Source organism: Electrophorus electricus, chromosome 12 (genome assembly GCF_041902795.1).
Source record: "Electrophorus electricus isolate QZ-2024a chromosome 12, ASM4190279v1, whole genome shotgun sequence".
NCBI lineage: Eukaryota > Metazoa > Chordata > Actinopteri > Gymnotiformes > Gymnotidae > Electrophorus > Electrophorus electricus.
In genome coordinates this window covers 22,030,856-22,166,384 of record NC_137508.1, presented here as the reverse complement: position 1 = coordinate 22,166,384, position 135,529 = coordinate 22,030,856, and the positions used below count along the sequence as shown (strand labels likewise).

At 42.6% G+C, this 135,529-nt stretch overlaps 17 protein-coding genes and 2 long non-coding RNA genes across 37 annotated transcripts in view; 10 read left to right on the top strand and 9 right to left on the bottom strand.

The window, feature by feature from the left end:
* brf1a (BRF1 general transcription factor IIIB subunit a) overlaps window positions 1–1,820 on the bottom strand; it is a 40,409-nt gene extending 38,589 nt beyond the window's left edge. Inside the window, exons 1-2 of one of the 2 annotated variants that reach the window (XM_081724669.1) lie at window positions 1,609–1,820; window positions 591–829 (exon numbers count right to left, since the gene is read on the bottom strand). In XM_081724669.1, the coding sequence (XP_081580795.1) occupies window positions 591–768 (178 nt within the window). In that variant the 5' untranslated portion in view covers window positions 769–829; window positions 1,609–1,820. The remainder of the gene's footprint in view (window positions 1–590; window positions 830–1,608) is intronic. The other variant, XM_027008232.3, reaches the window with a different exon arrangement.
* A 4,994-nt stretch (window positions 1,821–6,814) lies between these two features.
* LOC113576279 (V-set domain-containing T-cell activation inhibitor 1) lies at window positions 6,815–12,120 on the top strand. Its single transcript, XM_027008263.3, has 4 exons — window positions 6,815–6,884; window positions 8,400–8,750; window positions 8,946–9,227; window positions 11,182–12,120. Exons 1-4 carry the CDS (start codon window positions 6,842–6,844, stop codon window positions 11,346–11,348), a joined length of 843 nt encoding a protein of 280 aa, XP_026864064.2. The 5' UTR covers window positions 6,815–6,841; the 3' UTR covers window positions 11,349–12,120.
* Window positions 12,121–19,639: 7,519 nt separating this feature from the next.
* Window positions 19,640–22,308, top strand: tmem234 (transmembrane protein 234). 2 transcript variants are annotated; one of them, XM_027008271.3, is made up of 5 exons: window positions 19,640–19,816; window positions 20,264–20,415; window positions 20,915–20,981; window positions 21,252–21,344; window positions 21,430–22,308. In XM_027008271.3, the coding sequence occupies exons 2-5, from the start codon at window positions 20,269–20,271 to the stop codon at window positions 21,540–21,542; spliced, it is 420 nt and encodes a 139-aa protein (XP_026864072.2). In that variant the 5' UTR covers window positions 19,640–19,816; window positions 20,264–20,268; the 3' UTR covers window positions 21,543–22,308. The 2 variants fall into 2 exon arrangements, with proteins under 2 accessions (XP_026864072.2, XP_026864071.2); XM_027008270.3 differs by lacking the exon at window positions 19,640–19,816 and adding an exon at window positions 19,878–19,928.
* A 565-nt stretch (window positions 22,309–22,873) lies between these two features.
* Window positions 22,874–29,445, bottom strand: dcdc2b (doublecortin domain containing 2B). 5 transcript variants are annotated; one of them, XM_027008267.3, is made up of 15 exons: window positions 29,307–29,445; window positions 28,581–28,744; window positions 28,223–28,334; window positions 27,811–28,009; window positions 27,383–27,440; window positions 26,196–26,266; window positions 25,979–26,110; window positions 25,704–25,850; window positions 25,584–25,623; window positions 25,448–25,507; window positions 25,045–25,201; window positions 24,444–24,550; window positions 24,268–24,324; window positions 23,967–24,183; window positions 22,874–23,135 (listed from the first exon to the last, which is right to left on the bottom strand). In XM_027008267.3, the coding sequence occupies exons 3-14, from the start codon at window positions 28,302–28,304 to the stop codon at window positions 24,001–24,003; spliced, it is 1,293 nt and encodes a 430-aa protein (XP_026864068.2). In that variant the 5' UTR covers window positions 28,305–28,334; window positions 28,581–28,744; window positions 29,307–29,445; the 3' UTR covers window positions 22,874–23,135; window positions 23,967–24,000. The 5 variants fall into 5 exon arrangements, with proteins under 5 accessions (XP_026864068.2, XP_026864069.2, XP_081580740.1 ...); XM_027008268.3 differs by having other exon boundaries at window positions 23,990–24,183; XM_081724614.1 differs by having other exon boundaries at window positions 28,223–28,308.
* iqcc (IQ motif containing C) lies at window positions 29,247–31,131 on the bottom strand. The gene is made up of 5 exons (XM_027008262.3): window positions 30,942–31,131; window positions 30,531–30,674; window positions 30,171–30,432; window positions 29,890–30,011; window positions 29,247–29,495 (listed from the first exon to the last, which is right to left on the bottom strand). Exons 1-5 carry the CDS (start codon window positions 30,981–30,983, stop codon window positions 29,460–29,462), a joined length of 606 nt encoding a protein of 201 aa, XP_026864063.1. The 5' UTR covers window positions 30,984–31,131; the 3' UTR covers window positions 29,247–29,459.
* A 68-nt stretch (window positions 31,132–31,199) lies between these two features.
* Window positions 31,200–37,339, bottom strand: ccdc28b (coiled-coil domain containing 28B). 6 transcript variants are annotated; one of them, XM_081724618.1, is made up of 6 exons: window positions 37,169–37,339; window positions 36,666–36,727; window positions 35,564–35,857; window positions 35,124–35,296; window positions 34,606–34,760; window positions 31,200–33,421 (listed from the first exon to the last, which is right to left on the bottom strand). In XM_081724618.1, exons 3-6 carry the CDS (start codon window positions 35,797–35,799, stop codon window positions 33,323–33,325), a joined length of 663 nt encoding a protein of 220 aa, XP_081580744.1. In that variant the 5' UTR covers window positions 35,800–35,857; window positions 36,666–36,727; window positions 37,169–37,339; the 3' UTR covers window positions 31,200–33,322. The 6 variants fall into 6 exon arrangements, with proteins under 6 accessions (XP_081580744.1, XP_081580745.1, XP_081580746.1 ...); XM_081724619.1 differs by lacking the exon at window positions 36,666–36,727 and adding an exon at window positions 35,959–36,161 and having other exon boundaries at window positions 35,564–35,848; XM_081724620.1 differs by lacking the exon at window positions 36,666–36,727 and adding an exon at window positions 36,021–36,161 and having other exon boundaries at window positions 35,564–35,848.
* Window positions 37,340–37,755: 416 nt separating this feature from the next.
* Window positions 37,756–45,741, bottom strand: tmem39b (transmembrane protein 39B). The gene is made up of 9 exons (XM_081724718.1): window positions 45,553–45,741; window positions 44,114–44,299; window positions 43,085–43,304; window positions 42,124–42,207; window positions 41,712–41,866; window positions 40,946–41,276; window positions 40,336–40,523; window positions 39,520–39,640; window positions 37,756–38,129 (listed from the first exon to the last, which is right to left on the bottom strand). Exons 2-9 carry the CDS (start codon window positions 44,242–44,244, stop codon window positions 37,899–37,901), a joined length of 1,461 nt encoding a protein of 486 aa, XP_081580844.1. The 5' UTR covers window positions 44,245–44,299; window positions 45,553–45,741; the 3' UTR covers window positions 37,756–37,898.
* Window positions 45,742–46,777: 1,036 nt separating this feature from the next.
* Window positions 46,778–51,578, top strand: LOC113576252 (uncharacterized). The gene is made up of 3 exons (XR_003410493.3): window positions 46,778–46,954; window positions 47,344–47,421; window positions 47,538–51,578. It is a non-coding gene; the product is annotated as an uncharacterized LOC113576252 (long non-coding RNA).
* Window positions 51,579–51,652: 74 nt separating this feature from the next.
* Window positions 51,653–53,342, bottom strand: oip5 (opa interacting protein 5). The gene is made up of 5 exons (XM_027008224.3): window positions 53,017–53,342; window positions 52,746–52,812; window positions 52,515–52,637; window positions 52,298–52,379; window positions 51,653–52,116 (listed from the first exon to the last, which is right to left on the bottom strand). Exons 1-5 carry the CDS (start codon window positions 53,228–53,230, stop codon window positions 51,979–51,981), a joined length of 624 nt encoding a protein of 207 aa, XP_026864025.2. The 5' UTR covers window positions 53,231–53,342; the 3' UTR covers window positions 51,653–51,978.
* A 175-nt stretch (window positions 53,343–53,517) lies between these two features.
* Window positions 53,518–57,617, top strand: nusap1 (nucleolar and spindle associated protein 1). 2 transcript variants are annotated; one of them, XM_027008195.3, is made up of 11 exons: window positions 53,518–53,697; window positions 53,877–53,933; window positions 54,059–54,241; window positions 54,355–54,523; window positions 54,675–54,758; window positions 55,308–55,420; window positions 56,090–56,256; window positions 56,349–56,506; window positions 56,816–56,929; window positions 57,119–57,224; window positions 57,466–57,617. In XM_027008195.3, exons 1-11 carry the CDS (start codon window positions 53,617–53,619, stop codon window positions 57,551–57,553), a joined length of 1,320 nt encoding a protein of 439 aa, XP_026863996.3. In that variant the 5' UTR covers window positions 53,518–53,616; the 3' UTR covers window positions 57,554–57,617. The 2 variants fall into 2 exon arrangements, with proteins under 2 accessions (XP_026863996.3, XP_026863995.3); XM_027008194.3 differs by having other exon boundaries at window positions 56,087–56,256.
* A 135-nt stretch (window positions 57,618–57,752) lies between these two features.
* ndufaf1 (NADH:ubiquinone oxidoreductase complex assembly factor 1) lies at window positions 57,753–60,182 on the bottom strand. Its single transcript, XM_027008196.3, has 5 exons — window positions 59,808–60,182; window positions 59,172–59,708; window positions 58,501–58,686; window positions 58,311–58,385; window positions 57,753–58,126 (listed from the first exon to the last, which is right to left on the bottom strand). The coding sequence occupies exons 2-5, from the start codon at window positions 59,673–59,675 to the stop codon at window positions 57,986–57,988; spliced, it is 906 nt and encodes a 301-aa protein (XP_026863997.1). The 5' UTR covers window positions 59,676–59,708; window positions 59,808–60,182; the 3' UTR covers window positions 57,753–57,985.
* Window positions 60,183–60,321: 139 nt separating this feature from the next.
* Window positions 60,322–68,720, top strand: rtf1 (RTF1 homolog, Paf1/RNA polymerase II complex component). 4 transcript variants are annotated; one of them, XM_027008246.3, is made up of 18 exons: window positions 60,322–60,479; window positions 61,835–61,945; window positions 62,291–62,441; window positions 62,675–62,879; window positions 63,098–63,215; window positions 63,374–63,485; window positions 64,077–64,218; window positions 64,384–64,561; window positions 64,728–64,810; window positions 64,901–64,988; window positions 65,193–65,300; window positions 65,380–65,457; window positions 65,616–65,737; window positions 66,069–66,126; window positions 66,220–66,297; window positions 66,606–66,704; window positions 67,335–67,449; window positions 67,554–68,720. In XM_027008246.3, exons 1-18 carry the CDS (start codon window positions 60,399–60,401, stop codon window positions 67,658–67,660), a joined length of 2,034 nt encoding a protein of 677 aa, XP_026864047.1. In that variant the 5' UTR covers window positions 60,322–60,398; the 3' UTR covers window positions 67,661–68,720. The 4 variants fall into 4 exon arrangements, with proteins under 4 accessions (XP_026864047.1, XP_026864046.1, XP_026864045.1 ...); XM_027008245.3 differs by having other exon boundaries at window positions 67,332–67,449; XM_027008244.3 differs by having other exon boundaries at window positions 64,381–64,561.
* Window positions 68,519–69,481, bottom strand: LOC145660177 (uncharacterized). The gene is made up of 2 exons (XR_014126358.1): window positions 69,249–69,481; window positions 68,519–68,816 (listed from the first exon to the last, which is right to left on the bottom strand). It is a non-coding gene; the product is annotated as an uncharacterized LOC145660177 (long non-coding RNA).
* On the top strand, window positions 68,989–75,921 carry golga5 (golgin A5). The gene is made up of 13 exons (XM_027008242.3): window positions 68,989–69,174; window positions 69,782–70,440; window positions 70,829–71,035; window positions 71,254–71,473; window positions 71,861–71,984; window positions 72,443–72,646; window positions 73,211–73,381; window positions 73,648–73,776; window positions 73,903–74,001; window positions 74,286–74,508; window positions 74,865–74,970; window positions 75,102–75,165; window positions 75,359–75,921. Exons 2-13 carry the CDS (start codon window positions 69,783–69,785, stop codon window positions 75,443–75,445), a joined length of 2,292 nt encoding a protein of 763 aa, XP_026864043.3. The 5' UTR covers window positions 68,989–69,174; window position 69,782; the 3' UTR covers window positions 75,446–75,921.
* A 195-nt stretch (window positions 75,922–76,116) lies between these two features.
* On the top strand, window positions 76,117–92,855 carry trip11 (thyroid hormone receptor interactor 11). Of its 3 annotated transcripts, none has more exons than XM_081724295.1 (22): window positions 76,117–76,717; window positions 77,785–77,861; window positions 78,083–78,193; window positions 78,334–78,642; window positions 78,820–78,888; window positions 79,042–79,207; window positions 79,501–79,833; window positions 80,212–80,252; window positions 80,353–80,454; window positions 80,811–81,020; window positions 81,128–83,857; window positions 84,032–84,313; window positions 84,585–84,725; window positions 85,233–85,426; window positions 85,559–85,722; window positions 85,978–86,081; window positions 86,297–86,396; window positions 88,430–88,511; window positions 88,636–88,750; window positions 90,735–90,857; window positions 91,078–91,216; window positions 91,374–92,855. In XM_081724295.1, exons 1-22 carry the CDS (start codon window positions 76,579–76,581, stop codon window positions 91,583–91,585), a joined length of 5,943 nt encoding a protein of 1,980 aa, XP_081580421.1. In that variant the 5' UTR covers window positions 76,117–76,578; the 3' UTR covers window positions 91,586–92,855. The 3 variants fall into 3 exon arrangements, with proteins under 3 accessions (XP_081580421.1, XP_026864041.2, XP_026864042.2); XM_027008240.3 differs by having other exon boundaries at window positions 76,118–76,717; window positions 79,498–79,833; XM_027008241.3 differs by having other exon boundaries at window positions 76,119–76,717; window positions 79,498–79,833; window positions 80,814–81,020.
* Window positions 92,856–95,507: 2,652 nt separating this feature from the next.
* On the top strand, window positions 95,508–107,240 carry fbln5 (fibulin 5). 2 transcript variants are annotated; one of them, XM_027008254.3, is made up of 11 exons: window positions 95,508–95,972; window positions 96,240–96,294; window positions 96,569–96,617; window positions 96,716–97,003; window positions 101,218–101,340; window positions 102,877–102,993; window positions 103,523–103,639; window positions 104,063–104,185; window positions 104,520–104,646; window positions 104,883–105,078; window positions 106,325–107,240. In XM_027008254.3, the coding sequence occupies exons 1-11, from the start codon at window positions 95,929–95,931 to the stop codon at window positions 106,484–106,486; spliced, it is 1,401 nt and encodes a 466-aa protein (XP_026864055.1). In that variant the 5' UTR covers window positions 95,508–95,928; the 3' UTR covers window positions 106,487–107,240. The 2 variants fall into 2 exon arrangements, with proteins under 2 accessions (XP_026864055.1, XP_081581053.1); XM_081724927.1 differs by lacking the exon at window positions 96,240–96,294 and having other exon boundaries at window positions 95,509–95,972.
* A 2,615-nt stretch (window positions 107,241–109,855) lies between these two features.
* Window positions 109,856–120,992, top strand: tc2n (tandem C2 domains, nuclear). The gene is made up of 11 exons (XM_027008257.3): window positions 109,856–110,239; window positions 110,445–110,639; window positions 110,819–110,986; window positions 112,130–112,206; window positions 113,535–113,610; window positions 113,975–114,081; window positions 114,660–114,776; window positions 116,933–117,124; window positions 118,585–118,699; window positions 119,144–119,343; window positions 119,525–120,992. Exons 1-11 carry the CDS (start codon window positions 110,170–110,172, stop codon window positions 119,633–119,635), a joined length of 1,428 nt encoding a protein of 475 aa, XP_026864058.2. The 5' UTR covers window positions 109,856–110,169; the 3' UTR covers window positions 119,636–120,992.
* A 4,009-nt stretch (window positions 120,993–125,001) lies between these two features.
* Window positions 125,002–131,171, top strand: plek2 (pleckstrin 2). The gene is made up of 9 exons (XM_035531823.2): window positions 125,002–125,250; window positions 125,352–125,513; window positions 127,194–127,381; window positions 127,656–127,747; window positions 128,027–128,214; window positions 128,391–128,492; window positions 128,759–128,842; window positions 129,300–129,378; window positions 129,738–131,171. The coding sequence occupies exons 1-9, from the start codon at window positions 125,074–125,076 to the stop codon at window positions 129,863–129,865; spliced, it is 1,200 nt and encodes a 399-aa protein (XP_035387716.2). The 5' UTR covers window positions 125,002–125,073; the 3' UTR covers window positions 129,866–131,171.
* Window positions 131,172–131,427: 256 nt separating this feature from the next.
* On the bottom strand, window positions 131,428–135,053 carry si:ch211-10a23.2 (Galectin-related protein A-like). Its single transcript, XM_027008253.3, has 4 exons — window positions 134,856–135,053; window positions 134,350–134,438; window positions 133,273–133,465; window positions 131,428–132,695 (listed from the first exon to the last, which is right to left on the bottom strand). Exons 1-4 carry the CDS (start codon window positions 134,880–134,882, stop codon window positions 132,552–132,554), a joined length of 453 nt encoding a protein of 150 aa, XP_026864054.1. The 5' UTR covers window positions 134,883–135,053; the 3' UTR covers window positions 131,428–132,551.
* Between the last annotated feature and the right edge of the window lie 476 nt (window positions 135,054–135,529).

Here is a 135,529-nt window from a genome sequence, read left to right as displayed (position 1 = left end):
GCTTCTGCAGCAAACTCTTGACACGGTGTGCACGAACAGGCGGCAACAAAAAGGAGAAATGTTCACCAAATGTGCATTTTCTCTTCAGCTCAGCAGTGTTCTCCACACCTCCACTTATGCTAGCAGCCTGTGAATGAGTGACATGCAAAGCTGCAAAGCACAAGAGATTATACCACAGATCTGCTTCACTACTCATAAATAAAAATCCAGACTTTTGAATAAAGTGAAAGTGTCATGTTTGAACACAAAGGATGTTCAAGGATATCTGAACGACTCTGTTTTCCGGGCTACAGAAAACTGTTTGGGAAATGCTAATAACCACAAGAGATAGCATCACATTTGCTTTAATGCAGAATTCACAATCATACACACTCAGGCCAGGTATGTGTTAGATATGAGCGTGGATTAAAAACAACCTCACATCTCTGTAAAGTGAAGAACCAGACAGACGTGTGAAGTGACAGAACATATACACGGCAAATAAACTCAATCTTAAACTAAGTGAAATAAACTTAAAGTTAAACTCAAATCTGAACCTTCTGGGTGTGCAGCTGCGGAGTTGAGGTCACCATAGGTGACGGAAAACTCACCGTCAGAGGACACAAACTGGCCGACAGCTGAGGAGGCACCTCCGCTGCTCTCCACGAAGGTCACCTCCGATACGATGATGCTGTCCTCAAGCACGGAACCGCAGCCCATGCACACGGCATTGCCGCGCGCCTGATCCACGTCCACGTCAGTTCCACCGCAGGTCTTGCAACGCCGCATGTTGACGCCGCTTTACAGTGGAGTGGGTGCTGAGGATACAGAGGTTCTGAGTGTGTAAACACTGAGGAATCGGAAGAAATGAATGCAGAATGAATGGATAGATGGATAGAACATATTTGTTCCAGATGGACAGAACAAATACGACATGATTGGCCTGGGATGAGGGGACATGCAAGTTCAAACTATAAAAACAGCTGCAGTGACTGTCCCCCCTGATGGATCTTTACGTGAAGAGCTAATTATCAAAATCCAGGCAAGTCCCAAGAAGGACTAAGATTTACTTTTTAAAATATGAACAATTCACCTGCGGTTTCCAGAAGAAGGCCTCAAAAACACCACCATACCACCCTAAGCCTTCAGACTGCCACAATAAAACTGAAACGTTATATTTTAGGCCGCTTGAGCAAACACGCGCCAGTAATCGCCAGCTATCTACATGAATGTTCTGCTACACAAGATTTTGTGTGCTTTTGCTGTCGACATTAAATAAACCTTGGTCGTAACAGTGTGCAGTGACGCGCCGGTTAAAACGCCACAGACAAGGGTGCATGAAGACGTACAGTCCAGAAATAAATAAGTAAACAAATGATCACGCCATGCTGTAAGTCCCATATTTTAAATGTATAACGACACTCACAATTCTTTTAAAATTAACTACTCAAAACAGTTATCTACGGGAGCCAGTGTCTAGTATGTGACGTGGCAAAACAATCGATTGTATTTCTGGGCCGTTACAGAAGATTTCTAACTGTTTCTAACAAGCGTAGCTTCCACGGGACTGGCATTTGTCATTTGTTAGGTTATATAAAATGAAAATAAAAGGTGTCTTGCATGCGTTACCTTTACCAGCTGGCCGGCGCCGACAAGCGGAATTGGCTGTTTCGTGTTCTTCTACTACGTACAGATCTAACTATAGTTTAATTTGACCAAACCGGGGCACCTCTGTGAAATGTGATATCTATCGTAAATAGTGTATCACTTGTCTTTAAATGCTAACCGGCAAAATAGCAGCTAGAACACAGCGCTTCAGAAAACAACAGCACATGGTTAGATGTAGCGTGCAATCAGGACCACACCAAATGGACTTTCAAGGGGGGGGGGTGAAAATGTTTAAATGTTTAAAACAGATCCGGAGACTGTAATTACATGCCTGTGTTAATGTCGGAATCAGTTTTACTTCATAACATCAGACCATGTAAGTTAATAAACATATAGTCGTAATTCACCGGCCATTGGTGTGAATAATTAAATCTATAAATAACCTTTCAAGTACCGTGGTATAGCCTGTATGAACTCTGTAGTGCTGACGTAGTGTTACAAAAATTACTTGACCCTACTGAAAAAAAACCTTTATAACAGGTAACGCTGAGAAAAGGTAAATAAATAAACATGGATAAATAAATACTTCAACAAATAAATAAATAAATAAATAAATAAATGCATAATAACCAAATCCCACGCGGAACAGACATAACTGTTTATTTCTACGTTTATTTCAATATTTATGAAGACTAATTTTTCGCTTTAGGCCAGTGGTTCTCAAACATTTTACACCTCATAAAATCTTAGACTCTGCACCTACCACCATTATGGCCGACGTTTTTTATTTTATTTTATTTGTAGTATTTCTGAGATTCCACGTATCACTAGAGGGACCACGTGTACCACAGTTTGAATGTACGTGTGTGTGTGTGTGTGTGTGTGTGTGTGTGTGTGTGTCTGTCTGTCTGTCTGTGTGTATATATATATATATATATATATATATATATATATATATATATATATATATATATATATATATATTTAGATACAATAAGATCCTTTAAAAATGCTAAACCTACTAAAACTGACATTGTTTAATATTTTAGTTACCAACTTTGATGCTTGTGTCTATTTTTTGCTTTTCTAATTAAAAAATAAATACATTTTATATATATATATATATATATATATATATATATATATATATATATATATATATAATGTAGGTTGATTGTTTGTTTGTCTTAGTTGGTTAACCTGCCCTTGTTCATTTTAGTTTACATCTTGGTTACCTAACTCATATTTTATAACCTATTAATGTGTTCTCAGTCAGTAGATTCACCCCGACTTGTCAGCAGCTATGAGTACTGCCTGTAAAACCACTGTCCACCAGTGTATGAGATTTGTACACAAAACATCCTGCACTAAACTCCCAAATAACCTTTGATGCTTGTGTCTCTGGTTAATTTACTCACTGCACCACTCCTTACGGACCTAGGACTGGCCCAGTACACACTCTGGTGAGGGATTCCTGGCACGCAGGTGGTACCCGTTACACTTGCAGTTCAGTTGAGTGGAAAAGCTTCCTGCTGAGGTAGCACTGTGCATTGGCGGATAGGGGATGCCAGTGTGCAGATGTGGCAGCCATCAATGGCACCAACTTCCACTCTGAAAGCTAGGGAGCCAGCCAAGTGGGCAAACCCTGCTCCTACCTCTTCTACTTCATCCCCAGAATTTAAGGTCTCTCTCTTCAAGATCCTGCTGACAGCCTTAGGTACTCTATCCAGTGTCGTGTGCAGATGATTTGGGGATGGCAAAGGCTCATGAAACCATGTTATAGGACGCTGCATGTGCCAACCAGTACAGGAACACCAGCACCTCAATGTCCCTGCTCCACCCTTGGTCGCTGTCATTCCTTAATTCAGCAGTGAGTGAGGTGATGGTCTCCTGAGAGTCGGTAATCAGCACTGAGTTCTGCACCACTGAATTACAGCTGCAAGATGGCCAGAGCTGTGTTCAGGTGACAGTATGTCAGGTTACCATTACGTTGTTTATAAATTATAATTTACATTAAAGTTTATGTTTATCTAAAAAAAAATCCCATCCTCACCCAAAAGCTATCATTGATTTTTTTCTGACGTAACTCATTAAACTGTAACTGATCTGTCGTTTTGTCATTTATTTCATTGTATTACTGTCTAATTACTTAATTGTATTACTGTCACAGTAGCTGTGTATGTAGCAAGTGTACTGTTGCTAAAGACGTTAGCGGTACATTTCTTAAATGTTAAAAATGAGGTTAAAAACAAAATCAGTCAACTTGAACTATTGCACGATGCCATCTAGATTTGGCGTAGGGAAACATGGCCAAAAATACAGGTAAACGCCGTAAAAAGACAAAAAGTACAAAAAATGTTGGCAAATTTGGCTTTTAATGAATAGATGTACGTTTACAGCGATGGCGACAGACGTGTGTTCGAGGAATTACCCAAGATGCCAACTAGGTTAATCTAACCTAGCTAAGCAGTTTTTTCCCAAATAATTTTCCCTTTTAAAAGAACATCGTAGCTATGTTTGGTGTATATCATGATTTGTAATTCAGTGATCTGGATAAGTCGACGAGCTCATGAGGTGCATTGCTAATATTGTCCACTACCAAGCTATGTCCTAGGCTTACCAGACTTCTAGCTCGCGAATTAGATATGGAGCACACCCCAAACTTACACTGAGGAATTTGTGGCACAATGGAAAGTAAAAGGTCCATTGCATTGATTTAACGTCACTTGATCTCTTAACAGAAAACCAATTTCAGGATATTTCTGCAAGATAAAATATTTAACAATGCAACTTGAATGTATGAAGACTTAAGTCTGTTTTGGCCTGTATGGGCCCAGTGTAACGTTTTAACAGGGACGAGGCGAGAGGTAGAATGCAAGTGCAGGAGCTTCTTTATATGAGTGAAGGGAACAAAAACATGGCAGGCTAACATAGCGGCTAAACAGACGTGAGATACACGGAAAACCCTTACTCAGGCAACAAAAAGGCGGTAGACGTCAGCAAACTAACTGGCAGGAAACAGACCACGATAGCAATTGCAAATCTAAATGACCGAACAAACCAAAATAACCAACAAACTGGAAAACAAAAACACAGGACTTAACTGAGACTGGGGGATACTAACCAGACACAGGTGAACAGAACTAAGCCAAAACAAGGAAGCACGACAAAAACGGAACCAAAGCAAAACCAGGGACAGAATCCAAAACAAGCACATGAAGGCGTCGCCGTGGGAACCCCGAAGCCAGGAGCAGGAAACCGTGACAGAATAACCCTCAACGCGCGGATCCCGACGTGCAAAAAGGAAAAGACAAGCTAGACAGAAACAGACAAGAGACAGGGGACAGTTAAGCACAAGACTTGGATTCATAGCAGGTGGTGTACAGGGGCAACATGATGGACAGAAGCAGGTCATTAGACAACTGGCAAAGCCAGTACCGGAGACGAGGTAAGGTGAGGAGTGGTAACAGGACCAGGGGTCACACAAGCAGGTGGGACAGGAGATGATACACCACGAAGAACAAACACCAGACACAGACCTAGGATGAGAACAGGAAGATGAGACAAAAAGTATGAATTGAGGACTAGACATGACCCAGAAAGACCCAAATGGATTAAGCACTGAAAAAAGGCAGAGACAGGACAAAGGACAAACAGGGGTACAGGGTCTGAAAACAAACACGGAAATGGGGACAGGAAAGACAAAGACAATACCAGGAACAGGTGAGACTGATCAACGAGAACGTTCCACTAACAAGGAGGCAGAGAAATACTAAACCAAAACCAAGGCAAGTGGAGAACAAATCCGCGAAGAAAACAAAAACCACATGAAAGGAAAAGTCTGTTTTGGGAACCGCAAAGCTAGGTGGAGGAAAACGTGACAGACCCCTTCTTATCCAATGGTCTTTATTATCAGCTCCTGCCTGCATAAACAGTCCCCCTTTTTAGGTTACTGCTGCCACTGCTCCAGTAGAGTAGCTGGAGTTACTGCTACATGGCTAATTTGAACACTCAAATAGCCTCATGAGTAACACACAATTGTATGCAATATTGAAAAGAACTGACAACAAGTATTTAAAAAATAAAAGCAGCAAACAAAGGCAATGTGTTTGTACCCTTAAAACTAAACAACGACAACATACCTGCCTACAATAAAACTGTTCCCTTTTTATCTTACTGCTGCAACTGCTCAGAACTATGTCTAAAATAAGGAAAGAAAAATAATGTGTTTTGATGTTTTCTGGCTCATTTCCCTACACAGTATGAATAGTGCGAAGGTTTGTGTGTGTGTGTGTGTGTAAGAGAATTGGCACTCATCTCTGACAAAAGAATAAAACACTAAATTAAGTAAAAGATTAATTAACACTTACTAATAAAAAACATTATTATATAGAGTGAACAATATGACATTCACAATATTTAGTTCTAACATTACATATATATATTCATAAAATATCACATACATTACAGAGCTCTTTCCTTCACGACTTATCTTCAGTAGATTACCAGTAAAGAACGTGCGAGGGTTCAAAATCAACAAAACCCAGAAGTTCCGGTGCAGTTGCATGTCTAATTGTCAACTTATACACTTCTCCAACATAACATTAAGCCATGTACATATTAATAAAGTAAACAACATTAATGTTCTACAAACAACAGTAAGTTTGTATGAATTCACTTGTTAGGTGAGTTTCTATTTTAAATCTGTAAAACATTCAAATTTTACATGAATTTAGCATTTCATAAGTTAAATACAAAGTCATGTATTGTTTTTCTGTTCAAGATCAAGAGGCATTAAATCAGTGCATTGATGTTTTGCTTTTCATTTTGGCAGTTTTTGCACTGTTTAAACATTACTCTGTGCACTGCATCCACATCCACTGTAATGATTGCATTCCAATGAGGAATATGTTTAAAATGGAAAGCAATATGTTTCTTCTTTGATTATATTTTCAAGACAAATTTTGTTTTAAATTCCAACAAAAAAAAAAATCTGTTTTTTTTTAAATGCAAAAATGTATTGTTTTTCATTAAATAGGTCAAATGACATAAAAACAATATAAAAGATGCTTTGCTCTTCATTCTGGCACTTATTCTGTATTTGTTCTATATTGAAAAGTAATGTCATGTTTTTATTGAATTTCATGTTTTTCCATTTCCAGGCCACCATACTAGCTAGCGTCATGAACTGCTTCCACAAAGACTCCACTCAGAATTTTTACAAGGATTGTCTACTCCGAATGCCTCTGCTGCCATGGTCTGGCAGGTATATGTTCTTTGCATCGTAAACTGTGCAGGTAACAAATCTTTTGTATTATTATTATGTATTATTATCTGTAATGTTACTGATGTGGGTCTAATAAGTCTGAAATACTTTTTAGATTTTCAAAGCAGATTTTAGATCTGTATATTCCTGAGTAGATAAAATGTGATCTTTCAACTTTTGTTGGCTTTTTTTTTTACTTTAAATTGACGCAATTTTGACTTTTGTCAAAAAGATCACTTGAGTGTACACATATGTAGCACAGTCCGCTACAGCCAGTAAGTGAATGCATATAATTTTAAGACCTATTGCCTGGATTATTTTTACATGTGGGGAAACTGGAGTCACTCTCTTCTGGTCATATTTTTGCTTCCCGGGTAGACTACAAGCTAGCGTTTTGAACTTGGAGTATTCATTGGAATATTAGTACCACACATAGACTGCTCGCAGTCGCAGCTCAAGAGCCAGTGTGGTTGGTTTTTGAGCAGTTTTATCATTTTCTGTTGTGTTTGGTTTTTTGGGGGGGGGGGATCTACTGAATGGTCCAGCATTGTACAAATAATTTTAATATTATTTAAAATAAGGGAACCGAGAGAGAAAATACCAATGAAATGTTTGATAATTAAGTAAAAATAATTGTAGTTTAGTCACCCACAAACAAATTTAACCCCAAACTAAAAAAAACCAAAACATTACATTAATCAATTTTTACCCAGAGGTTTTACTTTTAGAGTGCAAGTACATTAATACTTTAATACTAGTTTGATTTTTACTTTTAACAGACATTAAGTACATTAAGTAGCTTCTTTTCTTCCACTCCCACTCTGTACATCTGCCATGAAGGGATGAGATATCACTACCACTACAGCACATACCACTAAAGCAGTGCGGCTTAGCTTTTCAAAAGGTCAACACATAGCTGCATTATCTAGAAAAAGCATGGTGCCAAACACTATAGTTTGTTGGACGTAGAACAAGGTAAATAATCTTCTTTCCCACCACATCATAGTCTGTACACCAAGACTCAGTTTTCTGTAGGCTTGTTTGCCAATGCTAACTGGCTTTCTTCAGAAAGGTTAATGTAGCTGTTATTCACACATACAGGAGTGACTAGTAAGACCAGAGATTACCAAAAGCGATTTTATTTTTAAAAATGAGGTAGTTACACCTTTTGAGGCAGATTGATAGATGTTGGCAGGCTCTGTGCATAACGAGCTGTAGCAGAGATATGGTCTGGCTAAATTGTTTTCTGCAGATTAGAGGCACACTACACCAAAATACAGATCAGGTCCACCGAGCACCACCACCAGCAATTTAAGAAGAAAAGAGTTTGTCCAGTGCTTAGGAAGTTGGTATGCAGGTTCACAGAGAATTCCTTCATGCTAAAAAAGAGCAAAGCCCACCTAATATTGACAGGGGCGAGAGGCACTTTTGGGACTCATAAGGGACTGGCATATGAACTTAGCATAAGGGACATTTCTGCACTGGGTTTCCATGTGATCCACATTTAAGCAACTGCCTTATTTTAAAAGCATCCACATCTCCACAGCCTTTAAGGTAAGCACACCCTCCAGTGACCTGATCGCCATCCGAGGTCAGCCAACCGTGCTGGGCTGCGAGTTCACCTCCGAGCCAGACCCTAGCCTGTCAAGCCTGGTGGTCACCTGGCAACGGCCTGAAGACTCCCAGGTGGTGCACAGCTTCTATTATGGGCAGGACCAGCTGGAACGGCAGAGCCTCAACTATCGGAATCGCACGGCCCTGTTTGTGTCAGAGCTTAAGAGAGGAAATGCCTCGCTGAGGATAGAGGGGGTCAGATCAAAAGATACAGGCATGTACCTGTGCTTGGTGAGCAACATGAAGGGAACAGGCAGAGCACAGGTGCGACTAGTGTATGGAGGTATGGGCCATATTTAGTGTGTGGATGTGTTTTGTTTGTTGTTTTAAGTAGGCTGTATATATTCAAACATTTGCTGAAAATAGTACTGAAGAGCAAATTTCCTATTACAGTAAATTCCAAACTTCACTGTATTCCAAGTATTCACTGTCTAACACTGACTCTGAAGGTGTGTGTGGGTATGTGTGTACGTCTCAGCCTTCTACACAGAACCCAGACTGAGCATCAGTGCAAGTCCTCATGGTGTGACAGTGCAGTATGAGTCAGAGGGCTTCCCCAAGCCTGAGGTGCAGTGGGTGGGGGCAGAGGACCAGAACCTCTCCCATCACACAGAGTTGACAAACGACTCCGACATGGCTGGGGGACTGTACCATTTAAAGAGCATCTACGAAGCTCACACCTATCCTTTAAGTGTGACCTTTACTCTAAAGAACCGGCTTCTCAATCAAGACCTGCAGAAGTCTCTTAATCTCAGATATGGTGAGGCTTCATTTTTCTTTAGGTCTTAAACTCAGGCATGAAAACTCGAGATTGAAAAAAAGTGACAAGTTCAGAAAAGACAACATTAAACATGGAATAACCAAATCTCCCACAGCTTTTTATCTGCCAATACTGATCAAAGCACAAGGCTTTGTCTTTTGATTCAAATTTTCCAGTCCACATTAAATCATTTTTCAAGTCTGTTCTTTCAACTATTTATGGTAGAAATTAAATTGAATCTACAACAGCGTCAAATTGGGTTGGGAAAGAAGGGCAAAGGAAAGACAACCAACGGAGGGGTGTTACACTACAAATGTAACATGGGATGGGGAGTGGTGAGCGAACACACTTGCGAAGTGCCGGCATGTTTATACAAAACTGAACTACTCTGGGAAGCCATAATAGAAGGGTCGGAACTGGTGGCATTCACTATGCCGGGAACAGGAACGGAACTGGTGGCATTCACTATGCCGGGAACAGGAACGGAACTGGCAGCATTCACTATGCCGGGAACAGGAACGGAACTGGCGGCATTCACTATGCCGGGAACAGGAACAGAACTGGCAGCGTCTTCCATGCAGGAGGGAGGGACTGGCTGGAAGTCCAGCGATGCAGTAACTTCGGCCCACAGCTGATCCCAGAATTTTGAGGGTGCAGGTGAGGCAGTCAATGACTAGTCCAGAGGCTTAGCCATGTGATCAAACCTGGGAACAGGTAGGGTGGCGCCTCACAACACGAACCTGAACCGGATCAGGACGGGCGGCGCCTCACGCCAGGAACCAGATCAGGACGGGCGGTGCCTAATGCTTCCGGGATAGCCACAGATACTGGTGGGGTGACCCTGGAGGAACACAGACACAGAACCCTCTCGGCAGTTCTCGGAGCGCACATTTGTGCTTGAGCATCAACCGAGTACCTAGAAACGGGTTATCTGAGCATTCACTCCACCTACTCATGTCTTACGGTGCAGGCCACTCCCCCCAGCAGCATTGGTCAAGACAGGCAGACTCTTGCCGCTTATCTGGAATCTCGTCGTCCTCAAAATACATACGACCCTGCTTCTTCCTGGAACAACGAGATGCCTGTGTACCACTCACAGATATTATCATAAGACTTGTATTAACTTGTGTTAACTCTGAACTGCTTCAACTTTGACTCCAAGTACAACTCACAAGTAAATATGGGTACTAAAATGGGACCATCCCATGCAAACCTCTTTGTTGGATTCAGTGAGAAATCTTTTTTGAGCAATATACTGGACCTGTACCCTTAGAATTTGTGAGATACATTGATAACCTCTGTCCAAAACATTGTTTCTCTAGAAATTCTGTGTACTTTACTACTATATATATATATATATATATATATATATATATATATATATATATATATATAAACTACAGACTAGGCTAAATGAGTTGTGTTCTGGATTTTAAAATACTAGCATAATGCATCTCCAGAGCTTGGCACCTAAGAACATTTTCCACCCACCTGAGCTGTATGGGATAGGATTGGCTTCAACAAATCAGCAAAGTATGTCTGACAATGTAAAAAGAAAGGGTCTGTATGAAGCATGTCTGTGAGGATCCAGTCCCCTCCTGCCCCAAAGCTGCAGTGATTTTTATTGTAAATGCAACTTCAAACATGGCATGAGGAGTCTGAGCCATTCATATTCCTCTCAAGTTCAAGTTTGGTTTATTTGTGACATACATAGTCATACACAGTATAACTCGCAGTGAAATGGTTGAGAGTGCTCTGTCCAAACTGAGGGGAAAAAAACAAAACAAAACAGGGTGCATAGAGAAATATAAGCACTGTTTAATAAGCTTGTTAATCATTATGTGTGATTAATCAACATATATCAACAGCTAATCATTTAAACTTGAAAAGGGCTGATTGTACATGTGTGTTGTATACATCAGATTAATAGGCCATTTTGTCTGTTTGATTTCAGGTGAAGATGAAACCAAAAGGGGCTTGATCACAGCAGTCATTTTTCTTTCTATAGTGTGTGCCCTTCTGGTCATTGGCATGGTGTTTCTCCTGAAGAAGGGTAACTGCTACATCGTCAAACAGGATACAAAGAATGGATTTCAAGTCCCACTGAGCAGTATTGAGTAGTGAAAACTAGTCAGAGCAAGACAGGCAGGCAGGCAGGGAGGGATTAAATTTAGATAAAGAAAATATGGAAAGGAGTACATAGTTGCAGGAAGTCACCAGGGTTAGTTCCCACATTTCATCTGAGAGTGTATGGTCCTGTGCACCTGCTTTGGTTGGTCTGGTCAGGCTTGTGCTAGGCTGAGCAATATCAACTCGTATCTCATGTCTCCAGTTCATCACTTCTAGAATGCATGCATACAGACACGCTCATAGTAAAGGCTACACCTGCACACTGCACCTTTAATGGCATAGTAACCTTTGGCTCATTTTGATATTAGCACAGCTCTTATTTCTCTTGTTAGTTTCTTAACAATGTTATAGAATAAACACCAATACCACAGATTTGCCATCCATATTCTATTTTGACACTATTTCTACACTCATGCACTACCTCTAAGCACAGCATAGTACATACCTTTGAAATATGTCCCACCTGTAGGCTTCAAATACATATGCAGAAACATTTAGTTTGAGTTGATTGAGCAAGAAGTAAGCTCAGTGTAATGGTATGTGGTAAGAAAGTGGACACATGTGCAGAGAAGAGCGAGATTTATTATGGGCAAATCCAGAATCAGAGTCCAGAATTGAGGCAGTCCAGGGCCAAAGAGCTGACATGGAGAGAACAGGGATACAGGATCAATAAACAAAACACATGAAGGCAAACAGGGGAATCAAGCTATAACAAAGGCTAAAAAACACGAAGGCTATAATTAAAAAAAAAAAAAAAAAAAAACACAGGCTAACAAATTAAGGCTTTGAAACACAAACATAAGCATACAAAGAAACAGCCAAAATGAACAGCCTCAATCAAGCACCCACAACAGAGTATAAATACAATCAACAGGAGGGACAGGTGTTGAAAATCAAACGAGGGGCGGAGAAAACGAAGCTATGGAAAGGAACTAAAGAACGCAAGACAGGGAAAACATGGAACACGGAAGCTGAGAGGGACTGATCCTGACTTTTATAGTTTAATCACTGGACAGGTATCAACAGATATTCTGCACCAGACTTATACAGACAGGATGCAGATACTTGATTTATCTTCTCACATTGAACTACTTTGTAAATAATCCTGATAATAATCCTGAGGGCCAAGGGATCTTATTTTGTTATTGTGTGTTCCTGTTTATCTCAAGTAATAGAACACCCAGGAAAAGCGCAGCGGTGCTATCGAAAGAGTTTAATATGGTAAAGAGATTCTTGGCATAATTGTCTCTGGGATTGTCAGTGTGTGTATTAAAATCCCAAGCAAATACAAAATGGATGAAATCAGAATCAGAATGGATGAAATTCAGCAATAAAATCTGCATTGCATTTTGGAGGCCTGTAGACCGTTACTAGTAGTATTTTTGGCATCCCTGTCAGAACCGCACAGAGATACCAAAAGGATGTAAAGTAACCCAAGGATAACCGCTTGGATGGAACCATTAAATAAAGCAGCTGTACCTCCAACTTTACAGGTGGCTCAAGAGACACTTTTAAAGTTGAAGTTTATTGGTGCTGACTCATTTAATACGGTTGTGGCAGTACATTCACTTAATCATGTTTCAGCTAAAAGCATAAAATCAAGCCCATGGGCTATAATAAAATCATTAATGAAATGAGGTTTGTTCATGAGCTACCTATTATTAAGAAGAGAAAAAATAATATCCTTTGGTCTTTGCACCAAACGCTGTGGCTCATATCTTACATAATGCTGATTTGCCACATTTAGAGTATCAGATGTATTCCCTGTTTTTTTCTGTTTGTCATAAGCACTGGAATGGGAGAGAATACAGGCATGCTGGGTCCGAGCTTGTTTTGAAAACACGCACTGCTAACATCATCACTGTAACAGCAGGGACTCAAAGAATATCAATGTGGCACAATATTTGGGATTGAGGTGGCCTCTTCCTTTACAGTAGATGATGGTGGTAGAGGTTCTGTTGGTGACATGCTAGGGAGCAGAGCTGCCCTTCTGGTGGTGGTTGGGGCACCACAGGTGGAGGGGGAGCCTGACACTTCTTAGAGGAGGGTCTGAGGGATGGAGGTTCAGATGAGGCAATAGATGAGGGTGGAGAAGGAGCTAGGCTGATGTTATGCAAGACCTGAGGTCTGACTGACAGCCAATACCAACTCCTCCACTGTTGCTGTGCAGTTCAGGTGGAGTGAGGAGGGAGAGGAGACGGAGGACAGTGTAACGTCCTCATGGAGTTGTGCTTTGCTGGTCTTAGTAAAAAGGAAAATAATTTTAAAAAAAAACAACTACTTGCACTGTGGGGGCTGTAAACAATGTGACACGCAGTTTTCAGTTTTCTCACCTTGAGTCAGACATTTCATGCAGCTTTATTCATAGTTTCTATTGACGGAGCAAATAATATAAAAGGGAAAAGTTTGCTGGTCAGGAACCAAAAGTGTTTCTTGTGTGAAATGTGCTGTACCTGTTCAGGTTTCCGGGCTGTTCCAAGAAAACGTGTGCTTCCAGGTCTTCTCATTGTCAGTTCCAGCTGTAATACAACCACTCCTTCTGTGTACAAAAGCCAACAGACTGGGAGGCTAGCTCATATTTTTTCTGAAACGTGAATCCAGCCCCTGTATCTTTTCAACAGTGCCCATTATTTGGTGACAGCCAGTGTCATAGGACAGCGCACAAGCTCAGATCTCACTTTTCCTTTTCTACCTTGCTGTATGAACAGATGCCCAAGAACAGCTAGGAAACAAGACCATTATTCATGTATAAAGACGTCAGCATTCTTGGCTCAGGATCAGGTTTCTAACTAGTGATTTTTCACAGCTTGGTCACACAGGAGCCTTTCTTGCTTTATTCTCTTCAACTTGTTTTATGAGGAAAACAAAATCCCAACAACCACTCCTCAAGTATTTATGTTGAAGTTGTTTTTTTTATATGCACCCAGCTGTGTTTATGATAGACTGCACTGACATCATGATGCTTTGCACCTAGGTGGCATGAAGATAGACTTTTTGAATGTTTCAGTGAGGTTTGCTAATTCTTGTTTAAATACCACCATCTGTTATTAACATTGGCACTCTCATTCCTACTTGCAGTACAATTATTCACATCCCAAGGCCTGTAAAAACTCCATCCCTTACTCACAGCTACTTAGAGGCTTAAACACATTTGCAGTGAGAATGAAAACATACACCAGAAAAGCAAGGAAATGTGTGGATATCTACAAACCTGGTTTTCCACGCTCATAGTAAAGGCTACACCTGCACACTGCACCTTTAATGGCATCATAATCTTTGGCTCATTTTGAAGTTAGAGCAGCTCTTATTTCTCTTGTTAGTTTCTTAACAATGTTATAAGAATAAACACCAATACCACAGATTTGCCATCCATATTCTATTTCAACACTATTTCTACACTCATGCACTACCTCTAAGCACAGCATAGTACATACCTTTGAAATATGTCCCACCTGTGGGCTTCAAATACAAATGCAGAAAGATTTTGTTTGAGTTGATTGAGCAAGAAGTAAGCTCAGTGTAATGGTATGTGATAAGAAAGTGGACGCATGTGCAGAGAAGAGCGAGATTTATTATGGGCAAACACAGTTTTCAGTTTTCTCACCTTGAGTCAGACATTTCATGCAGCTTTATTCATAGTTTCTATTGACACAGCAAATAACATAAAAGGGAAAAGTTTGCTGGTCAGGAACCAAAAGTGTTTCTTGTGTGAAATGTGCTGTACATGTTCAGGTTTCCGGGCTGTTCCAAGAAAACGTGTGCTTCCAGGTCTTCTCATTGTCAGTTCCAGCTGTAATACAACCACTCCTTCTGTGTACAAAAGCCAACAGACTGGGAGGCTAGCCCATATTTTTTCTGAAACGTGAATCCAGCCCCTGTATCTTTTCAACAGTGCCCATTATTTGGTGACAGCCAGTGTCATAGGACAGCGCACAAGCTCAGATCTCACTTTTCCTTTTCTACCTTGCTGTATGAACAGATGCCCAAGAACAGCTAGGAAACAAGACCATTATTCATGTATAAAGACGTCAGCATTCTTGGCTCAGGATCAGGTTTCTAACTAGTGATTTTTCACAGCTTGGTCACACAGGAGCCTTTCTTGCTTTATTCTCTTCAACTTGTTTTATGAGGAATACAAAATCCCAACAACCACTCCTCAAGTATTTATGTTGAAGTTGTTTTTTTTATATGCACCCAGCTGTGTTTATGATAGACTGCACTGACATCATGATGCTTTGCACCTAGGTGGCATGAAGATAGACTTTTTGAATGTTTCAGTGAGGTTTGCTAATTCTTGTTTAAATACCACCATCTGTTATTAACATTGGCACTCTCATTCCTACTTGCAGTACAATTATTCACATCCCAAGGCCTGTAAAAACTCCATCCCTTACTCACAGCTACTTAGAGGCTTAAACACATTTGCAGTGAGAATGAAAACATACACCAGAAAAGCAAGGAAATGTGTGGATATCTACAAACCTGGTTTTCCACGCTCATAGTAAAGGCTACACCTGCACACTGCACCTTTAATGGCATCATAATCTTTGGCTCATTTTGAAGTTAGAGCAGCTCTTATTTCTCTTGTTAGTTTCTTAACAATGTTATAGAATAAACACCAATACCACAGATTTGCCATCCATATTCTATTTCAACACTATTTCTACACTCATGCACTACCTCTAAGCACAGCATAGTACATACCTTTGAAATATGTCCCACCTGTGGGCTTCAAATACAAATGCAGAAAGATTTTGTTTGAGTTGATTGAGCAAGAAGTAAGCTCAGTGTAATGGTATGTGATAAGAAAGTGGACGCATGTGCAGAGAAGAGCGAGATTTATTATGGGCAAACACAGTTTTCAGTTTTCTCACCTTGAGTCAGACATTTCATGCAGCTTTATTCATAGTTTCTATTGATGGAGCAAATAACATAAAAGGGAAAAGTTTGCTGGTCAGGAACCAAAAGTGTTTCTTGTGTGAAATGTGCTGTACATGTTCAGGTTTCCGGGCTGTTCCAAGAAAACGTGTGCTTCCAGGTCTTCTCATTGTCAGTTCCAGCTGTAATACAACCACTCCTTCTGTGTACAAAAGCCAACAGACTGGGAGGCTAGCCCATATTTTTTCTGAAACGTGAATCCAGCCCCTGTATCTTTTCAACAGTGCCCATTATTTGGTGACAGCCAGTGTCATAGGACAGCGCACAAGCTCAGATCTCACTTTTCCTTTTCTACCTTGCTGTATGAACAGATGCCCAAGAACAGCTAGGAAACAAGACCATTATTCATGTATAAAGACGTCAGCATTCTTGGCTCAGGATCAGGTTTCTAACTAGTGATTTTTCACAGCTTGGTCACATAGGAGCCTTTCTTGCTTTATTCTCTTCGTAATTTAGATGTTTTAGGGTAAACCAAAACAAACAAAAAAAATTGCAGGGTGTGACCCCTCAAAAAATGGTTTCCTGGGCTGTTCCAAAGATCAGATATGAGATCATTAGTGATCTTTATTAAGGGGGTTTCAGTGGTGTGGAAGTTACAGAATCCGAACTGGAATGGTTTAAAGTGATTGTGGGTTTCCAAGTATGTTTGAAGCAGTTCGTCAACAGTTCATCAAAGAACTTTTGAACTATTTAAAAACTTTTTTCCGCATTGTTCAAAGCACAACACTTTTGGAAAAAGTTTATAACCAGAAAACCTGCCAAACTGTTGACATTTCAATGACTATGGGTATACTAGAAATTAGGACCAAATCATCAGCATAGACAGGTACTCTATGCTCTACTACATATACTATGAAAGTTTCTGGTTGTCTTCATGAGGGCTCGATTGACAGTGGGAACAGACTCAAGCTCAGAGGGAACCCTTGTGAAATAGATCTTGAGAGGGGTAAGTAATGCGAATTTAGCCCGTTACTGGATACAGGAACTTTAGGTGAGATATATAGCAGTTATGAATCCAAGATATAATTCTTGGGCGAAATCTGAAACATCTTGGGACTGCCAACATATATTTCCACTCCAATCTGCCAAATGTTTTCTCAGTATCAAGAGACATGACAACTTCAGGCATGTCAGAAGGAGGGAAGAGAGTAACACTGATTAGTTTACGGATAAAATATTTTAATTTCATTCGTTCTGTTCCTTCTACCAGAGGAGCCAAGCCTGTCACTCACACGCAGTTGAGTGTTTCATGTTCACATCATCCCAGATATGGAGATACTATTGTATTTATAATATGTTTATTTTGAAAGTGTTAGTTTGCTAATCACGATGTAATGAAACATTGTGACCTGTATAAAAAGCCTAGTGGTTGCTATGGTGACACTACAGTGATGCTTTTTAATGTTTCTGCAGATCATTTCAAATTGCTATTGTGATTTGTTATTTTCCTATTTTTTATTGGTTAAAAAAATGAAATAGAGATTTTACAGTGCTTGGGAGTGATGGAGTTTTAACTGAGTTGCAGTCACAGTCATTTGCTTTATGGTATCTGAAATGAATGATGCATCTGTTTCGGTTCAAAGTTCTTTGATATCCCTACCTTCCACCTTTGCCACAAGCCCTGTCTTGCCACTAAAGATGAGGAAATTCCTGTAGTTTGTGGTTAAGGTACTTGCTTTGTAATCAGAAGGTTGCTGATTCAAGCCCCACCACTGCCAAGTTGCAAATGCTGGGTCCTTGAGCAAGGCCCTTAACCCTCAATTGCTCAAGTTGTACTCGGTCATAATTGTAAGTCCCTTTGGATAAAAGCGTCAGGTAAAGGTCAGTAATCTTAAGGCTTAGCTGAACTGCTGGAGAAATCAGTACTTTGCTAGACTCTAACATTTAATTCCTTATCTTGCTTTAAGCCTACATTAGCTAACATAAACTAAACATATATACTTATAAAAGTATGGAATGTTCAAATATTCATTGTTTGTCGCAACAAACATCTCAGCATTACCCTACCCAGCCACTGCATGGCTACAGGACTTCCTCAGCCCTTAAAGCCCTTAAAGCCCAGTGTCTCAACCATTTCATTTCCATCAGCATTACCCAAGCTGTGCGTTTAACCATGTATAATGCCCCGGCTCAACGCCACCTCCAAAATCAACTCCACAATGAAATCCTTGTTTGCTAAATAAAGCCTTTCCAACTTTGTTGCTATGTACTTCTCGTCCAAAGGGATTGGTGCCATAACGTTGGTAGCAAAGAGAGTCTTCCCTAACATTTATGATCCAAGAATGTGCTTGATACAATAACCCATATATATGATAAATGTCACCATCATGGCCAGGGGAAATTGTAAGGGTTATGAATAGCCCTTATAAAAGAAATTCTGTATTATGTCTAGTAAACAATACATAATGAACTCCATTTACTTCTGTCCTTTTACTCCTCAAGTACAATGTTTTGATGCTGTTCATTCTGTCTGGGTTTTTTTTGTTTGTTTGTTTTATTTTATTTTATTTTATTTTATTTTATTGTCCTCCTGAAATTACCACTGACGTCAGTATGATTTGATAAGGCCACTTATACAAGATAATATACAATGTTCAACCATAACAACAAACCGAATTTATTAATATGGCTAATATATTGGTTCTCCACATCCAAGAAGTCTTTTACAAGAACAACACTGTTCCTTATATAAAACATATCCCAGAGCTTGACATACGCCACTGCTATGAAATAATCAATGTTACACACTTAATCTGGGAGTGTTGTGTCTGATCAGTGCACATTTACATATGCTCTTACCCGGAGCGACATAGAATTTCACACATATTACAGAGGAAGGCAAATGTAGTGTTAGGTGTCTTGCCCACATGGTAAAGGAATCATTGTTGGGAGCTACTACACTATATCAACCATATTGCAAAAGAAATACACTATCGTTAGCGTAGCTGGCTAAAGGTTATTTAAAAATATTAATTTGAAGTTAGTTAGCGTTAGTTAACCTAGCTAATTTTATATCGTTTGTTAACCTCCACTAAAAAAAAAACCAGCCGCTTAAAATTACCTTAGATTGCACAAATGGTCACGTTATTTACACCAGAAACATTCTTTGTGATAGAATATCTTACTGATAAATGATTTGCATTTAATGTGATGCTAAAACCTAAGCTAGTTAGCACTCTAGGTAATGCCAGAAAGGTTACGAGAATGGTAGACCAAGCCATACCATACCGATTGGAATAAAGGTTTTTAATAAGCCATGTCATGACTGATGCTATGATATATTGGCTGTAGCTTTGCGGAGTTGCAAGCCAATACAGTTCGCAGCATGTGAGTTTTGGATGTGGAGGGAGCTGTCGGAATAAATTTTCCAGTTTTGAATAAAAGCAGAGTGTTGTTGCGTAAACCCGAAAGGTATTTATCTATGCATACCATACCAGAGCACCATTCCCTTTTAGAAGCTAATGATATTCTCTCAAACAAGTTGGCACAGATGTAACTCCAGAGGTGCAACTCATAATAAGGTAAGATCTCAGACTGGTACAATGCGTTAATAATATGACCGCCTAATAATTAAGTGGCGCTATTGTGCCCATTGACTGTAGAAGCAGTCACAAGAAGAAATGGTGTCAGTTGGTGAGTGTTTAATACGAATGTCAGAAATGCAGTCTTTTCAATTTTACGTACTAAATAACATTGGTTTAAAGTTAAGCCGCTGTTTAAACTTTTAGCTAAGACATTATATACAAGGAGAGCTGAACTAAGCATAGTCTTTACACGATATGTTAAACACTAGCACGCACTGTGTACAAATATAAATTACTTAGCCAGGTTAGCTAACCCTACTAAGTAGATACATTAGTTTTAATGAGAATACATACTTGAGGCCTTGCATCGGGGTTTATTTAACCGCGGTGTTTTACATTAGATTGCTTTTAATATCTTCTCACCGGATTCATCTTCCTGTTTAGTGGAGATGCTATGCCTTTTTGGAGTCGCTGCCCTATGGGGTGCAACCAACCCGTTTCTCAAGAAAGGGACCGAGGGAATCGAACATGTTGGCAAAGGGAGCAAAGTCTCCCAGTTCCTTGCAGAGGTCAAGTTCCTGTTTCTTAACACCAAGGTATAATACACATTTCGAAGTCAAGTCGGTGTTAATCACTGGGAGAAACGTATTTGTTTACTCGGATCTAGATAAGCGTCGTTCTTACAGTACAAAACGAAACAAAAGTAAAGAAATGAAAAGCGTTTCTCATAATTAATTAACTAAACTCAAGAGAGCGCCAACCTAGTGAACGTATTCAAAAAGTATTTATCTCTTCACTGTAATTAACTAAGGCTTAAATAATGGTAGAACTGCTTTGTTTACCCGTTGGTGTGTCAGTGTCCTAATATGACTAAATGAAAGTCTGGTGAGTAATTAGAAAGGACTTGCTGTGCTATAATTACCACCTATGCCTCCACAGTGCATGAGACAGCAAGACGAAAATTACATTGACCCTAACCTCACTGCTGATGTGCCCAGAGCTGTCACTTGCTGACTTTATAGTTTCAACCATAATTTAAGCATCTCACTATATAGTGCACAAATTACATTAACAGCTATTTTGTTGTCTTTTCAGTATCTTTTACCCTTTCTACTGAACCAGAGTGGGTCTGTGATGTTCTATGTTACACTTAGCACTACAGGTCAGTCGAACATGATCTAACCAGTCGTTTGGGAGGGGAATAGCTCTGCTGTCAGTTGCGTCTAAGAAGACGTCTGCCTAGCTGTGGTTTTCAGTGGTGCAAACTGTCAGCCATGTGTTAAGATAACATAAAATGTATTGATCCCCGTGGGGGAAATTCAGGTGTAACAGCAGCTCCAGCACAGACTATATAGAGGGAAAGGTTGAATAAATAAATAAAAAGGGAAGAGCAGAATTACAATAAAGGAAAACTGAAAATAATGTGTTACAGAACTGTCAGTCGCTGTACCTGTGGTAAACTCCCTCAGCTTTCTCTTCACACTGCTCACCGGAAAACTACTCGGGGAAGATTTTGGAGGGGAAAGTATGTCCAATTTTGCAACTCAACAACACTCCCTGATCCATACATCTCTGTCATAACCTCCACGTTATCTTCCCGTCTCTGTCAGGAGCTGTGCTGGGCATGGTCCTTACCATGGTGGGAGTGACCATGTGTGTGGGGAGTTCTGTCTTGGAAGCAGACAGTGCAGGACTACGCAACATGTCACATGTTTCCCTATAGCCCAGCCAGAGGTCTGAGCTCCACACCAGCCTCTCACTGAAGTTTGCACTGCTGCATCAGAGCTGCTCTGAATGAGGCATTCCCCACATCTCCCTCCCTGTGGGTGGTAGCTCTCTGTCGAGGAGCTGGCTTGCACCAGGTACCTTGAATTCGTCCACTCCCTGATGATAAATATTTGAACTCTGGCCAGCAATTGAGGCAAGGATTAGTGCCCCATTACACGTGGCATGAGTACCTCTTGGGAGTGTTGTTGGTTTTGACTGAACCTGATCAAGCACACACCCAAATCTCATGCAAAAATGAAAACCAGAGCAAATATCCAATCTTTTTATATCTTTTTATGAGGTTTTTTATTTATTTGTTTTACTTTACTCAGTAATGGCAGTATTGTCTTAGTTTTGCATAGATATATGAGGACAGTAAAGATCAGACTTTTCAGATAAACTTGAAAGCTAATGAGATGTGAAACTAAAGAAGGCTTTGTTTACACTATGTAGAAGCTTGGAAACACTGACCAGGGTGTTCCCATGTCAAACAGCCCAGAACTTGCGTGTTAACACCTTTTTCTCTTTTGTGGAAATTAATAGGATTCAGTGGATATATTTTGAAGTAAATCCATGTAAATAGTTCTGTGTGAATTTGTGAAACCTTTGCTGGAACAATGTACTAAATTAAAATACATTAAGAATGATTGATTGATTAAGGCAAGTTACACTACGTTTGGGGATTTATTGCTAAAAGAAAAATAAACTGTTATTGAATATTGGCATACAGCTCATTAATAACATGACTGCATGAGAACATGACTTTTTTACATATTTATCAACATATTCAAGAACTACCCAGAAACCATACAAATACAATATTTGTGAAATATTATTAAAATGCTGTGATCAGTATGCAGAAGCTCATTTTCTTTTTATATTCAGTCTTTGGGTGTGTTCACATAACTCCAGTCATTGTATTAAATACTCACACAGAACTATGTTAATTTTCCAAATTCATTGTCTCAAATACACATGATCCTAATTGAGACTTCAAATGAGCATTGTAGGTAAAGTCCCCAGCTCACTGAACCAGATAGCGATATTTTGTCCTGCAGAGTTGCCCATATGTAGTAAACTGTGAAGAACCTGCTAACTCATCCTTGGGAAAGCAAAATAATCAGTCCACTTGTAATCACAATACATCCTCAAGGAAAGTAAGCTCAATATGATGGACCCACAAAGGTCTGGACAGTGCATGGACTGAGTTATGTATTGTTCAGGGTATGGCTGGTTAATGTTAAGGACAGGTACAGGTGCAGAGGTAGGATATGGTTGATTGGGGTATGTTGTAATTCACCATTTGTAGTTACATAAGCAAGTCTCCACCCGCGACCAAGCCATTAGGAACACTGCGTACCTGGTACAGGTGTCTTGGTGCTAAAAGATGGAGTGACTGGTGTTGGAGTTGATATAAAAGGAACTACAAATTCCCTGCCCAGTTCTGTCTGTCTTAAGCAGGAGAGAGGAGTGTTGGGCCATCAGCAGCTGCAACCCAGGCACTCCGACACGTGGGCTACACCGTCTCTGCTTCATGTGGACCACTGTCCTGAAAATCACACACACACACACATATATGTATTAGTAAACCTTCATTATATTACTTGACACAATAAGCAAGAACTAGGCACTGGGGTGAAAGGAAATGACTAAAGTGAACTCTGTATACAGTGTAGTACTGCTGTAAGCTTTACTGTTATCTCTGTGCACTGCAGCAGGGATGAGAGAAAGTCCATAAAATTGGTTGCAAATTTTTACCAATAGGATATCTCCAGTTGATCCACAAACTGGGAGTATGTCTCACACCATGCATGCCAAAGTAGTTAGTATATTACAGCAGTGAGATCTGAGAAATAGCTGGGTTTGTGTGAGTGAGAGAGAGGAGAAGAAGAAGAAGAACTTAAACCTCTAAAACATGGCAAACAAGGAGAAGCGAAGATAGGCAAGTGTCCACAGTACAACACTTGAGAAATTTGGAAATCTCAGAAGGCACCACAGAACTTTCTTCTGTGTGTTTCAAAGTTCAGTGAGTGAATTTGGTCAGTGAGTGGAAAATGTCTTATCTAGACTGGCTCACAAGGCATGGGGGAAAGAAATTAAACCCCCGTCATGAGTGTCATGACAACAGGAATCAGTTAAGGGAGTAAGGCATTTCAGACTATTTCCCTTGGGGGTTATCAAATTAATTATCCCCTGGAGCAAGCCATAGAAGGGAAAGTGTATGGCATTCTTCCTTTGAACGCAATGGCCCACCAAGTTTTGCTTATACCCTTCCCATACGATTTGCATAATCTTGTTCCTCTTTGAATGCCTTAAACCATCAGGGGAGAGACAGTAATATGTTTGATGTTGCATAGGTTTATCATACATAGTAAATTACAGTGCATGTGGCCTGGTGGGTACCCAGTAGCTGACTAATGATCATCCTGGCTGTTGTCCTGTTGCAGATCTTCAGTGAATAAGTCCTCTTGGGCTTCGGTATGCCTTGTGGGGGACGAGCCCACTCGTGCTCCCATCTCTCCGTCTGACACTGAGAGCTCATCTGCATCGCGCTCTCCGGAGCGTCTGGATGCCATACGTTCTTCAGGCACTTGTGTCTAAAAGACAGAGGGCAAATGTCACTGCGACTGCAGAAGGCAGAACACTGTGCCCGACTCCCACACACGTATATACAAATATACCTGATGCGCGTGAACTGTCTTATTAATCTCTTCATCCTCTATTATTTCAGCAACTCTCTGAAGTTAAAAATAAATATGAATGAGTGGGGGCCAAATGTGGATGAGTGAGAGGCCTGGGAGATATCCAGCCATGTAAGAGGTCACGGGGACTTCAGCAATGTGGAGAGTAAGAGAACCTGGTCTACAGGGAGCTCCACGGCTGTGCTCTCATCGTCGGCCACCTCCTCCGCTCCTCGCACCTCCTCCCTCCTTCTGCCTGCCCCCTTAAACACACTGGGCTGGGCTGGGCAACATGTAGAAACCGAGTCATGGACTCAGACTGGAAGGTGTGTGTGTGTGTGTGCGCGCGCGCATGTGTGCATGCATGTCAGGTATGTTACACAACAGGATACCAAACAGACTGATTGAACTTTATAGACTATTTGCAGACGACAGAGTATTTACAGTGAGTAAACCAATAGGATAAAATAAAATGGAGATATTTTATAAAAGGGGATAATAGAATAATGGAGTATTAAAAGGAATATTGAATATATACATACGAGCATAGTGTGAGGACGTGATGTATTGAATATAACACTCTATTACCAAGGGAAATGTTCACATACAGAACATATGACATGTCTACATATGACTGGAATGTGTGTGGGACCAAAATCGCCATGATAATGAACAATGTTTTAAACAAAACTGTTTGTTAAAAAGAAGGCATGTGTATCCATGCTAGTGTGTGCATGCCCGCGTGTGTATGTGCATGTACGTGAGTGCCTCCAGTACCTGCCCTGGCTGGGGCTCTGCGTGTGCCTCTGTGTTTGCGGACACGAACAGGCTTGGCATGGAACACAGAGCTCTCTTCTCTCTCGCTGCCAACCTCCCGGGTCAGGGCCCCACCCACCGCCTCGTCTCCTGTGGACTTCACGCGCCGTCCATCCCTCTGAGACACAGCAGGCAGCTCAGCGCTAACATGTGGGTGCTCTGCAACTCGATCTGAGCATCATTGCCTAAACACTTCAATGCTTCTCCCATCACAGATGATATATGTTTATATTGTAGTGAACAGCAGGAACAAGAAGTGAATATTTACAAATGAAGACAGTTATAACTTTTTTAGATCATTTACCACCTGTGGCTTGCATGTTGGCTTCCTGTCTACAGATACGGAGTGTAAGGAACATTTTACCTCAGGGGAATTGAGGAGGGCGGAGTCACTGTGGCTGTCCTGAGGAAGCCCCTTCCTGGTCTGCAGGAAATGACAGGAAGTTGCACATGGGCTCATGATGTCACTAATGTTACTTAAGCAAAGGTTGCTGCGTTACCTCATATCTCCTGTGAATCCCCCGGTCTCCAGGATAGTGACTAGGAAACAGAGTCAAAAGAAGTTAAGCACAAGAGCCTCCAGATGTGCCAATAGCCACATACTGCCATTATGACCTCACCGGTCTGCACTTCCTCCTGTCATTTTATTCAGAAGTAGCTCCACATATGGAAGCTTCTTGAATCGCTCCATTCCTACGGCAACGTAATGTCGCCCGTTCTCCAGCTCCTCCGCTGACATCACTGTGACTCCGTCCAGAGTGCACAGTCTGAGAGGTCAGAAATATCAGGGTTCAAAAAGGAAAGTGTGTATGAGTACATTATTTGGTGCACTCCATGCACTTTTTGTTTGTGTGTGTGTGTATGATATCGCACTTGTGTATATGCGTGTGTGTACCTGCGGACAGCTCCAGTACGCAGCATGGCTTTCTCTGAGACCAGGCTGAGAATTTGTTCCAGATTTTTCTGCATTTTGCGTGGGATGATGAAGCGCATGGCGGCGCCGAGGACATCGCCATTCCTGAACACACTGCACAGCGCCAGGACAAGTCTGCATGTGTCTGTGTGAGTGTATGAGTGCATGCATGTGTGCTGTGCTGTGTTGTGCCACTCACTGTATAATACAGGGCTGAGTTATAACCTTCCTCCATTTCGCAGACACATTGGGCCTACTGAGCACTTTAGCCTGTGGAAGTGTTAAAACAACAGCACAAAGGAGAAAACTAGGCCAGTGTTTAGAGCAGTGAAATCGAACAAAGACAAACCATACACACACTCATGGGGCACACGCCTACTATCAGAAGTACATGTGTTTTGACCACTATCACGAAGACAATAGAAAATTCCATTATATCGCAAGGTCAGTGCTGTTGCTATCAGCCATGTTAATTTAAAATTAAGAGAACACTGCTGTAGAGCCATGACACCATTGTCTTTAAAGTCAACGAAAGCATTACATTTTAGCAACTCGAGGAAAATGACTCATTTCAAAGTGTAAAAACCATTCATTCATTCATTCATGCTACATAAGCACTAACTCCTATATGCATCTTATTTGATTATTTGGTTTAATCAGTCCATTTGATGTTCTTTTTCAACTTAAAGGCTACTTGAGGTCAGCTTGCCTTGGGGTGTATAGTTTAGATGGTGTCTAGTACCAGCTTGCCCTGACAAGTCAAATGCTGAGCTAAAATTAAGATCACTTGTTTCTGTTACCATGGAGAATAACTCCAGCACACATTGCTGCCGCAGCTACACAACACAACAAAAAGTAACAGGCTGAGCACACTGTGCTGGAGAAAAAACGTAAAGTGAACTTAACGCAACTGCAGAGAAACACCACAGTAGGGAGTGTTTAGTTCAAGCCACCAGGAATTCAATATGAAGAAAATTTTTATAACTCATATTTCATAAGCTACACCATCTCTCGTTGACTCCTTAAGGTCAAATATTAAATCATTCGGCATAATCTTCTTTTCCTATCGCTCGTGGTGCTCACATCTGTTAATTGGCCACCTGGATTCTGTGGGAAAGACATTTAAGGTGGTAGGGACTTATGAAGTGCTAACATTGACACTGACACCTACTGGTTAATCACTCACTTGGTGCACAAATAAGACTTGTGAAGCTGGACTGGATTTAAAACAAATATCCTAGGCCTTCTTTAATGACGTTGGAGATGGTCTTGGACTCAATTCTTTTGGTGTGGTAAATGGGAGAGAGTTGCGTTCCAGTTGGCAGAGATTAATGTGCAGTAAAGTACAAGCAAGTACTAAAGCTTCCTGCTGAAGAAATGACCGACCTGTGCAGGATCTCCCGCTCTGGTAACAGGAGGTCTCTTCAGCCCCACACCCAGATAGCTGAGAGACAGAGAACCACAGGAACAGATTATGTTCTTACAAAGGTGAATACTGGGTTCACACTTCAAACATTTGTCTGCCCAGCCAAACTAGCGCACTAAGGTCACGAGAGACTAATCCTGCTGTCCTACAGCCTTATTTGGAAAGCTTTTAAAAAAAATTTTTTTAATAAATTACTCATTTAAACGAAGACCATTTGGGGTCAGAATCACTCTGCCGTAGAGGTGCTTGGGCATTACAAAACATGGGAGTAGACAGGCAAGCTCTCTGTGACCCCTGACCTGTCCTTTGCAGGAGCCTAGTCAGAGATTTCTGAAACTGGTAAGCCATTTGGAATTGTGTTTGTTTTTGCCTGCTTCCCTGTACTCACTTGAGCTTCTTGAACCGCTCAAAGCCAGCAGCCACGTACTCCGCCCCCTGCTGGAGGTGGTCCAGTTCCGACACCCGGTGACCATGACGAGGCGTGTAGAGAGTCCGAACGGCCAGCGGCGCGCCTATACTGAGAGTCACGTCGTTTAGGAAGGCGTCCATGGTGGAGACCTGCCTCTGGTTGACAATAAACCGCCTCCCTGAATCAAGCAAACAGACAAGGGTGGATGAGACTTCAGTCAGTCTAATTTGCCTCTGCATTTTGTATGTTATATTGAAAGTATGAAAACACAGTTCAAACATACAATTGACCTTTTGATTAACTTTATGGCTGGATACTCCATCCTATATATTAAGAAATGTGCAGGAAACAGTCAAATGGTCTACATTTATTGTAAAATGGCAGCTCTGACCTGTGAAGAATGGATCTCCATTCCTGTACACCACCACACTCTTCACAGGGGGCAAGACTGTGCTCACCCCATTTGAGGCCATAACCCTGATCCAGGCAAAACGGATTTTGAGCTGTAACACACACGCACATACACACAATCTGAATCTACAAGCTATGCCTACAAACCCTCGCAATCATGCATAATCAGTCTGAAATGACAGACACACACACTTCACAACACAAACATCTATATCGCCATCAATTGATAATTTGTCTCGTTTCAGCACTGGTTTTCACATTTGAAGCGACAAAGACTTCATACAGCATGATGTCTACTGTATTGCTTCACATTTCCACTCACACACCCTTATACTTACAGATTAGAACATCCAGAAAGCACTACATCCAGGTGGGCATCACCGAGTCAGTGATGCCTGCTGCGTTGTGCTGATCTTGGTTCTTGTACGATCGTATGCAGTGCAGTGATCCAGACCAGCTTTCCATGTCTCTCACGCACACACTCTGAAGTGTTTCATGGTTGCTATGGTAGCATAGCCAGTGATCAGAGACAACAACAAAAGGGGGGGGGGGGTTCAGGGAGACAGTGTGTGGGGTAGAGAGCCAGAACAATACATTCAAAAAGCATAAATCTGATGACCTTGTCACCTCTCACCTCCAACCCTAATAAAACGTAACATTATTCTATGGGCTGTATGTCACAGCTTGGAATACAGTAATAAACCAGTTAGCATGAAGGGTTGCTTAGGGGTCATCTTCCTGGACATGTATTAACGCTAGTCTTGGACTACATCAGTGGTGCTTTACCATTAAATAAATTTCTTAATCTTGGTTTGGTACAAATCTTAGACTGGGAAAGCTAAACATTCAATAGCACACACACACACACACACACACACACACACATTCACCTACCAAACAAATTTATGAATATCAGAAATCCAACACTCCAGGATTTCATATATGTAATACAGATTTACCTAAAAGAAAGTTAACAACTATTAAGGAAAAATTCTGCCCAAATATTAGTTAATGAAATATAATTTATTGAAAATCTTCACAGAAGAAAAATGTCTCCAACATACAGGCACACTGTACATTGCTTGGTCCAACTGTACTGAAAAGCTTTCCTGAATCCTTTTCAGCGCCATGGGAAATGGGTCATTATGACCTCTGTGCTGTCTGCACCGTCATTTGTGACATCCTGAGCGGCCACTGTATCCCTTGGCCTTCCACCACTACGCCACTTCAATCTTCTGCCTCAGGGACAGATACTGTCAGAGAAGAAGAACAACATGGAGCCATGACACGTACTGTAGTCCGATTCACTGCTGTCACTACAGCCCCTTGCTAAACTCCCACCCACCTAATGTAGTATTAAATACCCTCCATTATTTTTTAAATAAATGCTAGCTTCCATTTCTTAGCATGCCGTAAACATCAACTTGGTGAATTACTTTATTCTAGGACATCATGCATGTGCACAGGAATCCCTTAAAACTGATAGAAATTCATTGTCATATAATGGTTCCTATTTACTGCAGGATACTCCAATTGCCAGTGGTATCAATCTAAAGTAATGCTGTGCCCACATTCACATAGCATTCTTAAAACATGTGATGGCTTATTTGTTGATTCCTAATCAAAGATTGTGCTTCCAGTCCATACTTTCTTCCTGCTCACGATGGCCTGCTGGATCCATAGCAACTCCATGGCCAGGGTGTTTCTGTGGCGCTTCAGAGCTTCAGGAGTCCGTGCAACATCTTGAACCTGAGAGCGCCTCTGGAGGACTGGGAGGGAGAACACACACAACACGCAGCTTTAACTGCTCGGTGTGAAAGGACTAAACATGGCTAAGATTTATTCTAATATAAGGTAATGTTAACCAGCACCACACACACACACACACACACACACACACACACACACACACACACACACACACACACCTTTCTGCTGTATGCTGTTGCAACTCATCTCCAAGGCCATACAGCTCCAGAGTCCTCCTCTGTCGCCCCCTGGTGGTGGATGGATCGGACTGCAGTCTCTCTGTAGGCTTGGACAGGGTTCCTCGTCTCTCTCCGCCAACAGCACCACCGTGTGAGAGAGGCATTTTTCACTCTGTTCAGCCTGCTCCTTCAGTTTCTCTGCACCCTCCGGATGACCCTGCGTTTGAAACCTCGGTCGGCAATATTTTGATAATGCGCTTTCCTGATATGCAGTAACAAAAAAAAAAAATAAAGGAAAATATTAACTTCAGCAGCCTATAAAGATCAAAACAAAGTGCACTTAAATTAAACAAAACTTACATTGTTAGTAAAGTTTGGTATGGGTATAATACTTCCCCTCCACTTCAAATGGTCCAAACAGCCTTCGAGTTCGTTAACAACGTCTTCGAATTCAGCCTGAACTAACTTCAGATCTTTCCTGATCAAATATCCGCGACACCGTGCCTAAAAGGAGAGAAAACTGCTATTACTCCAAATACCCAATAAACATAGTCAGCGTAATGCTATACGAATAAATTAGAATTTACAAATTACACGATTAACAAAAAACCTTAACGCTAGCTGTATTATCTGTAAACGTAAACTATCGTTAGGTAGGTTGATGTAACCAGCTAAATTAGCTAAGCTAACCTAGCTATCTTAGGTTAGGTAGGTTACCTTACAAAAAGCGACAAGAAAGGCACAAACCACAGCACAAAGTACGCATTTTACCTGAAAGCATATCATATGTTTTAACCATTCTTGTCTATCCATTAAATGCGGTGGAACATCACGTTTCGGCAAAACAGTGTACTTTCTAGCTAGCAGCTGTCAAGCTTACATAGCAACAAGATTTCATTGCTGCCCTGTGTGCATTTATTGCCCTCTAGCGCATAGGAGCGATATAAAACCTACGGGACAAAAGAGATAGCTTAACACCAAACACAACAAGAGTGCAAAAGAATCACTTACATTAACTTTATTATGAGTCCTCAGAGCGCATATGTGTGTGTGTGTGTGTGTGTGTGTGTGTGTGTGTGTGTGTATATACACACACACACACACAAAACAAACAAACGGAATTATGAAAGCAATAAACTGCAAAGCACAAGACCTTAATGGATAGAGTTTAGGCCTAAGTCATCTTTAATGCAAGCTTGGATCAGAACTGTCGGCTTAAATCAGAACTATTTATCTGTTTTCTTTTAATTGAGGCAATTATCATCTTTTGATTACTTGCTGAAATGGAGAGAAACATCCAAATAAGATGATAGAAGCTCATATTCTGCAGAAACACAAAAGATTAGATCCATGGGCTATTTAATGAGGATACACTGGCTGAATGTCTTAACTGTAGCCTTTCTCAGGCCCATTGTGCTTTGTGTTTTCAATTTGCTTTGGCAATGAGAAACAACAGAAGGCACCTCCCCTCACCTTGATGATTACACTGAAAATTACAGCCTTGATGTCAACAGTCACAAATTCCACAGCAATGTCTAGAGCACTATGGGTTTCACCCTTATCCAAAACAGAAAAGCTGTGGCCAAAACATGCCTACGTGATAGTGCCTGATGCCAAGATCCTCATATTGGGGATTCGGCTAGGAAAAACACAGTATCAAGCTTCTCCTGGGGAGATTGACCTCTGAGATGTCCAAAGTACTTCCCAGCTCATTCAAGAAAAAAAAAAAAAAGTAATATCTTACTTGCTGACAGTCAATATCTTAAAAATTTGAACACTCACTGCTTACCTCACAATCTGCTAATCTTGCAGTTGTTTGCTCTCTGAAGTTTACAGCCTATCAATATTAACAGCAGAAGCTATAACAAAACAGTACCTGAGTTCAATGTAGATGTAATCTACCCAGTAGCTTTGATCAAGCAACTGCACTACGCTACATTTCTCTTGTTGAAAATTTACTTTGCCACAGGCTACTAGGAGATGTAGTCAAACTAGAAACTTAGTTCTGATTGTAACTGGGCATCTCCCAAACACCATCACAACATGCAGATACAGTTTTGATAAATAAGCCATTCAAAATGGATGCACATCAGCTTTAGCGTCCTGACTAGCAGGTAACATGTTTCTATCTCTATATTTATTAAATAGTGGTACTACAAAACTTGATACATGTCAGCAGTTGGTTGCTACCAAGATCAATGTACTATCCCTGGGTGTAAACCTCAGTGTATCTTCCAGGAGGCTGTTTCAAAGCGTTTACATCAAAATGTTTTTTCTGCTACAAATTTATGAGAGGCACCTTAGAAATTTCAACTGTCTACAGTAGTCCTGAGCAAGTCTACGTATAACTTACAGCTTTGCACCGAGAAGTGTTTCAGAACATTAACCTAATCAGAAGCACATGACAAACCAGGCCAAAGGGGAAACCATCAGTTTGTCTGGTTACGTTAAATCACTGTTTCACTGTAACTATATCATTAGTTATAGTGTAATATGTTGAGTAAGTGAGTAACAATGCATCAATTCTCTGTATATACAATGTGTACTTTTACATACAGCTTTGTCTATCCAGGTACATTTTCACACAAGAAATCACAAGTATGCGGTTACATGCACTGAGAAATCTGATTACTGAGCTGAAATCCACCTCTTCATTGGATTTCAAGACATACAATGATGGCCTTAATCCAATCTAAGAAATCAGAGTATGCTGTTTACATGAGCAGTTAAATAATCATATCAACTCCAGAAATTCAAAAATGATTGGATTACTGAGTGCATGTAAATGCAATCACAGTGTAACAGTTCAGTCACCTGTAGCTATCATGGCAATGCCCTGTTACACACTGTAATGCAGTACATCACACTTCCATATAGTATAGTATAGTCAAACTGTAACAGTGATGATGTACAGTGTACCAATGGACATATTTCAGCCTCGAGAGGCTAAGAGACTATCAAAGGCTAAACTTGAAGTCAAACTGAGTGAACCCCAGAACCCTCAGCAAGTCTAAGCGTGAAAGGCGTTTGACGTTGTGCCAGATATTGTGCGCTGTGGGTTCTTGTTCAGGCCGCAAGCTCGGTATAGTAGCTGTGGTTTTAGCATAGCCGGTTGGGATGTAGCCATGGTAACAGCAGCTCCAGGCAGTCCGTCATGCTGCTTGGTGGGTTTGGTTTGTGCTTCCTTTCAGGGCCCAGAGGTCTTGAACAAGTCCTGATTCTCTGCCAGGTGTAACTTCTGTCTGGAAAAACTGCATTAAGGATCTTTCTAAGAACAACAACCCTCTGCACATGCATACAATTATGTTAAAATTAATATGTATGTATTATTAATTATTAATATGTATTATTACATTAAAATTAATATGTATTCTTGCACTGGGCTTGTTCCCTTCCATTTTTGCTTAACAGACTGTGCCATTGATACATTAATATACATATATATTGTTTATCAAGAGACTCATAGCTTTTCCCTTTTTCAAGCCCAATTCTGAATTTTAAAAAAACTTCCAGAAGAAACCTGTTCAGTGATGAGTTGTAACTGCCCTCAGTCTTGGAGAAAGATAGGAACGTTGGGTCTGTTTATCTGCACCACTGAGAGAGAATCTAGGGAGGGCATCAATTTACCCTGATTGAAAACCAATGTGGTTAAACCCTGAAATGAGCTACCCAAAGAGGATACATGGAGCTGCTCAGCTCTTCGAGCTGTGGGGACAGAGAAGAGCAGACTATCAATATGACTTAATAAAGGGCCAAAATGGTCAGTTTAAATGAGATTAAATGCTAAAATTTAATAGCTCAGTTTAATAGCTGTAGCAACCCAAATGCTTAATTACTGAATAAAAGACAGTTCTTGCAGTGTGAATAAAAAGGTTATTTGCTTAAACTTCACCAGAGATCTGCTCTTTTGATCCCCCCCCCCCACACACACACACACATACACGCCACATCCCTAGAAGGTAGGAAAGTGTTGAAGTCCAACACCTGAATCTGATCTGTTGTTGCCGTAGTGACTGAGTACCCTTGCTATTTTTGTCTTTAATAAGATGGAAGGGCGCTTTTCACACCAGTCTGCTACACGCAAGTTATTCCAAAACACACACACCTCCTACATTTCCACACGAAAGGCTAGGAACCAATTGCCAAATTGCTGGCAATGCAAGATGAAGCCTGTCTGTACACACACCTTTCAGCAGAGAAAATCAAATTTATTGTATAAAAATTTAGAAAATGAAAATATTCAATATTTATGGCATGCCTGCAGCCACACACTCTTGGGTGACAGAGGTCCAAAAATCACTGCACTGGCTGTACCTGAAGTATGTGTGTATTGGTTGTTAAACTGTACACGTGAGAGCAGTGCATAACACAACAAAATGTGTTTATATCCCTCTGCTTTTCCAGGTGTGCATGTTCATGCGCGCGCATCTCTCACGTTGCTGAGCAGGTGCTCCAGGTTACGGTCAGATGCGTTTTTCCTCTGGTCCTCAGACAGCTCCTCCACATGGCTGTCCAGGCTGAAGTGCAGACGAGCCAGTTTCTCCTGCATCTCCCTCACGTGCTCCAGCTGCTCAAACGAACACACCTTACCTGAGGAGTTTCAAGTTTCAAGTTTGGTTTGTTTGTCACATACATAGTCATACACAGTATAACTCGCAGTGGAATGGGTGAAAGGGCGGCGCACGCTGGCGCACGTGGGCACACGTGCACGCCCACGCACCCGCATGCAAAACGTGGGGCTTGAGTGCCCGAAGCTGCACTGGAAAAAAGTAACAGCTAAATAATTACAACTGGTTTTACTCATAGAAACACACACACACACACACACACTCACACACACATTTTTACCCATGCTCACATTACTGGGCTCAGATCTTCCCTGCTGCCTGTGTCTCAGCGAGGTTTGGCAATCCCCCCACCCTCAATCAAACCCCACCCCCAACCCCGTCTCACCGAAGGCCTGCAGTTTCCCAGAGTGGAAGTCGTTGAGCAGGTTGAGGAGGCCGCCCTCCATCTCTCTCACGTCCGAGACGTCGGTGAGGAAGGTGTGCTGGAGGGGTGAGGAGGATGGTGCTACACAGCTCGGGCCAGTGGGCTGTGGGGCTCGAGGCTTCTCACGGTGGGGTCTGTCATCAGCACCACGTGTACAAACACGAACACGGTCATGACAGCTGCTGGGTGTTTGAGACTAGCACATCTCCCCTACTGGCTTGGAAGGACCTCTGTACTGACTACTGATTCATGTTACAAGCTTCTAGTCGCTTGAAGAAGAATAGCCTCATCCTTGAGCATTATTTGTAGCCTCTGTGCTTTATTACTACCATATATGCTGTAATATACATCTGTATATATGTGCACCCATGTATAATAGCCCTGAGGTGACTGATACAAACCTAGTGGCTTTTGGAGGGACTGTGGGTACTGTCAGGACTTCTTTGGCTATGCCCAAGGCTCCCACGGAGCGCTTGTGCTTGCCCCGCGGTTTAGGGGAGGGTGGCTGAGGGAAACCCAAAGAGAATGTGGCACTCTTGCTGGCCGGCAGGACAGGCAGTTTGCGCGGGTTGACCGGAGGTGGTGGGGGTTGGGGAAGGGAAACCTTGGGGCTCCTCTTTTTCCTCTTGTCCTCCATTCTTTTGTCCGGCCGTCAGTAAGCAGAGCAGAGGTGTTCTCTCCAATAACTGCCGGTGCTCAAACAGATAAAACAACATTTATGTTCACTGAAGTTGTCGCCAAGGTTTGTGTACTGACTAGTACACAAATCTAAACAACCCAAAAGAGGAAATCACACCTTATGAAACAGGTTAAAACAACACCAAATATGGAATCAAACAGGCGATTCCTGACCCACACTGTCCGGACAGAGGCAGCTATATTGATATTTCCACGTAGGTCATCTGCACTTTAGAAATGCGTTGATAGTCCACAGCTTCGAGCGCAAGGAGAGCTGAGTGCTATTCTGAAAGCCACTCACTGCTACTAACCGACCTGCATCTTAAAGGAGGAAGAAATTAAATTAATTTTCCGTCGCGTTTGAAAACGCGGCTGACATCTGCGTGAAACGGATCTGCAGTGCTCACATCTGCATCAGCACCGGTCCCTATGCCCATCTTGCAATATGCTGAAAAGCTGAAAGTCGGGTTTAATATATTTTCGCCTCGTCAAATAATGGAATAATTTCTCAACCCTACATCTGGCTAACGGTACTTCTCTATTTCTTCGTTATTGCATTGGACGTGTATCGAGAAGACCATCTGAATGCTCATGTCTCTTTGTCTCGCTGCTAAGTATTTTCAGAAGGTTCAGATCACTCCGGGACTATAAGGTATCCGATACCTGACTGCCGTAAATAGACGATCAATCCTCATTTAAACTGCCTTAGTTTCTAAGATCTGTGGCTGTTTAACTCGTCACTCGGGTAGACTAATTTAACTAACGTGGTTCGACTGAATGTTGGATGTTTTACATTTGCTCAGTTTAGAAGAAACATTTTCTTACAAAAGTGATAAAACCAGTCCAACACGAGTTGTTGTAGGGATAGCTCCACTTCTCACGGTAATCTGAATCGAACAAAAATCAGACCCGTGAACTGAAGCGAGTTTCATTCAATGTTCAGTGACTTGTCTTTGTATTGCATACATTTTAACCTATCAGGATCACAAAAAACGGCCTAAACGTAACGTTAACTATCACTATATCACATCAGCTACACGCTCCGACAGACTGACTACACTGTCAATTATTAATCTGGATTTAGGATATCGATTGATATTACTGGACCCCTCCAACAACGTCCATTTATCGTGCAGAAAAAAAAGAGATGGTCAAAAAACAATTACGTAGCTAGATATCGCGTCAATTATTTTATCGTGTGTAGTAACGGAAAAATACAGCGATGTCCTAACTAACATTGCCTGTAACTAGACTGTTGGCGAGGATTTAACGTTACACAGGGATGCACACACGCATATTTTAACTGGTTAACAAAACGATTTGCTCACCTGCTGTCTTGTTCAGATAGCTAAACGCAGGACTGGGCTCAGTGTCGAGCGGCTCAGGTTTATTTTGTCCATAACAAAAATCTCGGTTTCATTTGACCTCCTGTGCAACCCCTACGCCACATAATTTCTCGCGTACTCGGTCTAAGAACAGAGGAGCGCGTCCACAGAAAAGAGCGCCGCTTCTAATTTAAAGAGACAGGACAATTTCTGTGCACGACTTACGACACTGAAATCATGACGCAACCTAACTTCATCAACCTACACCTTATGTGAACGTCTCTAACAACTGCTTACTATGCATATCTACTTGATAGTCGATTACAGTGAAGAACGCCTCAGTTCACTTACAATAGTAATACTGAATTCTGAGCTAGCGTATAAAATCGCCGTCTGTCGATGAAAGGAGTGGAACTGTGCTTTGTTGGCCGGTGGTAGTGGTTGTAAAACCAGCGAATGTATTATCTTTCTCCATTCAATATCATATTTTTAAAAAGCATTAGGTTTGTCTGAACCTAATATTAGGTTGAGCCTGATAACGGAACACAAAAAGTCCAAATAACATTACACAAAAGAACCAGACGAAGAAATACAAAAATATTTTTTTTTATTTCATTGCAGGTCAGAACATAAACATAGTGCCAAAAAAGTTATAGAAAAAAATAAAAACCTCTCATGCAAGCTTTTTGCTCCAATGTGATGGCTGACAAAAAGAAAAATATTTAAGCTCCCTCTAACTGACTTTGTGATCTGAGGATGCAGAATATGAATAGGCCTTCCCTAACACTATTCTGTCTCTGAGGAGTTTGAAAAAAGCATAGTAGTTACTGAAGAGTATGAGAGCTAATGATATTGTCTGGTACCATTTTTCTGAACACATAAGTGAATACAGTTGATAAAATATCATCGCTCCTTCCAAGATGATGAGGATGTTCAATATTCGGAGAGGTTTGTTGAAGAAGAACTGTAGGAGAAAAGGCAGTGGTCATAAGGGAAGAGGTACTGCATATATATATCATTACTGTCTGTAAACGAAGCTGCCTATGGTTATTCTCACATAGCTACATTTGGCTTCTGTGGAAGGCCATTGTAAAAACATGGTTTAGAATGACGTTAGCCACTCATTCATTTGCTTTCTGCTACATGACTTAATGGAATAAAGCTTTTACTAAAATGATGTATTTTAGACTAAATGGAGCCCATGTAAATGTAGGTCCTTATTCATCAAAGACAGGCACAATAGGGTGCAGATTTGACCACCCTGAACAATTAACTACCCTAGGTCCAATTCACTAAACTCTCAGTTATAAACGAACTGTGATTTGGGCAGATTTAACGAATCAGCTTCAGCTCATTGAAAACAAAATGCTGGCACACTGATGCATTTGCATATTACTTGCAAAGAACGCACCCTGATCTTTCATCATATACATAATATCTGCATTAGACAAGCCCTAATTCATGCAGGTTGAGTGGTTGTAAGCCAATAAAAGGCTAGCATCACATAGTCAAAATTGAAGACGAATGGAAGGAAGCAAATCCAGATTTTAAAAAATTAATTTGTCTGTACTTAGCAAAGGACTGATTATTAATTAATAAAGGGGTCTGCAAAATGCTGTTGACATTTACACATTACTCTTGTTGACAGTAATCAAATTGAATTGCCTACCATTTTAGTACAAAGATACCCATGTGTGCAATTATTATTTCCTGATTTTTCATGACTAAGATCTCTGATAATACTGATAACCATTTTGATCTAACCAGAAACAATTCTTAGGTTGTTAAACTATTACAATAAAATATATCTGCATTGTGACCATATTTGTATTATGATCCTACAAGCATGTTGAATCTGTGGAGTTATGAAATTATCAGTGAAATGATCAACTGCAGCTCTGATAAATAAGGGCCTTGATGTCTATAGGGGTGATGGGAACCATCTCCTTTTGAGTCTCTAGAATACATTATAAAGCCTTTTACCAAATGTGGTAAACAGTAAATCAAGTAATGTGACTTTATCCAACATGAATCCAACATGAAGCACACATGATGGACATTCTGAGCAGTCATTTTATAGGAAGTCATTTCAGTCCATATAACCCCAATAGTCCGGTGGTGGTGCTCAGTAATGCCTCATTTCCAAAAACGTTCATTTACTATAGGGGTATTCAATTTATTTTTCCCTCAACTCCCACAACTGATTTGGCTCAATAAGGGCTTAATGACTATATGATGATGGATCGTGTGTGCTGGGTCACGGAATGCACGGAACAGTGTGGGGTAGTGGGTCTCAAGGCTGGTGCAGAGAACTACTTATTTACTGGACTCCAAAGTACACAGCGGTTACTTACATAGAAGCGGTAATGTGAGACATCTGAAGGTACCGCTACGTTATAGTGCCCCATGGCTTTAAATACATTTTTATTGTGTTTAACCAACACTCCCTGCGGCCACATGTATTCTTCTGTCCATCTGAAAACACAGGAAGACCAAAAGGGGTGAGCAACAACAACAACAAAAAAACAGCAAGTGGTAAAGCACACAACAACGTAACCTCAAATCCTTTGGTCTGCTAATTCCGGTAACTCAAGTCAGGAAAGAGCACTCAAACTGCCCCAAGGACACAGGACTCTTTCCCACTGCAGGCCCCAATGGTTTGGAGCAAGGAGGACAGCTGTTCCCAGTGTCATTTCTACCTGTGGCAGTCTGGCATGGGCTGCTTACAAAGCATGGTCAGTTCTATCAGCACAGTTAGATGACCTCAGTGCAGCAGAAATATTAGGAGGGATGGCTTAAAGACGTAGGTGTTCACTGACATGTTTGACATTTACGTCAATGTATCTTTCTAGCTCAAGCAAAGACAAAAAAAAAAAAAAAAAAAAAAAAGGAAAGCAAAAAACAAAAACAAAACACAGAAACAAAAAAAACCCCAGCAGTTTGCTGGTTAAGCGGGAAACATATGCAGTAACTACCATCTAGTCTAGATTTTCTCTGGTGCTTCAGAGTCCTTATTTAGCAGAACAACAGACAGTAACCATTGTAGCCATGGCAACTATTTGGCTCTTCAGTGGAAAAAAAAGCCATACAGTATTTTCCTGACTACTAAAGTTAGCACAGCATAAGCCCCCCCCACCCTCCTGGCCCCGGCCCCCAGGTTTGAAACGCACATGTGCTGGAGGACGTTGGAGCAGAGCGAGGGGTCCACCTTCTGCCAGCAGCCCAGGTGGGCCGCGGCCTTGTGGAGCAGATCGCAGTATCGCGGTGGCAGCAGGTGCCGCATGAGGATCACAGAGGTGCTGACGGACACCAGGATGAAGAGCTCGCATGACCAGCGCTTGTCCACATACTGAGTGCTCTATGAACAAACAACTCATTCACAAAAGTATAGCAGGACTCCAAGAACCTCTTTCTACTGAACAAAAACACACAAACATGCATTTCGGAAGTTTAAAAACTGAAGTCTATTTTCTCTGATTTAAAGAGGAACTGCCAGTTATAAAGCACCCAACACACTGTCACTTTCAGGTAGAGGTTCTCTAACCAGTCCTCTGCGACCCTCAGCTGGGCCATGCATTATGAAAAGCTGCACAGCTCTTGCTGACTTGGTTCAGGAGTATGAAGAGCCAAAACAGAACCCAAAACATGTAACCTGTTCTGGCAAGGCAAGGTTGGGTGAGGGTCTCTGTGGACAGGCCTGAGAACCTAGGGTTCAAGTCATCAGACGATTACATACAAGTGGTTTAATCATGGCCCAATGACTGTCGCACCTTCACGCACCTTCACGAACCAGACGGGCACGAAGGCAATGTAGTACGCGCTCAGCATGGAGCTGACCAGAACCTCCTTCATGCGCCAGTTGAAGTCTATCTTCAAGAACTCCACCTCCTTGCGGATGAGGTCTGGCGAGAGGCAGCAGGCGTGCGTGGGCATGGGCTGGGTGGCATACAGCTGGCTGGTGTGCTGCTTCCACGTCTCCTTCAGTACAGAGAGGTAGTCACGCCCGCTGTCGCCCCCTGCCTCCTTGGAGGTGACTGTGGTGATGGGGGAAAGGGGCCCCGTTCTCCGCATGTCACAGCTGGGCCGGAAGAATGGAATGTACATTCCAAACCTGACGAAGAGAGAAACCATCGACGTCAACGGATTTAACATTCCACTGGTCTGAAAACTTACAGCACATTGAGACGCAAGACGCACTAGTGCATCACTCATAAATAAAACTATTGTACACTTATCCTACATAAAAATAGACTGCAGTAGAACCAGAAACAGAACCAGATCTCTTTTCCCAAACCAAATGTGCAAGACACATGTGGTCAAATAAAAAAAATTAATCAGCCACCAGTATGAGATTTCAGCCAATATCCTGACCATGGATCAATCCAGGTTTTGGCACTAAACTAACCCAGTGACTCACCGCTGGCTCTTTTTGATCTAGACATATGCTTAACGTGGGGTGTCATAGTTCATTTGAACTTGAAGTGTTGTCTTTATTTAATATCATGGCTGTGGTTGGGCTGGGAGGATCGGGAGGCGGAGCACCCACGGGTAGCAGAGGAACAGCAAGCTGAGGACTGAGTACGTTCTGAAGAGGTATATGAGAGAACGGCACAGGCTCCAGCCGGTGAGGGTCAGCACAGCAAAGCGAGCTGTCACCAGGAAGATGGAGTGAGGAAAGGACAACTTCCCACTCTGAGATGCCTACATACAGAGAGAGGAAGTGAGAGAGAGAGTAAATGTGTGTGTGTGTGTGGGGGGGGGGGTAGGAGGAGATGAGTGTAAGTGACAGGGAAAGAATAGTCAATTATTCTTAATTCTAACTTGTTTAGTACCGACTTGATGAGAAGCTATGCTCCACTGATGAAGAGCCAATTTAAATGAACATTTGAAGTTCAAAAAGAGGTATATACCAACACTCCTCTCATGATTGCTTGTGGAAGATGCTCTGAGCAAGTTACCTCTTTCACTATGGCCGCGACCAGTCTGCGAGCCAGCACGATGATGGTGAACACCAGCATGTTATAATCAATTAGATGGAAGTTCTGGAAAATGAAGAAATTTGGAAATTTACACACAAACACAACCACATAGTCAGATTTACCAGGACTTTCATACACATTTTTGCACAGATATTTTAAAAGATAACGAAAACACATCATGGAAAAAAATCATTCCAATGAATCAAGTGCAACATGCATGACCTAGTGCTGGATTTCACAGAACAGAATTTGGCAGATGCTCTTATCCTGAGTGATACATTCATCAGTATGGTAGTACATGTGACCCATGGGAATCCAATCCATGACTCTGTGTTGCTGTTTTGCTAGCACACAGCTGCACTAGCAGGTGATCTACATTTACCAGATTTACTTTGCACAATCATCAATTCCAAATAAATTCACACATTTACAATCTACTTTAAAATGTTTCAATTATTTCTTCCAGCAGCAAAACACCCTATTGAATATAATGCCAGGATATTGTAGATTTGGCCATTTAAGACTGCATGTGCATACAAAGCCGAACATTCACAGACATTCCAGTTTGTTTCTTAGGATTTAGCAACCCTATAGCTGAGGACTGTTTACATCTAAAACACATGCTACTCTGATTGCAATGTGACTTGATGTTACATGGTCAAAGGCTGGCTTGTGCTGTTTTTGAACAAAATTATTAACATTCGTTATATGATGCGAGCACGGTGACAAACCAAAACACCCACAGAAGACTAAACTGGAACCTCCAAGATTTGTCAGAGCGCTCAAAATTACAAAATTAGACTCTGCAATAACAATTAACAAACATTTTACCTTTCAGCATCGATCTGTACAGACAGGCTCAAGCGCCAATGGCAACATACCCTCAGGCAGCTTGGCACACCCGTCCCCATCACAAGCCATCAGTGACCCCACAACTCACCAGCGAGGTGTGCGAGGGCGGGTGTGAGGGCGGATACCACCACACCGTCTTGTAGATGTTCACGTAGTGTACAAAGAGTGCTACAAGATGGCAGAAGAAGAGGTGCAGCTCAAACAGGACATTCTTGTCCACGGAGAGGTCCGGAATCTTGCAGTGCTTCAGCGGTACTACCGTCTGTGTGGCAAGAGGCGGGCTGGGTATCCCGGTCCCGGAGCCGTTCCTGCCGCCCAAATACAGATGCAGATTAACGGCATGTGCGTGGCACCAGCATTATGAATCAATTGTAAATACAGCTAAACATGTAGCAATGGTTAAAAAGACATACTGCATAGGTAAAATAGAACCAAAACAAGTTTATGTCTATGCTCAAGCAGAACACATATGGAAGTACACGTGAACAAATAAACCACTCGCCCCCTAGTGGCTTGTCCAGCTAAAGCACTGCTTCTGCTTCCTAAGAGATCAGCTGGCCTCACTCTCAATGATGGGAAGGATGTCAGGCTACCTTGATTGCCTGTTACCAAGCGATGCATCAGAGCAATCAGGTAGTATGCTCTTCCAAGTGCATTCATCAGTGATGCTGACTGCAAAACCCACTATGGAACACTGCATGAAGGTGAGACTAAGACTAAATGCTAAGATTGAACCAGTTGATTAGGTCGGGATCAGAATGTGATCCGCAAGCATTCCATTTCCATCAGTCAGAATTTGTGCCAGAAAAAGCCTGTCAAGCAAGTCATAATCAGTGATCTGTAAACTGAACTGTTTTCATAACTGATTTAAACAAGCTATTTGGCAATTACTGTCTTCTGATATGCAACTCTCCATAAGCTTTTCAGTCAACCTCTCCTTTCAATTAGGAGAAACAATAAGGAGATAATACAGCAAATACACATTTAGAATAAAGACATGCAAAAAATTGCAACACTGACTTTTCCACCTATGTCACAGCATCACTAGAAAAAGATTCAGTCGAATCAGGACTGCAGGCCTAAATACTAGACAAACAAAAACACACACACGCCTCACCTTGTCCGTGACCTCACGCCAGTCACAGGTGAGCTGGTCGAATGGTTGCCATTGTTGACAGAGCCCGTCTCACTGCCCAGTGGAGAGCGACAGTATGTTGTTCTGTTCGCTCCTCTCCGTCCTCCTGCCATTGCAAATGGCTCCACCTCCTCTTTCGCACTAGCAAACAGGTCCTCTCCTCAGGTACTGAGGAGATTTTAAACATCTTTTCAACACTGGACTTTAAGTACTCTCGGTATATTGTTCATATCTACAGTAATCACTTTCCAATTCAATTATGCAAGGTCACCAAGCATCAATCAGCAGCATATTTCAAGTGACTCATTTTACAGGTTACAAAATGTGTCAGTACATTATAAAATCTGTGAAAATTATGGTCAGACAATCCTTAGACAACCTTTCAAAAACATCAACAAAGACTACATAAGCAGGTTTTAAAAGGCAAAACAGTACAATGCAGTTCTAACTAAACCAAGCTGGAAAGTATGGTTTGCACAGTTCAGCTATTTATACTCTGGGAAATGACATGACTGGCTGAAATAAAATCTGTCAAAACCCATTTCAAGTAGCTTCACAAGACAGCAGTCTAACACTGGTCTGTTTGTGTTCCATTCAGGCTATGCAAAAAAACATAATACATGCTCCCTCGTGGATCCAAATATTACATAATATTAAATATTATCCAAATTAAAATATAATTGTTGGTATATTTAACCCCTTACAAAACCCTATAAACAATCCAATGATACAGTCAGCAACCATCACCAGCATTCCAGTTCGCTGTAAAGAAATGCAGCCATGTTCATAGCTAAATGCAAATATTTTACTTCATGTGAGATTAATCTGAAATCGATATAACCATCTATCGCCCATCTGAATAATCATCAATAAGCTCTTTAGCTTTCTAGCTATGCATTCTACATGCACCCAAGTAATTTAAGAAGCGCTAAGCAACTTAGCGGTTAGCTAACTAGCGATATATTCGCGAAGGGGAACGATGTCACTAGCTAGGTTAGCTAGCACATAATATTATCCAGCTACACCGCACAGATTTTTTTTTCTTGTTTTGGTGTTATTTCGCAATCCACAGAAACAAAAAAAATCGAGCACATGTCCAGTTTTGACTTGTTATTCAAGTCAGGGCAAACAAGAGCTTTGTTATTGTTACCTTCGTTAGCAAGCTAGCTAAACGAGTAGCTAGCTAGTAAAGCAGGACTGATGCGTTATCTGGCAAACTTTTTGCTGAAGCAACGTTTCAATGTTCAGGTTAAGCGTTTGTTTCTATAAATATTTATATCGAAAGCTTACGATAACCAAGAAGCCAGTTCAGACATCCATTAAAATAGCTATTAAATGCACACATGCGCGAAAGACTGCGGCCTAGCTAGCGTGCTTTCGCTCTATCAACTTATGTCAACTTAAAATCCGCACAATCTTACCAGCGTCAGCGTACGACTTAGTTTCAATACGATCACTGCAGAACAGAACTATGCTTCTCTTATCCGCTGTTTTATCCCAGGGTTAAGTAGGATCAACTGTGAAAAAAAAATACTTCTATGATAGTGAACGTATTCATCCTGCTCTGTTGATGTTGCACTACACACAGATGTGATGAACACGGGTGCGCGAACGCGAGTACACGAGGAAAGTGCGGTGTGTATTCCTTAAAGACACAGACCGTCAAATTATACTGCTCAGGAATTAACAGATCATTTAATCTTCACACCAAGTCACCTTCACACCTTGGTATAACACCAAGTCAATTAAACGTCAGGGTTACCAATCTGTCCAGATAGGAAGCATAAGCGGTTGTGAATAAGTTTCCCTTGCAAATGAAAGTGACAGTTCTCCCTGACCGCACTGGAGAGGCAAAAGCAAGACAGTCCCCAAAAAGGGAACGTTTTTGTAAGTCGTGGCCACAGACATTTACTCTCCTTATCTGTCCTGACTGATTCTTCTCTACAGTACTGTAGTTTTCCATTATGATAGCGTTCTTGTCACTGCTGTACCATGAGGCGGTACCTGCAGCCCATTAATGTTGTACAGGGAGTCCAACTCCTCCAGGACCCATACATGTCATAACCAATGGTACCCTGACTGTTGTTGGGTACGGAGATGAAATCCTGAGAGCAATTTTCAGACCATATGCTGGGGCAGTGGTGAAGATTTTGGAGTGCAAGTTGTTGGTAGTGATCATACAGAAAATTGGTATTATGTCATATAAATCTCTCTCTCTCTCTCTCTCTCTCTCTCTCTCTCTCTCTATGTATATATATATATATATATATATATATATATATATATATATATATATATATATATATATATATACATTGTAAACCACTTACCATTACCATCTTTTTGACAATAAGGCAAATGGTTGTTTTTTTTTTATCTGTAATGGATTTCATATATCTGATGAAAAAACTGAAAATGTTGCCTAAAAAAATCTTGATATTACTTTCTTTATGCATATTTTATGTTAGTCTTAACATAAGACTAAGGCCTAAAATTAATTAAGGCCTAAAACTGACGCGAATTCATTCCACAGTAGCGGACGTTTCAGAAATCCGAAGGGCGGGTCTTAAACTCTGATTGATCGAACACCCACGCAATCAGCTCATTGAGACAGTGCATGAAGAGACTGTCATTCCGGAAGAACAATTTAGTACAGGAGCGAAATGGCGTAGCTTTCCTCCGACAGTGGAAAACGCGGCCAAGCCTGGGGGTGGGGGGCAAGCCTGGCCGTGCTGCCCCATAGACAGACATCGAGAGGATGCACTACATGTCCCTATTATCCCTTTGACAAACAAGTGAAGCACCAGCGGGAGCGGTTTGACGGTATGACATTCTTGTCCAAAATCCTGATAGGAAATGCATGCTCTTTGTTTACCCGTGCACCATGTTGATACTCGCTTGACATTACAGCATATTTTTGATGTCGTCAGGATTACATGAACACATATTGGGAAGAGGTGGGATCGAGTCATTTTTTCATATAAATAACAAATGTGCATTCCTCAAGTTGTGTAGCAGTTTTATCCTGTGCTGTGTCGGGACAGACTTGGCATCCCTGCTAACTTCACAACACCGCTAGTGTTGTTACATTGTAACAAATCAATTGTCGTCCGTTTGCATTCAAGAAATTGTTGGCGTTTATCGATAATTTACAAAATTTCCTAACGATAATGGTCTTTTTGCAACATTAACACATTATTCTGTTACTATAGAACTCGTTTCATTTCCTGCCTTTCTAAGAGAACGATTTGGCATACATAAGACTTGAGCATACCAAAAACCATTATCGGGTGAGTTCCTTGTCTGATTCTTTACACTATTTTATTTCAAATGTACTTTATATTTCGTGAAGATCACGCACGGGTTATCGTTATGCTAAAGCCTTCCCCGTACTGATTGCCTTCAGGTCCGCTAAACTGTTACCCAATCTTCCCAGTCGGAGTAATGAGGGCTGCTTCGGCGCTCAAGTCTGGACACGTCGCTGGCGCCCCTACCCCCCTCCTGTTCATTCATCCTCCGTTCTCATGGGGGCGTCAACTGCAAATCATTTATCTCAAAAGTCAAGTAAACAAGGCCTTCTTCCGTTTACAGTTTGTATTTATGAGAACAATTTGGATACTAAAAATGTTTTTATTCCACTACTTTCCTTTTAACTGTCATTAACTGTTCATTAGATAACCGCAGTACTGGTACTCCCCAAATATTTAATATGTATTGGCTCCACACCTTTGAATAGTTTCAAGCCCAGAACCAGGGTTGCTAATTTTATTCTCATAATAGCTAACATTTACAAGAAGAACATTCCTACATCTGTCAGTACATAGACAACAACAATCCACTATATGTGTAACTTTATCTTGTGTATTTGGTGACTTTTTTTACTCCCAAGCTGTTTCTAGAAAGAACAGACAAACTTCTACTCAGTACTCTACTACTTCAGCTAGGAATTCAGTGCTCTTCCCCTTATGGATTGCTAGAGGAATAGTCTTAACTTGGATTTGATGGAAATTCTTGCTCTTTGTCCAGTTAACCTGTGTAAGTTAAATGTGGCATGTACATTATGGAATTGTTGAAATAAGGAAGATTTAAGTCCCTTGTGTTAAATTGTGGTCACCAGGTTTTCTTTTAGATTTCCAAGACTCAAACTGAATGCTTATTAGAGTTATTTTTAAAATTTGTGCATTGGCTATGCTAACATAACATCTGCAAATGTGAACCATGTTGTTCATAATTTTGAGCTGTTGCTCCGAGAAAGGATGTAAAGACCCAGGAACAGGCGGAGGGAATTATTTATATTATGTGTACCTGTATGGGTACAGTGGACACAGGAATGTGTTTCTGGCACAGAAAAATGGACAGACACAACTCATCCCACTTAGCTTTAACCTCCTTAGCTAAGCAATATTAAACAAGCTGCTTTATTCCTCTTTTTCCTGTCAAAATATATTAGCTCTTGTTTTACTGAAGGTACTTTGTATGGACATGCTAGTGTTTTTGGTTGTGCTGTCTTGGAAGGACAATGTTTTGAGAACTGCATTTACAGGCAAAGTCAATTGTGTGTTGACAGTATATTTAGCATCTTTGTAAGATTGAAGACTTCCTTAGGAGTGGTTGTAGGAATCCGGTGATTTCCCACTATGTTGTGTACATCTTACAACCAAGTAATAACTTGCTCAACTTTAACATTGTTTGACAGAAGCCCTATGCTACATAATTTTTTAATTAGAAAGCAGATTAGAGCAAAATTCAGACTATTATCAAGGTTATGATTCCCACTTGGGAGTTGGGAGGTTGGTACATGGCTGACTATCACCATCTGAAATACACTGATGGATAGTACCAAACAATAATAAAATAAATACAGCAAGTGAGTTGTGTACTCCTGTTTGAGACTGAGGACGTTGGAGCTCCTGGGTACAGTGCCCAGGAACATGGGATTTGTGCAATATGCGTGCCCTATTCTGTCCTGTTTTGAGATAAATGTGTATATTGTACAAACAAGTGACGAGTTGTTTGTGAAGAAAAAAAACAACAAAATCACCAATGTCTTCCATTAAATGATGTATAGATTCATCCGCTTACTTTTACTGTAGCGGGATTTGTTGTGCCAACGTTACATGTGGCCATGCATGAGTGGACGTGATGCTTGCCGAGTAAAGTAGTTGTAGTTGAAATACAGTATATACGTTATAATTAATGTTAGCATAAAGAGTTATGCAGATAAAGGGTTAGGCTAGTTACCACCGTGCATGTAGCACCCATCCCTCTGCTAGTTTTGAGAGTAGGGAACTCGGGATAGCGATGGGTGAATCCAAGACCTGAGAAGAGGGGTCTGGGTTTGTGGAAAGAAAATTAATGTTTTATTTGTCATCACACAACAGCTGTGTTCTTTCATTAGCTAGTGTACATCATTTCCCCTAAATCGAAAAGAACCTTCATCTGGGCAAGGTAGTAGCCATTAGTTTTACCTATGTGAAAACAATGCCAAAATGCATGATAATGATGTGTTCTTTAAACAGCATAATACTGATACTCTTTGTAAGTGTTGTACAAAAATATGAGAGGGTTTTGTGTTGATCAGTGTCTCCCACCCTTATGTGACCTATTAAGAAAAATGATGCCAAACCTTTCTCTAACTGCTATTTTCGATGACATGAAAGAGTCTGTAGAGGACAAACTGAGCAGTCTAAATCCCGAATCACTCCTTCAGTGATTATGCTAGAGATGGTGCTTAAGATGGATATATCTGTGTCAGATGCTGTAAATTGTGGGTGTGTGTACTGAGTCATATTGTGAAAGTAGTAAGTATGACAAAGTTGCATTTTAAATCTGGATAACAGGAAGTGAAATATTCAATGTAAAGTACTGTTGTCTTACACATGGTTGCAGATTCCTCTCAGCATTAGATGGAAAGTTACTTAGCTAGCTTCCAGGTAGCACAAATACTAGATTTAGTTAACAAGTAGAAGAGTCAAATAGCATATAGCCTACAATGATCAAAATATTGTAATGTAGATAGATACCTCAATGACCGGAATGCAAAAGTATATTTTTTAGGTTACACCTACAGATATGCAAGCCATAATATGTATTACATTAGTTATTTAGAAGCAATAATATTATGCATGTAGTGCCAGAATGCTGTATTGTGGAATGAAAAACTGTAGCATATGTGTAGGTGTGGTGAGTTTTAAGGTCTGTTACATTCTGCATAACAATTCTTAATGTTTATTGATAGGAGATATTGAAGCTTCCCATGCTGGGAAGCCTAACATCAGCTGTTGATTAAACCAACTATTTTCATCAGTCATTAAAACCAAAAACATTTGTGAATGTAGTACTGAAACCTAGTATTTTTGACATTAAGAACCTTTATGGTGGAAAAGTAGTTGGGAATGCTAATGTATAATTATGCACTTGCATGTTTGTTGTTAAAACCATACAGCAGCATAAACTGAATTCAGACGCACAGAAATTGCATATGCAGTCAGTTGTAATGGAAAGCAATAGGAGCAGTGTATTGGCTAGCTGTTGATGACACTCAGATTGTATCTTCATAAGTCATAGATGCCAATGTTTGTTTCAGACACCACAGCAAGCTTATCAGTGGCCATCATGTACAATAGTTAATTGTAAGCTTAGTATTTTTTGGTGTTTCTATATGGGAATGCAGGAAAAAATAGCTGCTGCATGGTAGAAGTGGGTAAGAAATGTGTTGTGCTGCATGCATGCAATAATTGGGCTTTGCTTGGAAAAACAATACAGAAATGTGACAAATTCAAGTAATTTCTTTTTTCCTCAGAGGTGCAGGCCCATCAGTTTTTAAAGATTTTTGCTTTTTTGTTGAATAAACCATATAGATCCCACTGTGACCAGTAAGATTTTGGATGTCATCAGTAAATCTGATACAATTTTTCATTTAATGCTTTTCTAAACATTTACTGTTGTTTTAATGTTTACTTCTGATTCATCTGTATTCTAGAGAGACAGAAATGCATTAACTGCATGATCTATGATGAGGTGAAATTAGAAATGCCAGACTAGTAAGCTGTATTAATACTATGAGCAGATGACATTACAGTAGGCAAACCACATTACACTGAATGAGTAGAATGCATAGGAATATGGTAAGCATACAACTTAAATTTGATGTATATAAAAGATAATGAAATGTCATTTCTGGGTCAAATCAAATCAGCTGTTACAATTTGACCATCACATTGTGTATAAAATCATTACTTAATATATCTTAAGTTAATGTTTCTTGAACCTGTTGTAAGTTGCATTGCCACCTTTGGCACAGAGTGGGAATACTGTATGTTTGGTTAAATCTATGCACTACAAATGCGCTGAGCATGCTAAGATGAACCTCTTTTTGATTTTGTACAACAAAAAAAAAAAAATGTATTGGAAATTTAGCAATAAAAACAGCATGGTGCCAATCCCACATCAACCTGATTGTGTTTGTCTGACATCATATACTATTTTTAACTTGCACTTATTAAAGTGATGGTGCTGACTTGCAGTAACCAAATAATTTTATTCACATAAAATGCTCCTTCTATGAACCTACTCCTTGTGATAAAGAAATTTACATGGAAAGGGGCACTAAAACTATAGGAATAACATTTATTTGGTTAAATTAATAAAAACATGCAATACATAAAGAAACAAGCTTTTTCTCCAACACTGTTTTCTTCAAGCCAGATAACTCCTCACAGCTGTTAAACAACAACAACAACAACAACAACTTATATAACCATCTGAGGTAACCTTGTGTTGCTTTTGCCAATAACACACGTAAACTGCACATGTTGGTCTACACTCATGAACAGTAGAACCAGACATTATTCATCACTATCGGAGAAGGTGGAGTGACTGGTGGTGGCTCCAAATCTCCTTTTCATTCTGTCAATGCTCATCTCTCCCAGCATCCCTTTCAAAAGGTCCAGTTGCTTCAGCTGAGCTTCCAGATCCTGCTTCAGCTGGATAGATGATCCATAGGAAAAATTGGAAAAGAAGAACTTACGTGGACCATAACTCTTCCACTTCTGCATAAATGAATACTGATGGCAATCTCCCCCAACAAAGGATAGCAAAGATGTTACTGAATGAAGATATTGACAATTAATGTAGAGGTTTCACTTGTCAGTGAAGTTCTATTACCTCATTGATGTTCTTTTTGAGAGGTCTGTTCTCAAAGCTGATTCTCGAAGCTTTCACCATTGTGCCATTTTTCAACAGGTAGCTAAATGGGTAAAAAGACAGTCAATAACATGTACAAATTTTGTACTTGTAAGCACTCACAACATCTTAAAATTGACAGTTTTGGCTAGTTTTACAAACATTTCCAAGAATGAGCGAAAATGTTAACTCTTCTCACCAATTTAGCACTTCTTTCCTTAAGAGGAAGAGATTCCGCAAAGAGGACAAATGTTGAGGTGTAGAATGAAGGACGACTCCCACAACACGATAACATCCAACACATTCAATGACTTTATAAGTGCTGGGAAAAAAAGGAAAAGGGAAATATATATACTTAAGAAGAAAAAAAAAAATTATGTTATGTACCCAAGCGGAAGTAAATGCCGTTTTCTGGACAACGTCTACTCACCAAAATGCAAGAGGTCCTTCCAAGCACACCTCGAGCTTTTCTTTCACACTCACATCTTTAGTAACTTCTGCATAAACAGACCATGACAGTGGTTTCTATTTATGCTGGTAGTGTTTTAAACGCATGGTTGGTTAAATATGCAGCCAGTATTTCGCGGTTTTAGGGATATTATGGCAGAACGCACCGAAACATCTTCCCAGCAGACCAGTTATGAACTGTTAAAATTAGATAGCTGGTTATATCTCTAATTGAAATCAGAAAGCTTACTTACTGAGACAAATGATGGATTTGATATTCTTGGCGTCCCCACAAACCCCTAGCGAGTCACACAGCACTAAATTGCATCTCGCACAAAGTAAAACAGTGCAATTCTGATAGTTGATAATGTGGTCGGTGTGCTCCACAACTCTTAGCTGATTCTCTATTAAGTTACTTTGGGCGCTATCGCATTCATCGTTTTCCAGACTGGAGTTTCTGGAGGACATTGTTTACGCGAACGAAGTACAAATAAGTTAATCTATCTGGTAAATAGTCATAGTTCACAGAAACGCGCAAAACTGCCAACATACACACGTGAAAAGAATCTCAACCAGCACTCTATTTCCATGCTCCGCCTATATTTTTATGGTGTGGACCAATAAACGCGCCAGAGAGAAAATACGGAATTTTATTGGACTTGATAATGTGTCGTCATAAACTTCCCTACCAATCAAAAGGCAAAATGTCGATTTTTGAAAACTAATTTTTAACCGTCAGGCGCGATGTTTTTTTTTTTAGTTTAGCTATAGGCTGCATTAAACCGTGTTTGAAATCTATTACTTTTTGATCGTTTTTCCCTATTCGCAGCTTACAGTTTTGTTATACATTTGCGATGAAGATGGATTTAGACGCTCTTAAATATACCGAATTGCAGCAGCTTGCCAAGAGTGTTGGTTTAAAAGCTAACATGAAGGTAAATCGGATGCTATGATAAGAAAAACAAAGTGGTCCTGTTAGCCTGACTGGCATAGCTAGCGTTAGCTATTTTGGAAACTCACTGTAGCTAATGCAGTCTGGCTTGCTAATTTACAATTGTCTTTTAGCTAGCTAGTTCCCAGCCATGTTATCCGTGTTTACATTATTTACTTTCAGGCTGAGAAGCTACTTAAGGCACTGAAGACGCATTTTGAACAAGAGGACTCGGAGAATGTGAGTTAACCTGTAAAGTTAACGTCGCTGTACAGCTTCATGCCTTTCCATTCATTATTCAGTTGCATTATATCCATGCAATATGGATAGCTAAATGAGTTACTGCAAATGCGTCGCACCTCCAGGGAAATAACGTTGCTTCGGGTGATACGGAGACCCCGACACAGACGGCGGAAGAGCCCATACCTTCCAGCGCTCCGCATGTCACCAAGCGTCAGAATGCAACGCGTGGTAAAAACGCCAAGAGGAAGCATTCTAACGACGGAGTTACAGATACCTGTCCTAAACCGCAAGAGAGACCAACTCCAGTAAGTCTTTTGGAAATAACATCGCTGTCTCTGCAAGACTCTGTCTCTGTCGCTGTCTCTGTTGTTTGCATTTGAGGAGAACTGAGTAAAAAACCGAGTGCTGAAATTTGCAGGACAATGCCAAGGCTACTGGAGAGGACAGCAGAAGGAACTCCAAGAGGAGGAAGATGTCCTCTGTTAAGGAGGTGGTGTCTTCTGTTTCCTCTGAGGAGCCCAACGAGAACCAGGCAGAGACTGAACCTACATCCATCAGTGATGCTTCCACTCTGCAAAGTGACAAAGGTAGACTGGTACTGTCCAAAAATACAGCGGACCACGGGGAGTGCATGTAAACTCTGTACTGTCTGAGGTCTGGTATTACTTGCTGGTAATGGTTCTAGCTTTGTAATAGGCAGTTACCTCGTTTTGTAGATCAGTATTCTGTTCTCCACAGGTGTGAGTAAGAAGGCTGCTGGTAAAATTCCTCGTCATGAGGGTCTGTTGAAGAAGAAGACCACTCTGAAGCCCATCACTCCCAGTAATTCTACATTCCACATCATCAATTTACACTGGGGGGACCCCTTCACACATGAAGTAGCCTACTTTCCTGGAGGAACTGTGAATATTGAATTGAATTGAATTGAAGTTTGGGCATTGGGGACAATGATTGTGGAAAAGTGTTGGACAAAAGGCACTAATTTGTTGGCCTGTTTTCCATTTTTGTTTCCAAATGATGGTTATTTGCTCAGTTGACAAATGCACCACACATCTCTGGTTAGGATAGCCTAGAATCTTGAACCTGAGTCTTGGGGAAAGTACAAGGATTTGTCTGGGCCAAGATTTGGTTGCATGCCACATTTTCAGAGTGGATCAGAATCAAGGAAACACACTGAAGAATTTGTAAGCTTGAGCTCATAATTAAACCTCCTTAAACATGTGCCACATGCGTCTCTGCTGAATATTGGGTGTAATGGGAACTAAAATACCAGAAGGAATGATATTTGTTTGAGCATTTGACATGCAAGACCCGTTTCATAAAGTGCATTATGTGCTGAGCACCTATTTAAAAATTCTCCGTCTGCTCTAGACTTCAAGAAACTCCACGAGGCGCACTTCAGCAAGATGGAGTCCATTGATTCTTATGTGCAGAGGAGGAACAAACAGGTGGAGGATCTGAAGAATTCCATCAAGGAGCTGAAGGTGAATATGCCCACAAATGGGAGTGTAGTTTAGGGTTGCACTCACATTGAGGCTTTGATTTGTTACTTATGATGGAGAGGCATCATTTTGTTAGTCATGTAGGACTCCTGTTCGTGAAGCACGTTATTGAATTGTTTTGCTTTTAATGTCCGCAGACAATGCTATTATTCAGCAAGCTTTTAGTGAAGTATATGATCAAATATGATCATGTATCAAATGAAGGAATTTAAGAATTCTTGTCCCAGATTAATTTACAGCCATCTGTATAGGTTTTCACTTGGTCAGTAAGGATTTTTATTTATTTTTTTTACCATTTGATACGCATCTTATTTAACTGTTTACTTGTTTGTATGTTCTATTATCTTGGGTGTTTCTGTTTATTCATTCATTTATTTAGCCATTTTTATTGCATATTTATAACCTTGCTCCTGCCATGAATATAGCCTCCTGATGCTGGCATGGAATAAAAAATAGCATGTCTAACCTAGCTACTAGTTGTACTATTCTTAGAATCTGTACTATATGTTTTTTTGTGATTGTGTATGTTGTCTTTCTCTCAGAAAATCTGGCTTAAAGAGGCTTTAAGCCTCTCTCCAACCTATTTTTCACAAAATGGGCTGCACTTGTCTTGGACCAAAAAAACAAAACCATAACTTGTTTTGTCAGCAGAAGCCACCTGTCAGACATGCCTCGCTGTTCAGCCCAGGTGTTCAAGAGAGAAAACCGGCTCCAGACAAACGCAGGTTCACCCAGGTCTCTGCAAGCAAGGCTGTGGGCAAAGATAGGCCAAGTGTCTTTAGGCCGACCGTCCTTTCAACCAACAAAATCAACGTCAGGTAAGATGCAGGCTATGTGTTTGGATGCCTTGATCTTGAGACGGGAGTGGTGAATAGTCAGTGGGGTGCACCTAACACCCTGGTCTTGTTAGGTTTTCTCAGGCTACCCAGGACAATGAGCACAAGCGTTCTCTGGTGAAGACTCCTGCACGCATGTCCCCTCTATTCCCCCCCACCCCCAACCCAGGCAGGATGTCTGAAACCTGCATCAGGCCCGAGACTAATGCAGCCACTGTCAACAAAACGCCAAGTAAGAGCAAAGCCACTCTGAATGCACACCGTTGTATCAAGATGATTAATCATAAACTGAAAAATGACCTTAGTAACTTTCTCTATCCCTAACCGTGGTCTAAGGCAAAAAGGATGCTCTCAGTGGAAATTAACTATAATCTGAAGAGCTACTTTAGTGTGTGCTGAAATTGATTTATTTCTATACATCCAACCTTTAGAGTTGCACTTGTTGTGTTGCATGTGTAGTGTGGTGGTGTTTTTGTGTTTGTTTTTTTCTCTCTTCTTTAAAGGGTGTAATTGTTACTCTATTTCCATTCACTATTGTCAGGATTGTCTGCATTTGTCTTTGGTGATGCGTCAACTACTCCAGCAACCAACAAGAAAAGCTCATTTGACTTGAAGGCCAGCCTCTCTCGTCCCCTCACCTACAAGCCACACAAGGGTAAGGGCACTCGCTCGTGCTATTTATTTGTGTGATGAAAAAAGTGGGAGTTGCATGACAAATGGTACATTACCTAGGGACTCACTGCCTGGTGCCTTGTATTGAGGATTAACTAGAATAGTCAGAATTTAGATTTTATTTAGAGGTTGCCCCATCCACTTTTTTTACATCATCACTTTACATCTATAGGAAAGCTGAAGCCTTTTGGAGCAATGCAGGAAAATGCAGCTCTGGACAAATCTCAGACAATCCCATCGCACCAGAAAAACTACAAACAGCACCAAGTGCAGACAAGGTGAGTGAGCCCCTACCGTAGGAAAAGCTGCCTGCAGATCTCTCGTCACTTAGCAGTTATCAGCAGTGTTTGCAGAGGAACCACAATGCAGCCACCAAGATTGAGAAATGTCATGTCAGACTTGCATGAGCGATTTTTAGAAATAATGCAGTGACTCCTGTTGCTGTATATCAATGCGGGGGGTCTTTCAAATGCCTTGGATAGCAGTATCCGTGTTTATACAATTGCTTTTTATCTTTAGAGAGGAACGCCGTGTCAAACACACAGTGGACAGGAAGCAGAAGAAAGAGAAGATGCTTGGTGCCCGACGTGGGCTGCTTATGCCTTAGCATTGCAGTTTTGTATTTTTTTTAATTACTACTGTTTGTTTTTAAACAACCTGCTCTAGCTGCTTGTATATTTTAGCTTGTCTGTCCTTTGTGATTGATACCTGTTTTTGTATACACTTCCCTCTTTCAAGAAAAAAAGTGTCAGTTTGTATATACACACAAGTCAAGTTGAATGACATTATGGAGAATCATTACCATAGATGTTTCAAGACCTGCTTTTATTTGTTACTAAACCAATGTTTTGTACTTTGTCTTTAGACTGAGTATTTTGAATGTGGACATGTTTTTATGAGACCTAAATTGTGTGTGTGTATATATATATATATATGTGTGTGTGTGTGATCAAAGTTCATTAAACCAAACACTTCCATTGAGTGAATCAGATGCATTCATGAAGGTCTTTGTTGTAGGGCGCCATAGGAGCTCCCAATGTCACACCTCTGGGTTCCTCTTGTACTGTTCATATGCAAACTCCTCAGTGTGAGCATTGTCAATACACACAGCGATGAAGTCTACCTCCAGCTGAAATGGCCCATCCACTTTATCTCCCAGCGTGAAGGCAATGGTGTTCACCTGGAAATGCCCCCCAAAATCACAATTAAAAGATGAGAACCATCCTCTCAATTACAGACACCAGGAAGGACTGCCAAAATAACAAAACAGTTGGGATATATTGTTTACAAAATGCCACACTTTACACAACTCCTGAGTGGAGGCATGTCTTTTGATCAATGAGTAAGTAAACGATTCAACAGACCTTGTCCAGCCAGAGGACATGTTGTTGGTCCTGTATTCTCCCACGACTTGAAAGAAAAAACTTGGAAAATGGGATCTAAGAAAACCAAAAACAAGTACGGCATTGTAATTGAGAATTCACATCAAGTTAAGGTGGGAGACCAATTTATTTCACTGTTCTATACTGGACATAGATGATTTCCCGCTCATACCCTGACATCCTGCCAATATGGACCACCTCGCGTATACATGAAGTAACTGTAGATGTCGTTTTTCTGATGGGAAAAGTAGGACTCCGTTGAAATATTTATCATCCATGGTCTGCCATCTCCACGGATACGCAAGTGCAGTGTGTTAAAGCTTGACAAATCTAAATGCTTCTTCCTGTCAAATGAAGCCTAGACAGATAGCAAAACAGATTTAATGTAACAAACCGATAATGTTACCTTCATGGTGTAACTTCCAAAATACTTTTTAAAGCGCATGAATAGTATGGGTATATGTAAGTTTTAAGAATGTAAATATGGTGGAAAAAATGATTGCTCATTTAAAGTAAGCAGTAACAATGACACATACATCATGACTTGTACATGTCTTGTATATTTCACTTTGTCATCAAGTTATAGAACAAACTATTGGGTAGAAGAAACTGAGCCATTAAACTACCTCCTAACTCAAAATGGTTTGAAATATTGATGGTGATCCTGCTTAACTGTTAAGTTTCAGTTATTCTGATTTGAACAGAAAACAAGTTTACCACAGAACTGGGTAAATCTGATGCACGTCCGAAAACAGATTAAGATCCTGTCTCGAAGTGAGTGACCTGAAGTAGGAAACATGCATCTCCCCTTTAATTCAGGATTTTTTTATTGCAATCACTAACCAGATACTGTTTGGAGCGTAGCGTGCAGTATCCACTGTAGATCGTCTCTCCGTCACGCGGTGGAACCGAACACAGGGTCCCGTAAAGCATACACGTCGAGTTATTCCTACCCATCTTTAGATACGTCTCGCTGCGGCCCCCTATCTCCCGGTCCGAGGACACCACCCACTGACGCAGAGACTCCGGGCCGCGAAACTCCCACAACACTCGTGATTGCTCCAGTATGTGCTCCAACATCGGCCGGCCCTCGGGTCCAACCCAGTGGCCCACAATCTCATCCTTGAGCAGCCCAAAGTGCTTGCTTATCCCCTCCAAGCCCTTCGCGAAGTCAAAGCGGATCTTCTGCCATGGCCATCGAGTGTCTGGGGCCTGGCCGGGTCTCCGGTAGTCTCTTTCATAAATAGTCCTGGTGCTCAGAATTACGAGGTTGGGTTGAAACTGTCGCCTGCGAAAAATTTCGCACGCTCCTTTTGAAGCTTTGAGCATTGTCCTTGACAAGGACATAATGATCAGATGATCAGACGATTGAAATCACATCTGAAAGAAGAAAACAAAGCAAAACCTGTTTTTATGAGCCATTTTAGTTTCCAATAATCCTTAAAATTTACACTGGATAAAAGCGTAGACATTTCGTACCAAAGAATAGCGGGGCTCTGAAAATCGTGTTCAATATTTAACAATTGTACCTATCCAGAAAAGAAATGATAAAGTCAGCTTCAACTAATTACTCTGACGTTACACGAAAACTCACAATACAGGATAAACAACACAACTTAAAACCGTTAAAATATTATGCAAAATGCTTTGCTCTCAACAAACGGACATCCCGCTCCCTCTATTCTGCCATCGTGGTCCGTTGCATAAAGAGCACGTACTGAAACAAACCTACGCTACAAGCGTTCCCTGCGGACGACAGGACTGCGTTTTCGCAGTCCCACGGAACTGGACACAACGCAAATACACACAATATATATAAAACACAGATATTATATAATACATCTGAACACTATGGTTGATTCCCGCTCAGTTAGAGCAGACGTAGCTAGTGCTTTAAACATACAAAGTCCTTAGGAAACATAAAAAGTGACGTCGGTGGCTACTTTGAGAACTATGTGCGCATGCGCGCCCTCTAGCGTCCCGGTGCGGAGGACCGCGGAACTGCCGCCGTTGCGTTCGCGTGCGACGAACACACAAACGCGAAACGGAGGGTAGCTAGCAAAGCTAACCATGGTGAACGTAAAGAAACGGAAACGGGTCGTCATTGATTCCGACTCGGAAGACAGTGCGAGCGATGACAATTTGGATCAGGTAAGGATAATGTCCTTAAAGTGGGTAAACGAGCTGGGTAATTTAGCCAACATAGCAGACTGCTGAGAGAGAGAGAGCCAGAGAGCGAGCGAGAGAGAGAGAGAGAGAGAGCGAGAGCTAAGCTAGTTAGGTGGCTAGTTAGCGCTGCGTTCAGTACCGCGCCAGGCGAACTGTAGGCCTGACCACAGATTCTAACAGTTTTGATGCCCAGGTTTTACAACACGGGTCTTTCATCATTATTAAAGTGGCACCTATGCATTTAGGACGTCTCTTTCTATTGCCCTAATTAGCTAACGCAGCTGAAGTTCTGTTTCGGTGTTGACAAACGTACGCTAGCTAAGCTAACTAGGGCATTAGCTAGTGAGCTATTTGTAAACACGAAAGTGGACAACTAGGTGCCTGCTACCTCTCCAGTATAACGGTTAAATATAATGGCTTTACTTTCGGAAGGCAAATACCCATATGTTTTGCATACATTCAGGATGTCCGTAGCAGTGGGATGTTACTGAAGTTAGCTAGCCAGCCAATTACAATTGTAAGCACCACCGCAGTCTGTAAATGTCCATGCCACCAAGCTGGCTAAATGGCTAGCTAGCCAGTTAAGTGTGTACTTTTTGCAAACGTGCAAACCTCAGTTTTTCATTAGCTCGCCAGCTAACTTGCCCCCGTCGTTCACGGTCGCCCTGTTTAATCCGATAGCCATTTTCACTGTGATACGAGAAGCGGACTAAAGCCAAGCCAGATCTGGTTGTTGTGTTGTGAACTAATTTTATCCCGCGGGTACTGGAGCAAGGCCACTGCGATAAGCACTCATCAGACACGGATTAACCCAGCACGCAACGCATAGCTGCGTTTGCAAGGGACTTACTGAGGTAGTTAAACTACATTTACCTTTTATCTCCTCTGAACTCCTGACTGTTGTGTTAGTAACAGTGCAGTTGAACTAGAGCTCGGCAGTTGCACATTCTTGGTAAAAGTAGGTGGTGTGATATAACAAGATTTTTGAAAGAAAGTACTGCTGCTGGAGTTAGGCTCTGAATTCATTCACCTGTTAAACAACTCACAGAGGCAGTGTCTAAATATTTGTTGTACTTCAAAATGTGAGCTTCCATATTGCTTTTTCAATCTAATGAAACCATTTTTAATTCAAAATCTATTAAGCACACTAGAAAGGTGAAGAATGCTTACTTGCAGAAGCGAGTAAAACAATGTTGAGATGGTGATATTAACTTATGGGTTTTTATCTTTATCATCAAACTTGATTTGTGGTTGGAAGACGAATTCATGAGATCTGTATACAACTTTATCGGATTGAGAGCAGCCAATTGGAAGCTGTCTTCTTGTCCACTTCGCAGGAGCTGCTGACTCTGGCCAAGAGAAAGCGAGTGGACTCTGAAGAGCAGGAGGAGCCTGTCAGCAAACCTGCAGCATCTACAGACTCTGAGACGTCCGACAGTGATGATGAGGTGTTGCCTCCTGCCCAACTTTCTCACGCTGTCCAGTCGTGCTTTTAATGATTTCAGGGGAGCTTTGCAACTCCTTTGATCTATTTGGGAGATGGGTTAGGAGAGTAGAGTTTTGAACAATACATGCAAGCAAAAAAAAAAACAAAGCAATTTACAAAGGCTGTTTAACAAATCCAGTAAGGTAACACCATGGATGTGTCCCACAGACAGTCCAAAAAAAAAAAAAAAAAAGCAATTTCCATTTTATCAGTCAGTTGCTGATCCATTTGGTACCAGTTTGTGACTTTCTTTGTGGGTGCTGAATGTACACAAACTAGAAACCTCCACTGCTTGTGCATATTTTAGTGGACTGTAGGGGGTACCAAAGCCAAGAAGAAGGTGAAGCCAGGGAAGGTGGTGGAGAAAAAGAACATCGCAAAGAAGAAGGTGAACAAGGCGGCATCCTCAGGCAGCTCGGATGGAGACAGCTCAGCAGAGAGCTCTGCTCCAGAGGAGGGTAAGAGGCTGCACGTCTCCACCATGTCCCTAGCATGGCCCCAGCAGGCACTTGTCCCTGTAAAATGCTGTCAGTGCCATGGAGTTTGCTGCTCTGCAGTTTTATCCTTGTATGCGTTTCCCCAAGAATTAGCTGAATATGTCCCCTGCGTTCACAATACATGGGAGCACCAATCTTAGCAGCTTGCATTAAGAAGGGTGAGGTTTAACAGCCGTGCATGCTTAATCGTGCAGGCGAGGTGTCGGACTCGGAGAGCAACAGCTCCTCCTCCAGCTCGGATTCGGACTCGTCCTCGGAGGACGAGGTGTTCCGGGACGGCTATGGCGATGACCTTATGGGAGATGAGGAGGACCGGGCGCGCTTGGAGCAGATGACCGAGAAGGAGAGAGAGCAGGAGCTCTTCAACCGGATTGAGAAGAGAGAGGTGCTCAAACGGAGGTGGGCAGAAGTGCTCTCTTGTGGAATATTCATATGTTTGTTTGTTTGTTTTGTTTTTTTTGTGGAGTTGGCAGTTCCTGTGACGTAGGTAAATATAATTGTGATCGTAATGCACTTGCTTTGACTGCGTAGACTGAGCAATTGCCAGGACAACGTCTGTAACAAGGTGTTCTGTTTTGTTTTTTTTTGTCCTGCCTGTCCTTTCCCCTGCTGCTCAGGTTCGAAATCAAGCAGAAACTGAAGACTGCAAAGAAGAAAGAGAAGGAAGAGAAGAAGAAGAAACAAGAGGAAGAACAGGAAAAGAGGAAGCAGTCTCAAGTGCCCGACACGCAAGTGGTGAGTACACCTCCCCTACCCTCAGGTGGTGCTCTAATAACATGTTGGCTTGCGCTAAACTCCAGCGTGTATACGGTATCGTAAAACATCTATACCCCACCCGTGTACCCAGCGTGTCTCTCTGTGCAGTCCACCAAGTCTTCTGTCCATCTGCGCAGGTGATGTCCCATAATAAAGAGCGGCGGTCAAAGAGAGACGAGAAGCTGGATAAGAAATCCCAGGCCATGGAGGAACTGAAAGCAGAGCGTGAGAAGAAGAAGAACAGGACAGGTCAGGGTCGCTCACCACCACCACACAGGACAGGTCAGGGTCGCTCACCACCGCCACACAGGACAGGTCAGGGTCGCTCACCACCGCCACACAGGACAGGTCAGGGTCGCTCACCACCGCCACACAGGACAGGTCAGGGTCGCTCACCACATGGCACTGGGCCTTAAAGGAGTAGTCCAGTGTTAAGCCTTAAAAAAACTTTCATATTATGTTCAGCATTCAAAGTATTTAAGAAAATGGTTTGCTTTTAGAGTTACTGACGAAGCCAAAGTTATACCCTAGAATTATTCTCTCTGGAAGTTTATTTTAGGACCTCCAAAATCAAGCATTTGACAAATCATCCTAAAACTCTCTTTTTTTAAAAGTACTTTTGAATAGTGAGTTAGAGTTTTTAAAATAAATAAATAAAACAAAAAACTGTAGTGTTAAAACTGGAGTATTCTTTCAATGTGTGGAGTTAAAATGTGGTCAGAATATGAAAAAAATAGACTATGGTCTTCAGGGGAAAAATATGAACCAGTTGGATCAAGATGGTAGATGTTTACCAGCCTGTCTCACGACCTGTGGTGTCTAACCTTTGAACCTTAACAGCTGAGCTCCTGGCCAAACGGCAACCGCTGAAGACCAGCGAGGTATACTCTGACGACGAAGAGGAGGAAGAGGAAGATGACGACAAGTCATCGGTGAAGAGTGACCGTAGCTCAAGATCTTCATCCTACGATGAAGAAGAGGAGTGAGTAGTAACATGCCGGCATGCCTACCAACCGCCCTCTCTGGTATACACAAGAGGCGCTCTGAAGATGAGTCTTTCCTGTGTGTGTGTGTGTGTGTGTGTGTGTGTGTGTGTGTGTGTGTGTGTGTGTGTGTGTGCGCGCGTGCGCGCGCGTGTGCCCAGTAGGAAGGACGTGACACCCCCCCGCTCCCAGCCCGTCTCTCTGCCAGAGGAACTCAACCGCATCCGGCTGTCGCGGCACAAGTTGGAGCGTTGGTGCCACATGCCCTTCTTCGCCAAAACCGTCACGGGTTGCTTTGTCCGGATCGGCATTGGCAATAGCAGCAGCAAACCTGTCTACCGGGTACGTCAAGATCGCCAGTCACATCACAAAGTTCCAGCTTGAAAGAATACCAAAAAAAACCTTTAGTTGCAGCCGTATGATGTGTATTAACTTTGTGTCAGTTTTCTATGTTATCATAATATCTTTGCCTTCTCCACTTCTTCCGTGAAACTTTTCTTGTCGGCAGGTGGCAGAAATAGTGGATGTGGTTGAAACGGCGAAGGTCTACCAGCTGGGCTCCACCAGGACCAACAAAGGGCTGCAGCTACGGTGAGTTAACTCCACTCTCAGAGCCCTCTGAGCTCTGCTCGTCCGCGCTCTGACACTGATCGCACGTGCGCACGTGTTCCTTTCTCAAAGGCATGGAGGTGACACCCGAGTGTTCCGACTGGAGTTCGTGTCCAATCAGGAGTTCACCGAAAATGAGTTCATGAAATGGAAAGATGCGGTGAGTGTGTGTGTGTGTGTGTTCGTGTGTGTGTGTTCGTGTGTGTGTTCGTGTTCGTTCAAAGGCTTACAGGCAGTTTCATGGTTTCATTTCTGATGGCAAATGGTTTCTCGTCTCAGCTCACTAAGTGGCTAAGGCAATCGGAGTGTGCTGTCTGTACAGGAGAAGCCTGTTTATGTAACTATGGCAACTGTTGCTCTGCAGATGATTGCAGGTGGGATGCAGATTCCTACTCTGGATGAGATAACTAAAAAGGAGCAGTCCATCAAAGAGGCCGTCAACTACAAGTTCAATGACAAAGACATAGAGGATGTAAGTTTCTGTCATTTTAAAAATATACAAGCGTGTGTGTGTGTGTGTTTACATGTGTATATTTCTTTGCATCATACAGATTGTGAAGGAGAAAGACAGATTCCGGAAGGCACCACCAAACTATGCTATGAAGAAAACACAGCTCCTCAAAGAAAAGGTGAAATTTTCGAATGAATTGTTTTATAGTTAGTTATGCTGATGTTTAGAATTTCCTCTTCTCTAACGGAAGTGTGTGTGTGTGTGTGTGTGTGTGTGTGTGTGTGTGTGTGTGTGTGTGTGTGTGTGTGTGTGTGTGTGTGTGTGTGTGTGTGTTAGGCCATGGCTGAGGAAAGTGGAGACGGTGAGCGGGCGAAAATGTTGCAGGATCAGTTAAACGAGCTGGAGGAGAGAGCAGAAGCTCTGGACAGACAGAGAACCAAAAACATCTCTGCCATCAGGTGAGGGAGCGCGCACACATGCACACAAAGTCACTCACCCACCCCTCACAGACCGGATATAGATATATATGTATATGTGTGTGTATATATGTATATGTGTGTGTGTGTGTGTGTGTGTGTGTGTGTGTGTGTGTATATATATATATATATATATATATATATATATATAAAGAAATGGAAATTTTTATTTATATATATGTGGGAAACATAACTTTGTTTCTATCTATATTGCTTTCTCTCCTTTTTGTACACGCTCGCGTGCACACACACGCACGCACGCGCGCGCACACACACTTCGTTTTATTTCCTTTTTTCTCACTTCTTCCCTCAGTTACATCAACCAGAGGAACCGCAGCTGGAACATAGTGGAGTCAGAGAAAGCTTTGGTGGTATGTAGTCATGCCCGCCCTGGCGCCTCAGGCTTTACTGTTAATGTTCTGGTGGAACATTCTGGAAGTTTAGCTGTGGTGGTGTTTTCTTAGGCTGAAGGTCAGAACTCTAAAAATCAGCAGATGGACCCTTTCACCAGACGACAGTGCAAACCCACCATGGTGTCCAATGTAAGAACTCTCTCTCTTTCTATTATTTTATGACCACACTAAGATCATATAGAATCTCCAATGAATTAGCAAGTATGACTAAACAGAGTTCATTTTTAAAAAGATTTGTGTGTCAGTCTAGTCATTTATTTAAAAACATACAGTTCCAGAAATATAACACACACCAGCTCATTCTTGCCAGATCTTTAATACTAGGCAAACTAAATCTAGCCTTCATAAGCTCAAATCAGAGCTGCGTGTTGATCCCGGTCCCCCAGTGAGTGGATTAGCCACTTAATTTGTTTCCTTTCTACTTTTTGGTTTTCTAGGCAAGAGACCCCTCTGTCCACGCCGCTATCCTTGCCCACCTCAATCAGAAATATGGCTCGGGCTCGGGTGCAGACAACGCACAGCAGGCCAGCAAACAGGTGACCAAAGCGAGGACACACACACACACACACACACACACACACACAAATAAATATTTGGAGCTATAAGTGTTGGTCTCAAAAAAATCACACACATTTTAAAACTTAATAGCAATATATTTGTTTCTGATATAACAGTATGTTTTAAAAAACACTTTAAAAGCATGCTCAGTTCCTAACGTAAAAAGTGGCAAACAGTTAGCAAGAGGAGGAATAGGCACCAGATTGAAAAATGTAAAGTTAGGCAGACTAGCTAGTGAAAAGCTAAGAGTTAATATGTTAACATAGGAGGAGTCAAATTATGGCAACACAATAGCGATGGTGAGGGAGGGTGGCTGAAGGTTGAAATGACCAACTGGCAGGAACGAGTGGATGAAAAAGCAGTGAGGCAGCTTACAAACAGAAAACAGGGTTCTGTTTTTATCACAAAAAAAAGCTCTTTTGATACCATTTTAAGGTATTTATGAAGGGACATCCACTTATGAACTACATTCCATGGGAACCACGTGGGCACACACACACACACACACACACACACACACACACACACACACACACACACACAGTGCATAAACTGAGACTGCTCCTGCCTTTTCTGCCCTGACATTCAGTTTTGTCTGTGTTAAGCAGGGCCCGGCCAACCAGAAGGATAAAGACCTCACCAAGACGACCAGCGACCTCTCGGAGGACCTGTTTAAAGTTCACGATTTTGACGTCAAAATCGACCTGCAGGTTCCCAGTGCCGGTGAGTTGCTGCTGTGTCTTGGGTCCCTGCTGTAGCAGTGCACACAGCTCGGTGTGTGTGTGGTGTCTGATCGGTCTTTGCTTGTGTGTGTGTGTGTGCTTCAGAAGCCAAGTCTCTGTCAGTGAGCTCCAGCGCACTACCGGTGAAGGATGGAGCTCCCCGCCGATCCCTCAATCTGGAAGATTACAAGAAGAGACGAGGCCTCATCTGATCTCTGCTCCGCCCTGGCTAATGTCTCTCCTCCATCGAGTCCTGCATGTGTTAGAAACCTGCACCAGGGAACTAAAGCCTGTGTGAATGAGAGAGAGAGGGAGAGAGAGAGAGGGCATGTGTAGGTGTAAGCTTGTATACATGTATACATTTTGTGAGGAAAAAGTGTGTGTGTGTGTGTGTGTGTGTATGTGCGCGCGCGCGTGTGTGCGTGAGAGAGATACAATGCGAGACAAACTACTTGTGCAGTTGTTTTGCGCAGGCATTCTGAAACTGAGAGCAAGTGCGACAACTTGAAATGACAAGTTTGTTTTTCCTTTATAGGTTTACTTTATAGGAAATTGTCCACTGGTTTATTTACAACTGTATACCCCACATTTTGTTTCTTCTATAGTCTTTGGGGTTTTTTTCTTTTTGGGGTCAATATTTTCATCCCAGTTCTTATGAGTATACCATTTTCATTGCTGACCCACCTTTGGAAGAAATGGAACTTAGGACCATCTTAAAGAAGGACTCTTATTAATACTTGGGGAATTTTCATGACCGTATCCACCCCCTATCCCCTCAGAAGCTATTTATTCATCTTTGTGGAACAGTATAACCAGTTTGGCTCTACCCGGTTTGGATTAATCCAAGATGCCCCATCATCTGTTTTCCTCTTGAACAGAAGTTTCTGAGTTGATATTAAAGTCCTTCCTGACCTTTGCATGACCTCTGACAGTGAGGATCTGATGAACAAAAAAGAAGAGAATAATTATGACATCACACTCCTTTTAATGAACAAAACCTACTTGGTTTTTAAAAGAAATTTAATGTATATCAAATACCTCTTCAGTGGAATATGTGGAGATCTGATATCTGCCCCCCCCCCCCATTGTACTTCAGTATCCTATTACCCAACCCTCCCCCCCCTCCCCTCTGAGCTCATATGTGTTATTGACTATTGATCATTGGTTATTGATGATGTTCCTTAGTCAGGTCTCGTATTGATGTGGCATGCCTTGTAAATAAGATTTGGCCATTTGGAATGAGTGCGGTAAAAATAAAAGCACTGTTTCGTATTGGATGTGGAAGTGTGTTTGTACTCAGGTTTTATATTCTTACCTATAAATAATACCCGTTAAAGGAAAATAACGAAACATATTCTGCTCATCGTACTGCAAAAAAAAAAAAAAAAAAAAAAAAAAAAAAAAAAAGCATTTGAAGAAACAATAGAAGTAATGTCCTGCAGCTTTTGAAACTAAACCTGCTGTCCACTAGAAGGGAGAAGCAGCACTTTATGTATCGTCAGGCCTTCTTTTTGTAAACTGGCATCTACAGGGGCTGTCTGTTTTGGGTCCTTAAACAAGTTCCTGCTCCACGTCAAGCAGGATTTGAGGCGATTATGATGGGGAAACACTGAAAATGCTAGAGCGCTAACCTAGTTAAGTCTGACAGCAAGTCAACTTAATGCCCTATTTACAATGCCAACGCAAGATTAATATTCCGCTCTTTGGTACAACAGAGACAGTGAAGGTACGTAGCTAGAACCGCACCATCCGTCCTAAGTTAGCTTAGCTCAGTTCAGCTAGGCGGCTATATCGACATACCTCCTATGTTGATCGCAAGACAGCTCGGTATAAAAGTTTCTCGGAAACGTTTAGGCTAGTGCTAGAGCTTTCGCACAACTCGCAGTATCTCTTCAAGTTCTTATTTGCTCTAGGCGGTACGACCGAGCTTAACCTAGGTGCGATATACCTACGCATAGCCGGCTAGCCAACATTAGCTAAATAAACGGTGTGTTAACTGCTTGCTGGCTAGCTGATTTAGAAAAGCTGCTTTGGAGCAGCATATCTCAGCCCGGTTATAGCCGATATCGTCCTCTAATCACCTAGATAGTGTCTAGACTCTTTTTTTGCATTGGCTTAACGCGTCACATCTGATGAGTAACTGACTAAGCAAATATAAATATTAATAACTTATGTTTCTTTTTTGCTAGCCAATTATACAGAATAACACAACTGACTGTTGATAGTTTTTTTTGTCATTTACTCTCATGGTAATCTTTTAATAGTGATAAGATGACCGTCATGTATAACTGATTTGAGGTTATTTATAAGTGTGGGCTTTGTGTATACTCTAGGATGGCCTGGTTTGCTGACTTAGCTGGCCGAGCAGAGGACTTCTTAAATAAAGTGGACCAGGGTGCAGCCAGTGCTCTGACCAAACATTCAGCACAGAAATCCTCCCTGTCCTCATACAACCCTGTGGAGTCGGTCGGCTCCTCTGACGAGAACTCTGCCGCCTACAGCGCCCCCTATGAGACCCAGCATGGTTACACGGCCCTTCCCTCTGGCCACCAGGCACCCAGCTTCATCTCCACTGCTGCTGGGAATGTTAAGAAATCCAAAGCCACCATGCTGGCCGGAACTGCCAATGTGTCAAGCACGACTCCTCTGGGTTCTGACTACGCCGGCGGAGGTGCTGTCAAAGCATCTTCCAGCTTCGTTAGGCCGAAAAAAACGGAATTGAATGACGATCTCCTGTTCGACTTCCTGAACAGCGCCGACCCACCGCAGAACGAGAGGCGGGAGGTCAGGAGAGATGCAGTGCCCAGAGCTACGGCTCTGACTGACGGGGCGGCCCAGACGCAGGTGGCTGACACCCCTCAGGCTCCGCCTTCCATACAGGCCACGCCTCCCTCTGCACAGGGACTGTCCCGCAACTCCAGCCTGAGCTCCCTCACAGCCAGCACACACAGCGCTAAAACCGAGGATGGCTCTGCTCGAGACCTCATCCAAGGTACCAAACCCAGACCACATACACAAACCAGGTTTGTGCTGTGGCTATCCAGACGAGATTAATCTTGTTCGGAGTGGTTGCTCTATCCTGGTCCTACAGGCTGAACAAAGTAAACTTCAGTGTTAACTCTGTGTCCAGCAAGTTTGGTACAGTTTTTAAACAAACAATTTTTGTACTATTTGTTACTGAATGAACAACAAGCACATGGAAATGCAGTTATTATTACTGTTCTACCAATGACTTTTTTCCTCTTCTAAATTGTTTTAATTTGTGTCTTCATATAATTACCTTCTATCTCTCATGCTTTTTTTTGCTTTCTTCTTTGTTTTGCTTTCTCTCTCTATTTGGTCACTTTATTTTCTCTCTTCCTAACACTCTCTCCGCGCAGGTGATACTCCCGAGAGCTCAGACTCGGCCGTTGCTGCACCCCCAGATGGCCCCCAGGTGGCCGCGCTCGAGTTGGCCGCCCCAGAGGAGCCACTCGGACAGGTGCTGTCCAGCCTGCGCCTGGAGAACCAGCTGCTGCGCAGCGAAGTTTCCTCTCTCAACCAGGAGATGGCGTCGCTCGTCCAGAGAGCCAAGGACACGCAGGAGGGTACGAGAACTCGGGACTCTTTTCAGAGCAGCAGTTGATGTGTCCTGCATTTTGAGAGGGAGATCAGCAGTCTTTTGGTGGCAAAACAAAATGAAAAACATTGACACCCAATCCTCTCGCAAGTGTGTGTTGGGAGCTCGGTCAGTCCATTGAATGAGCCGTGACTGCTGCTTGCCTGGTAGAGTTTACGGCATCTGTCTGCTCTCCCCTCCCTGCAGAGCTGAATCAGACTCGAGCACGCTCTGAGAAGTGGAACGTGGAGCAGTCTCGCGCCGATCGCTCTGTCCGGGAACTGCAGGAGCTCGTCAGTGACCTCACAGAGGCCCTGTCAGCGAAGGACGCTCAGCTGGCCGTGCTGAAGGTACGACTGGACGAGGCGGATCAGCTCCTGAAGGCCCGCAACTCTGCCCTCGAGGAGGCCCAGAACGAAAGGACCAGGTGGGTCGTTGCCAGAGAGAATCATGGGCATTTAGCATCTGTCAGTGTGTTTTAATGATGCAGCCAAGCCAATGAAAAACACCTGCATCAGCAAACATACAAGCACATCTGTTCAGTGAAGACCAGGTAAACCAGTTAAAAACTTGGGATATTTCTAAAAGTCCCTTGTGAGGATGTAACATAGTAGTTAGTTACTTAATCCTTGTGTATGATTTAAATGATAACGCTTCATGTACACTTTTCTTTTAGTTGTAATTTAGTTTCTGTTAAGTTACCAGTCTTCAGGTGGTTGCGATGAGGGCTCGGGTGGGGTTGCTCCCCATATGTGTGCCCAGTGTACGCTTTAAGGAGCTCTGCCTCATTAACTGCTCTGCCCCTGCCCTCCAGGATCCTGCAGGACCACAGTGAGGGCAACAGTCTGCACTCCCAGGCCCTGCATACCCTGCAGGAGCGGCTCCGAGAGGCCGAGGGTGCCCTGAAGAGAGAACAGGACGGTTACAGACAAATGCAGGTGATTCCCACGCTCAGTGTGGAGGCGGGGTCCAAACTGACTTCGCCTCCACTCCCATGCTGAGTGTGGTGGCAGAGTCCAATCTGAGTCCAATCTGACTCTGCCTCTACTGTGGCCCTTGAGGAGAAGGGCTCTCTGCAGAAAGGCCAGGAAACCAAGACACCATTGTTCTTGAATTAAAAGTAACATTTTCTGGTGATGAGATTTTCTTATGTAAGCCGTCCAGTTTTCAGACTATTAACTCACTAAAATACGCGGGTGTGTGAAAATATTCTACATGTATCTAGTAATTCTATTTTAAGGAGACAAAAATCATCTGAGATGGGTGACCAGCCAATGGGGAACGCAAGAGCTCTGGCTAACCGTTTTTTGTTTGTTTGTTTGTTTGTTTAGTTTTTTAAAAGTCCAGGAGCACACGAGGTAGACGCGACTTACCTGAGCTTGTCATATGTCGGCAGGGTGAGCTGGCGGCACGACTGGCCCGGACCGAGGCGGAGCGGCAGACACTGGCGGAGACACTGACAGGCACCGAGCGCCGCATGGCCGAGGAGCGCCAGCGGGTGGAGGAGCTCCAGCAGCAGGCCAAGAGCGCCCGCACGGCAGCCGACTATGCCAGGCAGGAGCTGCAGGACTACAAGAACAAAGCATCCCGCATCCTGCAGGTCTCATGCTTCCCGCCTCCACGTCATTCCTGTCTGTGTTCACACACTTCCCATGAAGCCATGATCTTATTCAAAACACAGATTATTCAGACAGATCTCACACAACCAGAATCTGCAGCTATGCTTTTTTTCAATCTATATACGTAATGCTTGATTGTATATTGATTTAGCATCTATGTAGATTTATATTTGTATCAAATGTGCAGTTCTGATTTCTGAAATATAGGAACATGGATTAAAAAGTGTTTCTGTAAAATTAGCCAGAAAACTAGGAAACACTGAGCCTAATCCACTAACACCTGTTTAACAATGTCTGTGTTCAGATAGTCTTCTCAGGATGTCCACAAGGTGGCATTTAATGAGTCACATGGTAGCCACAAGCCCTCAACAGAAATGTCCAGTGTTGGTCAGGATATTCACGGGGTGCTTCCTATGTTGTTAGAGGGCTCATTTGCATATTGTAGCCTTCTGCAATATCAGTATCGCAAAGGCCAGTATTGCGATTACGATAAACGAACGATATATCGTGCAGCTCTACTCTGATGGGTTTCGTGGTGTTTCCAGTCTAAGGAGAAGCTGATCAGCAGTCTGAAAGAGGGCTCGGCTTTGGAGCTGCTAGACGGGGGTGTGGCAGCAGGGGTGGAGCTAGAGGAGTTGCGACACGAGAAAGAGCTGCAAAGAGAGGAGATCCAAAAACAGCAGTCCCAGATACAGAGTCTCCGTTCAGAGTTGCAGGTGTGCACGCTCACATACATCCATGTTCCCACACCTTAAAGGGCTCGACAAAAAAATGTAGCTTTTGCCATCCCCACAATTTCAAGCATCGCCTTGTAGGCTGTGCGCAGCCCCAGGACCTTAGGAGACAGGCTACTTGGTCTGGTGCTCCTGGTCTAGGTGCTGCTTGGGATCTGTGGGATTGAGGCTGGCAGGCAGGTCAGCTGGTGGTAGTGTGCGAGTAGGTCAGCTGGTGCCTGGGGGGCTGACTGCACTCTGGATTGCAGGAGCTGGAGAGCCAGGCCCTGGTGGAGGCCGAGGGCTGGAGAGAGCAGCAGCGAGAGCTGCAGGAGCAGCTTTCCCAGCAGAGCCGAGCCAAGCAGGAGCTGGAGACAGAACTGGAACGCTGCAAACAGGTGCCAGAGGGTACCTTCTGCCCAAGTAGAGATTCTTCACACTGGTTTTGTCTATTGTGATTTGTAAAAATTAAAAAATGTGTGATGTAATGTGGTACGGGGTGTGTGTGTCTGTGTGTGAGACAGGAGCTAAACTATATAGAAGAGGAACACCATCGTGCTAAAAGCACACTGCAGAGTCGTATCAAAGACAGAGAAGATGAAATCCAGAAACTCAGGAACCAGGTCACTAATTTATTTTTTTCCCCTCTCTCTCTCATTCACATACACACATACACAAAATGCACGCACACTATCTCTCTCTGAAATACACAAACACACTTAATACATGAACTACACAAGCACATCTAGATCTTAAGTGCCCAATTCGGACTGTTTTTCGGTAACAAACATGTGGTACATGAACATTTCCTGACTCTCAGTTGCACAGTCCAGCACTTGTCCTCATTTTTGCAGCCTCACAGTTTGCCACTTCTCGTCTCCCTCCTCCCCGCCCCTGCTCTCCACAGCTGACCAATAAGGCTCTGAGCAACAGCAGCCAGGCGGAGCTAGAGGGGCGGCTGCACCAGCTGACGGAGGCTCTGATCCAGAAGCAGACCATGCTGGAAGCTCTTGGCACAGAAAAGAGCTCGCTCGTCTTCCAGCTCGAGCGACTGGAGCAGCAGCTGAAGAGCACCCAGGGCGGCCAGAGTGGGGGGCCACACATCAACATGGCCGCCGCCGAGGGACCAGGTTGGCGCACGGCGTGATGGGAACACACCGCTTGATGCATTATGGGAGAGGAAGTGTCAGTCAAGAAAAGTGTACATTATTACATAAATGTATCAATATAATTGATCTTCCTCGATGTGGTATGGATTTTTAAATGCTGGCTAGTTTTAGGGATGTGGGTTGAACAAGTGAGCAAGATGTATTGGTTTAGGAGAATTTTTTTTTTTAACAGCTTTCCTTTTGCGATCCATGTGCGATTTTCTCCAAGCAGTTTTAGGTTAATTATGGGTATGTGGCTGTCTGTCACTGAGCCTTCTGAGCAGTTCCGTTTGTCAGCCTGACTGAGCAGTGCGTCTGCTTCTCTGCCCATGTGAAAGGCGCCAGACAGAGAAACCCCACAGTTCTGTTCAGCGACCATGACGGTTCGGCCACAGGAATGTACGGGAAAGTGCGCAAAGCAGCCAACACCATTGATCGCTTCAGGTACCGCTCCTTCCTGTCAGTCTTACTCACCGTAGCAACAGATTCAGGGTCCGTTCAGATGATTTTCTGACTAATCCGAGCCCTCAGCATCACCGTTATCTGAACACAAAATGTGTGATTCTTGTCTGCAGCATTCGGTTAGGGATCTTTCTTAGACGATACCCCATGGCCAGAGTTTTTGTGATCGTATACATGGTGAGTAAACCTGACTCTGGATTCTGATTCCAAAGTTTACAGCCCAGCTTGTGCTACTATCTAGTGTACATTTAAAAAAATAATTTATTGAAAGCAGTATTGAACAATGTGGACATGGGAAATTGTGATTTAACTGTTGTCTTAACAGCATGTTTAATTATTATATTATGTTTGTGGATTTTTGTGTTTACAGGCACTACTGCACCTTTGGGTTATGATTGTATTGTTGACATACACCCCTGAGATGCACCCTCAACCATCGCGTCCTGATGGCAGATAGAAGCCTTGGATATGCACATTTAAATCTGTATCCAATATTCTACATGTACAGAAAAATTTAAACTGTACTGGCTGTTTGTAGCTGGGTGGAGGTTCAGATATACCTTCTTTCTGAACTAAGACCCACCATTTGCACAGAAGTTCCATGGGGCAGTTATATGATCTCTCTCCTCTATTCTTACCTCTCATCCCCTTTTATTTGTTTTTTCCCTTTGGTTGGTCTTCTTTCTTACCCCCACTGAGTCTCTTTTCTTCTATTTACAACCCCCCTCCCCCCACACATTCTTGTGATCTCAAAACACCAACTAGTGAGATATTTAAAGACAGTATAAAGTTTGTGGTTTTATTTAATGAAGATTAGTTTTCTTCCTCGTGTCTTCCAAGTTTTTCAGTTTTAATCATGGTTATTTTTGTTAAAATACATTGTATTTCCTCTCTAATTTCTTTTAATAAACATCAACACCTTGGGGAAAAACATTGTGTTTTGTTCACCCTTCATGAACTGAACTAAGAAGAAAGATTGATTCAAAAGAACTGTTTTTAACCGGCTTGATTGCAGTTTTTCAACTACATCCAGCGATGTCGCTGTTTTATTGTAAGTGGGACCATAGTGCCACTCCGGTCTGGGAATGTTTGTTGGTCCGCCGCAGTCCCACAATCCTCCTCTCCTGTCCACGTACCCTCTGACGTATTTACCCAACGATGGCCGCGGTCGAGGTGGCAGTTGTCGGCACAGGCTAATCAAAACAAGGAGCTACGTGGTGGAGCTGGACAATCTATAGACCTAATGCCCTCAGGATCTTCTGGTTGGCTTTTAACTGGTGCCTCGTCGGGATTTTGTAGGAGTTGCTCATTTGAAATCCGTGGCTAAGAAGCCAGAAACCCATCTTGCTCGTCACGGGTGGCGGATTCGCCGTTTACTTTGCGAACAGTCGGTGCTTTATAATCCAGCTAGCTACACCAAGACGGCTTCTTTCCTTATTTATGAAGTCTCGGCTTTGATCGTCCGCCGGTGCACGTCGGCCTATTTTGAGGCCACAGTGTGGAATGGTGTCTCATTGTTGGCGAGCTAGCGTCGCTCGTTAGACAGTCGCCGGATAGCCTGCACTTCAGTTGTCTTTTGTCCCGATCGTCATGTCGTCCTGGTTGGGGGGATTTAGCTCCGGTCTGGGGCAGTCCCTCGGTCAGGTTGGTGGAAGCCTTTCCTCGTTCACCGGACAAATATCCAATTTTACCAAAGATATTCTACTCGAAGGGACGGAGGAAGTAGGAGGTGAGTGTTGTGGCTAGTTGAAAACCGCCATATGGCAGGTTGCTGTTTTGTACACCCGGGGTAGTATTGGTATTGGAGGAAAGCCTTGGGCAGCTTTGACTGGGGAACTTTGATCAGCGGCTTCCAGCAAAGCAGGGGTAGATAAGCTCGTGTGTACATTTTAACTAATTACATCATCGGCACCCGAGCCGATGATCATGGAGAGTGACAGTTACTGAATACAATTACCGTGTGTGTACCCGTGTGCCTCCGTGTAGCGTTTAAAGCGGTTATGGGCCTGTGTGTGTATCAGGCATCTATGAGGTGACATGCCTAAATTAATGCTTGAACTGTCACTTATTTAGTCATTTCTACAGGGGCCTGCATCTATTTGTGAACACAGCCCTGTCATAGATTGGCGGACTGCCCTCAGTCCCTGCCAATTTCACATCCGCTTTCAGTATAATTTACCTCTAAAACTGAGTGGACTAAGTTTGCCTGGTACCTTTCACATAGATACAGGAAAGTTATGCTGGGTAATGGAAAGATTAAACAGACAGTTTAAGAAATAATCGTGTGTGTGTGTTTGAAGAACCAGTCTGGAAATAATTATTTATTGCAGTACTGTCTTCAACAGATGTAACAAATAATGGTTCAAACAAATTGTGTCTGAAGATGACTTGTAAAGTGTCTGCTCAATTTGGCACACATGCCAAGGGACTCTAGGACTCATCAAGGACTCTAAACTGTCACAAGGTCTCTTCGCAACGCAGGGTCCAGTGATGGTCATGTGGTGCGGAGTTTTTGACTGGCGATAGTGTGTGACCCTTCTAACAATTTCATGCTCTGCCAAGAAAACCAATAAGCAGGCTAAACTTTCTTCAGTCTTCCTTCACTTTAGATTTTTACATTATGTTTCAGTCATAGTCGTCCATTCTGCTGATGCGACTGAAAAGCAGAGTGTGTCGTTTAAATCCCAGGACATGTGTTACAGCTCAGATGCTTAGGTTGGATTGGGCAGATAAACGTGCGTGTGCTGAAGGCGAGATACAGTGTGGGTCATTCATATGTGCTTGACCATTTTACAGATGCTTCCACAGAGCTGCAGGTATCCAACTCTAAGTTGGCAGAACTGCAGACTGCGCATTGTGCACAGAAGTCTGAGGTGTGTGTTTTTCTTTTCGCATGATAACTGTTTGTGTTGATATTAAGCTGCTATAGTTTTCACAGAGTAGATGAGCAATCTTCATCTGTTCAGTGTAACTTGATGCTGGTTTTAACTCATATTACAGATTGGGAGAACATGTCTGTTTTCTGTCTTAGCCCATTTAAAAGGTTTTCACATGTCTTGGGTTCTCTGTCCGTCCGTCCCCCTCCCTGTACCAGTATGAGCGTTTGAGAAGGATCAATGCTGATTTGGAGGAGAAGCTGGAGGCAGCAGAGATCCAGGTCAAACAACAGTCACTGGAGTACAGGACTCTCTTGCAGCAGAAAGAGGTTACAACCTCGCTTTCTCTCTGAAACCTCTGCATTTTATTCAACCTATTGTACAGTGTCTAATTTCACAGTATATTATTTCAGTATATTGTTTCTTTCTTTCTTTGTGCTTAACACATGCCGTGTGTGCATGATTCCAGGTGGACATTAGCCATCTGAAAGCCCGCCAGAGCAGTCTGCAGGAGGAAGTCCAGAAACTGCAGCACTCCGCTCACGGCCTCGCCTCTGCTGGTTCTGACCCCGCTGTACTGCCTGTTGCCACTGTCGCCACCACAGCAACATCCTCTTCCTACCTTTCAAGCACTTCGGCCACCCATCATGGTTTCCATGGTGACGAGGTGGACCTTAGTGATGTCCTGTGGTCACAGCAGGAAATCAACAGGCTGTCCAGTGAGGTTCATCGTCTGGAGGCAGACTTGGCCCATTGGAGGAGAGTGGCAACTGCTAAGGTAGCAACTGCGAACATACTTAATATTTCACAGTACTGCATGTGCCTTCAAGAATTATGGTCGGTGGTGGCTTATTTTTTTATAGTAAATGTAATTTTAGATTTTGACAGATTTATTTATGTATGTATGTATGTATGTATTTATTTATTTATTTATTTATTCCTGTGTTCACTTTAGACATCTAAAGTGGCAGGAGCAGACAATGCTGAGCAGGACGAGGTCCTGAAACTGCAAAAAACCATCAAAGTGAGATCACATTTTGTCTTGTTTGAGATTTCTTTTATTCAATGTTACCTTTCTTAAGACTAAAGCTTTTATTTAGTCACGTATGTGTTTACATTTGGCAGAATTGAGATAAGCCATGTGTTAATATTTATGGATGTGCCTCAACCAAACCAGGAACTGCGGGAGTCGATTGGACAGGAAGTCGACGAGCATCAGCACGAGCTGGCAGCTCTGCAGGACGCCCATCGGCAGAAAATGGCTGACCTCACAAAACGGCACAGGGAGGAGCTGGCGGAGTATGAGGAGAGGATAGAAGAGCTGGAGGAGCAGATACAGAGTGGTGAGGAAACCCGGTCACTGACTTAACAAGAAGGTGCCATATGCAAGAACATGGTCTTTGTGTTTTCTGAGATTGAAAAGCCTAATGAAATGCATCGTAGTCATAACTAGGTAGATGTATACTTTAAATAGTTTATTAGGACCACGTTTAGTTCTTTTGTTTATGGTTAATATATAAACTACATAGTGGGGTTATTTTTGGGGAGGTGTTGAATTAGCTTGACAAACAGCTGTGTAAATAAATCAGGCTGTGGGAGGGCTTGTTTGACCTGTAATTTTCTGTTTGTCCAGGAGATGTCGCCACAGCTTCCACCCCATCAGTACTGCATTCCCTCAAATTCGATGCGCTGCAGGTCACTGTGCATTCCCTACAAGAGGAGGCGGAGCTTCAGAGCAAGAGCAATCGCGAGTTAATGGCAAGTCTGGAGGAGGCTGCTCATCAGAAGGTGGAGTTAGAACGCGAGAAGGAGGAGGCCAAGGCGGAGAATGCAGAGCTCCTTCAGAACTACAGTCGTCTCCAGAATTCTGTCAGCGAGCTCCAGACCCGTGTGCAGGAGCAGGAGGGAAAAGCTATACTCAAAGCCCACCAAGACAGCGAAATACAGGCCTTGAAAAAAGCACTTGCAGGTATTTGGTAGGCCAACAGATTGGGCTTTATCTTTTGCTGGGGATTTACTTGTTACTTTTTGGAGCATTAACTCCTCTTGTCTTATTCAGACTATAACAATGGGAAGTGGTAGCTCAGTGGTTAAGGTCCTTGACTTGTAATTGGAAGGTTGCTGGCTCAAACCCCGCCGCTGCCAAGTTGCCACTGTTGTGCCCCTGAGCAAGGCCCTTAACCCTCAATTGCTCAAGTTGTACTCAGTCAGTGTCAGCTAAATGTAAAACATAATCGATGATGTAGTCTCACAATAATTCTGTGTAATTATACCATCTGTCTTTGTACTGTTTTAACGTCATAACGAACAGTTCCAATTCGCCTTTGTGGTGTTAAACTTTTTGCAGCTGCTGAAAAAGAGGTGTTCAGGTTGAATTCTCTCACTGAAGTAAGTCTGCTTCCATTCCTTATCGCCAAAACCTTCGCACTGTACCCCATACGAGAGAGATGATATTTTAAAATGCTGCTCGTTTCTTTCGTCTCCTCAGATGCATCGGGGTGGAGCGGAGACAGAGCATGCTGACATTCTAGAACTCAACACGATCATCAGTGCCCTAAGACAAGAGAAGGAGGAAGTGGAGAACGCGAAGGTTAATTTATTAACGTGCGATCTTGTATGTGTGAAATGGTATTACTGTTGATGAGTAGTAGTTTAAAAATAAATCGGTGGGCATATTTAAATAACAGATCATGTGCACGCCATGCTTTTCTAATGTGTTGCTGCCTGATGAATGAATGAGGTTTTTTTCCACCTACCAGCAGGGAAGTGGACTTTATTGAAGTTAATTTAAATAATTTTAAGCCTAGAAGGATTAGTCTGTTGTCGACTATAATATATAACCTTTGTGATTTTCATGTAATGATTTCATGAGAATTTAAGTTAAGGAAGTAAACCATGTGTTCTCTTTTTAATGAACGATGTCTTATTGTCCTCTGTCACCATAAGCAGTCGGTGTTGGCTGAGAAACTAAGGCTAGCTGAGGAGAGAGGGGCTTTGGGTGAGACAGAAGCCACTGGGGATCTGCAGCTGGAGGTCTCCGGCTTGAAGAAGCAGCTGGAGCAGAGGGAGCACGACCTAAAGCAAGCACACCTCAGCATAGACACCCTTGCAGCTGAGCTGGAGGAACTCGATCGGCAGAACCAGGAGGCCACACAGGTTGGTCTCCAACCAGCCTGAGTTTCTGATTTGTATGGTGCCTGACTTCCTAAACCGTGGTTCCTGTAAGAATTCCTGTAATTGTTTTTACTGGTTTCTTTCTTTAGCATCTCATCAGTCTGAAAGATCAGCTGGCCGGACAGAAGTCCCAGGCTGAGGTTGAGATTGCCTGTCTGAAGTCCGAGTTCGCCGCAGCACTTCATGACAAGGAGGCCCTGCAACAAGAGCTGGAGACTAAGATGGAGAAACTTAGTCAGAGTGCATTTACCCTCAATGATCTTCACATGGGGAAACAGCAGCTGGAAGCCACAGTGAAGGAACTGAGGGACAAGTTAAGCAAGTCCCAGGAGTTTGGTAAGGAGGCGCGTCAGGAGGCCTCCGACCTGAAAAGGGCGCTACAAGAAAAGGAGACTCAACTGGCTGCTACTGGTGAAGAGCTGAGTCAAAGAAAGGAAAAGGATAAAGTAGAGGATAAGCATTTGGTTCTGGAAGCGAAGCATAAAGAAATTCAGGCTTTGGTGAAAGAGCTAGAAGAATTGAAGGTATCATATAAGAAAATATCAACTGAGGATTTTGAATTGAAGATGGACAACAAGAAGTTGAAAGAAAAACTTGTTCAGGCTCTTGAGAAAGTGGAGAATCTTGAGCACCAGTTAAGAGACAGCCAGGCCTCCATCAGCAGAGTATCTTTGGAGAAGGACACTCGTATCGAAGCACTGAAGCTGGAGAAGAACCAGATAGAAGAAGAGCTAGGTCAAGCAGAAAGGCGACTGTCGGATCAGGCTAAGCAGTACCAACAGACCATAGAGGATCTGACCCGAGCTCGCTCTTTGGATGCCTCAGCATTGCAAATGGAACACGAGCGTGCCGTGAAGCTCAACCAGGACAAGGACCTGATGATCGCGGAACTAAAACGCGAGCTGGAGCAGATGGCCTCCGACCACAAAGACACCAGTGAGATGCTGAACATGACCGTGGCTGGACAGAAGCAGCTTACAGAGCTTTTACAAGAGAAGGATACTTTAGCAGTGTCGCTCAAAGCTCAAGCTTCTGAAGCACAGAGGGAGACGGAGACCGCCATCTCGAAAGCAAAGCAAGAAACCGATAGCCTCAGGAAAGCAGTGGAGGAGAAGGACAAGCAGCTCGGGGCCATGAAGGAAGAGAACAGCCATCTGAAGGAGGAGATCGACCGCCTGCGGGACCAGCAGAGCAGACCGCAGCTGATGTCCGAACCGAGGACGCTGGACATCATCACGGAGCTGGAGACCGAGGTCACGCAGCTCAAAGCTGCAAGAGAAGGGCTGGAGGAAGAGCTGGGTGTTTTGAGGGCTGCAGCAGAAGAGCAGCGGGAATTGCTTTTGCAGTCCCAGCATGCTCTGCAGGTGCACCAGAACGAGCTGGAGCAGGCCCGGTCAAGACATGAGCAGAGCACGCTCAATTATGAAAGGCTCATCGGCGCCAAGGATGAGGAAGTGACACAGCTGCAGGCAGAGATGGAAAGGCTGAGCACACAGAGGCAGAGTCAACATCAGACTGTTGACATCCTTCAAGAAGACAAGTCTCATTCCCTTAGTGGTGAAAATGGCAACGAGAAGCATGACTTCTCAAAGGTGGAGATTGAAAGACTTGTGAAGGGCATTGAGGAGAAGGAGACAGAGATTATCCAGCTAAACGAGAAGAACCTTTCTTTGACCAAACAGCTGGATCAGCTTGTGGTCTCCCGTGATGAGCTCGGCAAACTCTCACAGGTGATCCTTCAGAAGGATCTAGAAATCCAAGCGCTACATGCGCGAGTTTCTGGAGGACACGGCCAGGAGGTCCTGTTGCTCCAGCAGCAGATGCAAGCTTACGCGGTTGAACGGGAGCAAGTGCTTGCCGTCCTGAATGAGAAGACCCGAGAGAACGGTCACCTTCGCTCAGAGTACCATCGCATCATGGACATCGTTGCAGCCAAAGAAGCGGCCTTGCTTAGGCTCCAACAGGAAAACCAGCGCCTCTCTTCCATGAGCGACTCTTCAGGCAGTCAGGAAATGTTCCGAGAGACCATTCAGAATTTGTCCCGAATTATTCGTGAGAAGGACATCGAGATCGATGCCCTCACCCAGAAATGCCAAACGCTGGTCACTGTACTTCAGGCATCGGGTGGAGACTGCAGCGGTTCAGGCAGTGGCGTGAGCAGCAATCAGTTTGAGGAGCTTTTGCAGGAGCGGGATACCCTCAAGCAGCAGGTGAAGAAGATGGATGAGTGGAAGCAGCAGGTGATCACCACGGTGAAGAACATGCAGCACGAGTCCGCTCAGCTGCAGGAGGAGCTCCTCAAACTTCATGGGCAGGTGTCCGCGGACAGCGACTGCAGCTCGCAGCTTTCCGTCGACTATGCCAGTCTCATCCAGAGCTATGAGCAGAAGGAGAAAAGGCTGGGAAGTTTGAGTCAAGAGCTCGCCCAAGTACAGCAGACCATCAGCCAGCTTACTAGCACCAAAGACGTCCTGCTTGGAAAGCTGGACAGCGTCGCTCTGGCTCCCGACGCTTCCACGGTGTCCACCCAGGTTGCTGTTGCGCATCCAAGTCTTCAGGGAGCCCCGGCGCCCCTCCAGGATGAGGGTTCACGGCCTGAATTGGAATACCTGCAGAGGGCGCTGGCGGAGAAAGAGGCCCTGATAAGAACGCTCCAGGAGAACAACCATCGGCTGGCGAATTCGGCGTCTTTGTCGGAGAGCGAGCAGAGAGGCCATGTGGAGGAGCTGAGGCAGGCACAGGAGAGGATGGAAGCACTGCAGAGGTCCTTCAGAGAGAAGGACCTGCTCATCAAGACCAAGGAAGACCAGTTGAACAAGGTGAGTTTGAAGATGTCATCACTACGAGCACACATTCCCAGCTTGCAGTGCGGTAGAGATTCTGATTAAACCTTGCGGAAGTGTACTCAAACTGGTTTTGCATTGAATGCCAAATGGGCTTTTTTGGGGGGGTTCATACATTTCCATTATTGCGGTATTTCTCCGGTTTTATAGGTCAGTGAAAATTTGCGGAATCGTGAGAACGATAACGAAGTTTTGAAGCAAGCCGTCACCAACCTGAAGGAGCGCGCCCTGATCCTGGAGCTGGATGTTAAGAAGCTGAAGGAGGAGAACGAAGCCATAGTGTCGAAGTCATGCGAGAAAGAGACAGAGTTCCGTGCTCTGCAGGAGACCAACATGCAGGTGTCGCTGTTGCTACGGGAACGGGAGTTTGAGTGGAGAGCGATGAATGAGAAGGCTGCAGCCATGGAGAAGATGCTAAAAGATCAAGATCAGGTGTGTGTGTGGGGGGGGGGGGTGTATACCAGGTATATCTGACACTGCATGTGTGTACTGCATGCACTCAAAACATTTGACCACTTCCTAATAAACACAAAATACAAATAAACACAAAATAAGTACATTTTTAATGTGCTTTTTTTCTTTGATTGCCACTGTTTTGACTTTCTCCATGTCATTACAGCTCCTTCAGATAATATGTGGAATCAATGCCTTGCTAAAAAAGTGTGTGTGTGTGTGTGTGTGTGTGTGGGTGTGTGTGTGTCAGGGAAAGCCTGGGGAATTGAACCAACTGCTAAACGAGGTCAAGTCCATGCAGGAGAAGGCGGTTTTGTTCCAGCAGGAGCGAGACCAGGTGATGCTGGCTCTCAAACAGAAACAGATGGAGACTGCTGCCCTACAGGCTGAGGTAGGAATGAAAGGGAGGGCAGACCACGTTACAGTGCGTGTTCGCGAGTCTGCGCGCGTTTGAGATGCTGGATCTGAAACGGAACCAGACAGAGACCACTGCCCTGCAAACCCTTCCTCTGTGATACTGCAGCCTGAAATAACAGAGGTTTACTTGAAATGTGCAGGTCCAGATTTTGCATCCTGCTGTGATTGTCATTCAGTCTCCCGATTCCTGTAGTTCACCTGGTAGAGCAGGTGGAGCCAGGCACTACTACCACCAAGGTTCCGTTCCCAGGGAACACACACAGACACACACAGACACACACAGACACACACAGACACACACAGACACACACAGACACACAGTGTCATAATGAGAAATATGTAAGTCGCTCTGCATAAGGGGGCCGGGGAAATATCTTTCTCCAGTACCATGCTCGAAACCTTAAATTTGCTCGCCGCAACCCGGCTGTTAGATATCGTTGCCGTGGCGTTGATTCCAGGCTGGTTGTCATCTTGGTTGCAGCTGCAGCGTGCGAGCAGCAAGGATCAAAGGCAGCAGCAGGAGCTGGAGAGGCTCCGCAACCACCTGATGGAGACGGAGGAGTCGTTCACGCGCGAGACCCTGGCCGTCGAGGGCCGCGAGCACGAACTGCGTCGCAAGCTGGCGCTGCTCGAGGAGAAGCTGGCGTCGTCTTCCAGCGCAGTGGAGAGTGCCAGGTCAGGGGAAAACCCCCCTCTGATCCTGCTAGGCCAAGCCTTTGTTTATTTTATTCCATCTTACGACTAATAGTCTCTTTTTGTGTGTGTCTCTCTCTCGCTCTCTCGCTCTCTCACTTTGTCTGGGTGCAGTCAACAGGCTACTGTGCAAGTGGAGGCTCTTCAGGTACAGATCACCTGTGCGGTCAGGCAGAGGGACGAGGCTCTGCTCCAGCTCCACGCTGCGCAGCACCAGGTCACCCAGTATGCAGTGTCTCTCTCTAACCTGCAGATGGTGCTAGATCAATTCCAGCAAGGTTAGGCACACTCGTCCACTAGAGGCTGTCCTTAGTCTCGCTCTCTCCTGTGTATACTACACCGAAATCATTTCTCATCTTTACAAAATACATTTACAGTACATTGCAAGTTACTCCCTTGTGTCCTAATACTGTATACTCAAAAGTCATAAAATATATGGGCTGCTACCTGTAGAAACAATAAATTTGAGCTTCGTCTTCTCTTTATACACACACACACACACACACACACACACACACACACACACACACCAGAGGAGAAAGCCATATACTCTGCAGAGCTGGAGAAGCACAAGAAAGAGAAAGAGCAGTGGCGGAAGAAAGCGGAGACCCTGGAGGACAAGGCCTCCGCCCTCCAGGTAATTACACACACACACACACACACACACACACACACACTGCTCTGTCTCTCACTTTCTCTCTGCTGTAATCATTCTGGTGTATATCAAAATTTGGAATGAATGTTACGCATGCCCCGATCCAGTGTTGTGCTTGTGTGTAACTGTGTGTGTGTGTGTGTGTGTGTGTGTGTACATGTGCTTGTGTGTGTGCGCGTATGTTTCTCCTTGTGAAGCTCAATCTGGATGAGGCGAATGCAGCTTTGGAGTCAGCCTCTCGCCTCACTGACCAGCTGGACATGAAGGAGGAACAGATCGTGGAGTTGCAGAAGCAAGGTGGGTGAGGTGCATGGAGGTGTTTGTAAAAAAAACACACACATACACTTTTAAATTTGATCTCATTATATTCATAATTTAGCATTTCTCAATCCTAACTTCATTCTCAGTCTTTCCTACTGATACATACAATACAAATGATGCAAGTCTTAAAGGAGCATAGCCGTAAAAGCAACACGTCTCTGACGTGACTAATAAACAGTAAATACCTCGAGTGCATGTAGCTTCAACCCTTCCAAGGAGAGACTGGGGACCTGGTGGGAAGTGCTGGAGGTTTCAGTTGGAGCCTGCATCTGGCAATCAGAACAGGAATCTCCATCTGTGTTCCACACAGCACTTTGGGAATGAAACTCTAGGATCCTCACTGTGATTAGGAAGTAAAACATAGCAATCTAGACGGCGATTTGGGAATAAAACTCTGGGAACCACACAGTGCTTTGGGAATTAAACTCCAGGATCCATAGAGGGGTTGCCTGTTCCTTCCTGTTCATTAAGCGTGTGATTTAAGGTTTAATTAATTACCCAGTGAGGGGGCACTTTGTGTACGATGCACAAAGCTTCTTCAGTCATGATTTGGCCATTTGGTAAAATGTTTTTAAAATACTGTTTTTTAAAATATGTTTAATCCAAATCAGTCCGATTCAGTCGTCGTTTTGAACATCGGCCAGGGAACGAACGATATCTGGTCTGTTTCCCGAATTGGCATAGTTCAAGATGATCTGTCTCCTGCAAGTGCAATGGATTTGAAAATTCTCCAGCTCCACGGTTTGTTGTGGATTTATGGTCAAGCAGATCGCTCAGCATCTTCTAATAGACGGCAGACATGGACAGTAGAAGGAACACTTAATCTGTAGCTGTAAAACCGACTGATGAAGTCTGCTGAGGGCCATAGGTGGGGGTGGATTACTGACCATTGTGGCCAGTACCCAGGGGCCTCAGGGAGCCTCGGGGGCGGGGGTGCAACAGACCACACGGCCTGTGGAAATCTCCAAAGATGCTTGTGTAGAGGGGCCTCGCAAAACCATGACCCATCCCTGGCTGCAGGGAGAGAGCGAGTAAGAATGTGAGCGACAGAGCGCGTTGCCACCCTGTAGGGAGAGAACATGTTTCTGGTTTTCCGCATACTGTACTTTTGTTTTATTCACTCTCTTTAGCTCCCTCTCTGTCCCACCTCCCCATTTCTGTCCACTACACTACTCCTCCCCTCCCCCCAAGTTACCAGAGTGATGCTCTCCCTCTTTTTCTAATTTCATTCAACCAGAAATCGGTAAGAGCAGAAGGAAGTCTGAAAGATGGGCCCAGACCTTGTTCATTGGCCTCTTACTACACACTTACCACAGAGTAGAGAGGGGTGGGGGGGGGGCTTTGGAGACCTGCAATGTGCTCTGGAAGTGTCCACAGCCCACATTCCTCTGCACTTGCAGCTATGAGCACATTTTCCTGCTCCCTTATCGAGATCAAGTGAGCCAAACCCAAGTGGTTCTGCTTAGAAAGAAGTTTCATCTCTGTCGTGCGTGCTTTCTCTCTCTCTCTCTCTCTCTCTCTCTGTCTCTCTTTTTCTTTCTCTCTTTCACGCCCAGTCTCGTTGTGCAGCTGTGTGTTCTCTTGCATTACATCACAAAAATAAGACTTGCTTACACCTCTGTTTTGCTGCCAGTATGAATGCATACCCACATATGCTAAATGTCCAGACTGTGGTTCATATGACTTCCTATGTGCTCGCTCTCACGCTCACACACACACACACACACACACACACTTTCTGCTGTCCAGTCGTGTTATAAATAATCATCTGAAAGGGATAAAGCGGTGTTTTATTAGACTTGCACAGTAACTACTTACGGTGGAAGTGATGATGGAAATTTTCCTTGCCATGCCTAAAGACAGTGAGCAATGATGCCGTGTGTGTGTGTGTGTGTGTGTGTGTGTGTGTGTGTGTGTGTGTGTGTGTGTGTGTGTGTGTGTGTGTGTGTGTGTGTGTGTGTGTGTGTGTGTGTGTGTGTGTGTGTGTGTGTGTGATGGGCTGACTGCAGTGGCTCTGAGGCAGGAGATGCTGGATGAAGCCCAGAAAAAGCTCACAAACCTTCTCACCAGCTCGGAGGGCAAAGTGGATAAGTAAGATATAAAACAAAAACAGTGCCGTCTGAAAGTGCTCCCACCCTAAGCATAGCTCACCGACTGAAGCTTTTGCAGTTTCCATGGACTGCTTTAGTAAGAACCCCTCCCCCCACTCTCCCAGAGACCTGATGAAGAATCTCTTTTTGGGCTATTTCCACACCCCACGGAACAAGCGCTCCGACGTCCTGAGACTGATGGCTAACGTGCTTGGATTGGAACAGGACGAGCTGGACAAGGTGGGACCCGCCCCTTTGCTCTTCTCCTCTTTTCATTTCTCCTCTGCTCTCTTTCCACCTTTTCCTCTGTCCGTCTCCTCCAGCATTCTGCCAGGCCTCTCTTCATCGTTTAGCTTTAAAAAAAACAACAATAATAATGATAATGCTTTTTGTCCTCACTACCTCCCATGTACACTTTTTATTGAAATTGAGCTTTGTTAGGTCTTCAGTGTAATCCACTGTCGTGTCCTCCACTGGGACCTGGGTTCAAATCCCACTAAGAGGGGGTGGTGGTCCTCTGCAGACCACAACAGGAGGACAGTAGGTACCTGCCTGGGCTCGCAGGATTGGAACTCCTTAAAGTGAGAGTCCTGCCCCGCGATGGTCGCAGTGGTCCTACTGACCTTTCGTGCCCCCTGAGGATCACCAGGGCAACGAAGCAGGGTGCTAGGGATGAAGACAGTTCGTCCTCACACCTACATAGAGATCTAGTCTGATGCTTATTGGCTTTTTATTTGCTGGGGGGGTGCTTTTTCGAAATCGATTCCTGTCCTCTCCGTTGAGGACAACGCTGGCTTTGGAGGAAGTCAAATGACCTGGGCCGTACTTTCGCCGCACACAGTGAGCGCTGGACTGCACTCTAATAAGCAACTGACTGCAGATGGCTTCATTAGTCTTGGGGAAATGGAGAATGCCTCTGACAGCTGCTCTTAAGACAGTTTTGGGTGTTTAGAAGGTGTTTAGTCTGAGCGTATTGGTGCAAAGGGAAGGAAGTTTTGAAATAAAATACATGATGCATGCAACATGTGGTATTGGTTCAGGTGACTATATTAAGTAATTTATTCACATCAGCTATACTTGATTAATGATGATATTCAAGCTGGACATAAGTTTGCGTTGGGCTGCAATGAATTCAGTAAGTGAATTGTTGATTTTTTTATTCATTTATTTTTTTGGTAAACTAGCTATTTGCAGTCATTCAAATAAAGATGTTGATGTTAGAATCATTTCAGATGTTAGAATAGTCTGCTTTTTAAATCATAGGTTTGTGGCTTTTACATGAAGTGAGGGAGCGCGCGCGCGCACACACACACACACACACACACACACACAGACAGACAGAGATATAGAAAGGTATAGTTGTCCAAACCTATCCGAATACCTTTCAGAAAAATCAAAATGAAGAATAAGCTATATGGAATAGCACAGCAGCGATGATGCAAGAGAGCAGGACCAAAACAGACATGAAGACGTCCAGGCCTGCTCATCTGCCCTTGCTTTCAAAATGCGGCGGAAGCAAAAGCCAACAAAAGGAATACCGTAGATGGGCTGCAAAGGAGTGAACGCGTGAGGACTGAGAGGGAGCTGGGGTGGGGGAGGGGCTTCCTGCCAGTCCCTCACTGCAAGTATGTCTTTTCTCTTGGACCTCTCCAGGTGGGCTGGCGTCCAGCTATCCAGCTCTCTCTGAACAGTTGCGGTCTGAGGTTTAGGCTATCAGTGACCGCCTTTAGAGCTCCCCAGAGCCTTCCGTTTCATTCATGTATACCTGCTTTTGTGTGTGTGTGTGTGTGTGTGTGTCCTTACATGCTTTTCCTCTTGAAATTCCACTGTTCATGCCTGTGGGGTTGTTGTGGTGGTGGTGGTGTGGGTTTTATTTATTTATTTTTAAACAACTGGCTACAGTGTTGAGGTCTGTGGCATTGTTTGAAATTGTCACTTTTAGAGCTGAAGACTGTTCTGAGGTCAGTTTTGTTGGGTGTTCATAGGCCGAGACTTTACTGCTCTGAACTGGGCTGTCCTGTGGTTTTGATGACATTCAGACATGTGGTTTGGGTTCTAAGAAAGACGAGGGGATTTTTTTTGTCTATTGTGCATCGTGCTCTGTTTGTCCAGGCTAAAACGCTGTGTTTTCATGCAAGCACAAAGTGCTACCCTACTGTCCCAATGACCAATCTCTCGCTCTCACACTCACTCTCTCTCTCTCTCTTGCGCGCTCTCTCTCTAGCTATTGTATGACGAGGAAGGGAGAGGGGTCACTAAGTGGGTCTCTGACTGGTTCGGGGGCAACAGAGCACAGAGTGTCCCTAACACACCCCAGAAACCCACACACACCCAGAACCTCAACGGAGTGAGTCTTCCACACATGCTAAACAAGCATCACAGACTTAAGTACTCATAGCCTCAACGTAAAGAACACACACATGTTAAAGCTCACACACATGCTCAAAAACAATAAAATACAGTAAGATATGTCATGTAATAACTAATATGAAGTAACAGGACAATTAATGTGGATACACAGTCACGCTTATCCATCTCCATTGTTGGCGTGTGTCTGTCTTGTGCAGTCATTTTCTGAGATGTTTGTAAAGTTCCTGGAAGTGGAGTCCAGGCCAGTGGCCCCTGCACCCAAACTGCCCGTTTATGACATCAAGCCTCTGAGTGTGCCCCCTCCTGGCCGGAGTAGCGCTAACGCACTTACAACAGGTACTGCGCTGGGGGTTTGCAGCGAGTTACAAAATCAAACACAACTGTCGCATTCTCAAAACAACTACTGTACCTTACCGGTCACTGTATATCCTCAAAACACACATTTTAAACCACAGGCGTTTATTTTGCTAACCCTGCCTCCGTTGTCATCCAGGAGCAGCAGGTCCAGGCAAGCGTGGCACGGCATCCAACCCTTTCCTAGCCCCTCGATCCACCGCTGTTCCTCTGCATACGTTGGTGGGCGGGGCCGGGGGCGGCCACCTGCTCATGAAGCCCATCTCGGACGCTCTGCCCACGTTCACGCCCATGCCAGTCACCGCCGAGGCCAGTGCCGGGGCTGTGCTCAAAGACCTGCTCAAGCAGTGAGTGGCTATCCACGCTGCCACTCAAAAGCACTTTAGGCTACAGAACCCCATGCAGGACAGCAGCAGTGACTGAATGTTGTTTGTTAGATCATCTTTGCAACAACTGCACACCATTAAAGCATAAATTATGAGACTGAAGGCTTAATGATTTACTTTTTCCCTATTATCCTATTTTCTTTTGGGCATTGCTGAGCAAAGAACACTGTAAAGTCACTAAGAGGAACTGAGTTATTTCCCTCGAACAGAATAATTCTACCTGTTCATTTTCATAGTCATTCATTCGTGGAACTAGATCATGCTTGGACCCAAACTGATGCACCCGTTACCCTGAACTGTAAGGGAGGACAAACCCTTACATCACCTCCTCATATCCATCCACCCCAGTTTGTTTGACACCTGTAATCTGAAATGTTTCTCTCGTTTGCGATCGGAAGACAGTCAACACTCGTGCTTCATACAGATGGGGTCACTTGTCTGTGGAAAGGCGGTCCGGCTCCCGCCGGCAACTACGTGCCTGCGTCTGTGGAAACCATACAGATCGCGTCTGTGGAAACCATACAGATCGCGCTCCCCCACTGCTGTTTCTCCCTCTTTTTCCTGCAGATGGCTGCCCGTTTGTCGGTTACAGTAATCAGTATAATAGACAGTTTCAGTTTGACAACTGAATATTATACTTCTGCTGTGTGTGTGTGTGTGTGTGTGTGTGTGTGTGACACACACACGCAATATAAATATACTATATAAATATGTAGTTATATAAATGAAAATCATTTGTATTTTTCGGAATTGTAATTACAAGGGAATTGGTAGGAAAATTCAGCAGTTAGACCTGGAAGATTGACAGTGGTATAAAGAAAACCTTGTGTGTACATATTAATAACCAAAAAAGAAGCTTCATACAATATTGTGCTTTCAGAATGAAGGCTTAAGTTCTGTGTGTAAATTTAAGTTGTGCGTTTTTTGATAACCATCAAAAAATGGAAAGAAAAGTATTTTCCACCAAAACTCAAATTATGAGTTGACACTACCTGTGTCCCTGTAAAAGAAACTGTTTTATGCAAATGTGGGCAATACTTAGTATGACTTCAGGAGTTTGGGTATGTGCTGTTATATTAATATGACAGTTAAGTTTTTTTTCCTGAAGATGAAGATGGGTTTAGTTCAAATTTATAAATCTTTTGGGGTTGAGGGCACAGCCGGTGGTTTGAATTTGTGTCACCCATACAATGTTTGTTACGCCAAGCAGAAATAAAGACCTCTGCATATGCTAAGTTGTGTAGTTTTCTTTGCTAGTAAATGACAACCAACCAACCACCCACACCCGATGACCACAAAAGACTCAAGTTTTCGTGTTCTCCGACTCCAGGGTGCAATGACCTCGTTTGAGTTTTGACCCTTCACCATTACTCTGCTAACACTGATGAAGCTGTACTCTGCATTTTGACTCCACTTTAGCACTTTGCCAACATCGTGAGTTCATGGACTGCATATTTAACTGTAAATGTCACACATTGACTGCAAAACGTGTGTTATTTTTAATGCCACTTTTAACAGACTTAGGCAGGCTTTGTAACAGTAAGAGTACTTTAGTTACTATTCATTTGATGGAAACCTGCTTCTAATAGATGTTTTCTAATTATTACAAAAAAGAATTAAGACATTTAGACATAATTAGAAATGCTTTAAAATAACTTCTTAATCAAATTTTAAGGACTGAAAAGATTTTCTTGAGTCAAATGTAAACATTTGATATGTTGCATTTTGACCAACCTCACATTTCTGAGTTTCCAGACATGTTTCCTAAGGCTGTTACTGTATTTAAGTTTAGGCCTTCACATTTCACATCTTACCAACTGAGGGTTGCTAACTAACTTTTATTTCATTTCTCAGTTGCAATATCCCATGTTGCCTTGGGCTTTCCAGGAAAATCCCATTGTCGTTGCCATTTCATAGGCTCTGTTCATAGTCATCTTTTCTGATTTTGTGTATGATTTGAAGGCTGTAATTTTGCACTTCTCAAAAAAGCCTGTGGTTTGGGACACCATCTGATCGACTTGGCTTCCAACCAGAACAGTGGTGACTTGCAGTGAGACTCAGGGATGGTGTGGTCTTCAATTCCGGTAGTAACATGACTTATAATACTGAAACAACAGTACCACAGTTGTCAGGCTTCCCTACAAGCTAATGGGATTCCTGGCGCAGTTTAATTGTTTGAATTTGTGCCTCGATCTTGTGTATAAGGAGATGTACTAATTGCAAGCAGCCCACTGTTCCTCGGATTCCGTTGTTTACATGTATTTGCTTTAGCATCAGTAAGATATTTAAATACTCAAAGATCACATGTATGCACATGTGTAAGTGTAGTATATGTGGAGCTCCTCTGTAGTGTAAATGAATTCAGGACATAAATATAGAGGTGTTTGATAGAAAAAACAATGTGTTCAAATGCGGCCTGTCTGTGAACACGCCATAGTCTTTAGTCTTTACTATAACACTACTAACAGTGAAAACAAACTTGCCTGTTTAAATCTTGGCACATTCAGTTCCATTACAATGGTTTTGGCTCCTAGAGAGAATGTGTGTGATATAGAGACTATTTATACTATTACATATTTACATAGATCTTCCTCTTTGTACTGTAACAATTTCAAAGGCTGACTCTACTTGTTATAGCACAGCTCTGGAGATTCTGCAGTAGACCGTAATAATTTAAGATGGGGTCAAGTTCAAATGCAGGCTGTCTCCACATTGCCAAGCAAAATAACACTTCCCTCCTTAAAAGCGCCTGATGCAAACGCCCTGCATTCCTCTGCACCAGTTGTCTCTCCCGGTAAATTGTAAGTCCAAATGATCCTGAACTTCTAAGATTTTCTTGTCAGTCTCTAATTAAAGCTTGTCTTCAGCCTTACACCTTTTCACGTACCAAATTATCCACTAATAGGATATTTACAAAAGCCTAATCCCAATTTAAGACTTAAATCTTGACCAGCATGTGTAATCTCCACATGGTTATCACGCATGATCCTCACGTAAGCGCTCACCACTGTCTCCACCTGTCTGTTAACGCCTCACCGTTCTCGGCTCTTTCTTTGCAGGCCCACACAGATGCTGGTCTTAGGGAGTGACCTGCTTCGGTGGAGTGTGGGAGGGTCAGCAGGCTTCCACCACGGCCATGCCACCTGATGCTGTGCTTGATGCATCTGTCAGGGTCTGAGGGGTCGTAAAACCCTCTGCTTCGTCCCATCTATCTGCCAAAGGCAGTTCTGTGACGAATGTGCCAGTACTTGAGAGGAAACAAATGCATTTGTGGCCTGAGATGATTTCAGGCAACAGTGAGAGACCCCATACAAAAGAACCTTTCAGAAGAGAGTAAACCTCTAAAATCTTTTATGCTATTTAGGCCTAATCAAATCTCACAGCAGCAGCCAAAGATGGGAGTATTATTTTTCAATTGCACAATCTTTCAGTCAACATGAAGATGAGATTTTACTATGATGCAGACAAAACCTTGTTACAAAAGTCCAGATTTTCAACCTAAATATGATTCCGGATGTTTTGTTTTAGGGGTCTGAATGTGTACTGAAGGTGCAAAAGTAAGTGATAGTGTTAGTGTTGTCCGTTTTCCAACGGACTGGCTATGACAAAGTATAAACGGCTCCCAAAGTACCACATTTTATTGGCCGAGATATTTAAGCATTAAGCATATTTTAAGCTTAAGATGTGCTGGAAGAGCCGACTTCACATCTGCTTCTAGGTATCGACAGTAAGATGAGAGGCCCAACAGTAGCCTCCTCCGGATTCTAGAAGTCCGCTAAACTTTACGAATGATTGCTACGTCATCGCATAGCTTCACGGTCGCCCTTTTTTTCTGTCCGCGCTGGCTCGCGAAGCCCTAGGGCAGCTCGCACATTCGTTCCAAAGGGGGACGTCTGTGTTTGATGGAAGCCAGCTGTCGCCGAACTACACCGGGGCCCCGCTTTATTTGCATTGCTAAACAGTCCGTGGATTGGGCCGAGCAGGGGAAGTAAAAAAAGTTGAGATCTATATATATATATATATATTTCGTTGCAAGACACTCCCCCTTACTATAGGTCGATCCTCGGGACGGTTTCATGCCTTTGGTCTACAGAACAGCCGGAGCGCGTAACTAAAACCAGGTGTCGACTTTCGTGTCAGCGCGCGGACTCGGAGGTGGCGAGGACGCGACTTTTTGCGTATTGGTCCTAGAAGCCGTTCCAGTAAGATAGGTAGAGAACGATAAATTATCCTTCTTTCTGCTGCGAGCAATTTGCAGTCGTCTTGCGTTCTTTCTGAGGGGGACCACAAGGATCCATAAAAAAAAACATGTCATTTGAAGTACGTGGCTTGAGTTCCTCAGCCTGCGAGAGGTTAGTTCATCTTACTGTTTTTTTTTTTTTTTAAATTACTAGTTGGTTTGATTTCAGTCCCAAAAATGAAACTTTATTTCCGTCAGGTCATTTATAAACGTTCATTGAATTTTAAAAGGGTATGCTTTATTAGCTTAGGCAGTGTCCAGCCAAAAGATTTGATCTAAAAGTCATTTTATCTAAATGAATGAAGCTTTTTCGTATATGGCCCATGGTGCTATCTCCCTACTGTAAGATGGTCAAATAACCATCTTTGTCCTTTTGCAGAATATTGACAGCTTTACTATTTTTATTGTGCTGCAGTCAGTCCGTAAAAAGTCAGGTAAGTCTGGACTCGCGTACATTTCGCACATGTGGAATCCGTCTGTTTCACTTTAGTCTGGCACCGTTATGTGTGTGTCGCAACAAGCTTGTTTTCGACGTCCTCCGTGCTTTTCTTGAATATTTACATAACTGATTACGACAGACTGTAACCAGAAATAATTGAAAACTCCGCCATTTGCTATCTGTACCGTGCTTACATCCATGTACTTGACACAATAACGTTTAGTGCCTTATCTGGTCCATCTTGCTAACATACTTTTCAATTCCCACAGAGGTGCACGGAGGGATTTGCATATGACCGCAGGGCCAGACGGTGCATCGGTTAGTAGGTCAAATATTATAACGCAAGGTTCACTGAGATGATTGACATACACACTGAGACGAGGACATGACGCCTTTCTTCTTTCGTCCCAACGCAGATGTTGACGAGTGCCGGACGCTGCCGGATCCTTGTCGGGGCGACATGCAATGCGTAAACCAGAACGGAGGTTACCTGTGCCTCCCACGTACCCTTTACTCTCAGTCCTACGCACGACCTGAACAGCCGTCCTATCCCGAGGCGTCTTACCCAGACACCTCCGTTGGGTTTCCCGAACAGTTCCCTCCCCAGCCTCCCATAGGCCCCGGCCCGAGCTACCCGATAGTGAGCCGCCCCTCCGCGCCGTGCGTCCTCGGTTACACGCTTGGAGAAGACGGTGCGTGCGTGGGTGAGTAAGCTATTCTGTGGCTCGATTGGTTGCGAATCAAATTGCGACAGCAGTGGTTTTCCACGGCATACATGTACTGATTGGCTTCTAAGGACAAATTCTCTCAGTAACAGATAAGTGGGTAACGTGTTTAGTGATTATTAGATTTGTGCGTTCACTAATAAGGCTTCCCAAGTAATAAGATCCTCGCATTCGTCTGGGTTAGGATAAAGACGCTACCAATGCCGTTTGATCAGTAGCAGAGTTAATCATAACAACATCGCAGCTCTTCAACTGTTCTCATTCACACTGATGTGGTAAAGCGTAGGTTAATAGTCCTTTTCAGCGTTTGCTCTCTCGGCCTTCCCGGGAGAGAGCTAAACCCAAAACGATGTAATGGCGCAGAACCTTCCCGCTAGGAACCATGAGGTGCGAGTCTCTCCAGGTACACACTCAACTCCGTTTTTTTAGCGCGTTTTAGTGGGTCACGTGTGTCTCGGGAAATCAGACAAATCACAAACATAATAAAGTCAGGCCTATAATTTACTCATATCTGTGGTGGTCCTTGAGTCTGCAGCCGGACCGACTGTCGACTTAAAGACTTTAGCAGAGAGTCTAACCTCGCACTAGCTCATCTGTTTCCGTGGAGAACGCTGCAGATCCCCGATCTGTCTCTTACGTAAAGTGAAGATGCCTAAGAATTTGCTGAGGGTTTCATCTAATTATATATTTTCTAACAGTTTCAGATTTGCTTCTTGCGTTGAATGTTCAGGATAGTAAAAATGCATCATGTGGACTTGTATTAAGGAACGGGAGGAATAGTTCGTTGAAAAAGACCATCAGGCGAGTAAATCTGATCACATTCAGTTAACTACTGGGGTATTATACAGCTTCAGCATCATCAGTAAATCCCGCCTTTTTGTACCTATGTTAACTTCTGATTCGCTAGAAGAAAATGTCTGTCATTTTGAAACGCATTTCTCCCAGCGATGGAAGGACTGACTCCAGTACCTTCCTGTAATATGTCAAGCAGTTCGGTTGTCCGGCTGGGTCTGTGTAGCGAGTGGTGTGACTGATTTCGTAGCAATGGCCAATACTGATTTGATACACTGAGCTTCATTATAAAAACTATGAACTGTAAAACAATTTGCCTGGTTTTTAGACTTTGCGGGACAGAAGCCAGCCCTTTACCTAATGTGTTCTCCTGTTCCCTCCTAGTGTCTTTTCAGGTCACTTTCGTAGGTTTGCAGGTGCCCACAAAGTCCACATGCCATAAAAAAGTGGCACACATGTTCTCTCTCTTTCTCTCTATTTCACACACACACCCCCATGCGCACACATGCATACATACATATACACACACATACACACACATATTTCTAGAGAAAGCTTGTTTGGCAAAAGCTGCATCCCCCTGAAATGAAGTTGAAAATGGAGCCAGATGTTCAGCTCAGGCTGCTAGTTGGGTTTTGAGACAGATAATCACCTCTTTGGTGAGAAGTGGGAAAATTAGTGGGAAACAGGCTTTTTAGGGTCTTTAAGCCGTGAAAGTTCATTGCTGGCATGCCTGTTCTCCATGCCAGCAATGAGGTCATCAGATGTTGTAGGACACATCCCACTGTCACCGGGGCCATTCCATCATGAGGGAGATTGAGTGGGGCTTTCAGCTTTTGGGATTTCAGATCTGTGTGTGTGTGTGTTGGTTGAGTGGGATGAAAGAAGCAGCTATGGGTCAGAAACAACCCAGACCACAACCATGCCATCACTTATCTGTCAGCCATGGTCTTGTGTGTGTGTGTGTGTGTGTGTATTTGCACATGTGTGCATATGTGTTTGCATAGAGCACAAAACAAGAAACGTTCCCATTGTTTCCAATGGTGGTCAGCTACAGATGACAAAAATCCCAGCTCTCTCAGAGCTTCTAAAACTGTCTCGACTCCCGCCTTCACATGCCCGTGGTCCAAAAACGGCGGTCTGGTCTAGAGTTCTAGAATTAGCCGAACATTCCAGTCTGCATTCGATTTGTCTCGTGGCGGCACCTGCTTGCACTCTATGGCGAAGAACTGCATTCCCCTTCATTAACGGAAAATCCACTGGAGGTCCAGGGGCGTGCCCGGCTCACGGGCCAATGATGTCATTGCGGAGCTCACCATGCCTAAAGGCTCTCTTTGTGCAATTTTTTGAAATGTGGCAGGCTATCTTTCATCAGTGTGATGTTAGTTGCTAGCCATCAGGGCAGGAGAGCGTGCGACGGAGTGAGTCCAGGGAAATGAGAGGCTGGGTGCGGTTCACTTCACTGGCTGCTGGCAGGAAGCCCTTACCAACCCCCACTTTTAATCCATTTGAAGTAAGAGATTTCATTTAAGGTGGAACATGTTGACAAAAGGACTCCCCTTGGTCGGGTTTTGGTCGGGTTGGTTGGTGCCAAGGGTGACTGTTGGGACCTATAAGGTGTCTGTTATGAAACACATTTTACATTAAACCACACACACCGCACTGACCAGTATTCTACCGTGTTGGTTGGTGCCAAGGGTGACTGTTGGGACCTATAAGGTGTCTGTTATGAAACACATTTTACATTAAACCACACACACCGCACTGACCAGTATTCTACCGTGTTGTGTACTCTGCCTCACTATAAGCACACAATCTTGTAACAGTGGTGTAATCTTTAAACATGCAAAGGTGTTGCTTGACAGAACTGGCCCACCAGAAAGAAGACCTACTGCAAAGACGGCGGTGTTGTGTAATGGATTCTGTTCACTCTCTTTTAATGATCTCTTTATTTTATCATGAGACAAGCAGTGAGTTCAAGGAGGGAGATATGGGCGTTTCCAGCATGCACGTACATTGTCACATAATTGCTTCTGAACCTGAACTGTGATTTGGAATACAACCAATAGTAACTATATACACTGTGATCACCTCCTTAGGATGTAGACTAGGAGTATCTGTGTGGGGAAAGTGGGCCCCTGGTGCTAGATCTTTTTCTCTCACTCTCTCACAGTCTTTCTCACTCTCGCTCTGTCTCACTCTGACTCACTCTCACGCTCTCTCACTGTTTCACTCTCATTCTCGCTTGCTCTCTCTCTTACTCTGTCTCATTCTCTCTCTCGCGTGTGCCGTCTCGTGCTCTGTCTACATAAGCCATCCTTTTTCTCCCCAGTATGTGCCTCCAGTCGTCCTCTGTCTCACTTTACCTCCCACGTTTTGACTAAATAATGAGGGTGTTAAGTTCAAGCCTGTTCTTCCTTTAACCCGGTCTATATAAGGAGGCGAATTGAACCGTTCCAGAATGACACCCCCTTTTCCACCCACCTGCGTTTTCTCCCTGCTGCACATCTGGCCCCCCTGTGCCATGTCTGTTTGGTGTATGGGACCCACATGCTTGCTCCCGCTGTCCTCTGCTCTTCAATGGAGTATGCACTCCAAAGTGTTAGCAGGTGTTGCGATTGGAACGCGGCCTGACTGTGGGTCCCTGTGCCGCCCCCCCATGCGTGCAGGTCTGGCACCCAATCCAGTCTGCTATCAGCCACCAGGTCAGCCTGTATAAACAAGAATAATTATCTGCAGATAATACACACCCCTCCTTACGGCAAACACACACACACGCATGCAAACGCATACACAAACACACACACTCACGCACATACATGCACACGTTTTTGTTTTTTTTAAATGTGTGACTTCACTGTCTGAGCACCAAATGTGTAGTGGTCTTTTTTTGGGTTTGCTATGCCCACATATGGAAATATGCTGCTTAGGGGACGCAGAGATAAGAGAAAGAAAAAGACAGAAAGAGAGTGAGAGAAAGCTGAGCGTCTGGACCCAAGTTCCATTTTTGGAACTGCATTATGTAAGAGTGTGGTTGGTTTTGAAATGACTGGAGCTGATTACAAGGCTATGTATTTGAAGACTAGTGAGAGTTAATTGATGAAGCAATGGCACATGCTTGGCCCTGTGTTACTGCAGTTGTCCCGAGCGCATATACTCCAAGTCAATGGGTATTCTGTTGTTGCCTATGAAAAGAATCGCACCTTTTGAGAGCTAAACACTGGTAACGGTGCCTAATGAGAGTCAGATGACAAAGCCATAACAATGGCACGTGTGCCCTGTGTTATTGCAGCTGGTGAAAGTGTTTAGGTATCACTGCTCTGGGGGGGTCAGGGGGTAAAAGCTAAGGTTTAATCTCTGATAGTAACATCACCTCGTCTTCCTATTCTCTCCCCCCCCAGACATCGATGAGTGTGAGACTGAGTCCCATCAGTGCAATCCCACGCAAGTGTGCATAAACACAGCAGGCGGCTACACCTGCTCCTGCACCGAGGGCTATTGGCTGGTGGGCGGGCAGTGTCAGGGTAAGTGCCTCTAACAGTTGTTGGTGCTTCTGGTAATGGACCTGTTGTTTGTAGGACTGCACAATATATAGTTTGTGAAATAATTATCACAATATTGGCAGAGTGCTGGTATCGCTGATCAAAACTTTTTTTAATGCTCCTGATAAGTGTGCAGTGGGCATGCGGATACACATAATCCAACAAATGTACAAAATTTGGGTAAGATTAATGATGTCACATCAAGAGTTAGAAGGTTTATGACAATCACAGTATGTAATAGTAATGTACTCACATTTTGTCCATATTGTTTATCCAAATGTCTATACCACAAACCCAAACAGAATAAACTGATATGCTGTTTTGTGGATTAATTCCCACAATTCTGTAGTGACCCATATTTCCTTGCGTGTATGTTTGCATCATGCACATAACAAATTAAACAAACATCTTCTTGTAAACATTTTATACATAGAATATACAAGATTTCATAACAAACTAAACAAAATTTGATTATTTCTAAGTACCTGAGATTTCATGACAAAAAACCTTTTTTCTAGATTCTAGATTTAATATACAATATTAGTGATTTTTGTAGATACAAGTTACCATAATTCACAAACTTGTTTGGATATGACAGCTGTGTTTGCGTAGCCCTTATTTGACATCCCACGTCCATTCAGAAAATGGGGGACTGCTCCTTATTAGAACATGTAGTGCCAGCTGTTTAGTTAAACATCAAACCACTTGTGTAACAAATTTCCAAACAGCACAGTCCTATGCCTGTCATTCAGTTTATTGCACACAGGAGTGAGTGAAAAGCTTATGTGCTTAGAGTCTGGCAGTATTTTACGAATATATATGTGAATATACTATTTTAAAATATATGAATATACTATTTACAAATTCTAGAGGGAGAAAAAAAGATATATACAGATTTGCTAAAGTACAAAAGGGTAGAAGGGTACATACATTAACATACACACGTCTTGACAGCATCACATATTCATCATATATAATGTGTACCTTTACTTTAATGCGTGCTTTCGCTTCCTATACTGACCTGGCTGTTTTAGTCTTTGCTTCCTGTTAGAATTCTCTACAACGTGACTCCTTTTTCTGTAAATAGTTCTCTCTTTCTCTGTCTCATGTCATGCTGCCCTATGCTGTTTACCTTTAGATAGGTGCAAGGCTTTGGCAAATGATCTGGACTTACTGTCTCATTCTAGACAACACATATCATATCATGTCTGAACATCATGTCTGAACATAGCACCTGCTATGTCATTTGCATGTGCATATTTCTGCTTACTCATCTGCTTTGCTTTGCCATCTATATATTCCAATGTATCCCTGAATAGAGTGTGCGTGCTTCTCAGCGTTTCTGACTCTGTCACTCATTCTGAGAAATGTACCCCAGGGCCCTGAAGGAAGATCAAGCAGACACAGGCGAGGCAGATGGTGGGACCAGAGGGACAGGGTTAAGGAAAATAGGAATGGTTTCCTTACACTTCTTTTCATCATTATTTTTTGTAATATTCCAAATCCTCTGTCATTCAGATATCGACGAGTGTCGCTATGGTTATTGCCAGCAGCTGTGTGCCAACCTGCCAGGCTCCTATTCGTGTTCGTGTAACCCTGGATTCAATCTGAACACTGACAGCAGGACGTGCCAAGGTGTATACACACACGCACGCACGCACAAGAAAAAGCATAAGTGTAAAGGAATATTCCACGTGCTATATTGGTGAATTGGGAGTGAATTCATAGTGATTCAGTGATTAATGTTTTTCTAAATATTTTTTTGTAAACTGCATCTGTTCCTTGAAGACTAACAAATCATTACAAATATGGAAGTAATGTGTTCTGCATTCATGTTCTATGTGCATGTTGCATGCTTATGTAATACTTTGTTCAAGTAATTATAATCACCATACCTACCTCTCATAATTCTAGTCTAGCACTTTAGTAACCATAGCAATTTCTACAGTGCTAATCTAATATGCCTATACTAGTAAAAATATCTTACTCTATTTATCCTAATCGAACATATATTAACAATACTAATCTAACACAGATTAGGAATGTTACTATAACACATCTGACACATTACTCCTGAAGACCTTACCATTACTCCAGATTTGCTGCATACATTATTAGATTAGTATTGAAATTGAATTTTACATCTCTCCCTCCCTCTCTGCAGACATAGACGAGTGTGAGACTAACCCCTGCACCCACGGATGTCTGAACACGTATGGCACCTTCATGTGCAACTGTGACGAGGGCTTCGAGCTCGCCGCTGATGGAACTACCTGCATCGGTGAACAGAGGAGGAAGCGGTGAAAAGAAGCGAGAGGAGGGGAGGAGGAGAGGAGAGATAGACGGACGAGCACAGGGGCTGAGAGGCAGGAGAAGGGAGAGAGAGACGCACAGACTGTTTGGCTGAGGGCGGGGGGGGGGAGTTGGAGAGTGAAGGAGAGGAATGAGCGAGAGTGGATGAAAGAAGTAGGAAGGAGGGGTGAAACGAAGAGGAGGACAGGAAAGAACAGCTCTGATAGGAATGAGAAATGCAGATGTTTGTAAATCAAATTCGGGAGCCTGAATCTGTAAGAAGTTACGCTTGTGTGTTAAGTCTGTTAGAACCTTAAGGCTGTGTGTGTGTGTGTGTGTGTGTGTGTGTGTACAAGTGTGCGCACATGTTTATGTGCAAGTATGTTTCTCAAACCCCCTTCTCTCTCTTTAGATCTGGATGAATGTAGTTTCTCGGACTTCCTGTGTCAGCACACGTGTGTAAACACGCCAGGCTCGTTCTCGTGCGTGTGCCCTCCTGGTTACTATGTCTTTGAGGACGGCAGGAGCTGTGAAGGTAATATACATATTTCTAACACCCTGGGACAAGGGCGTGGATTAGCTTTCAGTTTGATCTCACTGGGTCACTTAAGGACGACTGTTTTGACCTTACAAGTATATAAGCTGTATGACCTTTACTGTGAAACGTTAGTGATTGTTTTGAAGAATAGTGGATAATTACTATGAATGTTTATGAACATATGGGAATTTTTATGTGTGTTTTGCTGCATGTATTTTAATAAATGGCTATACTTTGGTGGTGGTGTTTTACTTGTAGTTGTTGATGGTGATTCTGATGACCTGAATACTGATCTGACCCTTAACTAACTGTTGTGTGTTTGATTTTGAAGACCTCAATGAATGTGAGTCTGGTAACAACACGTGTACAACAGCACAAGTGTGTTTCAATTTCCAGGGAGGGTACACATGCCTGGACCCCCTCATATGTCAACCCCCTTACATAGAGCTCAGTGACAAGTGAGTTGGAGATGAAAACACATTTGTTTAGAAATGTATATATAGGGCATGGGTATCCAATAAAATAATATTGTAAGTTGTCATTGTCTCATTTAGATACTTATTCTTTTGAGGGAATTTAGCAGACGTACTACAATACAATATCTTAATGCCCCCCTCCTCCCGCTGTCTTTCTCTCTCTCTCTCTCCTGCTCTCTCTTCCTCTCTCTCTCCTGCTCTCTCTTCCTCTCTTTCAGTCAGTGCATGTGCTCAGCAGAGAACCCTGCCTGTCGAGACAGGCCTTTCACTATTCTCTACCGCCACATGGATCTGTCCTCTGGCCGCAGTGTCCCTGCTGATATCTTTCAAATGCAGGCCACCACACGCTACCCAGGGGCGTTCTACATCTTCCAGATCAAATCTGGCAATGAGGGACGAGAGTTTTACATGCGGGTGAGTTTCGGGATCTTGCAGTAGGGCACAACTGCATTCCACTCCACCTAAGAGGAAGGTTCTAGAATAGGTTCCAGAATGTGGTAGAAAGGGCTTAGCATAAAGCCTTTAATGCCGGGTTCAGACTACATGATTTTTTTTCTTTTTTGATGATCATTATAGCAGATTTTGCAATCATACTGGCATAAATTCCTGTCTTGGTTGGGAGACTGGAAACACAACATGTTTGATGCCGACCAATCATTGTGCCAGACCCTGCGCAGGTTTGTAGGTCATTGGGGAGGAGGGTCAAGGAATTGTCAATCGTGGCTACAGAAGGTGCTTTTGTGTTAGTAAAAAGAAAAAGAAAAAAACAGTTGTGGACCTATTCATCTGTGTCATTAAGAGGAAAGTATGGGATAATGAATGAGTTAAAATGTCATGAATGTTACATAAATGTAGCTAGCTACCTGGTTCACCATATGTAAACAGAAGGTCTCATGGAGAAAACAATTATTAGGTTCTGGGAACTGTATACTCTGATAGATGAATATCAGAATGAATTCATGAATGATATGTTTTAATATCAGGTCGTTTCACAATCACTATAACTGAAATCAAAAGCAACACAGCATAACCTCTCCATGTTTACGTGTGTGTGCCATCCTAGAGGCCAGCGTCAAGGAACAAGCCGAAGGAGTACTCAGACTAAAAGAGAAAGTACAAAACAATTCTGACATGCTAGACTTATCTTCCAGGTGTTGTGGGATTTTACCACCTTTCTTCGATTATGTCCAACTGCAAGATCTAGTGATCGTTCCTGACACTAGAAGTTTGTTGACTATGTCAAAACAGAATTTGTGTAGTCTGACCTCAGCATAACAGCTGATATATGCCACCTATTTTGCATTCTTTTAAAAAATTTTATATACATTATATCTACTGCAAAGGGCATTTTATTATTACCTAGTACAGCTGTTGCATACGTAACACCTATTTAGACGTGTGTGCGCGCTCATATGTGAGATTGTGATGTGTGGCCACTAGAGGGAGACATATGCATGTTAACAGCTCTTTGATTCACTCTGAAGTCTCACCTTTTTAACTAATTCAAATCTACTTTGTGTCTGGTCTGGTCAGTGTACAATAAGGTGCATGTCGTCTGGGATGACATTGTATTTAAATAGCTTGTTTGCTTCAAGATAACGTAGTTATAATATACATAATTGATGTCTGCTTTAAGCTTATCTCTTTCTTTTCTCAACAGCAAACCAGCAATGTCAGTGCCACATTGGTTCTGGCTCGGCCAATCAGAGGACCAAAGACGATAATTTTGGACCTGGAAATGGTCACAGTCAACAATGTCATCAACTTTCGCGGCAGTTCCATCATTCGCCTCACAATATTCGTCTCTGAGCACCCCTTCTAAAACGCTCCCGACAACCTTTGACCTTCCACTTGTCCGTGCCTCTTACCTCCATCATGGACTTCCTGTTACTGCATTACCCATCAGGCAGCTGTGTTTGTTCCTGTCTGTTCTACAGTTCTGGACTGTATTTTACACCCTCGTCCGTCAGCAGGACTGCAGTGTTGCACCAAATTGTGCCTTTTACCAAACTGTGCCTCTTTCATAACTGAGGTTAACAAAAGGTTGCCTATCCTAACCTCTATATCCACTTCATCCACCCACTTACATCCACTCAGAAGGATATTTATGGTTTTTTTTCTCTGTTAATGTGAGTTCATGTTTGCATTTGTGTTTGTCTTTTAGGAAGTCATTTCCCCATTCTTAAAGAGACTTTTCTTTTTACTACACCATTAGTTGCCAAACCCTTTGCTCCAGTAAACTAACTGTGAAAGCAAACTTACCTAAAGTTACTAATTGTGCCAGCATCTAAATTTTGAATCATAACTCACCCTCTACAAGACTGGGGCTTCTTTTCCCTTGTGGGTGTGGCCAGACCATTCACCATTCTCTTCAATACGGATGAAGGCTGCTTCTAGCATCATCTCCAATCAGCTTCTGTTCCATCTTTATTCCATCCTGATACATCTTTGTGGTTTTCTTTTGGTCCAAAAGCCATCTATCCCATTGATCATATGTTGTGTATCTTTTTTTTTTTTTTGTTGATGTAACAAGAGAGCCTGGTCAGTCAAATAAAGATGAACTTGATGGCCTGTAATTTAATCAAACTGGAAACACCATATTTTGTCTGCTCAAAAAGTATAGTAACTAAATCGGTGTGGCCAAGGTCACATAAGTTATTTTAAGTTGAAGCTATATAATAGGACAGTTTCAAGCTAAGCAATATTTTTCATATACCTTAGGTACTTAATATAAATAAATACAATTAAAATTAATAAAAAAATTAAATAAATAAAATAAGTGGTAAGGGATCCACATGGGGCTATGTGCTCTTCGAAGTACAGAAGACAAAATGTCTTAAAGACATTTAAGACTGCTCAATTCGCATGTCTTAACTCCTCACATACTGTTTAGTGTTCTTAATGTGTCGGCCATTCTGTAATGTTTCTGGACTCTCAGTGGACAGTTCAGATTCCCTATATTCACTATACTGTTACTCATAGTGCTCGGTAAATAGATCCAAATGTACACTAGGATACCACAAGGGTACTACAGTGCATAGCGACTTTGTATGGCAGGTGTTGCTGCTGTATTTGGTAGCATTGCCGGTAACGTAGCGGGAGGCCAACCAGTGAAGCTCATTCTCAAGAAATAAGCATTACAATATTTAACTGTTACTGATCAAATGGAAACTGAGTTAGCTGTGGGTATTATTGTCACGATACAACACTTTTAAAACGGCAAAACCATCTATACTGACTTACTTCAATGTGTTGCAGTAATCTGCGTAGTTTCAATATAATACAATTTCCGCGACAAAAGGACACAACGATATATTTCCTACACAAGCTAATGCTCTTCAAACTCTACCCTCTGTCTTCCGTACGGGTGCTATGGTGTCCCACAGAACTGTCTCTGTTGTGATGAGTGAATTAGCAGGCCTAAATGAGGACACCATTTCAGACGCAACTGAAGTGTACGTTTGTACTGAGCGAAAATACCATTAACCACACAGCTTGGCTATTTGAATTAAGTCGCGTGCCAATAACGGATCAATGGTAGCTCCAGAAACCTCCAGATCTAGCAGCATCAGAGTGGCGAAAGTGATGGCGGGAAGAGTTTCTTGTATTATTTAAGCAACTTTTAAACAGCATTTGTGGTTACTGTTTAACAGTAGAACGTCAAATCGCTAAAAGTGCGTTAATAATAGTTTGCAAATGTATTTCAAATATGAATATTGAATTCAAGACAGGCAGCGTTAGCTAGCTAGCTAATAGGCCTAGCTTCTGAGTAAGGAGCTTATTTTACTCGTTGGTCTAATTAGGCTGTTTGGCTAAGTTAGCTAACCTAGCTAGATAGAGAAATACGTTGCACAGAGATGAATAACTGAAGATTGTATTTGAGGTGTAAAGGTCACTAAAAGCATCACTCCCATTGCTTGTATCTGCTAGTGCCGTAGAGTCAGTCGGTTAGCTAGGTTAGCCATCGTTAAATCGTCTTCGTGGATGTCACACGTCAGTAGCTTTAGGCTGCGTGATTAAATAGATACAATCTGCTTATATCAGTTAAGATGCTAATGTAGTTTGCGTTCAATTTCAGAATGCAGAGGCCATGAAGAACACGGGCCTGTTCAGAAGTGTGCGAATGAGCTTTGGAATCGCACAATTTCAATAACAAAGAATAGCCTAATTTCAGTAGTGAGCAGGGAGATTTTAAGAACACAGAATTTATTTGAAATCTTATATTTTCTCCTTTTTGATTTTGTACTATGTTGCACTTTTATTTTATATTTGTTTACTTAGTTACTTATTTCAGAGCAAGAGTTTGATTCCTTTGTGGTCAAACTGATTCATGTGCTTGAATAATGTGCTGTCCTCTGTTTTAATTTCTTCAATAAAACACATTTCATTACACTTTCAAACCAAATGATTTATGTGCTGAAATTGATTAGTTGCAATAGAAAAGGCTATGCTTTACACCATTGAAATCTAGCCTACTATTTATCAGACAGATTTAAAAAAAAAAATGCATATGGAGCAGTAACAATTTAGTTACCAGTCAGACAAGAACAGTAATCAGATGCTTAAGAGAACACTGCTGGTATTAATTATACTATTAGTACTTATCATGGCAAAACAATTTTATTGCTGAATATAGGTTATGGCCAAATCATTATATTGAAACTAAAATATATAATGTTACTATGTGAACCTTGCTTAAGAAGTGCAAATGTTATTTTCATGTACATCACAACATTAAGTGTAAATTTCATCTGCCATTATTTGCCTAAAGTGTTCATAGTAACATTTTACTTACACTTAGTGTCCATGGTGTGATATTACTATGTATACTTGGTCTAACTAGCAATAGCATTCCATTTACATTTACTGTAAATAGCGTCTGCAGTTACTATTTACAATAAGTGTAAATAGCAACATTGTGTTGTGCTGTCTGCACTAAATGTACGTAGTAACGCTGAGCTATTTAAACTTAGTATAAATAATCCAATGCTACAATGTATACTTAGTGTAGATGCACAGTGTTGTTATTTACACCTAGGGTAAATAGCGTCTGCCAAGACAGAAACCCAGCGGACACTATGACCGACCGCGGGGCGGAGTTTCCACCGCGTACTCCCGGGAGGCTTCCAGCTGCACCTGTTGAAACTGCCGGTACAGAGCGTGCGTTTCGCAGACTTGACAGCGGCGCAGGTGTAACCGGTCCTGGCGCGATTTTAATTCACTGGTTATTTTGTACGTTATTTCGTACATGGTGAACCGAAGCTATGAAAAGCGGTTACTTACTGAACGTTTTTGTCTGATTCAGATAAATTCAGGTTAACTTAAACACGACATACTCAATCTTATAATTCTTTGGTTTGAGGAAAGTTATTTCTGTTTATTGTACAAAAGCTGTCATTATTTATCTCATTGGGATACCCAGTTAAGCCTTGGAGCGGTTTTCAATCCTATTACTAAGTGGAAAAAACTCCCAAAGGTTATCTAGACCCTGCTGTAAGAGACAGCATGGCAATGGAATGTATTAAAAACTGCTGCAAGATTTTTATAACTAAGGAGGAAGAACCGCGTGTTCAGAGTAAGTCAACACTTCTTATTGACGTTGCGTGGTATTTCTGCAGTGGTCTGTTTGCATTTGCTGAGTTCATGATTAACTTTGCAATACTCCCCTGATGAATTGATCGCATATTAAAATCTTAACAGCTGTGGGATGCTGATTTTATCTTTTTGGTATGTTGGTTTGATCTGTGTTCGAACTATTCAACCGCGTCCGTTCGTCACAGTAATCGAAGCGCGATCCCCGGAAAAAGCGGCGATCAAAACCGAAGGGAAGGGAAGAATGGGCGTCTCGGAGGATTATCTGCAATCCAAACTGCCCCCTGACGGTAGAGAGATCCCGTTCGTGCTGCCCTCCTTCAGACCGTCCTACGTGCAACCCCGAGGGACTCGATACAACAACTTTCAGAGCGGTCTACACGGTGAGACTGTAAAGAACTACATCCGCAAGACTCCACACGTATTGCATATAAAATGTATGTTGTGTCACAATGATTTTGCCCCCCTAATAGCAGAAGTGAACAATTGAGTGCTGGAGCTTACACATGTATAATGTTTTTCTATGCACGTGAACTTAAAAATATATGTCCATATCCTGTAGGTTCGGCGAGGGTCACGTATGCAGAGAGGAAGGCAGAACTTTCCGGTTCCGGTCCAATCGTATGTGACACCAGTGGGCACGTTCTCCCTGGTAATCTAACCAGCCATGTGTCCCCTGGGTCTGTGAGACGGCCCGCTCCAAGAGGCCTTTCCAGTCTTCATGCTTTGGGTAGGCCACTGGTACCTCTACACACAGCAAGGACAGCTGTGTGCTACAGATAGTAACATCCTCTGATCAGAAATCCTGACAGAACCCTTTTTGGTGGGGTTATAGTTCTAGAGCAAAACAGAGCCCATGCGTTGCAGATCTAGAATTGCTGTGATGTGGACCGCACCCCCCCCCCCTGCACTAGACCCTGCTGTAAGATTTGGAAATGACAGACTTCAACACCATTCAGGACCAGCATGCAGAAATCCTGGCCATGGCGAAACCAAATTCCAAAAGGTCCTCACACGAGGGTTCAGGAATGATCAAGTCATCAAATTAAGGAAGTATACAGGGAGGTTCCAAAGAGACACCGTCACTGATGCACTCATTAGGTCCATATGGTGTCTTTTATCTTTTCTCCCCTTTATGGCCATTGGCAGTCTTTTTTTCATAAAGTAAACATGCAACAGTGCAAATGATGTAACTGGGCTAATCTTCTATAATTTTCGAATAGCACCCCACTGCATGCTATATTCCACTCAAATATTTACCCTCCTTTTAATGGTTTCCCTTGGTCCATATGGCCATTCCTCAACACAAATCAGCTATTGTTCGTTTCACATTTGCATGGACAATAGTCCATTTCTTATTGTTAAGTAACCAAGGCTCCTGCTGATCATATGTTTCCTATATTTTGCACTGATTAAGGAAGTAAAGACTGCATGTGGCTGTTCATTTTGTTATGTAACAGATGTTGGTGGATGCATGAATCCCATTTGGCCTTCGATGTTATTGTACTGTTCACATTCCTTGGGCTGTACTCTGTTTACACACATCTCTACTTGTTTGTTTTATACTCTTTGTCTCATTCAACACTTACAATTTGATGGTTACCTGACATTTCCAATTCAAGCTAAACCCAAACTAAACTGTATGCTAACCACATGGCAATCAGAAGCAATTAGCTGCATGCAATATTTTACATATAACAGATCTGAATGTAACAGATCTGGATGTAATGGAACTGGATTTATTGGGATTTGATTTGAAAGACACTCAGGCCTGGTGTGAGTGCAAGGGTGCGTGAGCATCGGTGCCATGTGGGTATGTGTGGGAATAGATGTGGGCTTAAGTGCTGAGCAGTGTGTTGCATTCCTCTTGCAGCTTGCGATCAGAGCGGAAGACAGAGGCTTTCTGCCTCCATGTTGGATTTGAGTGGTCCTCACAGTCCCCACATGCAGGTGATTGCATGCACACACACACACACACACACACACACACACACACACACACACACACACACACGCACTGACACATACACATACACAAATGCACTCACATATGCACAAATACAGTCCTCTGTACAGTTCCACTTTCTTAAATCACATCACAAGATTAGGGTTAATGAACAAAGCTAAAACAAATGACTTCTATGTAGTCAGCTGTTGATTGCATTGTGTAAAGGTCATAGACTTGTTCCATACCTTACAAAATAAATACCTACAATATTTGCTGAACAACTTTGTTTTAAAGGCAACATTCATTCTTCTAAGAAAACGTGACTTCATAAACAGATATTTTGTAGGCATCATATTGCATACTTTAAATTAAGATTTTTTTCTCGCAGATTTGTATCTCACCAGCAACTGGAAGGTTTGGACTTTTCACCTTTTGTTTTGTTCTGATCTGTTGATCTGAAAGAGTTTCTCCAAGCAAAGTTTATTTACTTATATTGGAGTTGAAGTTCCATGTGGGATGCAAATGTAGCTATGAATATTATGAATGGGGAATAAATTACACGGACGCTGAGTGTTTAACCCAAAATTCAGGTGGTAGTGTTGCCTTGGGTAGGGTCTGTCTCCTTTTAAATTATATAAACGATATTGAGTTGGTTTGTTGTCCCCAGCCCATTAGTGAAAGCAAATAATCCATAGTCACTAATTTGCACTATTTTGCAAAATCTTCAACAGTGCTCTAACGTCTCTGCCCAGGAGCCACTCAATCTCTCCTTTTCTCTCTCTCTCTCTCTAGCTCACACTCACACACATAAGAAGACACAAACGCTGCAGCTATACACTGTTTTTCATGGTGGTATTTCCATGATAGTTCTGCAGCTGGGATCTCATACCCAGGCCGAGGGGGTCTGTGATAAAATGTCTGCTGTTAGGGTTAAGGTGGAGGTTGTTATTCATTCATTCATCTTTCCCCCCTCCCCACAATGCACAAACACACAGACACGCACAATTCCTGGTGCTGCCACAGACATCTGTGACCTGGCGTCCACAATAGCACTTCTGGCCCTGTTCTCTTACTGGAAGGGGGTGGCATTGTTGCTTACTTCCTTGACCTGGATAGTACATAGCAATTATCAATGAGTAACACTTGGAACCAAACTGCAAAAAAAACCCTTCCTTATAAAAGACAAATAGATGGAATCTGGATGTGATTTATGTGGCTATGAACTTGGCAAGCAAATACTGCATTTTTTTCTCTGTACTCAGGAGTTTATGTGCCCCCGCCCCATTGAGGATGAAGTGTTAAGTAACGATCCCCCTGTCTCCGTCCACAGCACTACGATTCTGTGTGGAGTGTCCCTAGCAGCACATCCTCCTTGCAGGACTCCTTTGGGAGCAGCCGTAGCCTAGGTAACCATTCACAGCAGCACAGTTGAGACATAGCTGCAAACATTCCAACAGACCTGGAAGGATCCATTTATGGCGAACACACACACACACACACACACACACACACACACACATACACACACAAATAAAGTCTTGAAAATCCACTGTTCAATTGTGAGACGACAGATGAAGTAATTAGTTCCACGGGTTTTCACAGAGGGCCAGTGTGCTGTCAGAGCACAGAGGAAGGTGTCTAAGATTAACCTCAGTCCCAACACTGCCCACACACACACACATTATCTCTTTATGGAACCTACCTCTCATAACTCGAGCCTGTGTGTACTCTTTGCCCATGACGTGTGTGTGTCTGTGTCTGTGTGTGCAGAGTCCATAACACTGTCTGGGGACGAGAAAGAGCGGGAGCTGGGGAAAGTCTGTGTCCGGTTGAGCTACCAGGAGCTGGTGGAGCAGGTGTGGATCACCCTGGTGCAGGTAGGATTACAGCCCAGGCCAGTGGGGCCTTGCTGGGACACAGCGCACCTTTGTGTTGCCTCTGTTCCGCGTTCAATGGAGCTTCTGTCCCACAGATGGAAAGAGAAATCTACTGCATCTCTTTCCACTTTGAGCTTTTCCCCACTCTCTCTCTCTTTCTGTTTCTGTTGTTTTCTTGACCTTCTTCTGTTACTCTCACTTCCTCATTCTCTCTCTCTCTCTCTCTCTCTCTCTCTCTCTTCTTCCCTCCTTCTTTCTTTCTCTTTTACTCTCCTGCTTCTGTAATTCCACCTGCTCCTTCTTACATACTGAGGCAAAACAAACACACATTCACCATTTATTTGCATTTTTTTGAATGGCAGCAATGGCCAAAATGTTTTATCTCTTCATCATTTATATTTTGTGTAATAGATGAAAAAAAATACCTACACTTTGCCTACACAGTCTTTCCTCCCCTTGGTTTCCAGGTTTGATGGTATCTGTTCACTTATTCTATATTTTGTCAGAGATTTCCTCTCTCTCCCTCTCTCTCTCTCTCTCCATCTCTCTCTCTCTCTCTCTCTCTCTCTCTTCGTCAGTGTAAGGACATTGGTGTATACACAGAGGGGGTGGAGCAGCAGAGGGTTGGGGTTAAAGGGATCATCACCATGGCGAAACCTGTGCAGTTTAAGACTTCGGTGAAGGAGGCAACACCAGTGAGTGCAGTTGTACTTTTGCACCATGCCCACAAAACACACACGCACATCTAAATCCCTCTAAAACACACACCTTACGCTCCAAAACACACACCTTTACACCCCAAATTACTTTTACACCATTACATCCTAAACCACATACACTTGCATCTAAAACACCCCAGAAAATTTATTTACAACCTAAAACACACCCCTACACCCCAAAAAACCTTCCCATTCTAAAATACACACCCTTTGTGAACACATACACACACAAACTTACTTCCCAAACCATTGATCCTTAACACCACACACCCTTACATACCAACAAATACAATTCAAAACACATGTCCTTACATCTCAAAATACATAACAAAAGCATGCACCCTGATGCCTCAAAACACAAACCCTTACCCACCAAAACACACACCTTTACACCCCAAAACACAAATCCTTGCACTTCCAACAACCCACTAAATAGCTCTGCTTGCTGGTTAGGTTTCTCACACCACAGATTTACAGTTTTGTATAATACACACTTCTCCTAGGTGTTGTTTTGTGTGATAGAGCAATGCCATTACTGCATCAACAACGCAAGTGCAGAAATTCTCTAAAAGTGAACTGATATGCCAAGAAACATAGTCACATTGTAGTACAGACTGTAGTACACATAGTTAAAGTGTCATACATTAATGGACTCACATTTACTTCTTTTAATTATTAGCCTAAATAGTATTATTGGGCAAAGTATTCCTTTAACAGGTGAGTATTTTTTTACTGTTTTATTGTAATATTTAATATTTATGCTTATAATAAAATATGTATATTTAATGTTTTATACTTAATACTTAAATAAGTATAAGAATGTGCTTTACACAATAGAGGTACACACAGGATATCCACAAGTCAACTGTGCATGCAGATGCTGAGCTGTCACACAAAGCCTAATGCTTACTATTTCCTGAATAAAGAGAGAGAGAGAGAGAGAGAGAGAGAGAGAGAGAGAGAGAGAGTCTCATGCATCTCCATGTTCTGGGCGTTTCTCTTGTGTGCATGCATTGCTTATCTAATTACATAATTAGTTACCATTCTGACTTCTCAATCCACCCATCATTGTTCGAAGTCAAAGGGAATTTGACTGAAAAGCAGCATTAAATATGCTTTTGTTGTGTCTCCTGGTGCATTCTGGGGCTGCTAAACCCCGGCTCTGTTGCATCAGAGGGAAGCAGCAATGGCTCACTGTCTTTGAGAAATAAACACAGGATTTATTTCTTTCGCTCCCTGAAGTCAGCTTTGACATACAGATTCTTGCACTTGCAGATATGATTAGTCTTCATCCACTGAGTTGCAGACACGCGATGTCGATATATCATTTTAATTACAAGGTGAATCACTCAAAAAACAACAACCATGTTTCCTGGAGGACCCAGTTATTCCCCTCCCTTCCTCTTTGAAACGGGAGTGTTGCTACAACGATTGTAAACATGGATATTCCAGAACCTGTACAGATGTTTTACATTATTCAAAGCCTTTAATTATTTTTATAGCAAAGCATTGCCAGCATCTGACAATGTTCCTAATGGATTAAATATCCCTATCAGAATAGTACTAAGAAATAATAACTATCTCTCCTTCAACTTTAGCTGTCTTATAATCAGAACGCACAGTAGCTTACCGATGTTCAAAGGGTTAATGATCTGGATGCCTTTATGGTCAGTGGCCTTTTGCAGGAAATGTCATGAATTCACTGCATTCTTTTGCAGTCGGGCAGTGTTAGCGTGTGCTTCTAACACGAAGATGCAAACATGCTCCTACTAGCTATTTTTGGAGCACGTTTATATGCATTACCATGTTGATGAACATATCAAAGTAAGATTTCCACGACGTTCCCAGTTAACGATTACGGTGGCATTCACACAGGTGAACACCCACTTGGCCTGCTTGTGCAGATATCACATAAGGAGTACGTGGTTTTAAATTTATCTTCTGGCGATACGGAGTGTTTGCGCTGTGTCACCCACAAGCATAAATTATTGTGGATAACCCACGACATCGCCATGAACAGAACACATGGCTGAAGAGTTAAAGCTTAGCCCAATGCACAAAGTCTCCAAGAAAACTCTGCATTTGAACACATTCAAAGTGCCCATATTCTTTCACCCCCCCCCCCCTTTCAGGACCTGGTTGTTATGGAGACGTTTGTGTTCGCTCTGGGCCTGGAGCAGCTGCGCAGTGCTTCACTCGTCCTGCGTGTGCAGACGCACGCGCCTCGTAAGCGCACGCTGGGAGAGTGTGCCGTGTCGCTCAGGACGCTGGGAACGCAGGAGACCGAACACTGGCTAGAGCTCCGTCCGCCCTGCAAAGCACACGTGGGTAGACAATGGACCTCTCCGCACTCCCTGTGCCTATGCTTCGTGTCCTGCGTTGTCCTGTCTGCAACAGGCTTTGACTGCTTAGTCTGGAACAAGCATCAGTGTGGCTTGTAGCTAAAATGAAAGTGCGGAAATTATGCGCTAGCTGGCCTGGTTTTCAACGGAAACACACCATGAGCAGAAACACACTATGTACATATGACAGCCCCTTTGCCCAGCCAAGTTTACTGTTTTGTTGGCATGAAGATGAATGTGGTTTAGGTAATGTTTTCTTGCTAATTAAGCACAACATTTTCATGATTACTGATGAATACAGTTTATTATTACAGCTTATTTTGGCCATATTTTGTCTTTTTAATGAACATTCCAAATGCTCCTAAAAATAGTTAACTGAACAGCAAGCAGTTAATGAGAGTTATTAACTCAACTGAAATATCTTTTTATAACATGCTTGATCTTCTTTACTTCTTTACTGTTTTAGGTTATATTGTCTTATACTGTTTTAGGTTATATTGTATAATTTTTTAAAAATATTTCGTGTATTGTTTGGTTAGTGGTTACAATATATGAAGCCTCCTTTTCTGGGCAGTCACAGATACTTTGTGGGGTTTTTTTTTTTTTTTTTTTTTTTTTTAGGTACATGAATGTGCATGTGTACTTCAGTCTCTCCATGTGATGGAAATGATCAGTAATCATTTTTACTGATCGGGGACAGAAAGTGAGCGTTCCGACTGTAAATATGATTCGCAGACAGGTCAGTAGCGAATGCAGGCCAGAGGACCAGGTGCTGGACGAAACTGGGTCACGTCCCGCTTTCAGTGTATACCCACTCCCAGCAGGAATATGACTGGTAGTGCCCTGAAAAGCCTGCCCAGACTAACTGAATCCAATCAAATGCAATACAAACCAATCTCCTACAGCCTGAATGGAATCGGAATCAGAATCACTTTACTGGCTGTGTACGCTTACATGTACAAGACATTTGGCCTTGGCGAAATTGGTGCTTACTGAAAGGGACGAAACAGAAATACTTACAACACATAGCCCATGGTACATTGGTGATCAGTGTTGTCTACTGCAATATAGTGCAGTTTTTTTCTATGTAAAAAGAAAGTGGAGTTTCACTCAGTGTTTTCTTCTCCTTTTGTTTGGCTGGCTGTCTTTTGTCTAAGGCAAAGTGGGTGGGAAGGTGTTTGTTATTTCACCCGAGTGTCATAGAGGTCACCCCTGTCTCGTTGAGCTGTGTGCGTGTGTCATTAGGCAGAGTGAGACCCTGAACTTTATCCATGCCTCATTCGTGTCGATAAGTGTAGTTTGACCCTGGAGGTCACCTGCGTGTTGTCAGGCTGTGTGCCTTCGGTTAGGCAGGGCGTGACCCTGGAGGTTGCCCACTTCTCATTGGGATGTGTGAGTTCTGTTAGGCAGGCCTGACCCTGGACTCTGCTCAACTCCTACAGGGTTGTCATGCTGAGCTCCAGCTGTCCATGTGTTTCCAACCAGTCAGCAGTCGCATCCAGATCGGGATCCTCGCTGCCCAGAACCTGCCATCGTCGTCCTCGCTCCTCGCACACGGTTAGTCCTCCCATCTCCATTTATCCTACCAATACCAATCACACATGTAGTCCCCTGTGGAACAGCACCACAGTCCAAACCCTCTCCAGCCAATCAGATTCCCATTATAAGAGTCATTATCTGTCATAACCCTCCTCTCCCTACACTACAATGTTTTTTTTAATCTTCTCTTGATGAGAGAGGATCAGAGAGCCCTCCAACCAGCCAGTCCATGATTCTGTACTAATTCAGTTACTAGTGGTCCTGAGGCAGTGCTCTACCTGAGCTGGGATATGTGTCAGAATGCGGACTAGCTAAGCTTGTTCCTTGCTCTGGCTCTCTGTGAGGAGGTTTTGTTAAGTTAGGGCAGGTTGTTGTGTGGCTGTTTACTGTACTGTGGAAGTGATTCAATGAGTCCCCCGCCAAAATCCCTGCCTCACCCCCACACCCCTGTCCCGCAAGCAGGTTTTTTTGTGAAAGTTGAGATGTTCAGCGATGGCCACTTCATGCTGAAGAGAAAGACGAAGGTGGTGCGGTCATCAGGCAAGCGGGTCCAGTGGGCGGAGACAGTGCTTCTACCAACTACCAGTCAAGACCATCACCTTCAGGTGTCAGTCAAACTGTATAGCTGTAGCTCCATTCGCCGAAAGCACCTGATTGGACATGTGAGTGTGCACACACTCATGCATGCATGCATGCATGCATACACACATACCATCTTTGTATAGCAATAGAGTATTCAGAATTTTATTGAATACTAATATTTATTGAACATATGCATGTAAAAAGTATTAAAAATGCTTCAAAACTGTTACTACCTCAGAAATCCATTGTGTCTGTTTCTAGGTCCTCCTGGGTGTTGACAGCCCATCACCAGATGCAATGGAACAATGGAAAGACTCTATCAAGCACCCAGAGAAAGTAGTGACTGCATGGCATAGAGTCTGCCACTCCTGAGAAAGAGAGACAGACAGACAGACAGACAGACAGACGGACGGACAGACGGACATGAGGAGAAAAAAAGAGACAACACTCAACTAGACACAAGCCAGTTGCAAAGCACATACTGGACACACATACACGCACAACAGTGTCATATTGGTGAACTGTCATAAGGGGTTTTGTTGTAGCATTGCTCTTTGTTGTTGATATTTTGCTATTTTTATGAAGGCCATGAATTTCTTGCCTTAAATGACATTCTGTGGTGCCACTGACTTTTCGCAGAGTGGACAGACATTACAAAAATCCAAAATGCTCTCTGTGGCTCCTGTAGAAAATGTAACAATTCTATGATATGTTGTAGACGAGTAGGATGTTGCCCTCAGCTTTCTGTAGATGTTTACGCGATGACTGAGACTGTAGTTTTCTTCAGAAGAAAGAAAAATACTTTTAGGTTTTTTCCAAAGGAGGCAGTCCTCTCCAGGGGCTTTTTTTGTGGGTCAAAGAAAGCTGACACACTCAAAAAAAAAACAAACTTAAAGGTTAAAAGGATTGAGCTGCATTCTTGTTCCAGGGAAATCCAATCCTTAAATTCGAAAGTGTTTTTACAAAGAGGACAAGAGGTAGAGTGAGAGTAAGGGAAAGGGAGAGTGAAGGCATGCAGGACAAAGAAATGTTTGTTAGCATGACGTGTTAGACTTCCCTGTATTTCCTGTAATATCCATAAGGAACCTTATAACTTTTCTTCCTGATGCCCTCAGGTGGCTGAAACTAACCATAAATGCCCAGTTTCATTGCGAACATTTCACGTGATGTATTAAATAGAGCCATAGGACTTTGGTACCTTATTGTCATGTGACTGACATTTTAATGAGTATTTAAAAGCACGAAAGCCTAATTAGTAGTTTCTGTGACTGTGTACACAAAGGGTTGATTCATCAAAATCTGGCAACCTGATATGTAAACGTATGGTTCACATCCATACATGAGACTCTAGGTGACAAGTCAAGTGACCAGTTAAACTGACAGATTCCAAAGAGATTTGAACAAATTGCGCTCATTATTGTATTTTCTACTCAGTCGTTCTTTGTTATATATTCATGTGCTGATGCATCTAAATGGTGCTACGGCCACATGTGAATTTATATATATGCTCTGTAAACATGCAGCCTAGAGTTTATGGCAGCTTGGAACAGGCAGTACCAATTACAGAACAAATATTTATAACATTATGAGCATAACATATTAGTGCGTTTATTTCTTTCTTTGTATAGCAACAAACACAATGTAACTGATATTGTATCTTCCATCTCCCACAACTAGTCATGCCCCAATATGAAAATTCCTGAACAATACAGAACAATTTGAAAATGTACCTACCGATACTGAGTTTTCACTACACTTACCTAAATTGATACAATTATTACCTCACCTTCATCCAAACTTTTCCTTGTACTTTTGGTGTATTTTATGTACATTTGTGTACTTTTTATGTTACTCGTGCCTGAAGCTACATAGGCAGCATCTTTTAACTGTTGCCTGTTTCTGAACAACGTGCCGATAGTCAGTTACACAAATTCTTGGTTTGCTTGACTAATATCATTTGTTGACAGCTATATTGCTGCATCCCTACTTATGATCAGAACTTATGACTGAAATATGCAGGTAATCTTCAGAGTTTAGAGTAAAATCCACTACTCCAATGTGTCTGCTAATGTACTTTTATGTATCAACTGATCATTCATGTTTAGGGTGATTTTTTTTTTCATTTGAACAGTGAATAGTGACTTTTCACTGGCTGGCATGCCCTGTTGTGGGAACTTTGTAGTCACCACAGTATTTTTTCTACAAAGCTTCCAGAACAGTTATTCAAAAACTATATTGTGTACACTCATATAAGTTGTGGGAAAAAAATTATATGCTATATTTTGATGTAATTTTTTCTCTTCAGTACCAACTCAAATATAACAACTCAACTTTAATTAGGAATTGAACAGGCATGTGCACGTTTACATAATAAGTGCGTTTGGAATATTTTATATATATATATATATATATATATATATATATATATATATATATATATATAAAATATTCTTTTCTTTCCAAAATTGTGGGTGTGTATGTGTGCACGCATTTGTGTAAGGTGTTTAATGAGTCGTGAGCAGACTTTCCTGAGATGGCCTGGCAATTGTGTGTCTACATCCGGGAGGAGGGTTTCAATGACATCATCACTGACGCAATAGCGTTTGATTAGAGTTAATGGTTACCTTGAGAAACACACCTCTCCTACGTACCTTCTCTGGGATGCAGCTACAACACAACAAAGCCCAGCTGCGGCGACCTCCCGTCAGCTCGATCATTTGATGTAAAATGGTCAGGCTAGTCGTGTAAAGTCCATATTTTTCTTTTCATGGTGTTCTGATAAAATCAGCTGTGCTTAATAGTTTTCTGGCTTGTCAACAACCAATATGTGAGCTCTCTCCAGCACCAGACAGGGAGAAGCGGGTACAGAAAAATCTCTGATGTGTAGATGAGACATGAGCTGTGCTCGAAATAGCCTACTACATACTACTCATGTACTGCTTGGGTCCAAAATTAGTATGCAGTATGTATTTTTCCAGTACATGACAGGTACCCGGATGATGTATTACTCCGGCCAATTATTCCACTCTGCATCCAGACCTATGAATGTTCAAAATAACATATACTGTATTCTGGATACTGATCCCCAGTGTGGTATGCAGTATGTGACAAACACAATCCATACTCAGTAACGTGAACCTATGACGGTTCCCCCAACTTGGGAAAGATTTTTGGCTACCGCTGCATGACATGATGCAATACACCACAAAGATAGCTATGGTCTCATACTGGAATATTCAGTGGAAGAAGTATATCATTCTAGTATGTTTCACGTACTGGGAAAATGTATTTTGGTTGCATACTGCATACAACATACTGATTTGGGTCCTAATTAGTACATGAGTAGTATGTAGTCGGCTATTTTAAACAGAGTTTGTCTTTGTGGTGTACTGCATCCCCGTCATGCAACGGTGGTGAAAAATCTGTACAAGGGAAACTAGTATACAGTATATAACAATGCAGTATGCAGTATACAGTATATAATAGGCTATTTTCAAACACCCTGGGAGGCCCTGGAAGGTGAGGGTCTGCTCTTTAAGGTCGTATTTTCAGAAAAAAAGACACTGCAAACACACAAGGGCAGCTGTGGCCAAAGCTGCTTCTGTTTCTTTTCCATTGTTCAACAGTTCCTCATGTAAATTTCCAACACAAGCATGAGGGGAAATATTCTCCAAAGGAATCTAGTTAGTCTTTCAGTGACCCTGCAAGATCCCGTCTTTGCAAAATGATCATCTGTGACTACACTGTGTTTAAATGGGAGATGATGTCAGTCGTCTTTTAAATAATATTTTTGGTCTTTTCAAAGTCTTCTGGTGTATAGTTAGCATAGGTGTTGTGTGTGTCATAAACAAACAAATTATTTTTAATTCAATGTTCCAGGTGCTCTTTTGTTTATCGCAGTTAAATGAGGTGTGTGTATATTCAGATGTGACACGTGCCTGCATGCCTACATGTGTTTTTGTGCTCCATCACAAGGTCAGCGAGAGAGCGAGCGAAAGAGAGTTCTCTATGCCGTACAATGTTTATAATAATGATGGTAGATATACGTTTATAATAACGGTGCTCACAGCATCGCAAAACGGTGGCTAAATAGATCCATGAGACCGAGAACTGGCCCATTTCCAATTTCTGATACCACCTACAAGACTTTCCTGATACGTTGCTAGGACATTGACAACAGCTTTGGAAACTACGTGAAGTATTTCTACCAATGTGCATTTCTTTAGGTTAGTTTTGTGTCAGTTTACAAACGTTCTGCTGAATGCGCCCGCACACAGCTGTGACCAATAAGGATAAAATGCAGTGCGATGTTTGTGTGTGTCGAACAAACCATTTAATCAAAAACGGATTAGGGCTGTGTCCTGGTTAACCACTTCATCTGCCGGATCTGAGTTCCACAAGACTGTGAATGTTAGTGCGCGTCCGTGTACGCGACTTCAGTGGAGTCCCCACGAGTTCTCAAAAGACGCAAATTACCTAAAAGCTCCAGAATATATTACTACGGGGATGACATACTACTTAAGAAGTGACGTAAAGGATTGCATTAGGCCTCTGTCTGAACGCTGGTGAATCGTTTAAAGGTTGCATAGAGCAAGCGCCACTAACACTCATCTCACATAAATACGATTAGCTTCCTAAGAGGCACCTACACTCACTCAGCACTTTATTAAGCACACCGACCTTATAGGTGCATTTTACTATTACAGACTGTAGTCCATATGTTGTTGTGCACTGTCAGCTCCGTTCATCACTGGAAAATTTCTGACCTCTGTTGATTTGACGTTACTTGAGTAACACTATTCTCAACAAAACAGCGAAATTGGTATGAAGGTATGGCCCCCAGCAGCGTTACTCGCCTTTTCTTTTCTTTTTTTTGCTTTAAGAGCCGGGTTTAGAGCATCCTGCCACCCCAAATATCCCGCCAACAACGGTCCTGCTAGCCCAAATCGTGCATAGCAGCAAATGGGACTATTGCCTCTTTAGCTTCTTTACATCAAGAGGTTTTCTCAAGCGTTTCAGATGAAGTAGGTATTGAGTGTATATCACAGGAGTTTTCCGCCCCCTACCGGTGATTATAAGTGCAGCCGTCTGTCGCTCTCCCTCCGTGTGCTACTAGACATTTGCACCTCTTCAGTATAACGTTCGTGTTGAGACTTGGCAAACGATACTTTAAGGAACAAATCATGAATTAAGTGGTATTGGTAAAGTGTACAGGATTCAGGATTTCCGTTACAGTCTTGAGGAACAGGTGCTTGCTTTTAGTGATGATCTCTGTGTGTGAAATAACTGCAATGACACTGCTGGCCAAAAAAGGGCAGACAACTGTTCAGTTAAAACCCGGATTAGAGGACTGTACAGAAAAGTTGTGGTTTCTATATGTTTCAAAAGCAAACATTATACGACCAATTTCATTTCAAATCCACGCTTGTAAGTAACTGCATTTCCATTTAGACAAAACTCCATATCAGCTCATTGCGGGGCTGACTAACGTTACTGCGTTTCGTGTCGTAAAATTCATCTACAACTCCGTAAAGTAAATCACTAGATGACTACCCGATGCCACCCAACAGAGCCACTAGTCACCCGTGACTCAATATCTTTCGCGGTGATTCATGAACTAACTACCTGTGCTCCCGTCCTACTGCAAAGGTGTCGCGTTTACTGGTTCTAGCTGGTCGTTTTCTAGACATACCCGCCTCCTGCCTTGTATGATTCAACGTGAGACCTTTGACCCTCTTGAAAGCAAATTGTTTCCCATTCCAAGTAAGGGCTTTTATCACCGTTCCGTGTGCGTACTTGCTGGGTTGAAGATGGATTTTTGCGCCCCGGGGCGTGGAAGCGTTCGGGGAGTGAACCGTGCGTCAGAGGAATACTTCACTGCTATAAAACATCACAGGCGCAAAACGTTCCCAGAGCGGTGGAAAATCGCCATGGACGCGAATAAGCTAAACAACTCCATTCTTAAAGAGGGATTTTTGGTGAAGAGGGTAAGCCACAGGCACTTTCATTGCCGTGTAAGAGGTGTAACAGATTGTTTTAATACCTTCGTACCACAATTTCAACATCCTGTGTGTGTTGTCCTTGTCAGGGTCACGTAGTTCACAACTGGAAGGTCCGATGGTTCGTCCTACAAGCAGATAAGATGCTTTATTACCGATTTGAAGGGGGGAAACGAGACTGTCATCGCGGGACTATACCTTTAACCGGCTGTGAGATTACCTGTCCTTACCTGGAATACGACACCAGACCGGTAAATTAAAGGTTTTCCTCTTTGGACGAGATTAGCGTTACATAGGCAGGTGGGGCAATGTAATTATTACTCCTTATCCCTTTTCTGTCCCACCTGAATTTACCATGTCAGTACTTTTTTTTTTTTTTTAACCTGTAGAAATAACCCCAGGTTATTTAAACCGCACGACATGCCATGCCAGTCATATGTCGTGGATATGAGTTTCCAGAAACGCTCGAGGAAACATTTGTCTGCCAAAGACTATCTCAGAGGAGAGACTCGTCTTTTTGTCGTGTAGTTTGTTGGCCATAAGGTGTCATGATTTCAAGGAAAATTAATCGTGTGCCTTCGCAAGCGTTTTGCGTTCCCATGCAAACTGAATTCTGAATCATTTTTAAAGGCTTAGCATTGGAGTATTCACGTTATACTATGCAGTATTGCTATGTTTTCTAACTCTGCATTATGCATGCTCGGAAATACTGCACAGCCCGTATAATTTGTTAAAGTCCATCAAGCGGAGTTCAGAATATAATTATTAGGTCCAACAGTGGAAATGGAATCATGAATTCTCTCGTTCAGTTATCACTATAACACCTGACACATCATCAGGTATCACAATAACTATCAGTTATTATGTGTAACCGCCTCATCTTCGGAAACAACAGACACTTCTGTTCTAGCATCTGCCTCTGTTCTAGTTCACAGATGAAGGCTATTCAAATTCGACAGGTAAAATAAACAATTTAGGCCAAATCCCATTTCTTATTTTTACCCTACTTCTTGTTTTTGAGTGTTCCCTTGCCCCTTGGTATTGAGTTACAAGGGTTGGTGATTGAAATATTGCCCAACGAAATGATACAACCCTAACAAACATGATACATAGTCAGTAGTCTTCAATTCCATGCATAAATTGGTCACCAAATAAAAAAAGAACATGGCTTCATTACCAGGCTAGCAGTGCTGTTTAGAAAATCCTGCCAGTCTGCATTGATTTTAGACGATACTCACTGCCAGACTTCAGTTCAACTTGGGGGGGGGGGGGGGGGGGTACATTTCTTTGCCTGCTGGCTCAGCCATTTTGCCAGTGATTAGAAAATGTGTCGTAATGCTCCATTTAGAGTGTGCCTCGGAAAAACCTCCATGTAGCCCTAACTTCAACTTACCACTCTAGCCCAACAAGACCCAGGACACTAGGTATGGGCATGCAAAATGGAGGGGTATGGTTAAGAAGCAAGGAGAGAAGTGGAATTGGGCCTTCATGTACTCCACAATCCAACGTTTTCATGCTAGGGCTTGTCCGGAACGCAATTTATTTCGCAATGTATTTTTGAAGGAGTAACCGGTAACTATGGCATCACTTGCTGTGGTGTTTTCCGCATATAAACACAGAGGTTACCCATGGATAAGTGGACAGGTACACACAAGCATATTAGCACACAGGCACACACAAGCATGGTTCTTCATAATATATTAATAATATTTTTGATAATAAAGAAGTTGCAGTACTTCGGGTAAATTTGGTATGGTGAGCACAAGGTGAGCCTTATCGCATTACTGCAGTAGATCCTAAGATGGTGATTCACATGATTCACAGATTGCTTTGTTGCTCCTTATTGGCTCAAAGGGTTTTGGAGACACATGAAGAGAGAGAGGCAGAGATGATGGTTTTATCAGTGTAAACACAATTTGTTCCTCCAATAGCTGGTCTTCAGACTGAAGACCAACACTTCAGAGGAGTACTTCCTGGAGGCGTGTTCAAGGGAAGAGCGTGACGACTGGGCTGCAGAGATTGGTGCAGCACTACAGAAGCTCCCTAGCGGCTCCAAGACTCTTCCTGTGCCCTCGTGCAAAGGCTCAAAATCACTGCAGCTTCATGACATCAACCTTAGGTGAGATGGAGTGCGAGAGAACGTCTTCTTGTTGCCATAGAATGTCTTCATTTTTAGCCCTCATCCAAAACCTCAGCCTTGCTCATACTGAAATCTGACATTGCATATGTAACAGAGTTGAAAAGGATATTATTTTCAACTCCGTTAAATATATGTGACCATCAACTGAATATACTTCCTAGTTCCCAGGCTGTAATAAATCACTTAAGTTGACCATCATCAGTGTTTGTATCTCTGAGGTTTTGATATTAACGAGTGTGACTCTGCTTCTCAGTCAGGTGATAGACTCCATGCATGACGTCCACAGTGGTATTAAACTGAGCAGTCATGTAGAACAGTGTAGCACCTACATCAACTGCTTTTCAGGTGAGTGGCTGTGAAACTACTAATAAAAATACAATTTTTTAAAATGTAATGCAACATCTTTCACAAACTATATTGCTTTAAAATATCAAATCTGACCACTAATGATGACAGGATAATCACTTGACAGACCAACATTTCAGGAAAACAGTATTTAACCTCAGAAGATTGATATACTCAGGTTTTGGTTTTCAAAACTGTAAATGTTAAATAGCTGTGGACGTTTATTGGTGTACGCATGCGGGTTCCTGTGTTTGTGTGGGCGGTTGGGTGCGTGTGCAGGGTCGACGGTGGTGGACTGGTTGGTGTTCATGCAGCTGGCTCTAACGCGGGTGGAGGCTGTGACGCTGGCCTCCACCCTGCTGGACGAGGGCTGCCTGAGGGCCATCGGGGTCAGGAGTGTGGACGCTGGGCGTAATGCCACCCTGAGCGAGCAGTTCCTCGACGATTCCACTGCACTTTACAGCTTTGTACGTCACCGCCCATGCTTCCGTGCACTCTGCCATTTTCTTCTCTTCTCTTTTGGAAAAATCACTTGAGAATAAGCAGAACCTATAGTCATAATTTGCTCTCTAATAAGTCAGAAGTCACACTAAATAAAAGTAACGTGAGAGGACTCACTGTGCATACGTGCGTGTGCCACCAGGCTGAGGGCTTTAAGAAACGGGGGAGTGTGAGGTCGGAGAAGTCTACGTCTGCTGTGGAACTGAGTGGAAAGGTGCAGAAGCGAGGCTACCTGCTCAAACAGGTGAGGGCTGGCCTCATTCCACAAATGTCACACAGAACAGAATGTTTCTGAAGCAAAGCCCACTCACAGGTTCAGGACAGGTCGTGACTGACTGGTTCACAAATGCAGTTGGCCTAATTTACTGATTTGCTGTACTTAATATATTTAAAACATCACTGAAGTAGATGGCTTTTTTTTTTTTGCCATCCCTTTCTCACGTGTGTGTGTGTGTGTGTGTGTGTGTGTGTGTGTGTGTGTGTGTGTGTGTGTGTGTGTGTGTGTTTCAGGGACACAAGGTTAAGAACTGGAAGGTGCGTCTGTTCGTGCTGAGGGAAGAGCCTGGCTTTTTGCACTACTATGACCCTAGCAAGGTGAGAGTGACATTTCCTACAGACATCACAGCTCACCACACATATCAGACATGTAAGAAGTGCGATCTTTTAGAGCACCCTGTACGTCTTAGACAGAAGTACACAGCGAACTGTAAAATAAGGCCAGAGTAGTGTACTTTGCACTGATCTGCAAGTCTGCTTCTTAATGGCAAAATCCATATTGCTGAAGTAACATTGGGGTGCTGTGTTCATTTGTACCATGCAGTGCTTAAATGGACACTTTACGTATTAGTTTTACATTGTTGGTGGTTATTCAAATATTATAGATTTTGCTAAGTAGCACTTTTAAAAAAGCAAATGAAAAATGCACAAGAAGCAAAAATACCAAAAATAAAATCAACAACCCCAGAAAGCATGCTTTAGCACTGCTGTTGTGATATTGCTACCACTACTCTTTGTTGTGAGCTGACTTGACAATTTCCTGTGATGACCTCAGGATGACCTCACTCCGGCAGGCGGGTTCTCTTTACGTGGCTGTCTGGTTTCTTCCCTGGATGATAATGGTGTTCCGTCAGGTGTGTGTGTGCGCGTGTGCATGCTGAAACAGCATAATTGCACCAATACAGTTACATTATCAATATCAAGCAGTTAGAATGCTATGTGAATATATATATATATATATATATATATATATATATATATATATATATATATATATATATATATATATATATATATATATTATTGCTAGGGTTAATCATAAAAAAAAGACATTTATCATGTTTTATAAAACTGTGACTTGAAATTGCTATTATCAGCATAGACATGTCCAAATACCTAGACATGATTTCAGGTTTGGGTGTCATGGTAGTTAAGTAATATTTGCTGGATGTTTTCTGGTAAATTATACTGGTGCTGTTGTCATCATGGGCAGGTGTGAAGGGTAACGTCCAGGGGAACCTGTTTAAGATCATCACACAGAAAGATAAACGTTACTTCATTCAGGCCCCCACAAGACGGGAGAAGATGGACTGGATCGAAGCCATTAAAAGGCAGACCTAAAGCGCCAATTTAGCCATTAGCCCAGCCATGACGCTAGAACAACAGATCTACTCTAAGCACTTTTTTGTGTAAATGTATATTTACTGTAAATATTTTATATACATTTCTAGTGTTTTACACTGTGCTAAACCTCAGTATTACTCTAAGTTATTGGCTTTCTTTTATTTGTAGCTTACTGATGCATTTTGTTTACGTTCTGTTGCCAATAACATAACTGTTAAAGTCTTGTCTTTTTTTTTTTTTTTCAAGAAATGCAAAACTTTGAGGAACAACTGTGAGAAGTCCTAAATTAGGAATAATGCCACATCAGTTTTGTGATATCAAATTTTGTGATACCTTATCAGCTTCCATGCAATTGCAGGAAAAAGTTCAATATGTGCTTTTGCTATACACCGCAGTCCACATTATTATGCAAATTGGATTTAAGTGTCATGAAGATTTAACTTTTTGTTTTTCAGTTAAACTCATGGATGGTATTGTGTCTCAGGGCTCCTTGGGTCACTGAAATCAATCTCAGACACCTGTGATAATTTGCCAGGTGAGCCCAATTAAAGGAAAACCACTTAAGAAGGAGGTTTTCAGTAAATGTGACCTCTTAATGCTGCAGATTCAACAAATGACCATTTTCAGTTCTTTACAACCTACAAAGTGTTTTGAAACTCTGTTGTGCATAATAACGTAGAACAGTGCATTTTGAGTTTATTTTTGAAAAAATAGTTAGTGGGAGGTTTGTTCAATAAAATTCGATTTATACTCTAACGGTTGATGACTTGAAAAATTGTACTGAGTCATTTGCATTGACCATTTAGGAAAATCGGATAAATATTTGCATAATAATTTGGAATGTGGTGTAGTTGGTAAAAGAGAACTTTATATTTTTCCTACGAGACATTAAGCAGGTTGATGCTAATTTTACAGGTATTTCTACATACTTAACTGAAAAGTAACAGCAAAAATAATATTAAATAAAGACAAAAAGACATTTGCCTGGGAACTGTGGTGAAGGAAACCCATACCCCCTAAGGAAGAGAGGGTGATGTGATGGGGATTGCTACACCAGGGTGGCTTTTTGGTCCAGTGGTCAGGGCACAAGTAGGGCCTGAGTGGGCTTTGTTCCCTTTGCCACAGGAATGTATCTGTGGAGTGTGTACATGCCTGTTCACTTTCAGCTTTTAAAGTGTTTTCATAATGCTGTATTGTCAGTGTTTTTATAACATAATTTATTACAACTGTATTTTATTGATAAGTCTTAGTGTCCTTTGCAAGAAGACTAATTTATATAATAAAGCCACAAAATATGGCTCAACACCCATCATCACTTACATATGATAAATTTTTTTTTACAAATCTCACCTACTTCCCAAATAATCATTGTGAAAGAAGAGCGTTGGCTTTGCTAATTGACGAGTGGTTTAGAACAGGCATGAGCTAAAGAAGAGCAATTCCAGGTAAAAGGAATTACTTTTCAAAACACACCAGACACTCATTCATGTATTCTGTGCATTATACTCATCCACATATCACCTGGATTGGACATCATAAATAAAACAATACATGAGCGATTTGCAAAAATGCCCTTATACTTTTATTGTTTGAAATATTGCAGATATACAGCATGTTGAATCAGTTTTCATCTTTTTATTTTGTCTTTTCTTCAAGCAGTCAGATCTATGACCTGTGCATTTGACATACCCCAAAATTCTAATTACCATATGCAAACTGTAATGCAGCATATCTCAGCTTCAGAGTCTAGCTAGAATCCCTGTATTCAAATCCTAGAGGTGTGTCTACAACAGATACGTTCTTAACTTAAACACCATGCATGCTATTATTTCACCAGTCTCTTAAAGAGACTTACTAAAATTATTCAGAAGTATTTCTACGTTCTCCATTAAGTCAGTGAAAGCACAGACACTCATGAAGGCACTTCTGTTATTTGAAAGAGCCACAGTAACGAGTTAATCCAAGGTAGTAGCACATAAAAGTAATCAATTGGGAATTTACGAACTACCTCCACCATTTGTAGTGATGTAGAAATAAATGAATGAAATTACATAATAGAGGCTAGCAGAGTAATAGTTTGGTTCATTTAATTAGTATAATTCTAGTTTAATAGTGAAAAATTGCAGCTTGGTAGGTTTATCTGCATCAGGACAAAATGGTCGTTTCAAACAAGTGTTCTTGGAGGCCTGAATCTTTGTAGATACTACTGACTGCAGCCAACACGTGAAAGGTTGGTAGATGTAATGCTCATTTGACTTTCAAGCATGAACAATTACCATATGACCATGTAAGCACTGAAAACCCAAATCAGCCACTCAACTTTCAAAACCATTATGAATTATTCCAAGCAGTGCTTCCTTTTCAAACATTTCTGCACATTAAAGGATCCTGCTGTTATTGTTTTGCACGTTATGTTTGAGAGTGCTGTACAGCTGTGTGGGCTGATCAATGATGAAGATCGGTAAATTAAGTTTAAAAGCAAAATCATGCATTAGGTATGTAAGAGTTTCATCTTCAGATGTTCACACTGCCCCACCTGAAGGTATACACACTACGTCTCAGCAGTGACTCTTAGAAACACACTGGTGATTATAAGTTAAAAAAAGGATGGGTCTGTTAATGAATTAGAGTGTCGTGGCACTGTTGTGGCATCGTCGTGGCGTTGTCGTGGCGAGGATCGCACTCAGGCGACCTTGGTGAGCTGCAGGTCTCCGAAGACTCGTAGGGAAGTGAGGGACGCTAGCTGGGTGACTCTGTGAGAGAATCCGCACAATGGCTGGCCGTCCACCAGGATGCGGAACTGCTGGTGTTCGCAAACGATCTCCATCTGAGAGAGACAGAGACCGACGAAGCGAGGGGTTAACACAATATATGTCAGCATAGACTCATAGGGTACATGTTAACGGGAGAATTAAGCGAAAGGCAAAGCATTCTCAGGGAGGGAGGAAGAGAGGCAGAGTGAGAGAATGAGAGACAGAGAGGAAGAGCAAAAGAACGAGAGAGACAGAGTGATTGATAGAAACAGAGAGAGCAAGAGAAGGAAAAAGAGCAAAGGAAAATTGGGATGAAAGGAGAAAGAGGAACTGAAGAGATTAAAAGAGTCATACAATGGCACGCATACAATGTTTGTACAAGTTTAGAAAACAAAAAGCAAAAAAAACAAAAACAGCCTGTGTTGGTCACATAAATGACAGAACTGCCTGCACACTGCTAAGATTTTGTAGGCTACAGCATCCACACACAATGCAGCAGTTGTGTTTCACATCGTGTAGTTGTGTGTCTGTTGCACGTTACATTTGATGGTCCTTCATTTTTCTTTATCAACACAAAAAGCTGCCCAACAGTCTCTGATGTCTTGTAAGATTTAAGAGGGGCTTCGCCGGCCGCAAGAAGCCCTTTTTTACCTTAAAGGACTCTCCGGCAGCGAACGGGAAGAAGGAGATGGCGCTTTCCGAAGCTCCCCACTCTCCAGCCAATCGGGAGTTACGTAGCACGGACTTCTGACCGAAGCTCACCGTCAACTGCAAGCCCACGTCCCCCTTCTCCTCTTCCTCCTTGCCCTCTGCCCGAGATGAGCAGGATAACGTCACCACCATGCTGCAGGAGAGGTCAAAGGTAACGAAAAAGTCAAAGGCCCCTGAATGAGGACAGAGAGCACCAGGAATATTAGACTCTTCTTTAGTGGATCAAATAAGGCTAAATTATATTTTACTGGATGTACTGTATCTATGTTTACACAACTGTGCAACTACTCCCTCTGCTGGATTTGCTAGCTTCCTCCCATACAGCAAAAAAAATCATATTGCATATTGCATATCATATCAGATACAACAAGGCATACACGAACATCTCTGGAGTATGAAGAATGCAAGAATTGCTGGTAGAGGTAAACGCACAGCATAAATGATTTGTGTAATTAGACTGCGACGAATGACCTGTCAGCGAATGGTTCACAAGTCACCACATCAAAGTGACTAATGTTCCGTTTATTTCCCAAATAAGGACAAAATGGTAGGCATAATATCTTTTGTAGCATCTAGCCGAATAAGTCTTCACGGGACATGTTTTTTTTTCCCACGCCGGCACTGGCAAGAGCAACTGAGACTAGGCACTGGAGAATCGTGCTGCAACGGCTGCGAATTCCTGTCGTTTCCAGTTCCCACACTGCTTTTGAACTGGAATGGTCTGTAGCCCAATCCTTTAAAAAAAAATAATTTTTTTTTAAAATCTGACTCTCCTTTGCGGTTTTGTGCCAAGACGACTTCCGTTACTTGCCGGCACGCTGACCAGCCCCGGTGAATCGGAACAGTTGGAAGTTGGTAGGGCGGCACAATTAGCGCATTGTATCTGCGCTGGCCGCTGGTCTCCGGCTGCACGCCCACAATGAACCGGTCTACGGTCGGGCGATAAACGCGCCGCGACGCGACTGGAAAGACGCGATCGGAGTTACCGGTCGAAGTAAGACAACGTCCGGGACGTACCTTTTCGGCTGTTTGTGAACAATGCCCATCACTACCAATCTCATAGACGGACGTAGGCCTCCTTTGATCTCACCAATATAGTCCTCTTCCTGCAGACAAAGACATAGCTAGACATATGGCAAGCCCGCCCGGTAGATTTCGTTTCGTCGCAAGTGTTCAAAGCTTTTATGGCAAATGTATGTGAGCGAACAACCAGTAAGCTATGAATAAATCGCGATCAAGCCCTGACAACCCGGCTGTTTTTTTATATCTTGCATAAAAATAAGGTTGGTTGATTTCTCTGTGTCACACTTGCAAACCTGTAGTTTAGTGGTACAGTTAAATATGGAAAAAGGCACACGGTGAACACTAGACTATTAGTAATCTTTAAACACACCGCGCTTCAACCTTATGTACGTTTCCTTACTATTTCACTAAAACAACGCGCATTTCTGGTCTAACGCACAGGCCGAAATATGTCATATTTGTTTTTCTCATTAGACCATAAAAATATTAGGCTTACTTACATGTCGTATTTTTTCCGTGTCTGTCATGTTTTCCTCTCTTGAAGCTACTTATTATTACAGTAAAAAAGGAGTGATTATATATTTTTTGTTACGACAATAGCTGTCATTGAAACGCTTTATTATTACAGCGCGCGAGCTAGAGAGGATTCTAACGCAGCCGCAAACCCCGCCTTGGCTGCCTCGCGCCTCTTCGTTTCCTTGGAAACCGTCTCACGCTGACCCGCGATAGCAATGACAAAGGTGGCGAACTCCAGGTAGTGACGACAAAAGCATCGATGAGGCTTTAACCTCACTAAAACCACACGTCAGATTTCGCCCCAGTGTGCATTATTGGCCGTCTTAATCCAGGAACAGTAACAATATTTAAATGTAAAAAATTAAAACGATCAAACAAATGTATTTTTGTTATTGTTATCAAACGATATAATAATAACAATAATAATAACACCACACCACTACTACTACTACTAATAACACTGCTACTGTATTATTATTATTATTATTATTATTATTATTATTATTATTATTATTAGTAGTAGTAGTAGTAGTGGTAGTAGTAGTAGTAGTAGTAATAGTAGCAGTTGTAGCAGCAATAGTAGTAGAAGCGTAGTATTATTAAATTATTATAAAATTATTATTTAGAATTCACGTAGTGCTCATTTTGTATCTTACTT

Excerpts from the sequence above, each read along its gene's own strand:
- trip11 (XM_027008240.3), top strand. The coding sequence starts at position 76,579 with ATGTCGTCCTGGTTGGGGGGATTTAGCTCCGGTCTGGGGCAGTCCCTC. Across the intron at positions 86,397-88,429 it reads CGTGGAGTTGCAGAAGCAAG|TGGCTCTGAGGCAGGAGATG; the intron begins GTGGGTGAGGTG and ends GGCTGACTGCAG. Across the intron at positions 88,512-88,635 it reads TCGGAGGGCAAAGTGGATAA|AGACCTGATGAAGAATCTCT; the intron begins GTAAGATATAAA and ends CCACTCTCCCAG.
- ccdc28b (XM_081724618.1), bottom strand. The coding sequence starts at position 35,799 with ATGGAGGACAAGAGGAAAAAGAGGAGCCCCAAGGTTTCCCTTCCCCAA. Across the intron at positions 35,297-35,563 it reads GTCCCTCCAAAAGCCACTAG|ACCCCACCGTGAGAAGCCTC; the intron begins GTTTGTATCAGT and ends TGCTGATGACAG. Across the intron at positions 34,761-35,123 it reads TGGGAAACTGCAGGCCTTCG|GTAAGGTGTGTTCGTTTGAG; the intron begins GTGAGACGGGGT and ends GAAACTCCTCAG.
- LOC113576279 (XM_027008263.3), top strand. The coding sequence starts at position 6,842 with ATGGTCTGGCAGGTATATGTTCTTTGCATCGTAAACTGTGCAG. Across the intron at positions 6,885-8,399 it reads TTGCATCGTAAACTGTGCAG|CCTTTAAGGTAAGCACACCC; the intron begins GTAACAAATCTT and ends ACATCTCCACAG. Across the intron at positions 9,228-11,181 it reads GTCTCTTAATCTCAGATATG|GTGAAGATGAAACCAAAAGG; the intron begins GTGAGGCTTCAT and ends GTTTGATTTCAG.
- dcdc2b (XM_027008267.3), bottom strand. The coding sequence starts at position 28,304 with ATGGCCTCAAATGGGGTGAGCACAGTCTTGCCCCCTGTGAAGAGTGTG. Across the intron at positions 25,851-25,978 it reads CGTACTGGAGCTGTCCGCAG|ACTGTGCACTCTGGACGGAG; the intron begins GTACACACACGC and ends CTGACCTCTCAG. Across the intron at positions 24,325-24,443 it reads TGGAGCTCCCTGTAGACCAG|AGAGTTGCTGAAATAATAGA; the intron begins GTTCTCTTACTC and ends TTTTAACTTCAG.
- iqcc (XM_027008262.3), bottom strand. The coding sequence starts at position 30,983 with ATGGATAGACAAGAATGGTTAAAACATATGATATGCTTTCAG. Across the intron at positions 30,675-30,941 it reads AACATATGATATGCTTTCAG|GCACGGTGTCGCGGATATTT; the intron begins GTAAAATGCGTA and ends CTCTCCTTTTAG. Across the intron at positions 30,012-30,170 it reads CAACAGCATACAGCAGAAAG|TCCTCCAGAGGCGCTCTCAG; the intron begins GTGTGTGTGTGT and ends TCTCCCTCCCAG.
- oip5 (XM_027008224.3), bottom strand. The coding sequence starts at position 53,230 with ATGTCCTCCAGAAACTCCAGTCTGGAAAACGATGAATGCGATAGCGCC. Across the intron at positions 52,813-53,016 it reads CAAATCCATCATTTGTCTCA|AAGTTACTAAAGATGTGAGT; the intron begins GTAAGTAAGCTT and ends CTGTTTATGCAG. Across the intron at positions 52,117-52,297 it reads TCAAAAAGAACATCAATGAG|CTGAAGCAGGATCTGGAAGC; the intron begins GTAATAGAACTT and ends TCATCTATCCAG.
- nusap1 (XM_027008194.3), top strand. The coding sequence starts at position 53,617 with ATGAAGATGGATTTAGACGCTCTTAAATATACCGAATTGCAGCAGCTT. Across the intron at positions 54,242-54,354 it reads CGCAAGAGAGACCAACTCCA|GACAATGCCAAGGCTACTGG; the intron begins GTAAGTCTTTTG and ends TGAAATTTGCAG. Across the intron at positions 56,930-57,118 it reads CACCTACAAGCCACACAAGG|GAAAGCTGAAGCCTTTTGGA; the intron begins GTAAGGGCACTC and ends TTACATCTATAG.
- tc2n (XM_027008257.3), top strand. The coding sequence starts at position 110,170 with ATGGCAATGGAATGTATTAAAAACTGCTGCAAGATTTTTATAACTAAG. Across the intron at positions 110,640-110,818 it reads CTTTCAGAGCGGTCTACACG|GTTCGGCGAGGGTCACGTAT; the intron begins GTGAGACTGTAA and ends CATATCCTGTAG. Across the intron at positions 117,125-118,584 it reads GTCCGCCCTGCAAAGCACAC|GGTTGTCATGCTGAGCTCCA; the intron begins GTGGGTAGACAA and ends CAACTCCTACAG.
- plek2 (XM_035531823.2), top strand. The coding sequence starts at position 125,074 with ATGGATTTTTGCGCCCCGGGGCGTGGAAGCGTTCGGGGAGTGAACCGT. Across the intron at positions 127,382-127,655 it reads CTTCATGACATCAACCTTAG|TCAGGTGATAGACTCCATGC; the intron begins GTGAGATGGAGT and ends TCTGCTTCTCAG. Across the intron at positions 127,748-128,026 it reads CTACATCAACTGCTTTTCAG|GGTCGACGGTGGTGGACTGG; the intron begins GTGAGTGGCTGT and ends GTGCGTGTGCAG.
- golga5 (XM_027008242.3), top strand. The coding sequence starts at position 69,783 with ATGGCCTGGTTTGCTGACTTAGCTGGCCGAGCAGAGGACTTCTTAAAT. Across the intron at positions 73,777-73,902 it reads AACTGGAACGCTGCAAACAG|GAGCTAAACTATATAGAAGA; the intron begins GTGCCAGAGGGT and ends TGTGTGAGACAG. Across the intron at positions 75,166-75,358 it reads TTTTTGTGATCGTATACATG|GCACTACTGCACCTTTGGGT; the intron begins GTGAGTAAACCT and ends TTGTGTTTACAG.
- rtf1 (XM_027008243.3), top strand. The coding sequence starts at position 60,399 with ATGGTGAACGTAAAGAAACGGAAACGGGTCGTCATTGATTCCGACTCG. Across the intron at positions 60,480-61,834 it reads GCGATGACAATTTGGATCAG|GAGCTGCTGACTCTGGCCAA; the intron begins GTAAGGATAATG and ends TCCACTTCGCAG. Across the intron at positions 63,216-63,373 it reads AAGTGCCCGACACGCAAGTG|GTGATGTCCCATAATAAAGA; the intron begins GTGAGTACACCT and ends CCATCTGCGCAG.
- fbln5 (XM_027008254.3), top strand. The coding sequence starts at position 95,929 with ATGTCATTTGAAGTACGTGGCTTGAGTTCCTCAGCCTGCGAGAG. Across the intron at positions 97,004-101,217 it reads AGAAGACGGTGCGTGCGTGG|ACATCGATGAGTGTGAGACT; the intron begins GTGAGTAAGCTA and ends CTCCCCCCCCAG. Across the intron at positions 104,186-104,519 it reads GGACGGCAGGAGCTGTGAAG|ACCTCAATGAATGTGAGTCT; the intron begins GTAATATACATA and ends TTGATTTTGAAG.
- tmem234 (XM_027008270.3), top strand. Across the intron at positions 20,982-21,251 it reads TGTTACACTTAGCACTACAG|AACTGTCAGTCGCTGTACCT; the intron begins GTCAGTCGAACA and ends AATGTGTTACAG. Across the intron at positions 21,345-21,429 it reads GGAAGATTTTGGAGGGGAAA|GAGCTGTGCTGGGCATGGTC; the intron begins GTATGTCCAATT and ends CGTCTCTGTCAG.
- si:ch211-10a23.2 (XM_027008253.3), bottom strand. The coding sequence starts at position 134,882 with ATGACAGACACGGAAAAAATACGACAT. Across the intron at positions 134,439-134,855 it reads ACACGGAAAAAATACGACAT|GAAGAGGACTATATTGGTGA; the intron begins GTAAGTAAGCCT and ends CTTTGTCTGCAG. Across the intron at positions 132,696-133,272 it reads CTGCCGGAGAGTCCTTTAAG|ATGGAGATCGTTTGCGAACA; the intron begins GTAAAAAAGGGC and ends TGTCTCTCTCAG.
- tmem39b (XM_081724718.1), bottom strand. The coding sequence starts at position 44,244 with ATGGCAGGAGGACGGAGAGGAGCGAACAGAACAACATACTGTCGCTCT. Across the intron at positions 42,208-43,084 it reads CGCCCTCGCACACCTCGCTG|AACTTCCATCTAATTGATTA; the intron begins GTGAGTTGTGGG and ends TTCATTTTCCAG. Across the intron at positions 38,130-39,519 it reads TCTCACATTACCGCTTCTAT|TTCTTCTTCAACAAACCTCT; the intron begins GTAAGTAACCGC and ends TTTCTCCTACAG.
- ndufaf1 (XM_027008196.3), bottom strand. The coding sequence starts at position 59,675 with ATGTCCTTGTCAAGGACAATGCTCAAAGCTTCAAAAGGAGCGTGCGAA. Across the intron at positions 58,687-59,171 it reads TACGCTCCAAACAGTATCTG|GCTTCATTTGACAGGAAGAA; the intron begins GTTAGTGATTGC and ends CTATCTGTCTAG. Across the intron at positions 58,386-58,500 it reads CATATTGGCAGGATGTCAGG|ATCCCATTTTCCAAGTTTTT; the intron begins GTATGAGCGGGA and ends TGGTTTTCTTAG.